The sequence below is a fragment of the Bombus pascuorum genome, chromosome 17 (genome assembly GCF_905332965.1).
Source record: "Bombus pascuorum chromosome 17, iyBomPasc1.1, whole genome shotgun sequence".
In the NCBI taxonomy this organism is placed as follows: Eukaryota; Metazoa; Arthropoda; class Insecta; order Hymenoptera; family Apidae; genus Bombus; species Bombus pascuorum.
In genome coordinates this window covers 3,116,528-3,242,371 of record NC_083504.1, presented here as the reverse complement: position 1 = coordinate 3,242,371, position 125,844 = coordinate 3,116,528, and the positions used below count along the sequence as shown (strand labels likewise).

Genomic DNA, 125,844 nt, shown 5'->3' with positions numbered 1-125,844 from the left:
GGCGGTCGTCGGCAACGGACGTAAATATCCGTAGCCTGTTACCAAGAGAAACGTATCGAGTAATTCGAAAAAGGAATAATATCGACGAAAGCAGAAATAAAAAAACGGAGGGCAATGTCGGCAGGGCGACTATGAAACCGAGAGAAACCGAAGAAGATACTCCTGGTGAAAGAAAGTACAAAGGGTGGAAGGAACACAAAGAGGAGAAGTTGCAACTTGCGGCTATTCAATGTCGGTGGTTAAGTGTTATTATAAGCGTCGTGATCTGTACGAACGACGTGGCTCCTTCTCGAGAGAAACGCGTAGACGGCTCTTCTGCTCGTATACTCAGCAATGATTTTACGTTTACGCCCTGGCTATCTACGCTGGCAACATTCTGAAAACGCTGATGGTAGGAGGAAGTCGGAAAGAGGAGGTTCGGAGAGCGGAAGGGAGAGGTTAGGAAACGTGAGCTGCTGCGGCGACGTGGCGAGGAGAAGACAGAATCGCCGAACGGACGGCAAAATAGAGAATAAGAAGAGAAAAAAAAAAAAAAGAGAAAAAGAAAGAAACGGATGTGGGATGGGGTGAAAGGGAGAGAGAAAAGGGGAGGAGAAGAAGCAGCGGCGGGTGCGAGTTGGAAGGCAGAGGAAGGCTTTATTTTATTTTAATGGCGCCGTAAGCTGGGCAGCGCGCACCGAAACCAAGCCTCCGCTTCGTCCGGCTACGTTCGTCATTCAAACTCCTCGGTTTGACATGACTACTACGGGATTTCGTCTCATCCCTTATTCATGAGAGATTTTTCTTATCCGTTCTTTTTTTTTTTCCTCCTTCTCTCCTCTCTTTTCCCTTATTCAGCGGCAAACCTCGGGGGGTGGATCCGGGATTGCTCTACTTGCGCGGATTATTGCGTTTTTTTATTACCGAGATTAGAGGAGGATCGTGATGCACGTCTCGATGGTTATCTCTATCGTGCCGCCAGTGCTTAGAGGAAGTTTGGTAGTTTTCTTTGGGTTGTCAGGTTGTATCCTAAGTCGATGCAAACATTAACTTATTTACGTGTACGCTAGAAAACGCGTAAAACTTTAAGCTGATGCACTTGATACATATACGAGGCAACTCGGAAGCTATACCGATCGAATCCATAACTTGAAAAATAAAGGAACGCAATGGTGATCGAAAGGATATTTAAAATTTATCTTGCAGTCAACGATCGACTATGCGATGTTCCTGCGATGGATAAATAAAGTTATGGACGTTCTGGAGAAATCAAGGGAAGCGAAATTTACTAAAATCGGAGCCGAAACGTAGCTTCTGGTAGGTTGTCAAACCACCGAAAACCAACGAAAAGTCGTCGTTATCCTGCATGTTCGATGTTTCGCTAGTCTCGGCAGGATCGTTTTATCTGGTACATGTAAACGTTGCGCTGTATTCGACGAGTTCTTTGTCCTCGCGTTGGCGCACAGCGGAGGCGAGTATACGAGATTTTCAATTAATGTTACTTTATGGGACGGGTCGAGCCGAACCGTGTCTTCCTCGATTTTTGTCGCGTTCGTTTTCTACCGACGCGTCGGGGGAATAAGGAGATACTGCCAACTCGTGGAGATAACTAAGATGGCCATGAATTAAGGCTGGCTGACACGAAGCTATCCGAGGGCGGACTGGATCCACGTTGTTCGTGAGGAGGAACGAAAATGATTCTGAAAGCGACGCCAACGAGAAACTAAGGGGGATAAGAAGAAATACAGCGGTGCTGTTAAAAGAACACCGTACTGTATAGGACGTCCCACGGAACGATAAACGTAATTCTACAACGTCCACATAAAGGATTATATTGATTACCGAGCTCGGAATCGCCGTAACGACCGTGTGTTTTTCGACGTCGCGCGTTAATTGGAGGTCCTTCAGAATCTTCGCTACTTTCCTTTTGTCTTTGCGTACGGTAAGATAAAGTTATTTCAGTCGTTTTCTCCTTTTCGACGTTTTGTCTCGCTGGCTGCGTAACGCACGGTATTTTCTTATTTTCCCCTTATTACATTATAGACTGATAGCGCCTTGTAGCCTACAAGATGTATGATTATTTTACGCAAAGTTCGAGTATGAATTGTATGTCGTGGCTTGGCCAACCCAGGCGACGAAAGTCTGCATTGTTTGCTGTTTCGCTCAAAAAATTGTTCCGCGGCTTGAAAATAACGTTTAATCGGGAAAATTTGGAATTTAATGTGAAGCGAAACGAAACGATGAAATCCGAGTCGCTTGAATTATTAGGTACTGTACATTTACAGCGATCTGTTTGTATAATGAAGTCCTCGCAGGTCAGGATTATGCAGCGAGTTTGGTTATTTTTCCAGTTTCCCGAGCGTCGCATACCGATATCAGCTCCCGGTTCGGCTGCAAGCACTTAGAGTTTCAGTAAGCGGTAGTTTATGAGATCTTAAACAAGCTATGAAAAAGGTATACCGCGAGGACGGCTCGGCCGCGAGTAGATAATCGTGGAATATAGTCCCGCGCTCGTGATAAACCATACGTTATTATCATACGAATTACCATAGTTCCTTTGATTACGATCACGAAGAAATCAATTCCATAGTTTTTGCTATAACACCTAGCGATATCGTTTCTCGGTATTACCTCTCACGATCTCTCATAAACGTTATTTCTTTCAATAATATTTACCACGCTGAGAGATCAATCATTTTCTCAATATCGTCGATGAATCTTGCGACACATTCACGCGTTATAAGCTCGTCCGAGAAATACGAAGATCACGGTACATTTTTGTCTCGATCCTTCGATGTAATGTCGCTTTATGATTAAACAGGAGGATTTTAAATACGACACGATTGAAAATGAAAACAACTGACTTGGTCCAAAGGCGCAAGATCTTTTAAAATTACCCGATAAGTTTTATTTCTGATATTTGAATATTACAACGAGCCACATTACGAAAATTTTAGAGGGATGAAAAGACACGTACGTTTGTTTAACTCCGGTATTAAATGCAAAAACAATGCGGGTATATACTGGGTATACAACGTTCAATTATATATTCATTATGAGAGAATCGCTGCGATCTGTCCATTGTCTCGCCCACGTTGGTAAATTCAAGCATGCTGGGTAGCTCTGTCGTACTCACGATCGAGTATCCCCCTGGTAGGGGTTGACGTGTCGTTATTTATGCTTCGCGGCTCTCAATCCAGCCTCCGACGACAGGCACAGCGGCATAAATCCCCCCGTTCCCTTGCCCAGCCTTGCCACACTCTCCGCCATCATTGGCTGTTCCTCCGCTGGTTCTCCGTGTTTCTGGCCTGCGATACAGCCTTACGGACTCTCACCCTTAGCTCTCCTCCCCCTGGCTGGTTTCCCTGTCGTCTCCGGCCATGCTGGCGTTAAACAGAGACACCAAGAGAGAGAGAGAGAACGGGAGGGGGGGAAGAGAAACAGAGAGAGAGAGCAGGGAAGCGAACGCAAAATCGACCCAACATCAGCCAACCTTCGCCTACGACCACAACGACCTCGTGGAACTGCAACGCCCGTTGAAGGTTCACCCTGAACGATTCGCGAGCCTCGCCTCTATCTGGCGGAAATTTATAGCGAGCTTCACGAGTCCCGATATCGATCGGTGCAATATTAATAAATTGAAATCGATGGAAGCAGCAGCAGCAGCACCGTACACGCAGGAAAATATACCGGGGCGCGAACATCGGAGGTGAAATTTTCGTTTATACGCTCGCTCGAACGCTCCTCTTTATATTGGGTGCGAATGATATTCGAGTTTGTACCAACGAGGACGATAAAAAGGTTTACACGCCGATTTATGGCGGCTAGTCCGCGGGGCCGGAATTATCGTCGCTCATTAACCCATTAAACGCCGCCGTTTCGTGTTCGAGAGCGGGAGAAAAAAAAGTTCGTTTAGAGTAACGCTCCTTCCGTTGCCTTCTCCGCGTTCCAACGCTAAATGGTTTGATCTTCGAACGAGGGTTGAATTCGATTTAAGGTCTGTATCGGAAACATCGTTTGACGGATATTTTCAACGGAGAATTCGACGAAAGTCGTTACCTCTCGTCCGTTTATTCGACGTTTGATTGTTCGCGGGGAAATGGACGCGAACGGGGTGTCGGTGTCTCAGCCACGTGACCACGTTTCCCTTCGTCCTTATTTCGCTATCTTGTTTCCATAGTCTGTTAATTAAATGGCGGCGGTATACGGGGTTGAATTGTGGGACGAGGTTCGATACGGAAATTGCTTGAATTCTCATCGCGTTCGGCGATAGGAACGATAGGGTGGGATGAGAGAATGGACGGGGAGAAAACGAAGAGAAAAAGAACAATCCAGATGGAGAATACGATGGCCATGTGAACCCGCTAGGAAATAGTAAAAGCAAGGATACGATGCCAGTCGCGAACCAGATAACTCTTTTATGCTTCTTCGGTTCGTAGCGCGGTAAAGCTTTTACTTTGAACGACCAGACTGTGACGTGTGGAATTTCCGCGGCGGCCAAGTCGAATTTTGCTTTGTTTTCCATCGTTCCATGGACCGGGGATACTCTGAGCGGAAAAATATCTTGTAAAAGTACCAAGGAAATTAAATCCTCGTATTTACGACGGGGATACTGTATCGGAACACGGACGATAAATATTTTTGCAGCAGGACTCGATGAAATACGCGCTCACGAGGCGTTGGAAAAGGGGGTCGGTGACCGTGAAATTGAAAAAGTTGCCAAGGCCCTGGAACACCAAGAGTGTCAGCGTTGGCAGGAGGCGGCCATCGAGCTCTGTAATTTACGTTCATAAAACCCCACGAAGGCTCGGCCGAAGCCTGTCCAAGGGAATACCATTAGTCGGTCGTGAATTTATTTTCATTTAGTTACAAGAAAATTGCGCGCCACTTTTATACCTTACGTACCTTCTTTCGTGCACTCGAAACGTGTCTATCGATACCTATGCTCGTGCCTGCTCCTGATTTTCCTCTGAAACCACGTTTGAACAAATTCTTCGAACACATACTTCCGATACGTACTCTCTTCTCTCAGAAATTATAAACGATATATGGTTGAAATAACGATTCGAATGTTTCAGAGGCGTCTGTTTGATCGAAAGAAAAGAAAGAGGAGAAAAAGGCATCGTGATATCGGAGGGTTGATTCGAAGCGGTCCTGTATGACGCACGCAACGCACACAGGATCACGATGGAGCGACGGTGGTGGAAATAGTGGCAGGATGGTATCGCGAGAGGGGCGACAGAGGAGGATTAGGGCGGACGTCCATCGAGACGAGGTGGGTGAGAAAGGGGAATGGGATGAATTTGCGCCGTGACAGCCGCGCAAGGGTGCAACGACGCCGACGCAGGATCCACGGAAACCCGGAACCGCGGCCGGGATGCCCGTACACCATTTTCACTCGATTCGAGAGGTGAAGACACTTTTACTTATGTCCGATCACTTGTTCCCAACTTATCGCCGCCTATCCTCGGTAACGTCATAAACTTTGCTAGTTATTTGCCACCAGTTCTCGTGTCGTTGTGTCGCGTTGTTCAAGAGGATCGTTCGTTCCCTGAGTTGCTGCGGCGAAATTCGGCGATCGTCGCTTTCTGCTGTTCAAACGGTGAGTGTTTCGTTTCTTATTTGGGTAATATCGGGTCTTGAAAATTTCGCGGTAAAAGGGAATTTTACCTATCGAATGAATGGAAATAATATTCTGCTCGTTGACTACGCTTATCGCAACGTCAATTCCTACGATATGAACGAATAGACTTCTAATTGTCCATCGACAAATTTATATAAGCAGAGCTCTACCTTATTGATATTTATTTCGAGATTTTTAAGCTTTAGATCTTTTCGAACGAAGGTTTAAAACATTCGTTGCATACCGCGGTAACACTGTAAATTAGCGAACAATGCGAGTAAGCAGTGCTCGATGACATAGATGTATACAACGACAGTTCAGTTCGTAATTAATGATAATGACTATACAGGAGAGAAGACGTCGTTACGACGTGATCGTCCCTGCTGAATTTTTTAGACGTAGCTGTTACTTGACCGTCGCGTCGGCCTCCATTACTTATGCTAGTTGCTGGAGGAGAGATTATCGCTCGAACGTGCTCGTCTAGGATCGTTTTGACGCAAAGAAATACGTAATCGTTCGAGCTGCTAGATTTCAATCCGGCGTCTGCGACTCTTCGATTCGTTATTTTTGTTTCTCAACCGGTGCAAGCGGACGCGAGCGTGTTTCTTCTCATTCGACCGAAATTTATGTCACGGTAAAGGGAAATTTATTTGCCGTCAAATTCGTACACGTTAAACGCGTGTACGGTGTCCTTAGCAAAGACTACTTAATAATTTTTTTACAACCAGCCGCCGGGTATTTTGAGATAAAGTTTTTAAAAGAGCCGTATTGCTTTCGAACGATCCAAAGTTTTACTTCGTCATTTCTTATAAATATTTAGCATACACTGATCGAAGAAATCAACACCTTTCGACGTCGATAGGTACTCTACCGAACGTTAATTCGCAATTATGCTTGATCGATCGTGATGGTATTATAACAGATTATGCAAATATATGATACATCTAACAGAGGTTAATGCCGCACGTAGGAGGACGGATGGATCGTAAAGTTTAAGACGTTTACAAAATGAGTAAATATTCCAAATTCGTCAGATTTCAACGATATTCAGCGTCGTCTTCTGCTATCGAATGCTACGTAAGCTCAGGTTAAGGGGCAAATATCGTAACTCGATTTAACTACATGTATCAATAACTCCAGAGTTTCCCGCGTAAAGGGAGTCTACTAAACGTTGTTCGCCCTACGAATGTGCTTCTAAACCGTTATGGAATTATAGGTGTTAAATAATTCAGCTTCTACCACACCGACGCAATCGAAATATCTCAAGTTCAACGTTGAATTCGCGTTTCTGTATTTATTTACAGTAGTATTCAATTTGTACCGCGTCACAGAAATCTGTAATAGTCGATCGAATATTTTTAAACGCCTATTAAAGCGCCTATTAAAAATATTAATTTTTATAAGGTATCGCAAGTTTTCTTAAAGAATCTGAACGTTTAACGGGAAATTTAAATCGTTTTTGGTACAACATTCGCTTATTTTTACGACGTTAATGATACAAGAATGCTCCGTCACGTGATGTTCTGTATGTGGATACATCACACAACAGGTGTGATAAAACTTAACACTGTGCACAATGGTATTTGACAACGTTCTTTCACCCGGTGCATCGAACGACAGTGCCGCGGCAAGAAAGCAAAAATACGCGCGTTGAAGTTCGGCGAATGATACATGAGCATCGTTATCTTTTACAGTGACAATAACTTTGGTTCTAGCACCTGTTCCGCCGCAGTCACGACCGTTTAATCGACCAGATTACGTACGCACGAAACGACCGGCCGCTATCGAAGCAAATCGTGCAATAACATGTCGTAAAAACAATGCGCGTTCAATGATACCCATTGTCCCTTCACGAACATTTTATAAATCAGCAGAAAAGATTTTACGAAGCTCCGAGCCGAGTAAAGCTTTGGAAAAATTCTAGTTGCCGTTTCCTTCGTCACAGCGTATTTTCGCCGTGAGTACGAGGCACGATCATTGGCACGTTCTTCCTCAAAATGTGGCACGTTTCACCGAGAATTCACGTGGCCGGATTTCACTTTCCGTCGTGAGAATTGCAGCATTTCGGGCCGCAGTCTTTTTTTCTTCCTTTTTTTTTCTACAAAGGCGGAAGCACTCGCACGACGAAGGCTTGTCTAAATTTCTACAAGGTCGTTCTTTATTCTCTCACCTCGAATCTCGGTTTCTCTCGAAATCCGTGACCGTTTCCGGCAACAGTTCAACCGCAATCCTTTCCTAGGTAGCAGACAATTCGTTCGGTTTGGCCACTGTTCAAGAACGTTTTATCGAATGTATCGAGGATAGGGGTAAACCTTGAGGCAACACGAACCTTTCAGAAGCTGTAGCAATCAGTTCCATAAATTATGAAAGTAGAATAGTAACGGTGTTATAATGCTTGGTAAAATTTCTTTGCTTAAGATTCACGGTTATTCGTGGAATTTTTCGTGATAAGTAGATCACGCACCTTTATGTAAATTTACATTACCGTAAATGAAATTGAAACGACGCAGCTTAAGCGTATTAGAACGGGTTACTTTAATTTGTCAATTTTACTTTCAAATTTCCTATAAATGCATAAATATCTTCATACTTGTAGCGAGTAACCGTACGAGCGTAGCTAAATAACTTATTTCTCGAGCAGTTGGGCTAATAACCCGAATAATAAGATTGCAGGTTTAGGAAAAGATCTTTGAAACGAGAAAGAAGCGTCTACTCGTGATAATAAATGTTTCGAAAAAGTCGCGAGTAACAAAGACACCGAGGATTTGCTACTGTATTCCAAAGTACTTAGCTCGACGTGATAAAGCCATTCGAGGTTGTTCAGGTATTATTTCGAGCAACGTATGTGACGTTGGAAAGTGGTTCGAAACGCAAGAATACATTGGAAGAGAGTAAAGAAACGGCACGTGCTCATTATGCCAGGCACTAGACGTCAGGTGAGCGACGACTTGGAATAGCAGGTGCAAGAGACGGAGGCGCTACAAAGGCTTCGCGTTTTCCATTCAACGCGAATAGGCTCGCGTGTGACGGCAATAATGAAGTTGCGCGCTTATGTTAATTAAGAAGTTAAATAGAAATAGGCGCATAAGCGCGTTCGCTCGCGGGCTTCGTCGCTATCTCCGCCGGTACAGTTAATGTTCCTTCGGTTAGACGCGATAAGTTACGCTCGCCAAGTGATAATCTACCGCTTTAAATCAACCCATTTATATTTCATGTCTCGTTTTTACGCAGCCCGCGATCGCTGAATTGTCGCGAATCGATTCCTTTTCATGTCTTAATCGCCCACTCTCTCGCGCAAATCTATCGTACATAATTCAAATTACCTTTCATTTTTTGTTTCTTCCATTTAACGTACCTGTCGTCAAAAATCGAGCCTGAAATTTAAGCCAGTTAATACGGCCGACGACTCTCCTTATTTACAGCGGAATAAATATTCGACAACCTATTAGAGACACTTGCACGTTACTATCGATAAAGAATATTTACCGAGATCCACTAAATGATCGCCCTGAAAGATAAAAGCGACTACGGTCCGGCACGATACGTACGGTTCGAACGGAGAACTAGAAAGAGTTTGGGGCGCGACCATAATCGCGCGTTTGAATGCAATACCTGCAGAAAAGATCCGCTGTCGTAGACCCGACACGTAATGTTTGACGTGGTGCTTAATAGATCGTAAAGAGGGTTTGAGTATCACGATAAATATAACAACTCTTGCTGTTTGTATCTTAACGTTTCATGCTTGACCGCTCGTACCGATACAATGCCAAGTGATCTGACTAATTCACGAATAACCCGAGCATTTCCGCATAGAGCGTATCCACGCTGTGATTAATCGTTTCTTTCGTCCGGCTGAAATCTTGCGACATCTGCCTCGACGAGTCTGTGCAGATTTTTCTACAAAGACCAATCACGCACCCCTCTAGATCGATTTATTTTTTGATTAGGTTCTCTCCGATCCTGATCGTCTTTGGAGTCGTTAAAGCTCCCATTAACGGGATAAAATACAATAATCGTAAGAAAGATCGATGATTCTACCGTCTTCTTCCAGCGAACGTCTTTCCGAGACGTGACTGAAGTTGATACGCAAACATCGCGAATTTCGAGCCTTAGTGCCGTGTAATACCCCTTTGAAGAAGCGCAACGATCGACTACTTGTAAATTATAGCGCGCAGAAGAGGTTGTGCACGCGTGTCTCGCGTATCCTGCACGTCTGCGTGCAAGATGAGCGACGAAGAGGAATAAGAGGGGATGCGAGTCGTACCCGGGGCTTTGGCTGGCTCCGAGAGATCGATTCGGTACCCAGCACGAGGTAACCTCCGCAGCTTGCTTTCCTGTATCCTCGCTTCCCCCTCTTTTTCCTCGAATCTCCCTTTTTCTCTTCTCCGTACGAGCACTCTGTCCTCTCCACAACCAACATCGCGGTATTCGCTGTCTTTTTCGACCACTCCAATGTTTTCCTCCGATAGATCGGAGCTTTTTCAGAAGAGTTTTAACGATCGGCGGCCTGTCGGAATGTCCAATATTTTTTTTTTAAACGTGCTATAATATTTTATTTCGGACGTAATCATTAGGGCGATTCATAACACGATCGAGAATCGAAAACAACAGTAATCGTATTAAGGAACTATTTTCGGTATCGTAGTTACAACCGTGGCAGATTTAAATCTTTATCCATATGGATTTTTAGGTCAAAATAGCGTTGGATATATTTACAAAGAAATTTCGGCGTGTATATGACTCTTTTGTATTTCGTATCCAACTCTACTGGATATGTAGGCGCGGCCCGTGACATGAGACAGAACTGGCTCGTATTTTATTTCAAGTGTCAAACCCCCTCGCGAGCTCGAACTCTGCGTGAGAGCGTTTCGTCCGTTCGAACGCCGAGAAAGAAAAAAAAAAAAAAGAAAATGAAAAAAGAGCAACACCGACATCAGCGATGGCGCGAATAATAAAACCAGTGAAACGAAGAATCAAGACAATTTGTTCTTCCTAGCGCAGTCGATTTAACATCAAAAATAGACCGCGATACGATGCTGAAGAAAGTACGTTGCTTAAATAGGAGATTGTCGTTTTCTTCGGCCGATTGATAATCAATCTGAATCGTTAAAAATTTATCGAATTTATTTCTTTATTAGAAAGAACTTCAAGTTCTACAGGAATGGCTCGCAAGTAGAAATAGAATTATGGATTCTTCTTTTATTCGTTAGCCGAGGATATAAATATCCACCCTGGTGGAAAGTCGATTCTAGAGAAACCACACCCTGTGGAATAGACATTTGCGTCGCTTTCGATTGGGGTTGGGCCGACGTTTTAAGCCCAACCTCGAGGTAGTTAGAAAACAGGTTTGACTTTTTTAAAATTAGTCGAGCGTGGAAAAGGTCGTCATTCCAATCACGGACGTCTGCTTTCGAGTGCGAGGAGGGATTCACAGGGTCTAGACGAATTTTAATGGCGTCGATTAAGGGTCGTCCACTTGCGCACGTTAAAAATACACCTATCTTTAGGTTACAGAAAATGTATGTCTTTATTTAACGTTGACACGTGAATATCTCTACTTTTCTACCCTTAAAATCGCCTGACTCGTTCCCAAAATACAAAAGGACAGAATTACCTTCTACATCTGTCGTTTCGACATTTACGTTTAAATTCTCTTCAAAGGATGATTTAGGAAAATCGCCGTTCCTACAACAACACGACTTTCAAAATCTCCCTTTTCCGTCATTTACGTTTTCTACGATTATCAATCTTCAATCAATCGCCTAGTTTTTCACATCGAATCGTTAAGTTGGTATATTTTGCACGTTTCTTGTACATTTGGTTCATTTATGAACCTTCGAACATACTTCTCATCGCATACCACCTACCTGTGTACCTACTCGAATTACCTTTCAGAATCGATTGTTGAGATCGCATTTGCCACGTCTGTAAACTTTCAAGCTCGCTTTTATACCTACTTGGGAAAAGAAGCGAGTTACACCGGATCGATAGATGCTCGATCGATGTTCGATCGATTTAATTTTCCAGGATAAGTTTTTAAGATCAGATACATTCCGTACGCGTATAAACTTTGTTCTCAATTCTTTGGAGATGCTTGAGAATCGCTACGTAATCGAACTCGCGCGTACTTGGTCATTCGTGGATGTTGTTTCCGCACACCCGGTATATAGTTCCGCCGGTGGAACAGCGATCGGTGTATCGGTGGTGGGGTGGATTCCGGTCGGTCGTAGCGATGCGACGCGATGCGTCGAAGCAAAAGGTTGCTGATCCAAGGAGCGAGTAGCGTCAGTGGTAGGGTGAAACGTAACGCAAGTGGTGGGGATCGGTATTCGAAGTTGTTGATCGGCTGTTCGGTCGTAGTGGTAGGGGCAAACACTGGGGAATATCGCGTAGAGAATGGAAGAGAGAGGGGAAGTTGAAAGAGTGGGGCGTAGAATCTGCGCGACCGAACAACTGGTTCAGTGCGCGGTACGTCCCATCCAGAAACCATGAGTCCCGTTTCACCAACGTGGTCCATTGTTATGCGCTCGAAAAGTAACAGCGGAGTACATTGTCGGCGACACGCAGGCGCGCACCTCTTCCTTTTGTAATTCACGTTCTCGTAGACGTCCTCCGGTACCTCTGACAAATTTCTTTTTCCCGCGCCGATCCACCGACAAACGATAGCGGAAAGCGCATCTCCAGCAACATCGCTGCTTCTGCCTTCTTGCCCCTCTTTCTCCTTTCTTTTCTTCCACTCTGTCGCTCTGTCTTTTTCTGTCGCGTTGTTTCTACTCTGTATCGGGTCCCTGGTCGTCGACCATTCTGCCGACTCTGATCGTTCTTTTCGACGAAAATCGAGTGGCCTTCGTTACGGCGATACCTTGTTCTTTCGTGTGAGTGGCGGCAAGTTGAGTGATAACGACATGGAAAAGGTAGTTGGACGATAACTGACATTTCAGACGACGGATCCGCCGCGTAATGTAGGTTTACGAAGCAGATAACGCACGGGTTCGGTCTTCGTCGGTTCGTTGTTTCGAGAAATGGCCGGGACAGAAGTGTGAGTGAGAAACACGCTGTTTGCAGTGATACGTCGGCCCGGCTGTGATCTTCTTGGAATATCGACGTTCGTCCGTTTGACACGTGGTCCGATGGTTCGTGCAGCAACTCAGGGCTGAGGTAATCATTGAAAAATAGTATGTACCGCCTTTAAGATAAGAAATATATCGTATCAAAGCTTTCTCCATGCTCGAATTTAATTAAAATCTTTACAGATTACAGCCATTCGTACAAACTCGCTGTAATTAAACGTTGCTTGGCGTTACGTACGATAACATGGTGTGACGGTAATCGCGCGGCAAGAGCAAACGAACGGCAACGTTATTTCACGGTCGAGGTGTTAACGTGGAAAGAACGCGCTGTCGTGTAAGAGCGGCGCGAAGAACTGGTCAAACTGGTGACAAACATCGAGAGGACGATCGTAGGTGCTCCGCGTGTACGCGCCACGTGTCTCTCTTTCGTAACATGTAATCGTATTATTAACGGATTCGCTGCTGATAATTTCCACGAAGGTGCGAATTCTAACGCCAACATCGCCGGATGTGACCGCGTGCGGCCAGCAAGAAACGAAATTGACCGATCCCAGGCGTCGGTCGTCGCTGCACCTCCGCGTTAGACTTTCTCATCCGCGTGTTTGCTTTAGCAATTAGGCAACAGTTCCGGAGATAGGATAGAGTCACTGTGTAAACCGCCGTCGTCGAATCTCTACACATAACGGAACGTGCTTTTTCCTCGATCGCCGCGCATCTCTTGCATGTTCGTCGGAGAACGCCGATTTTTCCACCATTTCCCGCCACGTTATCCTTCGTTTCTTCGTTACCATAGAACCGGTAATATGGTATCCAAGTACACGGTACCGCAAGTTTTCTTAAAAGCGGGCTATTCGAGCAGTTGATGAATTATTTTCACCACCTCCGGTTCTTAACTCGAAATGTTTCTTGGTAGCTGTGTTCGAGTCTTCTCGACGATGGATGGCCACGTCGCTCGTCGCGTCGATGGACAGGAGGACGCAAGATCATCGACTGCATAGTCGTGCTATGTACCGATGATAATCGACTTTACTCGCAGCTCGAAGCGTTTTAAGTTTCATAAAGCTTAATTAGTTGGAGTCAGACTTGATAATATTCTCGCTCGGCTCGTCAAATTGCCAATTTCTTTTCACGCTCGACTCTTCATCTTCTTAGTCCAATAATCCAAATTAAGGTATGTCGTAGGTTGGGTATAACGTTTACGGGATGAACAAATCCGTATCCGCGTTCGATCGCTTTGGTTCTGTTTACGAAGATATAAGGTATAAATCCGCGGTCTATTAACAATGTGCAGAAATATGACATAATTGAATTCGTAGCGCTTTGATTTACTGGACGGTGTGGATCGCGCATTGTTTAAATCGTATACCAATTATCACGAATTCTATGGTCGATTTATAGTCAAGCAGTCTGCTCGGCTCGCGATAGCAATTAATCGGCGCAGATCGAAAAATATTATCGCTCGACCTTCCTTTGAAATTACACACTCGGCGTCGATTCGAATCGCGCTTCGCGATACTCGTTGCTATCCCGGAATTTTATAGCCGTCTGACGTCATCCGTTCGAGTCCGCGTATCTGAAAAAGCGTATTTTTTTTTCTCTTCTTCCTTCCATTCCTTCCAGCGTATTATCAATGCACACGGCCGCCGATAGATTCGGCTGATCGCCTGCACGTCCACACCGAACGTTTAAACGAGAATGCATGAAATCTTTATTGCCGTAAGGCAATAAATGATATATCTACGCGCTTCGTGACGGAAATTATCTTCGATCGTCGCACGCAAGACCGTCTGATACGCCAACTTTGCTTCATTTCTATGCCCGAGCGTCTTTAATCTTTCTCTTCTTCCAGTATTTTTCCAAACGTCTGACGCGTATTTTAAGCTTCGTCGAATATACGCAGAGATAATTAACACGCAGCTCGAAGCTAATTTTTCTAAACTTACGATCGACGTTGCTTTGCGTTGTGGGTACGTTTCGCTTACAGGAAGAACATCGTTGATCTCTGTAACAGGGTCCAGCGTTTTATCCAAACCGCTGTATATCCCTTGACACTGGACCTCTGAATTATCGTAGCAAACTATTAGCGTTTTTTCTCACAACGGAGCCCGCTATCGTTGGGGCGTGTGTCACGTTTTTGGTTAAACGGTTCAACGAAACTGGACTCGATGAAATTGTCCATTTTATACCGTAGAAGGTCGTTTATACCGTATTTATCTCCCTCGCAATCACACGCCACACTTTGTATGCATATTTTACGAAATCGTTTCGATCTTCGTCTCGTTTCGTACCTAGCTGCAGCTTCTCGCTAATTTAGATCAATTTAATCGTCGATAAGGCGATTAGGATCGTTCCGCACGAAGCTTCTTTCGTGGGAAAGAAAAGGACGAAAGGCGGTTAATTCGAACGGGTTTCTTAGCCGATTAACGCGATTAAGACTAGTTTGAAGGAGCGGTTATACGACGGTGTACAGAGGAAAGATGCCAAGACGGTTTGTTTATTTGCACATTTTTCCGACGTTAAGTGGTGAAATGATTTGTGTATGCAAGCGGGGCACGCGACCGCGGCGTTAGGCCGGCTGCTATTGGTAATATATTTGTAGCTTCAATCTCCTATAGGGTCATTCGTGAGGATTTAAAGTCAATAATCTCGTTACAACTCACTACCGTTCACTTTTAAGAGAACAGTATACATAACTTGGTGGTAAGAGACACGATAAACCTTAAGTGTCGGTTTGCACGGTAATTCCTTCGTCCGTAACCATTATGAACGGTCGTTATCACATTACCTATTGACCTTATGAACAGGTGAACGATGATTCTTGTTTCTCGTCCCGCGCGACTCCAGTGTCGCGTAAATGAAATTGTTTCGTTCGGGTCGCGCGAACCTTCCCTTTCGCTGGCTACCACGAATCCCTTTCTCGCAATTTATTCGTAAAATTGAAATGTAGCACCGTTACGCTAGCCCCTGAATTTTTCCATCTCGATCATGATCTCTCGTTTAAGGCGACGTTTAACGCGAAACAGAGACAGGACACCGGGTATACCGATAAAGAGACTTTTCATATTTCGTCGAAATTAGGTTGGAGATATTTTTTAGGGAAATATAATTGGCTGGAAAAGGAAGCTTTCGTATGGGTGAAAGAATTCTTTTCGCGTTACCCGTGCCCGTTACCTATACGTGTAAGGTATTAAAAAATAGTCTCAAATGATAGTCGTTGGAAGTAGAGTGGAAATTTGTTGACCAAATGGTTAACGGGAAGATCGTGAATGAATTAAGTATTGACCGAGCAAATGCAGCAGGCGATACTAAAAATTTACGACTGTTGTCTTTGCGTTTAGGATGCACGAATCACTCGGTTTGTGTAAAGATCTTACGAGAAACAGGTGTAGGCTTGGTTTACCTGTTTCCTTACGGCAGTTGGCGAGTTTACCGATCTAAACCTGTGTTTTTCAGCGATATACCCAATCGTTTCGTTAAATGCTCGTAAATGAGACCATACGTAGCGTATATAGTTTCTAAACGAAACGAGCCGTTTCCTAAAACGATAATACAATTATCGGGCTAATAATTTCCAACTTTACTCCATTTTCGTAAAAACATTTCAAATTAAAATTCGTATAAAATCATACGCATCGTTATTGTCTAACGGAGATGTACGTCGCGTCGTTCGATTCGATTTGTTCTCTACGATGGAGAAACGATCGAAGGAAGTTAGGACACGCTCTATTCGAGGTGGCAACGGCCATGTTGAAATCCATGATGGCCGCCCTTATTTTTCGTGCGGCAGAGCTTAGGTCCATGCAAGTCCTGCCAATAGCTTTCACGATGCTATCGTTACCCACCCCTTCCCGCAACCTATCGTTTCTTCGCTAGCGAATCCTTTCCTACTTCTCTTCTCCCCCACTTTCTTCCATCCCCACCAACGGAATCGAACGCGGCGGCCATCATGCATCGTCTGCGCGCGCATGCGACGTCCGCCGTTCTTCGACGTCACGTCCATTCTACGGTGCAAGGATTACGCTCGAAACTTGCGGCAGAAAAGCTCGTTATTCATAATTTTCTTTCTTGTTAGAGAGGCTGTTTTAACGAGTTGGAAGATTAAGAAAATTGGTGGTTGTTGTAGGAAATCTTTATATAGGTTTATGTTCGTAGAGTCTGTCTCGCATTCGTTCGTTATATTTCACTCTGTTATATTATGTATAAACAAACTCGTAAATATTAAATCGTTATCGTCCGTACGTTAAAATTTCTATTTCGCGTTGTCAACGTAGTTTCCTCGATTAATTACAGTAGGTTATATTTTCCACAAAAGTACTACTTGATCGATACAACAGGTCACTGAAATATCGATACCAAGGAGCCTAAACAGTGCGTTATTTCAGATCTTTTCTCGTAAATCGATACGCTTCGTCGAATTCGTCTTCGTCCCGCTTAATCGACGCTTAGCGGAACGTTTATTTAGACGCGTTCGTAAGTAGCATATTGGATACTTTAACTTTCGTCGATAATACCAGTTTACTCGAGCAAGGAAGATCGATGTACCTCGCGAACGATTTATTTAAGGCGCGATTGCTTTCCAAGATACCTACGATTTCGAATACACGTAGAGAAACAATAGCGCCATTTATATCGTGAAATTTCAGCTGTTTTCCGCATTTGCGAACAGGTAACGTAAATTTATCCACGGTTGACAAAATTTTTGCAGCATTTTTTATACGATGATGGTAAAACAGATCAAATTCCCTGCACCGACTGTACAGTCATTCGAGATACCGGCAGCAAAGTCGGAAATGGTTGGAGCGGACTCCGCTAGGAGTGCTGCCAGAGGATTATATCCTTTTCCATAAATCGATAGCAATTTTTATACATATCTTCGAGCGTAGCTTCGCGTCTCATAAATAAACATTCGTACGATGCGATATTAAATGTTTGACGATCGAGTTTTCGCGAACAACAATTTCTTGCGGAATACGTCTTCTTTTCATTTTAAATTATTCCCTGTTAATGCCGCGATAAAAGACGCGAGGTCAGAGTTTTACTCGCAGGTGCAATTACCCCCGAAGGTCACGATCTCACCCTCGCGTGCCCTTCCCATTAGCAGGTCACAAGGAAAGTAATCTCGTCTTCCAACTTCTTTTTCGGAACGGCTATTTGTCTCGCCAACTCTTGGCTTATTTTTCTCACAATTCTTTCAGTAAGGCAGACTGGTGGTCGATGCGCGCATCGCAGAAACCTGCCGACGTTCGCATCGATTGTAAAACGTGGTGACCATGGGATAGCGGAGGCGGGACCGCGAAACAGAATCGTCCAGGTGCTCGTTCGTTTACGCTTCGTGATATCTCCGAGTCGTTCCGTCGATCGCAACGTGACAAATTCCAGCTAGATGATTGGCGCCGCGAACATAACGCCGAACGCGTACGCTCTAATCGCGCGATGTCGTTCTAGACGCACGTTATAATTAAAACGTCGCATAGAGACGACCTTGTCCATGAGCCGGTGCGATCCGGACATCGGACCATTTGCCATTTACCTTCGCCTCTTTCCGACGTTAATGTTAATTTTGATCCGAGCTGCGTGACAATCCGCTCTCCTCTCGCGCCACACGTAATCCTCTTTGTCTGCGTTTCCTCAATCATGGTTCCGTCTCGACGATTCTCCGCGAGTCGAACTTAAGAAAACGCAGATTTGGTTCGTTGGATCGCAAACGTTTGGCATCGTTCGCGTCGACTGTAATTAGCGGTGATTTAGAATTACGTTGTTTGCCACGTGCGATGCTATCGTTGTGCGCTGCTGCTTTGATTTAGAAAATTTACTTTGAATTATTTCATCTTGGCGTGTTCTTCTCGATTTTGGAATATCCTATAAGAGAAGATTCTTTCAGCGTCGATTTGCATAGATAGATGCTGGAAGCAGAGTTTAATTATATCATTTCACGTGACTGGCTGAACAATTGGCGTTCAAAGTTGCCTCGATCTGGATAGCGGGACGCGAGTTTCGAGAATTTGAAATGCGCCGCGTCGTATCCTATGACTTTCCACCCTATTTCATTCTATAGCGGTCTGGCTACGTGTTTACCGTCGACATTCGCTACGTGCATACTACACACGTACGAAGGTAAAGAGTAGCGGCCATCGATTTCTGCTTACTTTAGAGACGCATGCGTGGTTAACGCTGGCTCTCGACTCGCGAGCAGTCGCCGGGTCCTCCTTCTGCCAGCTTCTTTTCCCGCTAGACGATCGTTCCAAGACCCTGCTATCCGCCACTTCCCAACGAGTCGTCTCTCGTCTGACAGTTTCTATGCACGGTTTATCTGCCAGACACGGTGCGAGATTTTAAACACGTAGATGCGCGCTTGTCCTCCGATATCGAGAATTTTTATTCTTCAAACGTTAAAGCGCCTTCCAACGTTCGCTTTGATGGCTATTTTCGGGGACCGAGACTTTTACGAAGCGGCCGATCGGCGGATCAGCGCCACCTTAAGATGGCATTTTTTCATAGTACGCCAAAGAAGGGACCGGCGATTAAAAAAATCTCCCCGTTACGTTCTATCAAAGGCAAAACGCTTTTGCGAAGCTTCTTCTCCAATTGGTAGTTTAGCGTCCGACGCAACAGCTTCCTGCGAATCGGTTCGCCGAAAACGTAGACTTTTTCAGATTTCACGTCGTCGAATTTAAAGAGCTCGGCAGTTAAGAAATTTCTCTTAATTTATAACTCTATCCTCTCCGAATATCCTATCGCGGAAAGAGAGTATACGACCCTCGTAATTTACCAAATCAAAAATTCTACCTGAATCGGTGGAAATATCGGAGTAGGTAGTTAGGTTGGGATTAGGCGAGGGTCGAGGAGGGTCGAAAATTTCCGGCACTTATTTAAACCGAGAACCCGTTGCCGTTGACTGGATAAGAGTAATCCCGTTTGCCAGCTAGTCGGTCGTTCGTATTATCTGGCCATCTTTATTCACCCCCATAGTCAGGCGGATCTAATGGTCGAATCGGAGGAAGGAGAAAGGGAGCCGTCGACTGTCGGGAGGAGGACCAACGGAGGAGACTAGGTTGAGGAGAGTTTTATGAACGGGCACAAATCTCCTCATCAGGCTCTCGCAGCATCCGAGTTACGTAGGGGTTGGCAATTGCAGGGCGGGTTCCTCTGTTGTTCCGCGATCGGAAAGGGAGGGGCGAGGAGGAGGGCGGCACACAAATGAGGCAGCTTGATTCCAATTATTCAGTAAATTAAATACGGAGGGGGTTGGCCTTTACGGGCGTTCCCGCGAGTTCCAGCGTTATTGTACGCAAGGGTGAATTTCACGACAGGGTGGTACAGAGCGTCGGAGGAGAGAGCAGCGGAGAGACCGAGGGAGAGCGAAAGGGTTGAAACCACACGATACCGTTCTGTCGTGTCACAGGCGCTCCCCCCTATGTTATCTACGGTTAATACCCTCTTTCGGGGGCGGATGAGCAGAGGACCGGCGACATTTTCGGTGAAACAACCGGCTCGATCCCTTCGATAGCGGCTCGCTACGTGTAACCGGAGTCACGAGGCTTTAAAGTTAAATGCCACTCGCCGGAGGGGCCGTGTCCCCTTTCTTCCATGCAAGTTTTAACCAAGCTGCGTGGCTTTCGACGAAAACAGTCGGAAGCGGCAAACTCGCGCCAGTTTCTATTTCGATTAACAACGTTGTCTACAAATTTTCACATTTTTGCTAACTCGTTTACTGCGTTTCTTCCGGTTACCGTTTCAGCTTCCGGATATTAACGACGCAGACGTCACGCGAACGTTTAGTTCTTGTTCAAGTTGTTCTCGCGGCACGCGCTAACGACTCATCCTTCGAGGACGACGATCGGTCGCGTACAGGCACGTAGAACGTGGAACTGCGAGATAAAATCGATAGAAAAATCCAATTTGTTGTATCGGCTGGATATGTTGGTTTCTAGGTGAACGGGCATCGGTTCGCTGACGTCTCTGTTCGATTATACAGAAGTCTCTCGGATCACCGGTTAGCGGCTTTAATTCGTATTTTCTTTGGGGACTGCGCTTCGTATTTTACGACCACGTATTTCTCCTCCCTATCTTACGGTTAGAGACCAGCCGAGTTTTCCATCTCCCTCGCCGTCGCTCTTTCTCTCCAACCTTTCGCTCCTACGTTTCCTTTTCCTTCTCTCTTTCCTATCTTTCCTTCTCCTCCCTTCGTCCTTCGGTCGCGATCCCTCTTCTTCCCTCTCTTTTTTTATTTTTTCTTCAGGGTTTCGTTCCATGTTCGCTCCACCTTCCCAGGCCGCGCGCTCTTTTTCGGTTCCACCCAGGTCCTCGTCATCTTTATACGTCCCCCCTACTGGACGATTCCACGATCAGGTATCTCGACGAAGGCGAGGCTGGCTCGCCGTGCTTGGAAGGGGTTGAAGATGCGAACGAGATACGAATACGATTCGGACGTTGCGTCGTTCGGATGTTCGGTGTGCTACCGGAGATGTTGTTCGTGCTGTTTGTCTTTACGTAGCTTCGTATAGCCGACGTAGCGATACAGTGAATGTGCGAATGTACAATATATCGTTAATGGATACCATTAAGATCCTCTTCGCCGTGATCAGAGCTCGTAAGGTTAATTAAAGCAGCACGCGTCCTTTAAGCGAAACGGAGACGTTTCACGCGGAAAAAGCCATGTACCCACCTGAATTTATCATCGAGAGAAACGATAACGCGCCCATCTTTGTGAAAATCAAAGAAATTCGTAATTGTCATGCCCTTCGATTCATTCTCCGGTCGACTCTTGCGAGAATTTCTTAACCAAGTTTCTCAATTAAGCTCGTTACGCGACGAACCAGCGACACGAAGGAGATACTTAAATGTCTTCTTCTAGAGCGTCTCTTGCAACGTTCCCTCGACCCTGTATTCGATGTTTCCTAGTATTTGTCGTGGAAATCGCGCAGAGACCATTGCGTTGGAGAGGAACAGGAAGCGAGGCGGGTCCGATAGTTGTAAAATACGATCTAGAAGCGGAGACAGTATTCCGGTTGCCACGTCCGGAGGGTGTGTTTACCGACCTAAGTTTTCACGTAATTGTATTCACGTGGCATTCGGTCCAGCGCGTTTTTTCTAGGGGAGGATGCAATCATCGGTATCGGGGAGTTCGAGGGTGGGCGGGATCTAACGGACGGAGGAAAGAAGTTTATAATCCATAACGTATCCGGTTTGTGGACGGAGGCCGAGGAACGAATGCGCGCGGAAGGCGAGACCGCGTCTTACGTCCCTTGGAACAAGGAATGTGCAACGATGCCATCAAAATATCTTGCGAACAATGTAGGGTAGATGGCGACGTTCTTTGAAAGCTCGAATCAAAGTTGGAAATTGTTAAAAATACTTGCGAATTTTCTCGAACGGTAACGCACGTATTTATTTTTAGATTACGCGCGTATTATCGAGCGAGATGTAAAATAAGAAGCAGAGAGGCAACTGTCGAGAAACAGCTGATAATAATTCGTCATAGTTACTCGAGTCGCGACTCTACTCTCTGCCACGGTACGTTTCTATGGCTCGAAAGGTACAATCGATCCCTTTTGCCAGTAACATGGAAACGTAGTACACGTAGAACGCTATTTTACGAAAAAACAGCCAATTGATTTATACCACTGCGGTAGTCGATCAGTCGCGTGTTAAGTATCGCGAGTTAGGGACAGGTATCGTGTAACAATTATTCGTTGGCATACGGGTAATGCGTTACAGGTAATAAAACTTAGATGCACGTGGAACGTGTTAAATTCTAAAAAATTTACGATAGAAGCATCATTGTCAAATGGCAGAATGTTCGAAGCTAACCCCTGTCGGCGATCGCGAGGCAACCAGACGTACTCGCGTATAAGCGGAAGGTTCTGCATTAAAAATGGTGACGAAGCCGCGAGGAACGTTCAGCGGGATTTCGTTGCTGGTCGAGCGATAAACACTCAGATTATCTTGGTTCTGCCTCTTTTACGTTGCCTCTTCGTGGATAGGCTCTCAACCCGAAGATACGTTGCATTCCAACGGACAGTTAGCTCGTGCGTACCAACACGAGTGTGACGGAAACAGACTTGGCACCGTCGTATATTCGAAAGAATATCTCCGAGGTTGTACGCTTATATCGGTTGTTATACGCCCACAAGCCGACCTACGTGTGTACACGCGAGCGTGGAGGCGCTTCCTCCGTTAAAATACGCGCCGTGTTGCGGATAAGAGGAGATTTTGGTAGGCTGACTCCGGCCACGGAGAACCCGATTCGGTGGTCGTCTTTTCTTTTTCTTTTTCGCCATGGCCTCGAGTCCAGCAACTCAATCCGTAATACGTTTGTTTCTCTTTCTGGGGGTGATATCGCGATTATTCCGTGAATCTTTCTCCGTTCTCCGCTCTGTTTCTTATTTTACGCACCTTCCGGCTTGCTTAAGAAATTACCGGCTTCTCAATTGGTTTGTTCAACGAGTTATCGAGCCGTTTAAGGCTGCCGATGTTTGATCAACGACGGAGGATAGGTGTGCAAACGTTTGTTTAGCGAAAGGTACGTGGAAAAATGTCGGGTTAGAACGGCAGAAGTGCGAAAGAAGGTAATAAAGGAGAGCTGCTAGTTTCTAGAAAATTCATGGCGGATTTGTCGAAGTATAGGGCTTCCAAAGTTGGCGCTCGACGATTCGTTGGATCGTCGATGCTGACGGAAACGAGATCGCAGAACACGGCTGTCCGCCGGTTCACGACCGCACACGTAGCAAAACCCCCGTCCCTAGTGTTTCCATACTTTTATCACCGACGGCCTCTCGGATTTTTCGAATATTCCATCAACGTACGGAAGTCGTATATTACGAGCCGAGAATGTACGCGCTGCGAAGGCTGCTGAGCGTGCTTCGCATGCTACCGATTACTTTTTTCTTTGCTCTTTCGTCCTACCCCGAGTAAACGAGCTACCCAAAGAAATTCTCGCTTCGCGTCGCCCTTCCTACCAGCGAAGCCCTCCATTCCCATTCCTCCCTCTTCCCAACCGGATCCTTCCTCTCCTTTCTCGATTTTCGTCTACCTGAATTTCAATGCCAAGTCGCTCTTCTTTTTAAGTTTCCTCCCCCGTTCCTTCCCTTCTTTTTCTCTTTCCATTTCTTTGGCGAATTCGCGGCACGAGCAAACGTGGCGGATCCTCGGCTCGATCTCTCATCCGCGATATTCTTAAATCATACGCCTGCGTTTCTACGGATTTATTCTTCTTTATTTTCGAACGAGCCGACTTTTACCTTTGATCTTTAATAAATCTATCTTCGATTCGCTTGATTTTCGTACGGATTAGTCTTTCTATTGCTGCGTTGCATCACGCACAGTGGGTACTGCGTTAATTAATTAATTAGAGCACAGGTAGTAACTTTCTTATCATTCGGTAAGCACGGCTGTAAGAGTTTGATACTACGAAGATAAGATTACAGTTTCGACAGAGCAAACAAACGGATCTTTGCTACCGAAGAATCTATTTTCGCGCGATTACTTGATCTCCGGTAATTAAGCTTCTCGTTGGAATCAACTAATCGATAAATCGAAGCCTCCGATTGACTAGACTTTACGGAATTGGTGAAACAGTCGGGCGCAGTTAAAGCAACACGTAATCGAATTTCCTTCGCAGGATTGCTTTCAGATGAACTTTGAGATCGTCCTGCGAATTGCTTCGCTTATAATTAGCCAAAATGTTTCGCTCCTTTTACGTCCGGTTGATGGTCATCGTCGCTGTGGGAAGCAAACAAGGAAATGGAAAATTAGACGATGTTTCCGTTCGAGACGCCTCTTTCCTCTCCCCCGTCGAATCCGCAGGATAGATTCCTAACTCTGACTAATCTGAACGGCAAAGGGGTTGCAGGATGAAAGTAAACTAAACGGGGGGAATCGATATCGAGGAAAAGACGCCGGGCGCCGCCTACTGTCTCGGCGGAGCGACGTTCGACCGATGAAGTCGCGCGGAAACACGATTACTTCCGACATCACCTGTTAAGAATCAAGTTAACTTCTGCTTTTTGGAGAAAGCTCGAAAAATTCGGTTTACTTTATTCCCGCACAACGCGATAGATCGTCCATTTAGGTGTATTCGAATTGCACTTTAAATTTATTGGTCGTCGGACGTCGTTTTCTTTCCAACTTCAAAGAATAATCGTAAAAAAACTAACGGTCGTGAAATTCATGAAATATACCTTTTAACGAAAGAAACATTATGATCGTCTTGGAAACCAAGATTTAAAAATCCGGTTTATAAACATTTCTTTCGCAGCTTCTAAAGAATCGATCCTTCGCGATGCTGATTATGTCTTTTATAATTCCGAAGATGTTAATCGCAATATATTTGCCTCCTTCGTTTAACGAAAACCTACGTAGCAACGAGAATATTCCATTGGGAGAAATAGATCGGAATCTATCGTAACTAATCACGATGTTACGTTCTTCGGATAATCGAATAACTTTGCACGCGACAAAAGAAGTATTTTTTAAAAGTCAATGTCATTTGGGAATACAAACTTTTGATTAAAGATATGGCAATTTCAGTTGCTTCTGCAGCTTTTCATCGTTTCCAAATTTTTCATTAATAATATTTTAAGGATCTACCGTTTCGTTAATAAATATTCCGATAGTCGTGGTGCATCGTACGACAAAGATCTGGAAGAAGAATGCCATCGAGCTGTTCCGTCGGCATCGAACAAGAGGACGTCTCGGTACCGGCGGTAAAATTTCTCTGAACGCAGAATCCGTTCGGAATATGCCGTTCGAAGGTCAAAGGAACAATCGAAACGAGGCCCGATGTCCGTCCAATTTTTTTTCCTCCGCAGAAGGTCCTCTTCCGTCAATACTCCAATTTTTTCCAAACGTCGGATATCAGCCGGGACTAACAAAGATCCAAGGCCGTGTCGTAACGATCTCCTTTGATTTTTTTTTCCCTTTCGTGCCCCGGCACGTATTTCGTGTCCTAAGAAACGAGGTCTGCTCAGTTTTCGTCTCGTCGCCACGATGGGCTGACGCGATCGCGAATCGATCCACGCAAGAATCAAGCAAACAGTTTTGCGTCTTTAATCTCTGTAAGTTATCCGACGGACAAAGTGCCACGCCATTTTACTTTCTTCATGCTTGGTGCGCTCATAGCGATGGCTACTCGGTCGAAGGTAACTTTTATCAGCTGCATATTTCGCAAGATTATCGCGTTCTCTCGATCGATCTTCTCATAGAAACATTTCGTTAAATCGACGATCTCCGTTTGTCATCAGCCGCGAGGTAGTGGTTTTATTTTTAACGTGCAACGAAAAACAAGGAGTCGTTATCTCAGAAAACTAGAATATATTATTCGACTAGTTTTTATCCCTCCACTTAACTTTTACGCGATACGCCAGCTATCTAAAGTTTCTTGCGCTACTCGATCGAGTTGGAACAACATTTTGAAGAAACCATGATTAAGGGGAATTAAGACAACGACTATATTACTTCATCCTCGTTAGTTTTATGCCACTTTCTCCTCCAAGCATCGATATACAGCGCCAAGTAAAAATAAATCGAGGATGGCAATTCGTCGACTTGAAATTACCTTTGTCTCCGTCCAAAGTAATTTCTTAATAAAGTTTACGAGAATTTTTCTGATAACAACTTACCGTTCTCAAAGTACATAAGAAAGGAAAGCAATTTACTCTTCTCAAATACGTAAAAAATTAAGCAATCGATTTACTTAATGTTTTTTCCGTGATTAGCCACGTGCAAATAAATACAATCCGTCGTTTACGGTTGGACGAAACGCGACCCGTTTATTTCTTCCATTAGAATCAATTCTCGATCGCTATTTTTTTCTTCTTTAACGTAACAATCTCCACTGGTTGGAGGTGAACTATTCGCTGGTTATTTTCTTTCCGATTCGAAGGGCCTTCGTTATTTTCTGGATTTATCGCTCGAGAACGTCTGTTTCTAGTTCAAGGTTCAGAATAGACCGTGGTCCGCCGTAATCGTAGTCGCGATCGGCGAGCAGCCAGACAGCATTGCGCGGCCGCTCGTTGATAACATTACGGCAGAAGTTAACTTGGACGTTGCCCGGTTACATCGCAGCCGCTCGTGAAAATGTTTGCGTACGTTTGCCGAACCACGGTTTACGATGTGTCGTCGCTCATCGCGTAACGCCCGTTAGCTCGGTATCGCTAATAAACCCGCTTAACTGAACGCGAATATGTCGCGTTATCGAGGAAACATTATGTCCGCGTTAACAGCGGCTGCGCAATGTGTCGCTAGTTGCATTAATCTCTTATCGACCCGTCTCTTTCTGGCAAATCTCGTCTGTTTGCGCGACCAGCTTTGTCTTAACGATTCTTAATTAATAGCGATGACACGTATTGGTATAAAAGTTGAGAAAATACAGTGACTACGCAAAGTATTATATAGCGATACACCATCGTATTTATTATAGCATTTATACACTAATTAATCAGATCCAAGTGTAGTAAACTTCGTATCGTTTAATATTCTTTAATAGCTATTTTATATTCGCTGCTGTTACATCGTGTCACGTGTAAAATATTCAACTACCGTGCGTGATTTATATTTGATAATCCGATCGATCGAATAATTACAAATTTATCGAAGAATCGAAGCTTGGACGTTGAATTTTTCTTAAATATCCGTATCGCAAGCGTTCTATGGCTTGGTAATTACGTATAGGGTTATGGTTACAGTGGATGCGTATTTTGGCCGACTGTCGTTTCGAATCCGAACACCCAAATGCTCATATTAAGAATCTGTACATCGAATCTTGTTTATCGTAACCTGCAAGCACTGTGACCATAGCCTCGAATAAGACATTAAGAAAAATGTTCATTAAAGCGGTGAAAAATCTAATTGTTGGTCACTTGTGCGGCGCAGGTTTCCCCATGTGGCGAAGAAGAGTTATCGCTGTTCGTTCACCGCCTCACCTACGGCCCATCAAAGGTGAGTGTGTACGATAAAGAATAATTTATAACTGGTGCGCGCAAAGCGACAGAGAAGAAGGATACTTAATTGCAACGGAACCAGTCGAATACGAATCGCGTGTCTGGTAACGAACTTGGTTTAACACTGACGAGTGAAAAACGCGTGTGTCTTGGAAGCACAAAGCAGATCGCCGTTTGAGAAATCGACGATCGCTAATTAACGTCTATTATACGATTAACTTTTCCCATTGCCGATCGAGAAATAAATTGCGAGTATTCTTCGATTACAAAACGAATGTTAATCGAAATCTCGATTATGCTGATGATGCATGGCGAATTTTGTTATCTATCGCGGACGGTTCGCGCGTTTCGTTGTGTGTCATTCATTAAACGCAAATTTGTCGACGTTGTTCATCGTAAATCTGTTTCGACGTAAACGCACTGCTTGGTCGACTCATGCATTACGTCGTCCGACATGATTAATACGCGTATCGTAAAATTCTAGCGGCGTGCTCGCGCGACGACAGCGTTCGAGGCTGCCTCCGTTTCGCCTCTTCCGACGGTCTAGAATCTCACCAAGAGCGAATAGAAGCACGGGATTAACCCGGCTGAGCGTAATTTACTGCTCGAGCTTTCCTCGTCCAACTAGCGCGCTATTGGAAAAGAATTACAATCGCAAGCGTATGTTTATAGTGGTAAATTGCTGGAATATCGATGGAGGATCGAAACAATTTTCCGGAAGAGCGAATGGGTTGCACTCGGAAGTCTTAGACAGCAGTAACTTCGACGCGTTAAATGCGAAGGCTATTTTCTGGTGCACTGGTTAACTAGATTTTGTACCTCGCGAGTAAAACCGGCAAAATGTTTGGAAAGTATCGTATCGTGCGCAATTTACTCGAACATGCATCCGGCGAAAGTTACGCAGGCAAAGAGTACGTAGGACGCGAGGCTCGTCTAAATCGATGCTTCCTGGTGATTACAGTAATCTAGGAAACGAAGATGCAAGCTCGCGTGCAACGAAGCTTCTTCGAGTCGATTTTCGACCAAATCGTACTTTTCTAACGTTGGAAAATTCTTTCAAGGAATCGCGCGACACTAAAAGTCTTTTCTCGGTTGAAACGAAAGTGAAATTAAGCGTTGGAACGTTTGAAAAAATGTACACCACAGCTTAAGAACCTAACTCGAATGAAAATTCTAAATTTCAACGATAAAGAATTCACCATTTCCTAATCGTTAGAAGGTTTTTCATGTTTGCCGTCGTTATTCTTATTGAGTAAAAAAATGTATAAATGTTGTTTCAAGTTTAGGCAGATGCGACAACATGCTTGTAGGATAAATTCGGGAGAGACGCCACAGGCAAAAAGCCGACACACTTGTAATGTCTTGTGATCAGAGAAAGAGTATCGTACATATTGCGTCTTGTTATAACCCTGCATGTGTGCCTGGGAAAACGAGTAACTGCTCGGCTGTCGCTGCACGTGTCGTCCGTGGAACGTTAAAGCAACAACTGTACGAAAAATTACGTTAAAATTTTCTGTTGATGATACATTGATGCTTATAAGCGCAATGCAAACGGGATAAAGTACGTGCCTATCTACTTTATAGTTTAACGCGGCTTTTAATTAATTAGCAAGCGCAGAATAGAATTTAAGAAAGTCTCCTACAAGACGCGGAGGAGACGCGCTTTACTAACGTGTCTTTTTTTAATATTTTCCTTGATTTTGCACGAGGAATAGCGTACGAGTGTGTTCTCACGATAAAAAAATAAATCGTTTTTAATTAATACGAAACCAAATCTGTTACTAGCTGGTAACCAAAAATGATGGCGTCTCTCCTAAAAATAATCGACGACCTATTGTTTCTCAGGGGTTCGCGTTTATTAAAGTTGCACTTTACTAGCCGCAACTAACGACAGATATTCGCAGAATTTTCACACGCGACTCTTTCGATGCCACCGTGACATTTACGCGGCCTCCGCTTCTAACTGTTAATTCGTCCAATACATGCACAGCCTTCTCTCACTTTCTTCGTTTCGTTCTTTCATCTTTCGAGAAGGTTTCGGTTTACGTTCTCAGCATCGCGAAGTAATCTTCAAATTTCGTCACGCGTTCGCGTCGGATAATTTCGAATCTCCGATAGAGCGATGAATATTCACGAGTACGAATTAATTTGAAGTTGAAGTTACTTAAAAGTGTTGCCCAATCGTTGGCTGAAAAGAGGCGGATTGCGTTTTTGCGGCAAGAATATAAACAACAGAGGGGAAGTCGGTTGGTTTTTAAGCATTTATACAGATTCGAAGGAAGACTCTTCCCCTCCGAGGCCGGAGGAGTGGAACAAACAGGTCCGCAAAATTGAACACATGTGCCTACCCGTAAATTTGCAGGGACACACCTTCAAGGGTTTAGAGCTTCAAATAAGGGCTGCTGGAATATGGTATTAGTCAGTGCGTTATATCCTCCGCCGGCGTCAGGTTGTGTCACGCGTGCCGGGATTTCGTGCTTCTACGTGTGTGTCTGCTCGTACTTGAGGATTTGGATTTCTATCTGTGACAATGCGATCGAACAAACTCCTCTGACATTCTCAAATCTTCATACATCTTCACTTGAGAATACAACGAGCGAGCTAACGATGTCCAGCAATGGAAAACGTGACTGCCAAGGTAAAAAGAACGTTATGTATTATCGTTGATCAACAAAAATCGGTAACGGTGATCTTGACCTCGTACGACTAAAGTCTTTTTACGACTCTCATCCCATCTGTTATTCGGCTTCTTATCGTGGAAATCTCGAGCGTAAAGTTGCGTTTAAGTAAAGTAAATTACACATCGAGCAAAGTCTAATAATTCGAAGTTGCACACGCCAACTTGAATGAAATTTATGTGAGGGACAATTCGTGGAAAAATATTCCACGCGTACTTTTTTTATCGACGATCGTCCACGTCGAAAGAGGAAACGAACAAAGTTAAGAGTTTAAACTACATTTTGTGGAACATTTCGCAAACTAGAATACACACGCCAGCTACGAAAAGTATTTTCACTCCACTGTATTCGCTATAGTATTTACGTCCTGATTAATTACAGCTAGCCGTATCAGACTCTATATCGTTTAGCGTTATGTACGTATTTTTGCTGCCAGGATTCGACACCGCGAAAATGATAGAAAACGAAAAAATGAAGGTACGTAGCCACCGTTGATCTGCTTTCTCAAACTCGCTCGAGGTCGCCGTACGAATTGGCGAACAAGGAAAGGAACGTCGATGCTATGGATAAACATTTGTTTATCCTTAAATCATCGCAAGCTGCGTGTACGTGGTAATATGATCGTGGTAGTTGGAAAGTATCGTGATAAGCTGACGTGGTTTATTTATAGCCAGTCGTATCTTCTTCCCTTGATGCCAGATTCATTAAATTAATCCGAGGCCCTCCGGCGCTATGACGCATCGTCGTATTATCCGCGTCACAAAAGCACGCGCGTCTTAAAGAATCCTGCGAGTTACTCGCGTCGCAAGGAAATTGTTTCCCATAAATGCATCGTTATCCATCGTTGTCGACAGTGCAATTATCCAGACTCATTCGAGATGGAGTAGATAACGCGAAGTTAATAACAATAAAAAAGGAGAGATTCGCGCAATCTGCATGTTTATTCCGAAGTTGGGTTCCAGGTTCGTGGACTCGGATGGATCGCGACGCGATTGCAAAACTACTGATTTGTTGCATGCGTTGCATCGTAAAACCGAGCAGAAAAAATCCACTGGCCGCTGCCTTGCGATATTTACGAACTAACGCGCGCGCGATTGTATAAAATCCGGGTTTCGCGTACGCTGCAAATTACATTTTTTTTTTTTTCGACTCGCCGACGGAATACCGTGTATTGTCTGGCTTTCGGAGAACCGCTACCGTAACCCTTCTTTCTCGTCTGCTGCTCCGAGTTTTCAGTATTTTTTTAAATAGAAGGTTAGAAAGGTAACTGGGCTCGTATGCTTATATAGCGTTTGTAAACTGTGCGATATTAAGATCCAACGTGGAACGCAGAGAATTCTCGTATTCCTGTTATCTTTGTTACAAGCGCTGCAAAATATTTCAGAGCTCTTCTCTATTCTTACGTAGCGGCACGTGAGTCAGAGGACAATTCAAATAATGTTGTTGTTTGCCTCGGGGTATCAACATCGTTAGGATACGCGTGATGTAAGAAAAAATAAACAATGTCGCTGCTACGTGCAATCCTCGAACAAAGACGAATTCGAATTTTCCGACTCTCTCTGCATCAGTATAAATAAAAGGACGCGACCGCGAGCGAATCAGTTATTAGCAGTTTATTATACGAGTTATACGAGTTATCGATTAATATCTACGAGTTATCCGCGAGCGATTATACACTGTCTTTGCGAATACGTTTGTGCGGGCGACTTTGGACGTTGTCTATATTTATTTATAATTTATTTAGTTTATTTCAAATATATTTGACGGGTCGCAACAGCAAGTTCTCGTTGCCGTTTTATCAGTCCTCTACAATTTCGCCACACGTATCTCTTATGATACGAGTATCAAGCATTCTATGAAATTCACAATGAATGGAAAGACGGAGATACGCAGCTACTAATTAATCTCGCTCTATAATCTACTCTTTGATTTTCATAACTTCACACGCGTTATCCTTGAATTAAAAATTAACAGCGTCGTTTATCGTCCAGTTCGTGTAACATTCTGCCATCTCAAGCTTAGGAAATAGGTTTGCTCGTTATCAGCACAGATTTCCACGGTTCACGAGCAGAGAAATCGGAAGGAGAGCCGAGTTACGTGGCATGGCACGGACAGGATTTGCAGGTTTTCGCGTGCGTACACGCATAAGGAAAAGAAGAGAGAATGTCAAGAATCGCCAACCGTTATTTACGGTCGCGTGCGCGTGCGAGAGACGTTCGTTTTATAAGGCGATAAAGACGAAACTCGAGGTGCGTTGTCGCCGCGTGAGAAAAGGATATATCTGTATAACGTCGTTGGAAGTAGTCTGGAACGTGCGAGCTCTCGATGGTTGCTCTTAAGGTGGAATTTCTTATTAATAGACTGCGAATGCGTTTATACGAATTCGTAGTTTTATGATCATAATTGAAAAAAATGAAATCTAAGCAGAGATTTGTTTCGTCTGCTCTGCTATTCTTTAGAATACGTTATACGAAGACTATAGGGGGAAAAACGCGATAAACAATTCTAATATCCAATATGATCGAATTCTATGAAAATTGTCTTTCTATTTGATCTCAGAATTGAATTTTTATTTTCTGCATCCCATTATATGTTTGAGAAACGATTGGGATATTCTTCGAAATTTCGACTTCGAGTCGCTTGAATTCAAGCAAATTGAATCAATGTTATCGAGGCTTTGTTCCACCTTTAAAAGTCCTTCCGTTTGCTCGCTATCCGTACTCGCGCGATACGTACGCTAAGAGCGCATTCATCGCGGGTATTCGAGCGTGTCTCCGCGACGGTCGTCGCCACGGTCTCGCGCTGTCCCACGAGACGGCTATCATAAAGCCATTAACTTTATTATACCGAGTCATTAACTTAAATATTACGACTCACGTGTCGCAGAGTTTCGGCCCAGCTGATTTATCGCAGCAAGGATTTCATGACGTAACGGAACGGCGCGGGCTCTCTCCAATCGAGTAAAACGTTCACCTGGAGCGAAACATTCTTCGCGGATGGAAAGGAATCTCAATAAAACAAGGAGACCAGCGTGTCAAGGAAACCCGCAATACGTGCCTAAATGTGATTTTTTCCTTTTTTTTCAAACAGCGTCACACTTTATGTCCGTTGCTCGTTTCGTTTTGTTACTTCAAACGATTCTTTTTATTAAACGGTTCGACCTTATGAGCGGAATTTAATCGAAGGATTTATTTTACTTAATGTTTATAGTCTTCGGCTCGTTTATCGTTGATTAATGGTGTCTTTCTAACTGCACATTCCACCATCCTGTGTTCTATTCAGACCACCATATTATACTTAGCCTAAGTGGTTCTCTGACTGGTCGTTTATTCTATAAATCTCAACCCTCGTCGTGATTCGATCTTCCTTCGTATCGTCCTCTGCATGAATAACATCGTTTTACGATACATTTTGCGCATGTTTTTCCATCGTACCTATTACCAGCGAACTTGCCATTAAACGAGATTAAGTCCTCTCATCCACCGTCGTCTCTCGAACATTTTCTTGCCACGTTTATTCCATTGCTCACGGCAATTCCATTCTGTCATCATTCCGAATCTTTCTACTTGTTCTTTGCAATACGCACGTCGCTCGGAGAAAAAGGTGGAGCATAGTTTTCTTCGAGAGAGAGAGCGAAGGAGTCGTGCGCAAAGCAGATACAGCGTGGCCACGTTTCACAAAAACGATATATCAAAGGAGAAACGAAGCGAAATGGACGATGCTGGTCGGAGAGAGCCGTGGAATCGGACGAAGGTCATGGCGAGGGTCGAGCAGGAACGACTAACAGAAAGGGTTCGGACCTGGCACAGCGAGATTTTATATGAGTTTCGGGATTTGAAATGAGGATTTACGGGCGAGTGAGGAACATTGTTTCAAATAAGATGTCTCGACCTGTGCGGCGTCTATTCACCACGGAGGTAGCTCGCAGCTCGAGCGGAAAGGATGGCTTCCAAAAGTAAAGGAGGATACGATGAGAAGTTGCGAGGAAAGACGAGTCGGAGGAGGGAAGGCGAGAGTTAACAAAGTGTAATGAAACGTTGCTAAAGATCGGAGAGGAGGGAATAAGCGCACCGGTGAGATTGAGACAGTTGAAGCCACCAAGGACGAGGGAAGACTTGGAAGCAGGGAGAAAAGGAAGGCGAAGGAAATGAACAGGAAGAAGAACGGAGAAGAATATCGCGATGGTTTTGCTCGTCCAAAGGATTCTTTTTCGATTCGTGGTTATGCGGCCTCATAAACGTATGATAGAGATTAAAGACGAAATAAGACCGAGAAAAGAGCTTGCTCGGCCGAAAGAAGCGAGGATGGAAGATGGAGAGGATCGAGAGGGAAGAGGCAGACGAGGCGTTCGACTCGTTTACCACGAGCAAGGGAGAATACGCTTCGAGAGTAGAATCTGGAGGGGATTCCGAGAGGGAGAAAGAAGAAAAAATGGTTGTGCAGGGTAGAGAGAGAGAAAGAAAGAGACAAAGAGAGATCTAGGGGCAGAACACGCTGGTGAGAACGAAAAGAGACGAAGGAATGGAAGAGCAGAGTAAACCGACAGAGTAAGCTTCTCGGAAGGAGGGTTCTACTTCGATTCACGACTGTGTGAGCCTATAAGTATGTAAATGGGGAATATTATTTCGATGCGTGTGAGTGCTCTCCAAGTTGAGGCACGAAAGAACACGGTCTGCCAGGGAAAGAGAGGAAGAGAGATCGGCCGATTGCACGCGCATGCGCCTCAACATCTTTATGAACTCGTTATTATAGCAAGCAGCGGATAATCAAAGAGCGGATCCTACGCACGGTCGCTGCTCGTTCTTACAGGCGTCTTCTCCTTTCATCATCCTTGTTTCTTCTTGCTTCGTCCTATCTATCGATTCTTCCTTACTTCGACAGCGAACTCGGTTACATATTGCAGGCATTTCTAATTTCCAGACTCTTTCGTCGGTACAAAGTTCATGAAACTTTAAATAAATATAGCTCGGAATCTGTCGGTTTCAAACTACGTAACTGAATATTCAGGGTTCTGACACCAGTGCGATCCAATCGCCAACTAAATTCTCTGGTCCGAGTAAAGCTGGCGCGTTCAAGAAACTCCGAAACTCTTGTCTTGCATTTAGCAGCAAGATGGCGGGCGAACATTAAGGGGGCCCTTAATGAGGAAAGTTTTCATTACGCGAACCGTTTGAAATTAAGACGATCTGCCTTGTTTCGCCGTAGTTTCTTACCTTGGTTCTCCCCTCTGTTCCCCTCGCTTTGCAACCTTCAGCCCTGTTAACCATCCCTCCACACCCCTTCGTTTCCACATAGCACGTCTCGCAAGGCAACGTGGTCGTCGGTTGATGCTTCTGCGGCGGCGTTCGTGGAAGCGGTCGCCATGTTCCCGCGCGAGGTCGCGCGAAGGTAGGGTGGTGGATGCTGACGGAATTCCATTTCAAAGCGAAAAGGTCCCACGCGGGGGAACGTGCGACCAGCGTTGTTGGTATTCCGTATGCCGTGTATTCGAAATACCATGGGGTGTCGTTGCTACGTACACGCTAACACCCCGCCACGACGGCCATGCATTTTTCAAGCGAACGTCGCTCACTTCGTTTCCCATCAGATACAAACCGCCTCTGGATAGATACGATCTTATTAAGGGGAGAATTTCTAGCTGCGAACGGTCGACACCAGTTCCGAGCTTAAAATAAATATTTTCATTCATCGAAATGCAGGCTTGAACGAAGACGCGAGATACTATTTGTGGAAGAATACTCAGGTTTTTAAAGCGGGGAGAGCGCGTTTCGAAGATCTTTCAAGGAAAAGTCATTTCTCAAGTTGTCTGCTCTATTCTCGCTCGTATAGACCGACGAATATTAAACAAACCACTGCTCTGCTATTTGTTATTCTACCGTTACCCTTCAACCCACTTTCAATCTATTCCTATCGTCGTCTTATCTGCGACTTTACGGTCATCCCTTGGACGACGATGGTGGTATCCATTTATCGAGTGGAGGCTCGGCGGCGAGTTGCAGTTAAATAGCGCTAAAAAAACGAGCAGCTGTGCTTAAACAACAACGTTTCCTCGAAGCGGTACAATCTCCAACCAAGCGAACGCATTTTAAAGTCAGCTTGCAGGCTTTCTTCCCTTCGAAACGGTTAGGAAACGACGTGGATAGTCTGTAGCTTTGCTCTGACGGCGTGTTCCGGGGGGCGACGGTGTAGCGGGGGTTGCAGCTCTCTATTGATCCGTCGGAGCAACGTTCCCGAGGGGTGGAGCTCCGCTGGCCGTAGGGTTGTTTCAGCCCTTCTACGAAAGCAGCCAGCCGATTGGCCGAGCCGGGGGAAACATGGCCGTCGAGTGTACGTAACGGAAACGTGACCGCCTCGCCACGCTCTCGTTTGACCGCTTTCCTTCGGCTTTTCTTCGTCGTTCCTCCTTGTTCGCGCAAGAACCATGCCCTTAGGCCGCTGTGCCGCGAAACTGGCCGACCGAGCAAACCCCTGCTCGTCCTCTCTTCCCCCTTTCGGGTTTTTGCGAAATTTATTACAGCGATATATTCGCATCCATTAGATAGCTCGGTTCCTACGCCTGCATTCTGCCCACCCTTGCCTCCCGTTTTCATTCTACCTCGCCTTTTTTTCGCCTGTCTTCTTCTTCTTCTTCTTCTGTCTCGACTCGTGTAATCAATTACCCTCTCGTGGATTCGGATCGCACGGTTTTTGTACCAGCTACGCGCGTTCAATGTTCTCCTCGAGACGAGTGGCATTCTAACTTGATTCGCTCAAGACGCCAGAGAAAAAATTCGCAAGTTGTAATACGATATTTGTCTGCCATAAGAATTTGTCATATATTGTTAGGATATGAAATATGGGCGATTAAAGTCCGGACGCTCAGAGTTGCGAATGTAACACTTTCTTACGTGATCTGGACGTATTTTTCTTTTACGTGTCTTTCCGTCTAACGTCAAACGTTCTCTTCAAACAAAGGCATCGTCACAATCATAAGGCACGAGGCATTGTAATGATTATTTTATCAAGTTCTTTTTACTAGAGTTTGAATTATTTTCTCATTTTCGATACTTTTCCTTCCAAGTATCAGATACTGTCTTATTTGCTCGTTATTACGTTAAACATGATTATTCTGTGTAAAATTGAACGTTGAATTTGAAGATTATCGTCCCGTCTGATCGGGGGACTTTCGTCGATCGAGCCTCTTGGGTTCGTGAATTCGTTGGTGGACGAAGCGTCTAACGAAAGTTCTGTGGTTGTTAACAAGCAACCGATCCGACCCGGTGAATCGTCCGCATAATTTCTGGCGGTTAAGCGTGTCCGCGGCACGGCAGGCACGCCATGCAATCGGAACTAATGGCGAAAGCATTAGCGACGAATTGTCAGAGATATACACAGACGATATAACGTTGAGAGACCATAAACTGGTCGTAGAGTCTTCTCGTTGCGTACTTACGTACGTGTGCACGGGTGTATCCGTGCATGTCGAATATTCGTGAACACCTGTGCACGCGTCTTATCTACTTTACAAGTTGTCACGGATTACATCGTCGTGAAGGTGTTTAACGCTTTCCCTGCGAATAACGCGTAATTTAGGATGCGACGTGCCGTTCGTTGTCTCGACACAATTAAACGCTACGCTGAAACTGTGGAAACGGCGATGAAAGCGCTAGAAAATGTGGATTCTTTTAGAATATGTAATGAAGAATTTAAAAATCGTTGGCTGTGAATGTACGATAAGAGAGTAAGCGAATATTTTTCTTGTATTTACCGAAACATACCTATTGGAGGAATTTCCGTTAAAAGCGGTGGCAAAAATCGTGATAAATAAACAAACGAAGCGTTCTGTGGGCAAAATGTAGCAAGTCCCGGAATGATAAGCGTTTGATTCGCTTTAATTATTCGATGGAATTCAGTCGTCTTGTTTGCCGTCGAGGCCGTAAAAGGGTGAAGGGGTCGAGGATCCTGGAGGTTGCTCAGACAGCAGAAGGAAGGAGAAACTCGGAGGTTGAGATGCTTTAGCCTTTGGGGGCCGCGGTCGATACTGCGTCTCTGCGAGGAAAGCAGTGTTGCCAACTGGCTTGCCTGGAATTTGCACTTTCTTACCAGGCTACGTTATTCGCCGCACCTATCCATCCACAAACTGTATAAAAGATACGTTCGACCAAACACCAAGATATATTTCGTAATATCTAATTTTTCTAAATTTTATCCGATAAAAATTCGTATTGGAAAAGGTCGATATCTCGTTAACGTTACCTCCAAAATTGCCAGATAGTAGAAAATTAGAGCGACGTATAAATCATTCGTGACGTTACTACAATAGCGATCGTTCAGGGTCGATTTTAGATAAGCAACGCATTTTATATCGGCCCGAGAGCGGTGTTCGTTCGAGGTCGGCCGCAGAAAAAACCGCATCGTGACAAATCCAAGGCGAAACATCGTTCCGACAAAGGTAAACAATCGTAAGGGTTGAGCTTTTCCCTGTGACGTTTTTTGCATAACCTCGAGACGACGAAAGTGAAAACGCATTAGTCGGGCTTTTACGAGGTGATCGTGGCCCTGTTCAAACGGCCTGTTTCGACCGGAACGCAAGAATATGCGGATTATGGCTTTCCGAAATATCCCGGTCGACATTGAGCGAGTTTAGGGTGCGAATGGCCGTCCAGCGGGGGTTGTAAAGCGATTCTTTCGTTTCGCTCGTCGTTGGAATCTTGCATTTCGTAGCCAACGGCGATTATACGATACTTTTGAACGATACGAAGGTTTATAATGGAAGACGATGCGATTGATTAAAGAATACAGCGAGCATAAAGCAAGCAGAGAAGAAGGGGGACGACGATGTGTTTCCTAAACATTTCGAATATCAGGAAACGAGAGAATCTTACGGTGGGAGCACGTGCTCTAGCTCGTTCACTCTCAATTTCAATGTGTTTTTATTGCGCCTCTTAAATTCACATTTATGAGCTCTTATGTTCTGCCTGGTTCTCTGGTCTGCAACAGCGTGCCAGGAGTGGACCGAGTCGCGAACACCGTCTAGTGTATCCTCGTGTACCGAACACGAATCAGCCGGCGTCAATTTAAACAGCCGATAATTGTGACGAATACCCTCGACGGTAAACATAAATATCGTAACGCGCTAAGAACAAACCCCTGTCGACCTTTTCTCTGACTTGTAACATCGAATTGACACCTATTGACCATTGATCCATTAAATGGCCATTGATGCATCGTCAACGTCCATCTACGGCTCATTTTCAATTGCCTCGAGCGTCTTGCGCGCATGTACACACTGTCGTTTCGACGTAACGGTGAGAATGTTTTCGAAACGTAGTAGACGTTTCTAATATACCTGGAAATATATTTCGTCCAGTTACGTTTTAATTCCATGCTTTGTGGCTGTTTCACATTTTCGAGGAATCTACCGTCCAACAAGGAACGTTTAAGGTACGAACATTGTTTCGGTATACGAAGAGATTAGCAATGAGTTTCGTGGGTACATGCCTGTTATCCTCGCCAGGTATACCGTAGTTTTATGATTCCCTTCCTAAGGTTGTAAATTTATCAAATCCATAGCCTCGAACTTTGTATTTGAACGGTTGCTTTGACGAACGACGATCAACGATAAATCGTGACTTTACAAACCTGCCGAGTGTCATTATTTAAACACGGTGGCCGTCTATTTAAGCCTAACCGTCCACAGATTACACTGCTATAAAATAATAAACATAAAACACGCGGCGGATCGACGTAAAAGCGAGTAGGCCACTTCTCGCGCACAATTAAGCGGTCAATTTTTTATCGTTTTCTGCCATTTGTTTCTTTTAAACGTGACAAAAAAGAAGGTTGTCTACTCGATTTGCATACACATATCTCTATCGAGTCCCTGAGAGTCTTTAAATAGCACACAGTTTAAATTGTACCAAGTTCGTAACGTATTGAATTATTTATAACGGCGAACAATTGAATTTTACCTTAATTTCTTGAAAGAAAACAACGTGTATTGGATTTCTTGTAATCGCTCGATGTCGCGCTATCGATATGAAAAATACAAACGAGATGGATATTCAAATTTAATAGTCTGATTTCAATTATTCTTTAGGCAAATTTATTCTTTTTGTTAATACGATCGAAGAAATAACGCCCGATCGTTGATTCGTTTCGCTCGCTAAACATCATAACGAGGAGGTATTTTTACGATGCACGAACATCTGCGATCCAGAAGAATCACGAAAATTCATAGAATTGAAAAATAACGACGCTCCTGTTGCAGAATGGAGTATGTTTTCCAAAGACTGGAGCATGAATTTTCTCGATAATGACGTTGTTCGACGAAACCGTTATCGCTATCGTGTTCTCGCTTTTCCTCTCGATAGCGGTAACAGATCCTCGTAGCTAATAATTTCGTTGAATAGAAGCCTTGTCGGAGAGCGAAGCAGGCGATCGAAAATAAACGAGCGGCCATCATGCGACTGGAGTAGCAGGCAACCTATTAAGATATCGTGGGTTGGACCTGAAATCTCGACACAGCCAGGGCGAGCCAATCGCTGGAATTAACATTAAAATCCGCACGCGGTCCGTGCCAGCGATTCTTTCGAAATTCCTTCTCACAGAGAGCCCCGTTTCCCTTTTCAACCGTGTTAATTAAAGTATTCGACGTTGTACGCCGGTCTGTGGAGGGCAACGAATATATTTGACATTTTTATCGTTTGGCTGATAGGCTCGATATGAACGAGGAGTGTTCCTCTATGGTTTCGTTAGAGAGAAACGAGTGCTCGAACTTTCTTCGAACGATTTACGAAATTCAATGTTATCTTCTTTTACAAATATCGCAGGAGAATGCGAGACTGACGAGGGAAATTCTACTTTATGATCTAAAAGCAAAAGATCAAACACAATGCAAACCAAAACAATCAAATGCAAATAATACGAATAATCGACAAAAATTCTTGCAATCGCGAACTTGGGGATGAAAGTTGGATGATTTAATGTCTCCTTCTCCAAAAATTATTAGAGCGTCAAATGGATAGAACGAATCTTTTTAATTCGAGAGAAGAGCTCTCGTTTCTTATCGATCGCTATGTTTGGGCAGCTTTTGCCGCCGCTGTAAGTCAATATAAAAAAATTAAGAATTCGGGGGTGGGAGTTAAGTAACTGAGGAAAGCACGTGTATTATGCCGCGAATAAGAACAATACACGTATCCAGGATAAACGCTGACATTCCATGTGCTTTGCGGACCGTTTATGCCCGTTCGAAGCGTTCCGCAAACGGCCTCGGATATTTTTACGAGCGACGCGGAGGCATCGGAGAACGGGTGGCGCGTTCGCGGTCCGATTCGCCACGATACCGATGATGATTACGATGCCCGTGACGATGAAGAAGATGACGATGGTGATAGAGATAATGAGCGGTCTCTGGGAGCCGGCATCGCGGCGAGAAAGCGCCAAAGCACCGCCAATTTCGACCGCTAAACGTTTCCGAGAGACAAGCGAGTTCAATCAATGGCGAGAGAGCCTTTGTTTCGCATTTGCGGCCTCCAGGCTGGGTAATAGGCAACGAAATAAAAGCGACTAGTGACTCAATCAAGCGACGTTCTACGCTGCGACTCGCGCACTGGCCACTCGTTTCCCTTCGCAATTAGTTCGATTCTCGAGATCTTCCGTCCTCGCGATCGTGGAGGTGGATTGGAAATTTCTCGCTTTCCGAGAAACCCTGACAAACACGGTCTCCATCTCGGTCACTCTTGCTAAAAGGTTGACAAACTCTTGGTAACGCTCAGCGGGTATCGCTGATACAGATACAGATAAGTAGATGAATAATTTTAATCGTAATTATAAATGAATTACCGAAGAAACGCCGATGAAACCGATGAAACGAAATAAAAATTGCGATCGACTATGGAAAATCGCAGCAATTGATATTCAATTGATATTAGGTTCGATATTCTCTCTTTGACATTAACATAGAGAAGAGAAACATTAAGTAACGTAAGCGTTGGTAAATAGGATATAAAAGTTTTAGGAAGATTATAGGCGAAAGCCAAAGGAAAAGGGAGAGAGGGAGAAAGGTGAAGGGCTCGGAGAGTATCGCCAGAAGGGAAAGAGACGGGCTAGGGGTTAGAGGAGGCCGAGGTGATCTGTCATCGACGGTCGCCGGCATTTTACAAAGTACCTACAAGGCCTGGCCACGTTGGCCGCAGGTGCTACACAGAAGGCAGTCCGCAGGTAGATACGGTGGCTGCCTGATTGGCCTGCTTCGACCGGGTTCCATCCTACGGTTTTGCGACGCTAGCGTGTGCGAGGCAAAGAGAGGCGGTCGTTATTACGTGTCGCTCGCAACAAATCCGCTCTCGGCCTGTGTTCCGTCGGCTTGGCGAGAGATCCGACCGCCGCGAGACGCGGCGACCAGCGAGAGAAAGCGAGAGGAAAATAGAGGAGAAAGGGAGATAGAAAAGGCCGGTACAGTTGGAGCATAGTAGTAGATATCCCGTTGGCCGCGGTACCTACCGGCGATCTGGCCTGGGCTGCACGCATAGTGTAGACCTGCCAAGCTTTGGCAGCGAGCTAACTCGTTCGCCTGGCTCGCCTCGCGTGTATTTCCGTTCCGTTACGTTCGCCAATGCGTGTACAGAGCTGTAACATCTCTTCGCTTCGCTACTCGCCGCCGCGCCGGCAGCCGCAGTCGCAACTCAGCCAACGCGATGCATCGCCAGATTCGCTAACGTCAGGTTCGCGCGTTTTCATCGCTCTTCGCCTCGATTCCAGTCTCGCCACTCTTCGTCTTCTTCGCTTTTCTTATCGCGAATCGACGCCACGTGTGCATAGGAAACGCTTCGTGCTTCGTCCCGCTCGGTTCGGCCAAGCATCGTTCGGAGGACATGGGTCGTTGCTTCGCGAGTTGCACGTTTCACGAGTATACAGTCTGTATAGACGATCTATACGATCTATGTAATCTTTAGATCAAGCGGCGACAGCAACGCGCGGTCACGTTACAGTGAGTGCAACGCGGAAAGCGCTACCGGCCCGACGACCGCGTAGATTATCGCGTGTAAAAAGTTGAACACGAGTGCCCGAGTATAATCGGCGGGAAGGGGAGGAACCAAACGATGAAAGGAAGCGTTTCTCTCGGGATTGGATCGTGATTCGAGACAGAAACGCGATTCGAGGCTGGTTCTTCTGCTTTGGAGCGCGGCGAACGAGAGAGAAAGAGAAAGAGAGAGAGAGAGAGAGAGAGAGAGAAGCATTGGTGGACGAGCAAAGCCGAGGAACGAGCGGCACTGTCCGATGTGTTTGGCCGGCGGCCACGTTACGAATCGCTTGAACGTGCATTGGATGTTTCAGCAGCTGGAAAACGAGACGGCATGGACTAGCCGCTCGGGCCGTGGAAACCCTTGGAAGGGAAAAGGGCAGCGGCATCCCCTCCCTCGGCCCTGCAACCGTCGCGACGCTCGACGACGCTGCACCGTCGTCGCTTCGCAACCATCTCATCGCCCTTGTCGTTTCAGCCGGAAGGTGAGTCGATTTCTCATTTCGTTTCACCTTGTTCTTTCTCGATCGTATCGCGAGAATTACAGGCATCTACGTGATACGCTTTTCTCTTCCGTTGCTCGACATTCTTAAAAGCGTGTATTACGCGTTTTTACCGTTTCACGACTCGAATTACGCGAGCTATTACTTTCTCCTCGAGCCGGGGATCACCGATTCCATCCTTCTTCAAGTCATGAAAATAACGAAACTTCTTAAAAACAGCAGAGTCGTACGGCATGTAGAAAATAGTTTGGAATCTTTGTCGAATTTTTCGACTGTCTAAACGAAACCCCTGTAAGCGTCATAATGCCATCGAAACGCGAGATTTATTTCCTTGGAGGGCAAAGTACGCATCCGGAAGCTTCGAGCGATTCGTTTTTCCCGCGACAGCGCAGCGTTAAGAAGAAGAAATCCCATGTCACGTTTCTAGAAGGCGGTCGTCGTAATCCGAAGATTAACGGTCGGACACGTTCGCGTCGTCGATGTCGTGGCGTCTTTTCTTCGTCCATCCCCGTCCTAGGATGGATTTAATGCGATCCAGCGGGGCTTTGTTTTATCATCGGCTATCAGCGGCTATATTTCAGCGAGGTTAGCCGTATGATCTTCATTAGGGCCCCGGAATTCCCGCCACGAAAAGGCAATTTCATTAAACGCGACCGAAAGAAAACCGTATGTGTAGGAACTATCAACGCGTACAGTTCGTTCCGGTCCCTCTGCTTTTACGATCGGCCGATGGTGCGCGCATGTTCAGCGTTATTTTACTCCTTTTCACGCACGCACCGCACACGCCATCCTGTTCCACGTGCACGCGCGGTCATGCCCCTGAAACTTCACGAATCAACCGTCGAATAGATGGATAATTACGTCGAAGCTGAATTAAAGTTTGCCACTAATTACCTTCTTTCGTGTCTGCCGTTTCGACTTTAGCTTTTCTTCTTATCTTTTGAAATTTATGGAATAAATGTACAAGTACCTTGTTCATGGATAAGAGTCCATACGACTGATGGTAAACTTGTCTATTTATTGAGGGGAATTACGGCTTAACCGCTACGCGTTAGTCATACTATCAGAGAATCACTTACCATGATTCATATAAACCATCTTCAGGTATATATTTACAAAGTAATCAAATTTAGCGAATTACAAACGATATTGACGCGTCACAAGCTTCACTCGACTCGAGTAAATCTATTTTACACCGTCTATAATTTCCAAAATAAAATCTTACCTCCTCAACAAGTACCCGCAAAATTTCACGGTCGATAATTTCGATCGTTACTTCACCAATCGCGTACTAACTTCGGAGTCGATCAACGAAACCTTGATCGACGAACCGTAATTGCTAACTCGCAGAAAAGCCTGGCGATCCGTTGGTCCAAAGTCTGGACCCCAGTACGAGAATAAAGTGGCGAAACAGCGACGTTGCAGCCGGGTAGACTAGATAAAATACAAAATTTATGGAAAACGAGGGGAAGAGAAAGGTGAACGTTGCAGGTCGGAGAAGCGAGATGCAATCAGAGGGAGAGGACCAGCCTGTAAACTGGCGAACCGGCCAGCGCTCTCTCGACCGACGCTCGGAGGAGCTCCCAAATGAATTTGAATAAAAATGGGACGCGTGACGAGATGGAATAGCCAAGGGGCGCAGGAGTAGGGGGATGAAGGTTGGAAAAGGAGACGGAGAGTGTTCCAGGGGTGGTCGAACGGGTAGGCGGTTACGGCGCGTTGTGTTTCTGTTTGTACGAGAAAAATGGATATTCCGATGTCCGTGTGTATACCGTTGCCATATATGACTAACATGTTTTTACAACGTTGGTTTATGTTGTCGCGATGAAAACACCGATTCGGGCGAAGCTGACTCTTCTCTTTTACCTTTTTGTATTATTTGCCGACAGCAAGCTTTGCTTTCTATCCGCTGTACGGATAGATAGAAGAGGCCCGAGAAGTTCATCGAACATTCTCTGCTATCGTATCGACAAAAGTTCTGTTTCGTTCCCTTTTTTAATTTGATTACTAATTGATACGCGATAGTTTCGTTCGAACAGCAACAGAATAGAGCAACGCCTTTATCGACCCGGGTGGTAGTTTAATTTTGCGCGTAATAAAGTAGATTGGAATTTTCTGTAAGTTTTGATACAATTTTCGAACGCGTGTTACCGCTTTGATGCCTGCCGCGTAACCATCGAAGGAGAATTCGCCGTTCCTTCGAAACTTTTCTAATTTTCCTTTTATTTATACGACGCTTGATCCTGGTCACCACGAATTTGATCTACACCGTGTGCGTGCGTGTGTCGTCGCAAAAACTTATCGATTTCTCGTTTTTATATCGTTCGATAAAAGGTACGCGCTATACCGTTTCGATTTTATCGTGAACGGGTTCTCCGATCGAGGAGGTCATGGGAAACGTGTTCAAAGATGGAAACGATTTTGCGGCGCGCGTTGAGAAGCATGGCCGCCGTCGGACTATGGCGTTCTCCCGCTTTCGATCCGTTCGTTCCTCTCTCGGTTCTACCTCCTTCGGCTATTCCTTTCACTCGACATCCCCACTTCGGGGAATCACGATTTGGTGCGAACCTACGAGCGTGCACCAGGGAATCCAGAACCCAGCCCAGGCCCAACCTAACCTGATCAACAGCCTCGTACAGCCGTACCTGTAACGCCGGATCGTGTCCAACTTATTCTTCGGCCAATTCCCTTGCCAAGCTACGTGTCTTTTAAGCTTTCCGAGGGAAACTGATTCGTTTCTCTCGGACTCGATGAAAGTTGCATCTTCTTCCTTGGAATAAACGAAACTATAAACGGGCTATGGTCACGGTAGATGCGTGTTTCGACAGATACTTCAAAGAAACGAAGTATTTATATACTGGCTATGCAAAGTATCGAGGCACGTCCTTATTTTCCAACGAAACACTTTTATTTTCGCGGTATGAAAGTCTTGCGGTCATACGAGATCACGCAACCGAGATACCAAATCATATGAAGTTTTATAACATACTGGGACTTAATTAATCGGTACGTAAAGGTTACAGCGTGTCGATACTTTTTGTAGCCACTGTATACAGACTCTTACAAGCGTACGCATCTCCGTCTTCGGATGTTTCGTTCGTCGGAACGCGTGTCCGCTGCGACCATAGCTTTCCACTTCATGTGCGACTCTGTATTCCATAGAATGGTACAGTGACATCGGAATTGAGAAAGCAGAATCGATGCGAAGGAGGCGTTCGCGAAACGCGATGCCAACGCGGAGAAATAGAAACGTTTCGGCCAAAGGAGAGACACATGTGCGGCGTAGTCGAGAGAACGACCACGGTGTTACCGGGTTGCCCACGCACGCGAGCCAGCCATTTTGAATTCCAGCAGGCTTTCTGCAACGACCGAGTCGGAAAGGGAGGGAGCCTGCGGATACCGTGTCCTCGTCTTATTTTTCAGATGTCAAAGGACCGAGGCCACGAGGCAATATTGTTGATACTTGATGTTGCAGCTATATTCGAGGGCTCGACTGCTGCGCGCTCTTCTTGGCGGGAGAGCCGTTTTCTCCTCTCCCGTCGATTCTTTTTCTACCAGAGTTTGCCTCGCGCTTTCCTCCGATCTCCTTCTCCTTCGGTTCCTTGAATCGTGACTTTAAGATCCAACTTCTACCAAAGGTAAACGTTGGAGATGGAAAGCGCCAACTAAGGAGGCATTAGCTCGAAGAAGATGCGTCGACTCGTCGCTCGATGACCGATCCACGCGATGCACCGATTCCTTTCTTGAGATCACGTTTCTATCAAAGACGAAGGCGTGTCATATTTACAGGAGCAGAGATCAAAGCCGACCTGACCGAAACTGAGCTTCGTCCATGTATAAATTTGGTTACTCCGAGCAAAGTTCAAGATTGAATTTCAAGACGTGGAGGTTTAGCCTCTTAACCTCTGGTTGTGTAATTACACAAAATAAATGAGAAAGACGAACCCGGTTAATAGGTCGATGGAAGCCGCCTCGTCTAGCGAATCCCTAAATATCTGTTGTTTTACGATCGAGAAACGCTGGTAGATGATAGAGATTCAGAGACGAGCATAAACGTAGAGACGCGTTTAATCGTGCTGCATACAGAGGATGCTAGATGGTTTCCCGTTAGCCTGGATAATGTAATGGCGGCTAGATGCATGGGCGTGAGAAAGAGAGAGCTTTGGACGCGTCTAGAGCACAGCGTCGCCAGAGGTGTCGGATATCTTCCACTTAACTGCGACTGCGATTTGGCGGAGATAGAGAGCAGCCCGAGTACGAAAGCTTGCCGGTCGCGCTCGTCCACTTAATCAACCGTACGAGCCGCAATATTCATAACTTACGGGGTATAATGTCGTAAAGTTTATCCCATGTCCGTGTTTTTACGGAACGACCTCGAATTTATTTGAATTCCCCGTGCTTCTTCGGTCACCATTTTCTACACGAATCGCGCGCGTATTCCGCTTCGACGCAGCGACTCTTTATCGCGAGCTGGCCTCTTGCGCTTTCCACGATACGATTCGTTCGTCCTTCTTCTCTTTTTCTTTTCCCCTTCGCTCCTTAACGTCGTTTCTCTTGTTTCTTCCATGGTTTCGTGTCTAATAAGCTGCAGAATTTATTTTCCTCGCGACCAATGCTTATTACGCGCCTCGCGTGTTCCACCGGTTCGTTTATCAAAGCCGTTCGAATTTTTCCTCCTTCGGCTTCCTCCTTCGGCTTCCTCCGTCCACGACCTCACTCGATACTCCATACTCGTAATTTTTCCTTCGCGTAATTTATCGTCGTTGCAATATTAATATCGCTGGAACCTGTGTCCGAAAGAGATCTTCGGAAATCGATCGACCCAAGCGTCAAGGTTATCTCCATATCGATACACTCTATAGGGTAGTTTCTCCGACTGGACCCTTGTAAATCTCGATCTGCTGCCTCCCCTACCACCCGGCCTCTTTCTTCAGAACGACCGTACTTCGTGGAAGTTTCCTATTTCGTCCTTGGAGAGACCCTCGCAAATAGAGCACCTTTTAGGCGATAGATAGTCGTAGCGAAACCAGACGATTCTCGTCGCCAGAACAACGAATTCTAGTCCATCTAGTAAAAAATTACTCCACTTACGCGAGGAACGAAGCCAGTAATCTTTAAACATACCCATATCTTGACGCTGTTCCTCAAATATTTTTTAATAATTATTCCTACACTTATCGCCGACGATTCTTTCGCTTCTCCCAATTTCTTCGAAACTAGAATGACTGGCGAGGAAGAGGAAATTGACGGGGTCGAGGATGGTCCAAAGAATGTAGGATTAACGCGCACAAATTATTATCGCGCGGTATTTTTTGTTTTTTTAATATCAAACAACGCCTTGTTCGGGTTGTCTCGAAATAAAAGTTCCTGCGACCAGACTCGTCATCGGCAGTCATCCATAGTTGCGTTCGTCCTCCATGAGGTGGAGGATGTCCGGAAAAAACGGGGGCGGTGCGAAGATCGTCGGAGAGGCTTCGGGTCTGGTGGAAATCGCGCGGCTGCTACGAGGGGCCGTGTGTTGCCGAGCGTCGACTGATTATTTACTCAACGAGAATAGACTTCTATATCAACTTCCTATGTTTGGGATCACGCGCGCGCGCGCATAAAACCGGCGGATCGACCGGCCGATCTGTAAACGTTGAATTTTACGAGCGACGACAAGTTTACGCGAATCGCTCGTTACCCGCGCGACTTCTCGACTCATCCTCGCGATACGATCGAAGGAAAACGCTGACTATCTCTTTACCTGACAAACTTTGCAGATTTCCTATCGATATCCTTCGTTCGTCCGTGTATTCCATCGTAAAGCTGTAGCGACTAATTCGATGTGTATCTTTAATTGATTTGTAAACGTAAATACGATTTCCAATTTTATGTATAAATCTGATCAGCCGTCATCGTTGTCGAAGTGGTCGTCGCTTCCAAGAAAACTCTACATCTGGTCTTGAGGTTTTCTCAAGTACCGAAGCCATCGACAGCGTTAGACAAAAGACCGGGACGAAGACGAACCTTAAACTTCGTAGGGTAACACCGCTAGCGTGCGGACCTGGATCGGCTCGATTATATTCCGACCTGTATTTACACTTCGGTATTTAAAATATATCTTCTACCTTACAATTTATCCACGCGTTCCTTGGTATTCGCGTACATCTAATACCTCGACAATTGCGCTTACGAGTTGCAGAGATATATAACTTTTCAAGATCGGTATCGTACGATATCCACGGTATAGCGAATAAGTTAAAGGAAACCCAACAGGAATTCGTGTAAAGGGAGCGATTTAATTTCTACATTTAATAGAACGATAGGGTTATGCGTGGATTAGAGAGGATCGCAGAGGATCTGGTTGGAATTACAAATGAGATAAACGGGGGGTAGGAAGCTTTGCGTGTGCACGTTGTAAATATACAGAATTTACGTTCATGCAGCGTGCTTAAGGTTGATTTACACTGGACAGGGTATAAGGCAGAGTGCAGCGTATATACTACTATCATTGCTGGACACGTTGCGAAGGAGATTAGAAATATTTGGGAGCGTTCCATTTAAACAGCGAGCTTACGGATGGCTGACCGAAAAACACCAGAGTGTCGTGCATCGGACGAGTTAGTTACGAGGTCAATTAACGGGGGAATACCAAGGTTTAATGATCGTAAGGATTTTAGATGCTCGACATTAGCTTGATTAATGTTGACGTTCGATTTAAGTGTGCGGAGAACGACGAGGGAGGCCAACGTGGAAATCCCGATCTCTCACGGAGTTGTAAAACAAAATTCAACGAGGTTATAGCTGTGAGATGTTCGGAGGAACAGAAGTTGGCACAACAGCTTGAAAACCACTGTTTCAGCCGGTCGAGCGCTGGATGCTTCTAACGCGAACCTACATATTGTACTCGACCGTAATTGATCGCGAAATTAACTCCGAGCCAGATGCCAGTTCCTCGAAACAGCCAACCGCATTATCAGCGACAATTATCGCGCTGAGAATTCTTGCACCTGTTTTTCTCACCGCGTTGAGGGAACCTTTTATCGCCGAGTTTCAAACTTCGCAGCTCTAACTCCAAGTATAATCGCAGTTTCCATACGGTATAAATTAGCAACGTTTTTCCTAACGTTGCCAATTTCGTAATCGAGTTGATCCAGTTTGAATTTGACGAATTATAATTTAACGGAAAAATAATACTTGATCGCATTTTCGTCTACGAAGCTACGTCTATTTCACACGAAGCGCGAAAGTTATTTCGATACAAGAGGAAAATTTTATTTCTTTGCTTCTTCGCCTCTTTTGTTTGTCTTTTCTAGAAGCCTCGTTTATTTGCTTCTCTCAAAGAACATTTATGTGTCCGCCTATTTTCTTCGCCGGGAAAATAACTTTTCATCTTCGTGGAACAGGCCTTTTATTTATATTACCTCACCCTTTGCCGTCGCAATACGGGTAATGAAATGGGGTTGTTTTCTTTCGGCCGACCTTATCGACCCACCCTTCCCTGCCTTATCGATTCTTGGCTAATGACCTTTCACGCGCTTCGTACGATGGCGCTACGATCGAATCCCAGCTTCGAACCCTCCCTTTCGCTTTGCTTTCACCACCCCGTAATATCGAAAGTGTACAATTCAATAATTTACTTTTCTTCATTTAGCTCGAAAAACACAAACCTTTGTAGTTTATTCCGCGTCAAGCGGAACCTTCGCTCCTTGTTCTTCAAACGCAGAAAGAATATTCGGAATATAAAAGTTATAGATAAAATACATTTCCTAAAAGTATTTCCATTTGCTTGATCCATTGCCCCTTCTAAAGAGGTTATCCATTGAGGGCGACGAATCTGACGTTCTAATCTCGATAAAATATTTTCGGAAGGTGACGAGAGAGATAAATTGCCCCGTATTAGCAAACATTTGAATGGTAATTGATAGGTTTCGTACTTATGTTTTATTAAAACGAGACGCAAGAAGGGAAACGAAGCAGGATCGATGATACGATAGGACGAAGCTGCCTTCGCGAGATTCCATCAACGTTGAACGAATCGTAATTCAAGCGAACGCACGTCGACACGGTTGAGATTCAGCGGTGCATATAGGTACACGCGGTTCGCAATCGCGTCGTTCATCTTTTATGCCCCGACTTCCATCTCCGTTCCATTTACCTTTCAGAAAAGATTTCATCGCGGATCTCCATCCATTTTCCGTAACAATGATTCCACCCTTTGCCCCTTCTCCACCCGATCCCTTCTTTCGTCCCGTAGCCAGTTCCAATGACTCAGCTACGTTCCCATCTTCCTCGCTTCGACTAACTTACTGGCGGAAAAAATGCAAAGTAGCCGATCTCCAGGTTATTTATCGTCTGCCCTATCCTTCTCCGCTTCTACTTTAAACCTTAACCCCTTAGGATGCTTTCATATAATTACGTCGCTACACACGAGGCACGTCTTTCCCATTTAAATCTGGTTGCGTTTGACGCCGGATTTCTCTAATTGCATTCGCAATTGCATCGTCGACGAAACATGCAGTCGTATCATTTTATAAAGTCGTCGATTATTTCGTAAATGTAGAAAGAACAGAGTTCTCTGAGATCTATTGTAATTATTAATTCAAGCTAATGTTAAAAATTAATATTAAAGAGGCAGAAGTAGAATCTCCGATGCTATTCACCTACGAGCTCCTCCATCGTTTCTTACACGATGTGTCGCTTATATAGTCATGATATATCGTAATTTGTTTGCGTTAATAATCGCTATCGCATAGAAACGTTTTTTAATCGGAAACCGTAGCGATAAATATATTGTCGCGGCCAAGATAAAATACAGCCAGACGTTAGCTATTTTGCGATAAAGGCGAAGGGCATCGGATGCAACAAGTGTGAAGATACGACACTCCCTGCGCTTGCGATTCTTCCGGATAATGCTGCAAACATTTCATCGACCACATACCTTGCAAAAAACCATACTCTTAGATAGCGTTTCGAAGAAGCAGACACTCTGCAAAGCACGTTCGTAAGAATTCTTCTCAACATGCATATTGTACAGCGAGCGCGCGACGATGTTTCTTCGCTCGACCAAACCTTATTCTGTCAGTCCAAGATAAGTTTCCCTAGATAATTTGACATTTTCCGAACTACATAAATCACACGTGTACTTTACAAGGAACCCACGTTCTGCCCATCTTTTTTCTGTTTTTTTTAAGAGTTAGGGTTTCGTTTTACGATGAATGATCTCTCGAAGGATACAAAACGGGCGGTCGAGTGGTTGAAGAGCTCCTTCTCCGCGTTTCGTAGTCGCGTCTGGAGTTTTATCGAATATAGTCGATCGAAGCGAGCAGAGACGTTTTCAAGCGGTCGACAGCCGAATTCGAGGAATCGCGCGTTTCCTTTCGTCTTGCACTTTTCACACCCTTCGACTATGTAACTAATCGTCTCTGTTGATGTCGTTGCAGTTATTCCCAAATTATTCTCGAAATTCTCGAAATTTACGTAACGAAAGAACGTTTACGCGGTTCCTCGAACGTTTTCAAAGTTCCTGGGATTATTTTTAAACGACCATGGGATTATTAATTAAGAGAGGCTGAATTTCGTTATACGAAAGCGTAGAATTTCTGATGCGAGATTAACGTCAGGTTAATTAAGATGTTTCACATTTAAGAATCGACGTTAATGTCACCGAATGGAAGTTTTCAATATCTTCTGAATAATAACGAACTCTGCTTAATATTTATGAGATTAGATTACGTAATTTTCTCCACATCGGTGTATATAATTTCAACAACTATAGATACATACGTATTTTCCTTGAGATTTAGAATTCAACGTTTCATTCAAAGGTTCCTCGTAAGCTTTACCTTTGTGAATTAAATTCGATGGAAAATTAAACGAGTTCTCTTTTTCTTGGCGGCTGTACGTTCGTATTTCGTATTTCAGGCGCACTATCTATTCTCTGATCTGTCTGCGGCGACTACGATCGAGTAAACTTTCGCGAGCGGTACAGCTGAACGGCAAATGTAGCGATCTAAACACAAATTCCTGGTATGTAAACGCAGGCTTTCCTACGGTCTGATGCAACGAATTCCGTATATAAAAAGCCTACCGCCGAATTGTCGAGGATCGAGCATTTAGCGTAGCCTGAAAAAAGTTTCTCCAAGAATTTGCCGCGACGAGGCGTATATTTTTGGAAAAAGGGAATTGATCGTAACTCCTCCGTTTACAAAATTTGATAACAAAATGCTCCTAAGCTTCCCAAGTATAGCACACGCTTTGCGTAATAATTTGCAGTAACCAGTGACGTAAGAAATTCGAGCTGCGAGCAATTCTCTTGGAAATTTTGGAGGAAAAACTTGTCCCTCGTTGTCCAATCCGATCTTTACATCTGAAATAAAGTTGCTTGAGAATTGTTCCAAAAATTATACCGATTAAAATTGTATAGGTAAATTGTACGTATCGGATGTCATATCGGATTCTCGACGTAAATGGAAACGGTGGAACGAAGAAATAGAAGAGAAGCGAAGTAGCTGGCGTGCTGGTATAAAATAAAGTCTTATCTAAATTCTTGGACGGATTGCGAGGCGAGATAGAGAGGAAAAAAGGAAAAGGGGCGGACGTCTGGAAAGTAGACATTTTACTTCCAAGATGGACGAGCGTTGGAAAGGGGAAACTACGAACGAGAAAACAGAGGGTGAAGCTAGATGGATTGAGATAGAATAAGAGAAAGGTAGAGAGGGGATGGAGGATGGAAGGAGATCCACAGGAGTTGGGAGAGATAGCTAGGGTGGAACTGGCTGACTCTCATTAAGTTAAATTGTCTCTGAGGATGAGCTTCCTTAATTACTTAGCCCGGCTCGCCATCCTGCTGCCTCCCCTCGTCCGATGTCTCGCCTTTTATTCGCGCATACCGACGCGGATACAAATTTTATTCGCGAGACTGGATCCTCGTACGCGCTCTTCGTCGAATGCCTTCTCGCTGGTCCGCAAATACCTGAGGTCGAATCGCAATTAAGAAGGAATGAAAATTCACAGACGTGCTTTTTGGGAGGTCGTTCCTCCTTCGTGTTTTTCTCCTTTTCTTTTTGCTTGCAATTTATGCTCGTTACTTTTTCTAAAATTTATTTTAAAAAGCGTTCTCTCCTCCTGAAAATTCCTTGTTACGATAATCTAAAAAAAAAGAAACAGAAAAAAGAGAAAGAAGATAGAAAAATGAAGTTTGGACAGTCACTAGAGAAGATACTAGAATTATTCTTTGTTATTTTTTGGTCGAGAATGGATGCACCGGGTTTGAGTTCCAAGGCGAAGGAAAGGGGATACAGCAGGGCGAGGCAAAAGAGGAGAAGAAAGAGCCGGAGGTTGGGGAATGAGCAGCAGACGGAGGTAGGGAGGTTTGATAAGAGGTGGAAACGCGGAGACGAGGAAGGAGAGCTGCCTCTAAATATGCTAATACCCTCGACGTAGGGTAATGAGTTCCTCGCGCCACCACGATTCGCCGGACTGCTATGCATATATATTCAGCCATAAACACAACTTAGATTACTATATGTAACGTACCAACCGCCGTAGGGTGCACGACTTATTGGTTGCTCGACGGTATTTTCTCCTTCTTCTTTGTTCCCGCGACAAAGCGTCGTGGAATCCTCTTTGCGATTTGCCTTTGGCAGCAAAGGGGAGCAGCAAAATATTCGTTTTGTTACGATACCGAGAATCGTGTTTTATCCAAGGTGTTAGGTCGTAACTCCGTCATTGGTAGGTCGCAGCAGACGTTGATACTGAAATTGAAGAAAAATTTGAAACGAACTCTCCGTAGGCAAACAAATCTTTGCATTTTCTGTCGCGCTAACTTCCTCACTGCTCTAGGCTTTTAAATAATCGAAAAACAACCCTGCAGCTGCTTACCGAAGTCTCTACCATGTAGTCGATCTTCTAGTCGAGTTTTTGAAAAGTATTTCACGAAAAATCAAAATCTGCTTCGAGGAAGTCACGGGTGAAATATCGACGAGCATAAACGGACCCAGCTTGCCTACGGAGGGTTAAAAATTCGTTTGAATTGCAAGGAATTATTCGCGATATATTACATACAGAAATTGTTAGATACCTGACTTACGATGTTCGCACGTAGCTAGTTAATTAATGTCCGTGCGATCGATCTCGGGTATCAATCCGTGGGTCACGTCCACGAAAATTGTAGGGGCTTGAAAGCGGATCACGTAATTTCCGCAGAGTTTCAGTTCTGTTCCTATATCCGGGCCGCCATCTGTCCCTCATGCCTGGTCGTCCATCCCATTTTCAATTTCCACCACGTTCCTCGTTTCCTGCTTCTGGCCTAGTCGAACTCGCTTTCATCATAATGGAAGCTCGTTCTATTGGCTCTGCCGGAGCTAACTGCTTCACGGTCGTTTATACAATCTCTTAGGACGTACAAGAAACACTCCGTTCACGGAAAGGAAAAATTATCCCTTGATTGTTCTGCATTCGTCGATCCTGTACTTTTACACCTGTCGAACAATTAAAGTTCATTTGACGATCATTGGTAGGCGTTATTGCTGACAAATAAGCTTCTCAGAAACCGAGTCACTCCGCCTTTTAGTCATTAAGATGAGAAATTTTAAGAGAAAATTTCTGATTTCGTCGTTTCTTTGAAAAGCTTCTGAACGGTTCGTACATATGTGGAATGCAAGCAATCAATTAAAAGATCATATTCTTTTCACATGTTCTCTGCTATCGATGCATATATTACGTCGATTCAAATATACGAGCGATGCTACCGAAGGCGGCTTTTAGTTTCTGCGTGTGCGTTTGCACGTAATAGTCTAGGAACAGAGACAAAATAGCGGAAGCGTACAGGAACAAACGGTATCGTTTAAAGCAAAGAGATGTCTGGTGTATCTACGGTGCAGTTGCAATTCCAACTTATGTCATTGCTTTGAAACCGCTTGTCTAGCAAGACACGAGTATACGTATCTTCGATTTAAATTTCGATGTATGCAACGCGGAACTCCACGTCCAAGCGCTTCTATATTTCAATTTGAGAGTTAGTTGGTCGAAAGCGACGCGACCGTCGATTACCACCGACTACAAAGAGATTCTATTTCCAAAGCGTATGGGAAAAGATGTGAAGCGATCGTAAATTCGAAACGTCGCCTCGACTTTCAACGCGAAACACAGTTGGCTACGGCGAAAGCGAATCGCAAACCGCAATAAGCCCGTGATCGAGAGAAGGTTGGCGCTGAAACGAGGATCGAGTAATCTAGGCCACGCATCTACCGGCTTAATGGAGGTTAAGGAGGAATAAATCCGTGAGCGACGGAACGAAGAAGTCAGGGACACGAGGTGGCGCGTGGCCCGCGCCACGACGATGGATCACGATGCCCCGGGAAAAACTAGACTAGGCGTTTTTATGGGCCATCAAATTACGCCGACCACCTCATAAAATGTTTAAGCGGGCTTCTGTGCAAGACATTCAACCAGTGACTGGGCTAATGTCCTTTGGCAAAAGTGCATCTTTCTGTTTGCTACCTGCTACGTGTCCTTTTCATCGATTCGCTTTTGTCATACGATACTTTTCCATCGCTTTGACATTTTCTACTGTCTCTGTGTGCTTTGACGAATCGCACTTTGAAACACCAAAATCTGCAGGTATCATTACGGAAAATGAAGAAAGGTCACTGTGTATATATGCATAGGATATTGACCAAGGAAAAAGATAAGTTTCTCGATCTTCCTAAAACAAAATTTGAATGGACGACGTACCTACTGTATTGCAAAACTGTTAATAGAAGTACTTCATAAAAGGAAAATCAAGCCGTAACAATACCGATACGAAAGGATGTTTGAATTGGAAAACTCAAATTAGAAGAAGAGGATCGGTTCCATGAAGATAGAAAGAGAGTGAACTCCGAAGATCGTACCGTTATTAAAAAACAATACGTACCGTCCCTAAACAGAGAGCAGTTGGATATGCATTAGAATCGGTATGGCAATTTCTCTTGCTTGTCCAATATGTTTACCGCTTGACTCACGAACTCGAGTCTGTTTTCAAGGTACGCGTTGCATCGATAATCGACGACACGGCGAGAAGGAAGGAAGGAAGGAGGCGGCGGACGCTTTTACGAACTGCTACGTGATGGTCGAGGGCCATCACTGGCAACGCGCCGCCATTAAACGCGCCAGAAGAAATCGGGAAGTCGTTCCGCGAAGCGGTACCAGTTTGTCAAGTTCCGTGGACATTGAAATAGAGACATCAGCGCGGCCAATGAATCCGGCAGTAACAAAGAGAACCAACGACGAGAAGAAGGGACAGAAATGGTCGAAGAAAGATAGAAAGGAGGGAATGGCCGGGAAAAGAGGGGCTTGTGGGTGGAAGACAAGTCTCTCACTTGACTTTTGCTAATCCAGTGTCCGCGAGGTTGTGAATGAACGCATAAACGACAACGGCCTGCGTGAGCAACGGCGCCGTTAATATCGCGTGACAAGAATAAACGTCGGCCATAATTCAATATTGTAATTATACCCTCGTAACAAGCTTTATTGTGCCGATTAATATGCGTCGTTAAAGTAATTGCCGGTAGCGCGGACTACTCTCGCACCTATAATAGCCCGTTTAGCCATCTTAGACGCGGACATAGAGCATTGTGACACGCGATTCCCAATTTGTGGACGTTCTTCGCAGTTGTAACGCCGATTAATCGATTCGGACAGAGAGGCATTCGCGCGTGCTGCACGCACCCGGAACGTCTTTATTTACAACCAGTTATATATTTCGTTCATGGCCTTCTTAACGTTCTCTTCTACGTACGCTGTCTCGCGAAGGTATTTGGTCGCTTGTAGAAAACTTTACTGCGAATATCTACAGCAGCATATAACGCGAGACACGAATTTTCTTCAGCTTCGGAATTTGCGTGTTCTTTATTCGCGAAAGATCGAGGCGTATCCGATCGCTCAGCGAATCGGATCGAAATAAGAATTCAAGTTTATAGTTGTTACGTCGCTGTTGTTTCAAGTCGAGCTTACTTCCCTGTACGGTGTTTCTTTCGATAAGCGCGTTTAATGGGCGTAAGTTACAAGAGAGTATTACGTGGCTGACTGTGTCTAGAGGTTGAAAGAATCTCTGCATTTTGATAATTTGATATAGTATCGTTTGAATCGAACTATAGGCGACTGTTGACGATCGTTTGTAAAATCAGGACGTGTTCAGAGTCACGAGATCTTAACGATTCTGCGGTTTTTCCAAGGCAAATAAAAGATTTCCGAAGGAGAGAGAAAAAAGACGCTTATCGTTAATTAATCACGATCGTCGACTCTTTACCTTGTTACTGGAGAAATCGACTACTTTGTCGGACGGTTAATGGGATACCGTGCCAGTTTCACGCCTGTTCGTGGAAAAGGCGGTCGTGGAGCAAAGAAGGCTGGGCGGATCGCCGTTTCGGAAATGTTGCATCGAAAGAAATTTATCTTTATAGAAATTCTTTTCAGCCCGTCGACAAATGGAAATTAATCGGCCGCGAACGGTCCGAGAAATGTTCTTTTAATCTTACTGTGCGTTGTAAATAATAAGCTTTATCGCTTGGATAAAGGTAGTTAAACTCCAACCGACAACGATTACAATGATTTCTTTAACTCTCGCAGGATGATTATGGCACACTTAAAATAGAGATTATTAGATCGAGCAAACCTGATGGGCTTTCTCAAAGTCTACCATATAACGTGAAAATTAGCATAGCAGACAGTTTCCAAACCTCTGTTACATAATTCTCCTAGAATCCTTCCATCCTTCGACGATCGTCATCCGCTCCGTGCTTACAGAAAAATCGAAGAATCGACTAAAGATAGTATACAGGAAGATACACGAGAAATTCGCGGCGTTGAACATCCGCAATTATCGACTGCCCTCGAAGACCCGCGGCACGGAAGAGGGAAAAAAGCAGAAGAGGAAGAGGTCGGTGCGGATCCTCTTCACGTTCTCATGACGCAGCGGTCATTTTAAACGAGGTTCACGCGTCGGGACCACCCACCTCATGGAGCTGGCTGATTATATATACCTCAATTTCGGTCGTTCTCGACGTTCCAACTTCGTGGCTCTCGCGGCATTTCATCGGGCAAAAATCCGAAAAGCGGGAACGGTCGTGAGACTTTGGGCTTGGAACGCGTTTTAAGAGATTACCACAAACTTCTTCCCCTTCTACCTTTTTCTGGGTGCTCATCTTCCTCGTTTTTTTTCTCCCTCCTGGGCCATCGAATGGCGTAGATGTGTTTCTGGATCTACTAATTGGTCGTAAAGGAAATTATGTTCCAGCCTCGTCCTTTCGAGCGGACTGCGCTACTCGCTGCGCGGGAAGGACTTCGGCTGGATCCACGAATTAGATTCTTCGCCGAGATTTCTTCGCGTTCGACGATCTCGCGAGTTCGTTTAAGTATTGTACGCTGAACGAAGGTTCCTTGATCGAGACGAGGATTTCGGTAACGAGATTTCGACCAATACTTTAAAATCTGGCTATTTCATCTTACGGAATCCGTCAACCAATTAAGATCGCTGCCAAGATAATGAATTAATGCCAAGACCTTTCTTGCCGTGAATTAAATTTAAGTAAAAGACACGAGACTACAAATCGAAGTTTTCAGATCTTGAAATCCAGTGATAAAATGAACTCGAAGAAAACAGAATATGAGATGCAATTTCTTCCAAGCTAAGCTTCTCCCTTCCAAGCAAGCTCGAAGAAACTGTCTGATCTCAATAGGATTTTCAAACCCTTCGCTGTGAGTTATAGAAAGAGATCTGTTGTTTTACAGAAAAATCACTTCCTCCGAAGAATTCCATCGAATTCGTTGGTCGCGCGTGCCGCGAGTTCGTCTACGAAATTCTACCCCGGCGCTGGTTAACCGTTTGTTGTTGGGCGGCTATGGTGCTGCCGGTGGTGGCGGCGACGGCGCTGGTGGTGGCAAATATATTATGCCTCTCGTAAAATTAAGTTTTTACGATCATTTTATGGTCGCGCGCGGTCCGTCGATGCTTAGTACCTATAGGTGTGCATTTCTCGCAGCTGTGCTTTGCGCGACTCGGCTCGTGTCGACTCGTCACAGACCTCTTTCATCATACGCGTCACCGAAACATTGTAATCGTTTTCGGAAACTCGGTTGCCTCGTCCCGTGAAATCCTTGGTTTATTCGATGCCGAAAATACCACTCTCATAGTCAGCTAGATCGTGATCGTTTATCTGGGCACGAACTTGACGCGGAATTAGACCAAGCAAGCCTAACACCATGACGGCTAGTTTCCCACCGAGAATTAAAAAGATACGATTTCTGTTACATTCTTGGAAAAATTCGATTTCTAAGAATTCCATATCTCTGAATATTATTAGAATTATTAGAATATTAATATGATTGGAAAATAAAAAGGTAGAAGAGCGAACGATTAAAGAAATATCCAAAGAAACGAGCAGATATAAGCTTCAACGGTCGTCATAGTGTTGATAAAAGCGCTGTATCTCTTTCTGCGCGCAATACTCGAAATATTCTAAAATTACGTAACGCCGGAAGTTTTAAATTTAAAATATTCCATACTTACATCGCGAGATAAGACAATTTTCAAGAAAGAATTACTATCCACTGCACTATTCGAGCCAATACCAAGGCTTTTCGAGTTCTTCTAATAAAACTGAGAATACACAAGCCACCTTTACCCCGTAGCAATCTTCCAGTCCAGCTTTTATCGTCGTAGACACGTCGAACGTTGAAAGATGCGAGCTACCGTTTAACGAACGAACGTGTCGTCGAGGAACACGGTAAACTGTTTGATCTGGCAAGCGGTCCGAGCGACGAGGGTCAAATGAAGCCGGTGGAACGCGTCGGGCGCCTCTCTCTCTCTCGAGGTTTTGGGGTTGCAGCTTTCTCTTCGTATGAAAAAATTCTTGGGTCCCGATCGGACAGAATTTCACTGAAAATTCGGGTCACCACCGGTGCGTCCAAGTCTTGGATCAATGGAAATTCCTCGTTTGTGAAAGTTTCGAACGACTGCCGATCGACGGAGAAGCAAAGGGAGGAACGTACTTATAGTTAGTGTGTCCATTCTAAGAGCCCAGCTCCGGAACTCTTGGTCGAAGTTATGCAACGCTTTCACACGAGTGTTAAACAATATAACGATAATACGAAATAATTTTGGATTTTAACAAAATTGATTTACGAAGTAATAACAACGATAAGTGCTATCGTAAAATATTACGTATGAACTGCTCGAAACAATCAGGCGATCTGTATATTCTCTTCCAATTATTATCTTAAAGTCGTACAAATAATAATTTTAGGATATTTCGTTGCTGTTATTCCTTTAATTTATGTAACAAAATTTTCTAATTTCCTCGGGCAACGTAGTTTCCTGTGTCTTTTGTTTTTCTCGGAACGGACTGACAGTTGTTATCCGATATTAACACTTCGAAACCCGGAGACGCGAATTCGCGTCTTTCATTTTCCAACGGCTGGGGACCGGGGACGCAAATTCGCGTCTTACATATTTCATGCGGTATCCTATAAAAATGTTAACTAGCGTTAAATAAAACAGTAAAAAGAGCATTGCACAAAGCAAAATGTTATGAATGTGTTTTTCAAATAATAATACGAATAATATGAGATCGTTATGAATATATTGGATGTAATATTGATCGCTTCGAATGTTTTCAATCGCTCGGAAAACACGCGGGAAATCGAGCTACGTGCTTGTCAGAGCAGCCGGTTGTCAGGGTGTTGAGAAAGCAGTAATGTCAACGAAATGTCAACTGAACTTTTGACAAAGATGAACGACGCTGGAATCCGAAGATAATAAAAATTTCACGGTTTATAATGTCCTCTTTATCGTGGCAGAAAGAATTATTTTTCAAAATTTGAATAAATAGATCTTCTTCGCATCGGAAGAGAAAATAAAAGGAATAAGAATGACTAAACTTGGAAGGATAAAGCAGCCACGTTTCCCGGCGTGCAGCTTTCGAGTAATTCCACGCCGGTTATGGTGTTTACGCACGGCGGTGAAAGCCAGGATTGAATGCTAAAGAAAGGCTAGGACCAGGCGAGGGGATCATATTATTTTAGTTGAATTATTTATAGAACGTTGCAGGAAAAAGTCACGCGCTTCGTTGCCCGGGAAGATTTCACCTGAAGAAAAATATACTCGCGCCAAGGGGCGAAATAGAAAGAGAGGAAGAAAGCGGAAATCGATGTTTGCTCGCGAAACGAGAATGTAATTTCAGGCAAAATTGTGACTGATCCATCCTTCAGATTCAAGGAGAGATACTCTCGGAGAGACACGAGGGCCGTTACGAAATCTCGAGGGTTCTTCGTTCCCCGTAGGATAAACGTTCGTTCGATCGGTGGCCGAGTTTCCCAGTGTTGCGGTATTTTCGCGTATCGCTTGAAAAGCTGGCTGAGACACGAAGGAATTCGCCGATAAATTCGAGCGAAAGGGTGGAGAAAACCGGTCGGGGCTGCAGGCGAGATCGAAGGCTTGGCATCTGGCTATCTTTCGAGGCGTGGTTGTGATATAACCTTCTCCATCTATGGCATCACTTCCGTGCCTGATCCTACGATAGCGATATCGGCCTGAAAGTGTCTCGAAATCTTTTCCACCCGATATACGACTTAATCTTACTTAACGCTGTTTCGACTACCTGTGAGACAAGCTTCCTTTATTTTTGTATAACGAAAGTAAGAAGAAGAAGAAGAAGATCCGATTTACTTGAGAAAAATCTGACGGTAGAGGAATATCAGAATTCTGGAATGCAAATTCTACGATCTTGGGAAAGGTTGTCGTAAGCGAACAAAGTCTAAATATAGCGTGCCCGAATAAAGATAAAAACCAAGACGCCAAGAGTTTAAAACTCGGACGATTAGGTTGCAAGAACGCGATACATTGTAAAGTCGACGGTCGGAGCAACCCTTGTTTCCATCAGCGTTATCATTGGGTCTTCGTCCGAGTCTGGGAACATCGAGGCGGTTTCTCCATCACGGAGGACTTTATCTCGGGCCAGCCTGCGATAGAATGCAAAACAGTGTGGCAAAAAGAAGCTGCAGGGGAAATCGACGAGTAGCCTGAGGAGGAGTTAAAGGTGGAGAAGGAGGAGACAGAGTAAGGTAAAGGCAAGTTGGCGGACAGAAGAGGGAAGAAAGATCTTGGGAGACTTTGCCTGATGAGGACGGTTCCCATGACGACGCAACCCCAGGAACACGAAACGGTCTAGCCATCCTTGACTCAATACCGGCTCGCCATATACTCACGTAGCTCGCATCGAACCTCACCACCACTTCTTCGGTCTTCAAACCCTCTTAAGCTCTGGCTGGTCCCCTGCCCCGTCCCTCGCCCCTGCCTCCCTCCACCCACTTTCACCGCCACGTCCCTGGCCAAATGGAATATCCCACGCTTATACTTTGTTCCATCTGCGGGTCCATATCGTCCGTTCGCGTGTACAGTGTACACGTGTGTACGTGGTTATTCGTGTGAGCGACGGACCGAGCGCGGAATACAAACGATCGAGCGTGCTAACGGAAAAAGAAAAAAGAAAAAAGAAAAGGAAAAGCGCGAGCAGACTCGGAATTGCGGCATTAAGGGAGTCGCCGAACTTGGACGTGTTCGCCTTTTGCCGATTCGAACACGTTTCCTGGTAAAAGAGTGAACGTGAGCGAGATAAATCGGCTATCACTCGGATAATTAGCATCTGGTTCTTTGTTATTCCTTTCGGAATTTGCGAGTAGCGATTGCATCCGTTCGAAAGGTTCGATTTAGGAGAAATACATAAGCCGTTTCTCGAACATCGTGCTCCTTAGATCGCATGCTTTACGGCTCTATTTTTCTTTGCTTCGTCTTATCTCGATAAACTTCGTTGACTTTTCACTGAGAATCGATATCGAGTATTCCATCGTTTTATCACTTTGTTTGAAATATCGTGTGACTTTTCACCGTCGAAAATATCACACAACGGCGTAAAAAAGTTTCTTATCTCGAGAGGGCGGTTCCTTTCAAAGGTATTCGGGAAAAAGTTCTATGACGAGGGTAGATATTTCGATCGATATTAAAGAAACATGCCTTTTCGAAATCTCTTTCTAAGATTTCGAAATACTAATCTACGAATGCTCCACCCTCTAATATATCTTGAACCCAGAAACCGTTCAAGCATAGAGAAATTATTAAACAAAATCACCAATAGTATTGATCTCTCAAACGATTTAAAAAAGAGCTGGAGACTATTCTTGACTCGCATCGAATATTTTTCTCTTCAAACTCGAAAATCTAGATTCCATCTTCGAGGACATCAATTCGCGAGTATATGACGGGTCCTGGAGATAATTGAGCACAAGAAGGTCAATCGACGGTAACTCGGGTCAGCGTGGCTCGGCTAGTGAATCGCAGGGAGAAACCCAGACTGGGAATTGGAGGTCTGGCCGGTCTCGTAGAGCGCACGCCACTGCCATGTTGGAGGCGAATGTCGGAAGCGGCGTTCGGGATTGGTCGCGCGGCCATACCGTCTGCCTGTGGAAACGAGAGGGCGTCCCGGTGCTGGCAGCGTTCCACGCGGAAGGCGTCCCGACGCCCTGCTAAAAACGGCACGCGTCACGTCACATGGTTATGGGACTCAACCCCTTTTCCGCCCCTCCTGCCAGACGACCGCCAGAACCAGTTCACCGAGTCGCGGAGACGACGGATTTCGACCCCTCGCGGCCAACGCGATATATTCCAATTCTCTCGACGGCGATTAACCAGCATTTTGCACGCTGCACCTTATGGAAGAGTCGACTTCCATAAACGATCTATGTTGAGTTTCAGGTTGCAATTTTTCAAGAGGGAAAGAGGCGATTTTAGGGGTAGTAGAAGGGTGAGTAACTGTACGTATGATCGATGAACATTTGCACGTTTGTTAGGATCCGTGGAAGGGTTGATTTCTATAGATAATCCTAGCCTTGAATTTTTGAAGGAAATCGAAGATGTTAGCATAAAGGGGTGGACGGGTGGATTATTGTGTTGAAAATCACAAAATATCACGTACGAATACCATGATAAGTAATATTCTTGCGTTGACTTTGATACGATGAAGAGCGATATTTTGGAGGCTGTAGAGGCGATGTGAAAGCACATGTTTAACGCGAGATACAATTGAATCTAAAAATTGCTTTCTTGCAAGAGAAAAAAATATAGGAAATACGACTTCTTCCCTTATAGTCCTCGTAAGATACGTCGAGATCGTTGAAGTTTAATGCGAAATGAGATCGAAGAACGTTCGAGCAGAAAAAAGAGAATATATTTTGCGGATGAATTATTATTAAAATGTATTCGACCGAGGGACTGCCGCTCGAATGATCTAATATATGATACATATTAAAAACATGTCAAAGTCCATTGGAGTTTTCAGTCGTATAATCCAATGGAATTAGATTAAGTAAATAAAAGTTGAAGCGTAATCTCCGTGATTTTCAAGATGCCCTTCTAAAAGCCAGAGTTTCCCCGTCGAGTGTAATTTTGCGAGAAACTTTTTTCATGATTCGAGTTTCGTAATCTCTCGTAAGGGGTTTCCGCGTAATGAGTGCAACCCTTTCTGCTGAACTTTTAGTACCGTTGCCTGGCGTGAATTAAGACTGCCATTGGCTCCTTTGGGATCGGATTTTTTTTAATTATCTTAGCTGCGTTATGCCTCTTTTTTTTTTTGAGTGGAACCTCGGCTCCCACCGTCTCAGAACGATAAACGACACGCAGCTGGTACTCGTCGTTCGAATAATCTTTTTTCTGGAATATTTAGGATTTGATAAAAAGAAATCCTTGTACATGTTTTGAATCGGCATGAAAGCGTTGTATCTGCACGAGTCTGTATTTATTGGAAAATCTATCTGCTCGATATAAAACACCCCTATAGGATAACGAGGCGATAAATATCGACCCATTACAGCGACAGAGGGTGTTATCGAAAACGTGCGTTTGAGAGCAATAAACTTTGAGGGTAATAAATTTCATTGTAATCCACAGGTCAAGGTTAAGAATCCTATATTTTTAACAGCCACTCGATAATTCTTAACTATCATCGCACCAAAGAACGTAAATCTTATTATAATTCGTTCAGCTCTCTGTCCGTCACTCTCAAAAGTAATTATCTTAAACCTTGTCGTGAATTTTGAAGCATGAAACTGATAAATCAATCTTACCCTCGTTCATAATTAAAATATGCTGCCTAAAACCTCTGTCCTTTGGCTTTCCCGATTTCGTTTAAGCTTCTCGCATGGACTATTCTAAAATTTGCATAAAGCCAGCAACATTTCGTTCGACTTGCGATCGTTGTGACAGCGATGGCGCGTAATCGTCGAGAATCATGGGATTTTTAATTCGATTACACAGCGAAATGCGTGCTCAGGGCTGAACTGGACGACGTAAATGGTAAATGGACGGCTTCTGCGAAGCGTTTCATAGAAATGGCATAACACAGCTACCCCTCGCTGGGGTTAGATACGGCAGGGAAGCAAGAGCTTTCTCGTGTCCGGCTGTTGCGCACCCTCGACCAATCTCTTCTGTACACACCGATGTTGGCTAGCGTGTTTTTCACGCGTCCATCCCTCCTCTTCGCCCTTGCTTCGCTCCACGACGATGATATTCCTCGTGGCACGTCCTGCCCACATTTCGCCAAGCTTTACCATTACCATCTCTCTCCCTTTCTCCGTAGCTCCGTGCCGTTCTACCTATCCTCCGAAGAAACTAGCCGACCTTTTGTGTCGTATAAATGGTAAGGATTTGGGTATCGACCATAGGGATAAGATGTTTCGCTTTCGAGAAGCAAAGTTGCGACACGGTAATTTGTTGGGAATTATCGTGCAGATACGTGTCGAATGCGTCGTTTTCGGAATCTTTTCTGCTACTTTCTTACAATTTATTATCTTTATATACGGCGGAATTTCTTCTATTTGAATCTATCGGGAGATAAACAGTTCATACGATAAGAATTCAATGATTTTCCCTGTTATGCACTCTCTTACTATCTATGTGACTAGATTCAATTCCAATTTGACCAGACACCAGCTGTAATCTGGCTCCAATTTTTATATGAAAATTTAGATATCTATTAATTTATTGAACGGTATCCGATTAAGATTCAAAACGTACGGACTTGTTTTGATTTCAAACGATAAAGATTGAATCGATATGAAAATTTTTAAAGTACTTCGTTGCGAAAATATTTTCCTTTACGTCTCAAGGTCTCTCTCTTACACGCTGAATCGACATGTTTCCTCTCTCCCAGCAAGCGTCGTTCACCGGTACGCCGTAAACTCACCCCCAGAGATTTGGCTCCGCAGACATCTCCAGAGAGCATTTCCACGTTTTCCACCTGCAGTCTCGATTTCGATATTTACGTTCAGCGCGACGAATCGAAATTCATAGGCACGCCCATGATTGAATTTGCCGACCCGAGAAAAGAACCGTGATGGACTGGATCTCTTCAAAATGTTTCTGTGCGTTCAACTTTTTCTGTATCGTTCCAACAGGAAAAATTCGTAAAAAATGATTTTAATAGTAATAAAGACATCGCCATGGTCTCAGTTACTTTGATCAAAATGGCGAGGAACGCTATCGATATAAGAACACAAACGTGTTTCCGAAAGTAGCAGGCTAGAGACCCTATTACTGGTAGGTTAATAACTAGGTACAAGGCACAGAACTTTATACCTGGAGCGATGTATTTTAAAAATATTTACATAAGCCTTAACGGGATATAAGTATGACAAGGTATTGACAGTGTTCCTTCTCTTTCTTTTTCAGGCTGATGTTTTTCTTTGTAAACCTGTAACAAAAAGGCCTCAAAGTGTACGGCGCCGTGGAGAAGACGTTCCACCCGTTCGAGCTGTGCAGCAGGTCAGTAAATCTTTTTGCAAGCGTCAATTGTTTCGTACGATTTCGATCCCAACAGGAAATGGACGACTCATTGAAAAATGTTGACTGGGTTTAAAACATGTATATCACGCGTAGTTACGTATAATACTTCGATAAAGTTGATCGAATTTCTCGTTCGATTGCAGTTGTAAAATTTAGAAGCACGTGTTTGATTTAAATCGAGTCTAAGATACTAGCCATAAAATTATGAGATTGTCGCGAAATATTATTATTGAAATTTGCGAGAAGAAAGTGGCGCGGTTAACGCGTGCAGGATGAAAGTAAGACATGTGGGAGTAACGTAACGTGGCAATCGATCCGAGAGACGCGATATCCATAAAACACTTTCGATTGGATGTGTCACCATTTCACGGTGTTTGCTAATGTTTCAGGCTTTCCCGCGTGTTCCAGCCGGGAACACTGGCCGGTATACAAGGTGAGTTGCGCACACGTCTATCTCTGTTATATTTCTTTCTTTTCTTCTTGTTCAAATGAAACCATTACTCGCCCACGGTACGTTCGATAAACGTTTCAATCCTCTTAACACCGATCTCTAAAATTCATTTTATTGAATTTACGAACTCGTTGCACCTGGAAAATGTGCGATCGCAGTGACACTTGGCAATCGACTATAAAACGATTTCTAAACGAAGAGACAAATACACTTGGATATTAAAAAGAAAGAGAATCGACGTGCGAAACGATGAAAGGAAGCGAGCAACACGAAGAAAACGGTCGTATCGTGAATTTTTAAAGCGATACGATCACCTCCGACGTCTCGTTCGGACTAGACGAGTTGATTCGTCGCTTGTAGCCGACCTCGAAACCTCGAACTAAAAAGTCGACGATAACGTACTGTTTCCTAGGTACGTACTTGCCGTAAACAGAGGATTGTATACAACTGCGTCGCACTAAAAGCTACTAAACCGCGCATACTACCTATAAATGGGCGGGTTGCTATAAAGCCCATTCATGATCGCGTCGTCTGTACAACAAACGTCAGGTGGCTCGCGCCTCCCCCGCGATTTATCGCACTTCTGTTCGAACGAGAGTCTCGTGCTTCCTATGTACTTCCTACGCAGGCACAATAACACACGACCCCGATATCGACGCAGACAGTGATTCGATATATTCTATTTCAAGTAGTACGTTATTTAAGAACAAGCGAACAAACAATATTATTGACTATTATACGAAGGGAATTGATTTTGTTGGTAATCCTATAAAACGAGATTTGCTAACTGGCTAGTTTAGAAAGCGAAAATTTTCATTTTCTAATAGATATTAATGCAAGGAGAAGAATAAAATCCCAACTGCACGACTTGATATTTAAGTTATTTAGGAGCAGTACGGACGGTATTATTACCAGGGGGTAGAAAAACTTCTTGTATCTTCTTTCTGGAGTTTGCATCTCTACGTTGACCTGCTATGAAACAGGAAACGATGGTTAAAGTAACACAAATTTAGGACAGTGATATACAACTTACGCGGCTAAAGATATTTTCTTCGACCCTTGTTACCACCCTCGATACAATTTTCAATACTATCATTAAGTAACACAAAATTAAAATAGTGATATACAGCTTGTACCGCTTACACTAATCTCCACACTATTCTACTCCGCTGTAATCTTCTTGCAACTCTCTGGCATTTCTTGAACAGTTATCCTTTGTAACTATGTTTTTGTGTACAAATAGTATAGACTATTCATAGTCAAACACACCTTTCTTAATTACCCGTATGTCGTAAAGGACTACGGACCCGGTATTATTGACTTTTTGTTGTTCTTCTTTCCTGGAATATACGGGATTATTCTTGCCCGGAAATTTTGTCTGATACTACATTTTAGATAAGGCTTATTGTAAAGGAAATTGTGGTCATAAATTTACTTCAATAAGATTTGGAAATTGAATAGCTTTGGAAGCAGATACTTCTATTGTGCGAAACGAACAACGAAATCTTAATTACATGATGTAGAAAACTTGGAAAACTTGGAAAAAGTTTTCCGGGGTGGAGGGTTTTACGATATTTAACGTTGATCGTTAGAGGCTGGCGATTACGAGGGACGATCGTGACCGTTTAGAAACGAAGTCAGCGTGAACGTCATAGTCGTGTCGACGTTGGAACTCAAAAGAGAAATTTATAGATTTCTCGCGAGTTATTGCACCAATAATAAACTCTCGCTAATGGATCAATTACGTAACCGAAGGCTATCATCCATTTGTAGGTATATATATATCGGAGTCAAGTTCAACCACCTTTTAACGCCATCGTTTATTACTAGTTTCAAGTTCAATCTGTTCATAAATAGTCGGAAGAAACTTCTAGTGTCAAGTTTACTCACGTCGCGAGTATCTTATTCAAATATACTCGTATGCCTTCTGTTGCACAACTTCATTCAGCATTTTTTTATCTACACCTTTGTTTCTATGTACAGTTAAGGCTTTTTCCATTCCGTCATTAAAAGATGCAAATCGTACAGTTCAGTATACACAAAATGTCAATCCTTGGGAACTATCCAAATATAGACTATGTACAGTAAATCTCTATTTATTGCAATGAAATTTTAATTTCCGTAAGGTTGAATTAACTCTTGCTCATCGACTCTACTTATCTAAACACGGACCGTATGTATTCTAATTACACGAACAGTTTACTCCTCGATGGATTCAGATAGAAGAATGCGTCCTAAAGTCCAAAGTTTTACTTGATCGCGACTTAAAATTGACTCGGTTGCTTTAGAAAGGCTCGACGATAGACACCAGCGTTGTATAGATTTGCTGATAAACGTAAGAGGCGTTCGAATAATTCGATAATTTGTTTGCCGATTGAGAAGCATTCCACGTCGAGACGCGATCTAGTGGCGCGCGAGCCTGATGGACAGATGGAAGGCGTATGTGCCACCGGAGTTGTTGTCAGACCGTTTTACTTTACTGCCCCATAAAAGTACCGAGATTTAGACTGCAATACTGCCATGACGTATTGTCGGCACTTGTGTGCGTGTGCACGTACACGCGTCGTTACAACGTGTGCGTCGATTCACGCACCGTAGTGAGATCGTGGCGGTCGCGAGACATCATCCATTCCTCCTTTCGTGCGTGACGTCACGCGTGCAGAACAGCGGAAAACGGTCGAGGACTCGGTCATTCGTCCGCGCGACTCCTTGAATCAATTCTCAGTTTGGCTGCGTCGGAGAACCCGGCCATTAGGATAATTACGTTCGCGCGTCTAGCAGGATTTCGTGGACATTGATTTACCGACGTAGAATCGTAACATATTACGATTATGATACTTTTACTACTTTTCGCGTCTTATCACGGTAATTCCGTTGTTGTCGTTGGCGAGTTTAGATTCGATGGATTGAAAAATATAAGGTTTGAACTAAAACGAGTAGGTGCAGTGACTATTTGGAGTAAAAATCAAGACGATAGATAACTCGGACAATTCGAACGATTACTCGGTGTTGAAGCGACAGGATTGTAAACAAATAATTTAACAACGATAATGGCTAGTCGTTATTCCGCGAGATAATGGGTATCGTAAAAGACGCAGTGTTCGATGACGGAACTTGCCGAGGATCGACAAAAGTTGCGACCGCGAACGACCGCGATATGAATATAACAATCGAAATAGCGTCAGTCTTCGAAAATTGAATTATTTCTTTTTAAAATATCGGACAGAAGTAAACAATCGAGGAAGGAAAAGGTTCTTCGGTTAAGGACGAAATTTTACGAGCTCCGGTGTTTTATTTATCGCGCGTTGGAGGCGCGAAAAAAGTGGAAACGCGCAGTAGACTATCGACGCGAAAATTTTGATTCGTGGTAACCCAAGGGACGGGAAAATCGTACACAGATAGTGGAAGAAGCACCTGCTGTTCGACAATTGGATTACGACCCGGTTCGAATCGTTTTTTTCGTTTTATTTTCGTTTCTTTCTTTAGCCAAGAGTCGTGTTCGCAGTGGAGAGAACGTTTGAAAGCGCGAAAGAAGTCGCTCGCGCGATATCGAGATTTTCGTGAAGAGGTCCGCGCGTATACGTGTTTCGTTTGCGTTTATGCAGGCTGATTCTCGCGCGATGCAGAGAAGGGAGAGAGGCAGATTAGAGTGCGATGGACGAGGGTAGGAAAGGGGTTCGGGGCTAACGGCTTGGCAGAGCGCAAAGTGGAAGGGGGAAGAGAGACGTGTCCGTCCAGGGTTTGGTTGCCAAACGATCCGAGAGATCGCGCTCGTGTCGCTTTCAGCCCGTTGCGCGTCGAGTCGCAGGCAGAGCTCTCAGTTGACGCTCAGTTCGGCTCAGCGAGGGCAGAGAGAAGAAAGAGAGTCTTTTCATGTGTGTAAACACCGCGCGTGTGTGTATCGTCGTAGCCTACCTGAGATATGTAAGGCCGTGTGCACCCCACGATGCTGCTCCAGGGATCTGTTAGCTGATTTTTCAGTATAAAGGGAAAAAAAAGGAAAGAGCGCTGAGAGAGATACTCGGTCCGACACGAACGTACCGTTTCTCCTGGCCGTGGTGATCCTTGACGCGAGTTAATGTACTGGGATTTCTGCGATTCGTGGATAGCGCGCCTCTCGCCTCGAGAACTGGCGGATAGAAGGAGAAAACACGTCGAATCGAAATCGAAGGATACTTAAGGAGGATCAAGGAGGAATAGGGTGAAAAGGCGAGAACAAGTGACTGGTGGAGACGAAGTGCGCGCTGAAGTGGACGTCGCGTGTGTATTCGAAGAGAGTAATGAGCAACGTGACAGTTTCCTTTGAAGGAGGAGACGGGACGACATGCAGCTCGAGCATGGTCCGGACCGGGACGGCGATAGCAAGATCGGTCGAGCAGTGAAAGAAACGTGCTCGTGCTGTACGGACGACGTGACGTGCTCGGTCCCGAGAAGACGACGATTGCCAAGTGTCCTGGTCGCGACATGTTTCAGCCGCGTACCGCTCGTTGATCGTTTTCAGCATCCATCGTCGCCGGTGACGTCCGGCGATCGCGAAAGTACGTGGAACGCGCGAAACGAGATCGACTGATCGCAAAAAGAAGAGAGACCGAATTTCACGCCCATTACGCATATCGTTACGCGTTAATAAGATAATATAAGCTGCAACGACTGATCGGCTAGATATTTACAGAACGATCGTTTCTAAAGGAGTGCTGTGTCATTTTTTGTTTTTGTTCGTTCCAACGTCGCGCGTGGCGCATCATCGTTGGACCTGATCATCGTCATCGCTGTTTCATCGCTGGATCGTTGGAACATCGATATCGGAATTCGATCGGCTGACCGATCCTCATCGACGACGTTTCTGCACGTGGCTCGACCTGCTTGCCGCCCGTCAACCTCGATCAACCTCGGTCGTCGTCTTGGACGCGTTGTCGCGGTGGTGGTGGTGGTGGTGGTGGTGGTGCATGGACCTTTTCTCGACGGATTTGCTACGCATTTTATCGCGCCCCTGGGCGCCTCCTTCTCTGTCTATCCCCGTCTCGCTCCGTCCTCTTCTTTCGTTTCGCTCGTTCTCGCGCCTTCTCCTCGTCTCTCCTTCTCTCGGTTTCTCTCTTGCTGGATTCCCGTGTGCCGTCTCCCTCTACCCCACGCTTACCTACCCCTCCACCTGTCTGCCGCGCCGCTGCACACCCTCTCTTCCCTCCGCCAACCCTACTCGCACGATCACGTACACCCGTACAATTTTCCCTATCCCCACCTACCGCGCGCCTTCTCTACCTTCCGCACGCGTTTTCTTTATTTATTCCGCGATTCCACGGAGCAACGCAACGCTTCGCACACGATGAAACGCGCGGCTCTTCCGTCCTCGCCTTTTTGAAATCGTCGTCTCGCGTGCCAATTCGCGAACGGGACTCGCCGCGGTATTTCCAACTGGTCTCGCTCCCTGACCATTGGTTACATTTGTTGCCGATTTCGTCGGCCACGCTCGACGAGACCGTCTCGTAAAATCGACGCGAATAACTACCGCTCTGCCGCTTCTCTCGCTCCCCCCACCTTTCCGCGTCGTCGACGTTCCTCACCGTTTTCTTCTCTTTCTTCGCCTCGTTCGCCTCCTACTCCTCTTCCTCCCCCTTCTCCCCTCTGCCTCCTCTACCTGCTGATCTTTCGTCGCGTACGGTGTCTCGTTTTGTCGGACTAACGTTACTCGCAACGTCATATCGGTTCGCTCGTGTCCGTCCTTGGATCGCATATGCACGTCGTAAACGCAACCGCGTGAAACGACGATGCGATCGCGTTTACCGGTCGACTGGTGAAAAATCGATCCGGTATTCCCGCGCTTGGTCTGCCGCTGCCACCGTCTCTCGAACAACGCGGACGATCGCGTCCGGATCGACCACGGAATCGGCTGCGTCGCGACCCTCGTTCCACGTCGACATCGTCACCGTCCCGGGCCTCATCCTTATAACACCGGCAATCACCTGTCACCATCTGCACCATCGCCGATCACGTGGCTTGCTCGACGGCGACGTTGTACGACAATGTTCACGCCGCGCCGCTATGCGGCTCCGGCGTGGGCCACCCTGGCTCCGTCACGCCGATGGGGTCAGCCACCGGAGCGGGGAATTCCACCGGGGTAACCTGGTGGGCCATGATGAACGGTTCCCTCTACGAGGACAGCCCGCCACCGGTCCCGCCAACTGCTTCCAGCCTCGTGTCGATTCAACAACAAGCAACATCGACACCAGCTTCCCATCAGCAAGCCACTACACCGACCTCACCAGCTGCACCGGCATCCTCTGCTACGAGCGCGCCTTCGGCGCCCACAGCCAGCGCCAGCTCGACCTCGCCGAGCGCCTCCTCGGTGGCGAGCAACAGCGCGCCAGGCCCGCTCCATATACCCGCCAAGAGATTGACGGCGACACCAGCCGCTTCCTCTTACGGCGAAGTCGGCTGCGTCGAGTCCACCGCCGCGCCCGCCGCTGGACCAGCGGGTGTCATTCGTCATTCCCATTCGTCCTCGGCTGGCTCCCAAGGAGGTTGGAGTTACAGTCCCCATCATCCCCAGGACTCTCATTACTCGTCTGCCGCGGCCGCGGCTGACTCCCTCAATCATCACCAAACCTACGGGGGTAACAATCCCCCGACCTATTACAATCTGGCGGCCGACCCTACCTCCACTTCCGGATCCTCCAGGGACAACCGGAAAGCCAGCACGCTCAGCTTTTGGTCGCCAGCCGCGGCGACAGCGGGTTCCGCCGCCACCGCCGGCTCCACTTCCGATTACAAGTCTTATAACTCGGCCGGTGTCGCCACCACCAGCTCCTCGACCGGGGCTGGCTCTTCCTCCGTGGCAACTGGTGCCACAGATCCGGCCGTTTCTTCCTGTCATCAGAGCTTCTCTCAGAGCTGGTGCAATTACGCGCCGTACACCACGGCTAGGCATCACCATCCGGTCGACACGGCTGGCCATCATCATCCACACTCGCAAGCCGGCGTCCCGTATTTGGCGCCGTCCGCGGCGGACGACCGAGGAAGGGTCACTGCCGCGATGGTAGCCGCCGAAGGCGCTTTCCCGCATGACGGATACGGTGGCCTTAGGAATTACGGGGCGCCCGAACCTGTTACCTCCAGTCCGTACCCACCTCCAGGTAAGCATCGACTCTGTCTTCTTTCTCATCTTTAATCTACCTTGTTTCCTTCCAGTAGCATCTGCCACTAAGGTAACGTATACACGTATATTCTACGTACGCGCAAGATTTTACTTTCCATTCGATAGAATAACTTCTAACGTAACTCGTGAACCGCGCAAAATTTGTTTGCTCGTAAACGCAAGGTCATCCACTGTACGTGCTCCGGCGAGTCCGCAGGGAAACGAAACGTCGTCCAAAAGTCACGAGATCGTGCTTCGAATCTCCTCTATCTCGGCCTTGAAATGAGTCAGCGAGAGAGAGAGAGAGAGAGAGAGAGAGAGAGGGATGTACAGAAAATTTAAATGGTCGAAATTCGCGAAGATCCTGACCTGTCACACAGTAGCGATTCAGTCATCGTTCATTCACGTATTTGGTCATTCTCTTTTGTCCCCACTCGACGTCCTTTCCTCGGGATCCTGGAACCCATGAAACGTCGCACGAGCAACAACGAACCACGGCAGGTTTATTGGCGGCCGTAACTCGTAAACTCTGGCGTGCGCCTCCGATCAGCTGATCCGTTCCATGACCCGTGCAGCCGTTCATTCTTCTCCTACTAACGGCCATTCTCGCTTTCCTTCTTGCAAATGCTGTCCCCAATTTCTTTTCGCGTATCCATCCTTCTTTCCGTTCGCCCTGTTTCACTTTTTAATCCGTTTGGATACTTTTTACCAGTTGTGTACATCCGCAGAACGTCTGTAGGTCCTTACTCGGCTACTTGCATAACCAGTCAGAAGTCTGTCGGCGTTGAAAACATATGCAAACGTGCTGTTGACATATTCAATGCCACGACCGAATCGTATTTTCCTCGTCGCCAAAGAGTCGTAACGGAACGAAAAGATTGGCTCGGTTTAAAGCTACGAGCTGGAGATTTTGATCGGCAATAGGATATTATAGAGGTCGGTGGAATGTACGCGCGTCGCTCTTCGAAATCGTAAAGAATAGGAAAATACGAGACACGGTAGTTGCTCATACGGGCAAGCTCGGCCCGATAAACGAGATAACGTTCGCGTGATCCTCTCGACTCTCGGCCCCGAAGTTAATCGTATGCGTGGTAGGGAGGTGCACGCGCAGGCGTGCGATCCATACAAAGTAACAGAATACGAGCGCCGCGTATAGTTTAACCGTCCCCCAATAGATGGCAGCTCCATTATCTTTGTTCGTCTGTCTGGTATACGAGACCGCGTCGTCGCTGCATCCTCTTCAACGTAGCTTTTCCCGAACGCTTCCGACCAACACGCTAGCGCGGTTTTTCGACAAGTTGCACAGACCACGACAGCTGCCGCTGTTCACGATCCACCGTTTGCAACCGATCAGATAACATCTTCCTGGTTGGGTAACGTTATCTTCGTAAGAAGACCGGTTGCAACGGAACGACGTGCGCTCGTCGTTTAAAAGCCACTTTGCAACTTTAAACGACGTCCTATGTTTCGCTTTTTAATTTATCGCGCGCTTTTCGATCCTCTCGGTCGTGTCTAATTAGGGATATTTCAACTTACTATCTGATCGCGCGAGCCATCGTTAATCGTACACCGTCCTCGATCTTTTATCTTTCCAGTTTGTATTCGGTTAATTTCTGGCCGAAAACTCGATTCGTCCTCCTTCGAAATTAACGCTTCGTCTTTCGCGTTAAACCGTTCCCGTAAATTGATTACAATAGACGGTCGTATCTAGATGATCGCAGAGGGAAGCTTTCGTCGCGTTCATATCAGTAAATCGTGGACAGTGGTTGTTTCGAGGGTTGGCGCGATAAACGTAACACGCTCGTTGCTGCCAGCACGACTGCCGCAAATCGATACGTCATTTATCCCGCTGTTTCGCGTGCCCCTTCACGCGTCCCTACTGTGCACTGACATTCGTAAGAATTCCGACCTTTGTTAAAACGATTGGCGTATTCCAACATTTTTTCGGGCGATACATCTTTTTCTCTCGCTCGTGCAATCACGTTCGCGAAACAAAACGAAAGAAAGCAAAAGTAAGTTAAACGAAATATATAGGAGAACGGGACGAATAATATCGATAGAAACTAGGGTGTGTGGGAAAATAAGAATTAGGACGGGTTTCAGAAACGTATATAGAAGAGGATAGGCGGATGACTAGAGGGAGGATATCACGTGCTCTAATAAGATAGGAAGAAAAGACGTAACTCGGATCAGCTCCCGAATCCTGTATAAAAAAACAGAGTCGAGAATGTTTGGTACATTTTTCCTGATCTTGCTATGTTTTAATCAACTTGCTATGTTTACAATAAGACATTTCTAAAGTTATGGCTGACGAGAAGGATGGAAGATTTTCTCAAAAGAAAAAAAAAAAAAAAACGATAACAAAGAGCAAGTCTTTAAGTTCGACCGCCGCACGTTAAAATTTATTCGTCTCTCGACGACCGCGCTATTTCAGTTGTAAATAAACTCACCTATTTTCGGTTGCTTTGATAAAATTCCTCGTTGGAACGTGTTTGTTAGGAAATAACAATCCCGAGGAGGACATAGGAGCGTTTTGAGAATCGAGACACGGTTGTGAATTACGTCGATGAGATTCAACAAGGGGAATAGCAGGTGGGAAAGTGCAATTTAGTTGCGCTCACGAGCGTATAACGTTGCCAGGCTCGCGAGGCTGTTGCATTCGTAGCTTTGCAACGATTACTCGCCATCGTTGTCCGTACTTGGGTTAAAGATAGACGGACAGGCCGACCGCTTTCGTAATCCCTTCGTTTCGTGCACGCTACGTTCGAGTATTGGGCGACCTCTTCCAAAAAGACGTTATTTATATCTCACCTTTACTACGCGCCTAATTTCAAAGGACTCTTAACATCGGAAATCTTTTTTTATAACAGTTCTATGCCGAAGAACGAATGATAAGGCAATGTCTTGATCGTACAGTACCTTTCATATCGCGAATCAAGAAAGACGGAACATATAATACAAATGAGAATAACCTCTCACGATCGTAAATAAATTTTTAGATTACGTGACTTGTTACTTTTGATTACAACGCAATATATCCGAATTTATTATCGTCAAATTAAAAAAAAAAATTATTTACGAGAGAAACGAAACTCTTTTTTTAAAATTGAAATTTATCGTCGTCGAACGTTTTAATTAGCAAGTAGAAAAATCCGCGAGGCAAACGAAATATACCGTGCGATTCGTGCTCGGTCTTGAACCACCGCTGCACCGGCTACAACGAGAAACGTACTAACAGTACCATGTTTCGCGTTTCCATTTCATGTTTTCCGCCCGGTTAGTATACCCGGTCCAATTATATCGGCTCCTCGGCCCGTCGCGTCGCGCCGCGTCGCGGCGAACCCTTTGTGTATGTGCCTCACGTATTTACACAATACACGCATTCGTCAAACGCACGCTGTAGCGCCAGGAAACGCTTTGGGTGTGAATTTCACGATTTCCTGACCTCGCATCCTCCTAATCAGCGAAATTTTAATTAAAGCAACTTCATTATTTCAGGGATCCTTTTATTTCTTGGAATTATTATATTTGTTATGTCAATACTCGTGTGAATTTGAAATCACGATTTTCTTTCTTCTTCCGTTTTACTTTATTTCTTCCGATATTTTAAAAATCGAATTAGCGTCACTTCCACGTTTACGATGCTGTATTCAGAAACCAGTTTAAAACTCGTACCTAGTAAATGCAATTATTAACCTCTCACGGAAAATTTAATATCGACTATAACTGTACCAGTTTTCCCTCTTCTCGACCGGAGCACGATCGTGAAGAGATAATTTTAAATTAATTAACCCCTTCGAGACTATTGGAAAAATACATCCCGACGCAAACTTCGGTTCTTTCCGAATAAGTTGTTTACGATCGCTATTCGGACCGTATTTCACGTAAATAGCGTCAGGTTCATAACGTAACGTGAAAAATTGTGTAAACTGTGTGTACTATAAAAGACACATGGGATTATATACCCCAATTTTAAAAATATGCTTAGCCTTATCTTTTTTAACCGTCCAACATATTGCATTGAATATCATTATATCGCGTTTGTTATTGTTTATTGATGGGAAAAAGGTGCGTTTCGAAAGGGTTAATTCCGAAAGTCTACGTAAACATCAATAAAGCGTCACTTACGATATTGGAATATACATACGTTAATTAATACGATCACTCGAGTATTACGCTTATCGATTTAAACGAGACTTTTTCCCCCTCTCGTTGATGTTAGCAGGATATGTTCTCGTGTTCAGGGTACTAATCCCAAAGAGTAAGCAGATCAGTTCATCCGACGAGAAATCGGGAGACGGTATTATTACAGTATCGATCGGTCTGTTTGATTCGGTTTATAACACGTAACTAGTGTCAATAGGGATTTCATTGGGAACAAAGACTAACGGTATTGTATAGTTACGCGCCGATACGTCGACTAACGAACCGATGTATTTGCTCTGGTTTCTGTCGGCTTGTACGGATCTAATAATTCCACGAGCCGCAGAAAAACGGGAACGGGTATGGTCATTTTGCAGATTGGGACGCAAGATCGAGAACATGGTAGTCGCTATCGAGTAACAACAGATCAAATGGAACGTATCTTAATGTCGTATAAGTATATTATTCTGAAAATTTGATTACTGTCGATGAGCGCAATCTCAATATCGAAGGAAATTTATTCATCAGCTATATTCCTAGCTAGCAACTAGGTTATTTGTTACCGGCAAACTAATTGTGTTAAGTGATGTGGGGTTCCTCCCCATCTTCGTTGTTTCCCGCAGGTTCCCTGGCGGGAGTCGGCGTCGGTGTCGGCGTACCCGGGATGGGCGTTGGTTGCGGAAGCTCGAACCCTCTGGAATGGACCGGTCAAGTGACGGTGAGAAAGAAACGCAAGCCGTACTCCAAGTTCCAGACGCTGGAGCTTGAAAAGGAGTTCCTGTTCAACGCGTACGTGTCGAAGCAGAAGCGATGGGAGCTCGCGCGCAACCTAAATCTGACCGAGCGACAGGTGAAGATTTGGTTCCAGAACCGACGTATGAAAAATAAAAAAAACAGTCAGCGGCAGTCGCAGCAACAGAATAACAACAACAACAGTAGCGCCAACAACGCGAATCATCACGCGGCGACCGGTAGTCACCACCATCCGAGCGCCGCACATGCGCCACCCTCGAGTCACCACGTGGTCGCGCAGGCGCACCACGCGAATGGTTCCGCGAAGCATCATCAGTGACCCGTGGCCTTCTCTGGGGTCGTCTTCGGCCATCATCATCATAGCCATGGCTCAACGAACGGTTGTGTCGGAAATGGGACTGGAACCGCGACCGGGACCACGACCGGGACCGGAACCGGGACTGGAAACGGCACTGGTCATTCCGGCGGCCACGCGAGTCTGGTTACAGGTCACAGCCACACGCTTCACGCGCCCCAACCTCAAACACCTCTGCCGACCCACGCCGCCGGTGCCTCCAACACCGTCACGCCCCCCACCGCTGTCGTTCATCCTCACATTCACGCACATGCTCATCATCATCAGTTGGCGCACGTGGCTCAGCAGTATCCTGCGCTTCTTCATCAGACGCCTCATGGCCTGGCTGCCTGAACGCGAGATCCTTCAGGTTTTGACGCCCCAGAGAAATCCTGGATCGGTCGTGCCATCGTACACGGCTCGACCTTGCAACGCAACTTCTCATCACCGTCGTCGTCGTCGTCGTCGTCGTCGTCGTCGTCATCGCTGGAAATCGGCATCCACGACAACGCCGTATAGATAGATATGTACCCGCACACTTATCAAACTTCGTTCAGCAGCTATTTAAAGACTGCCTACCACTTGTAAGGAAAGATAATGTTTCGCGAGTAGTATATTATTATTATAATATTATTTTATTATAATTATAATTATTATTATTATTATTGTCGATCATCGTCATCTTTATCGTCAATCATGTTAATTAGCCAACGGAGGGATACTGTTGTATAGAAGAGCGTGACTATCTACGGCGTCCTTGAAACGTCAACCATCAGACTCTTTTCCCACGTGTCGGTATCAGGTGTTGGTTTTTTTCGAATAGTGCGCATTACCATATGCGGCACCAAGCAATCTGTCCAATTCGTAATTTGATAGTATTTGCTCCAGTTATATATATTATATATATAGTAAAGCAAATTAATGTCACTTAGTGTCTGTCCTTCCTCCATCTCATCAACTTTATCCCTAACTGGATGAACACCTTCTGTCCTCCTTACTCCCAAGCTCCTCCTCTTTCAACACCGGTCTGTACCACTTGCCCGAAACTCTCGATCGTACGTTTGCTTTGTCTTGCGCTGTTCAGCTCACGCGATCCATCGGGAACGATTTAAAGAAAACATCGATCGGTGACAATTACGCAAGGACGGTTCAAGAAACGACGACATTGAATCCCATGGTTACGACACTGCGATTCGCCTAGGATCACAGCATCTCTTCCTAAGGGTAAGTCTATCGAAAGATGTATTGAAGCGAAAGAAGAAGCGCGATCTTTAAAACAATCGATCGATAGCGGTACGTTTAAACGAACGAATTATCGGATATGGAGAAACTCGCGGTGTTGTTAAGAAATTGGAATATTTCGTTTTGTTAAATTTTACATTTATTTGCTCGATAGCTGTTGTCTGTGATCTCGCGGAAAATACTGATATTTGCAGAGACGACCTTGATCGAACTATGGTTATCATATCTGTCGATCGTTGTCGCGTATCGATTTAATTTCTCGGTGTATTTTGTCGTTTCATGGGATCCAGTGCGCTTTTCTTTTTCGACGTTTCAGCCGAACAGTGGGACACGTAGGCCGATTTCCGATTCTGTACTATCCCGATAAAGATTAGCGAATTCGATTTGCGCATGTTCGTTCGATCGCTGACGACTCGCAGCAGGGTGAAACGATTTAGATCTAAACTTTAGATCTTTGTAGATAACTTCCGTACTTCCTGTCCGTTTCATCCTGCGCGAGGCCATCAGCTAGGAAATCGTTAATAGAAATCAGAAAGATCAAAGTGAGAAATTAAGACTGGGCCCGTTCGTAGTTCTCGATGCAGCGACTTGCGAGGACAAAAGTGACGAAAGTGTCACGGCCATCTCGCAAACGATTAGATCGAGGATGCGTCTGAGGCGGACCTAGTCCAAAGCAACCATGCGTTCGAAGGATTAGTTTAATTATGTCCAGAGTGTTGTATTCGCCTACCAAGGATTGCAAACTAGTACCTATAATTCTTATATTATATGTAAAAAATTGACTTAGATTTAAAGGCATACCTAGTGGACTGTGGAGTGATCGGGAGTACTATTCCGAGACTGAGTTTAGGATATCCGTTGTGGAACTAGCGGTACGCCAATCAGTCCTCACGATTGTAAAGAAATCGTGATGTACGATCGATGGAAGATATCCATTTTTCCCAAGCAAGGGGATCGTACCATCGAACAATGTTTTCATCGAGACAAAAGGAATTTGTTTGTTAGTCATTTCGATATTATTTATTTGTTGAATGCGAAATTACTGTTTTGTTTGGAAAAATTTCAGAGTTCTCATAAATATATAGATATATAATACATTTATGGAAGAATCAATTAATCAAAAGTCCAAATTTAGACATTTTCCTCATCGAGCGTTCGAAATAATATTCGTCCTTGTATCTACATAGCTATCGTAACTCGGCAACGAACTTCAATTCTCCAAGACCGTGGATTCATTGAACGTTCGAAGAGTTCGCGACACTGAAGAAAATTCAACGCGGAAAAGCCTAGCGCGCCAGGTGCCGGAATTCCTCTTTTCAGATTCGAGGACGGATGTTATCTCGGCCAGCCGAATGGAAAGGGAGCGACCGACTCGCGAGACGAGCGAACCGAACGGACCAACCAACGAAGTCCTAAACGCGGTCTTTAACTGTAAGAGCGACGAAGACGAAGGGTTTACCTTTTAATTGGTACGTCAGCGAGTAAGTAGGTAATTTAATCGGATGTTAAATGAAAATAAATATCCCAATGGATCTCTATTCTCTAAGGTGCAACATTATCTAAATTGTAAGGGCCGCTGAATGAGTGTGCATGCCTACGGTATATTACATACACATACACGCGTATTTTCTGAATGTTTCGTGCGAGTGTGCGAGCGCGCTCACGCGCCTACATCCCTATATACGCTTGTGTGAGTGCGTGTGCGTGTGTGAGTGAGCGAGTATGCGTGTATATGTGTATGCACGTGCAGCGTATGACGAAACCGACGAAACGTAAGCGCGCGCTTTACATCGAAGAGAAAAATCGATAAAGAGAAAGTAGGACCGGCGAGGATCGGAATTTCTTTAAAAGTGTAGACGCGCGCGCGCGCGTTCTGTACTTGCGAGCGTGTAGAGAGGGAGAGCGTGAGCGCGGCGCGTGAGTGGAATGTGTGCGAGAGAAGAGAACGACGGGACGCAGAGCGATTGAGAGATTGAGAGGAAGAGAAGATGAGCTGAGTGGTAAAGCGAGAAAGAACGTTATAAATAACGATAAATAGAAGCGTGTAGCGAGGAGGGAGGAAGCAACGAAGCAGCGAAAAATATGTATTGTAATAATTAGAGTAACTTTTAAACGAAAGAAAAAATGGAGAAACGGAATGTACTTACACACAAAGACATACGTCTGCGCACGAAAATACACGCGACACACACTGTGAGATTGGACTTGGATAGATGATATATAGATTCCGCCGCGACTACTATTAATACATTAATTATGTAACGACGAATAAAGTATTGAATACACGAGTATAGGTAAGATGTTAATAGAGATGCGAAAACGAGGCGACCAGAGATCGTATTAAAAAAAAAAAAAAAAGAAGAAGACGAAGAGGAAAATTTCGCAGGTGTCGACGTCAAGGTCAATATTGCAGTCGGCGCACCATTCGGATTTCAACGTGAATTATCGATTGTAATTAGTTGCTAATTGTTTTCCCGCTGACGATCTTCAACGCGATTATCACGATTATTATTATTATTATTATTATTATCATTATTATAACATTATTATTATATTATATTATTATATTAATTATTATTATTGTGAGCGTCACGTTAATATTATGTTATTGTTTTTATTGTGTGTTGTTTTGTATGTACCTATCAGCCAATTACGATCATGATATTATTATTACGAAATGGTAACGAAACGAATGGGCCTACAGGTATACATGTACGCGGAAGCGCACAGCTCGACAAGTATACAGAGGAACACGGTTTTATTAAATCTGATTAATTTTCATTGTTTGCAGGATAATCCTCGAATCTGCATCGAATAGGCTACTTCGATTAATGAAACAGTCGATATTCCGATTTTTTCGATTACGTTTGCCAGTTACTTTCCCCTCTGTTATGTTTTATGTTACCTTTTTTCAAATTTTTCCTTTTTGCTCAAACCCGCTACGGGAAGGTTTATATTAAATTTGACTTGTTTCAGAAGCTTTAAGACGCGTTTAAACGAGAATCGACGAGCTTTCCATCGAATTCGATCCGAATATCTCCGGGAAAGCATTTTTGCGAGAACGATCGACGAGGATGTTTCGATGGAGACAGTTTGTTAAGATCTCGAGTAATCGAGGAGATAGGAAGAGATGGAGCGAGAGAAAAGAAAGGAGAGAATGAGAAAGTGTGTGTGTGTGTGTGTGTGTGAGAATGGAACGTCAGGCAATCTCGTTTGCTCGAAGGGAAAAAAAAGAGGAAGAAAATGTTATACATTGCGAGAACGCGAATTTATTTTTTTTATATTCAAGTTACTAAATGAAAAAAAAAAGAAAAAACGAAAAGAAGCGACAAATTGTTCTTGTGTTATTACGTTTCTTTTTTTATATTGACGTCTAAGTGATCAAGTCACGTTTATAATTTCTCCTGGATGAAAGGAAATGTGAAGAGAATTATAATTATATTATTGTTTCATGCTGAATATTGTTACATTTACTCGATCAACGAATGCCGGACCTTGAACACGAAAAATTAACGTCCTTCCACTTCTACGTACATCCATTGTAATTTTACGAAGCTCATTTACATATTCCGCGTTTACTCTGTATATCTGTCACGAACCCTCACCAACTCCTAATTTTTAAGTGATTCATCCTCCGTTGCATATTTCTGAACGGCGTACTCTCATCAATTGCTGGTATAAAATAACAAGCAACACTGCAGAAACTTTGTTTCCTTTGCAAACCTCGCGAGAATTCATGGCTCAAATAATGTTGGAACGTACATGATTCGCGACGTACTGCTAACGTTTACGGTCGTTTGTACCTGTAATCGACCAGTACGATAACGAGCTGTTCGCTGCGAGGTAAGTAATCGAGTTGAAGTTGGGATAAGCGTGTTCTATTCTTCATTTTATGCTTGCAATTTGACACGTGTTCTATATAAGTATGCCCGTACACGTGCCGATCGTTAATCGATACAAAGGCATACGTTCTCGACGAAGATTGACATATTCCGTGGTGAAAAACGAAACGAACGAGCCGCGTTCCATATAATTATACGTGTCGCTTTATTTCGCGTTGAAGTCCATGTAATCGTCCGTTGGTATTATTTTAGCCATGATAGTCGAGCCGTACGAAGTTCTCCGGGGGAATCGTTTCGATACTTTTAGGTAGAAGGCGTTTCATTAAACAAAAGATAGAAATGTTCGCCCCTCGTGATCGAATCTGTCTGGTTTTAGTTGTATTTGTACGATATTAATTATGGTCGTAAGTGAGATATTATACGCTACTTGTAAATAAAAACACAAGATCTATCCTGTATTGAAGTGCAATAATAAAAACATGTTTAATTAGTGCCAAAGTAATTGCAGAGATAAGAAGATAACACACGATCTCCTCCTGCGGTCGGAATCTCGTGGCTTCCGCCGAGGAAACGGCGAACAAGTACCTTTATAAAGTACGCCACTTTATCGCGGAAGTAACGGGAAAAGATAAACGGTTTTCCATGAAACTTCAGCCACTCTGGCGTACGTACGTAATTTCAGAAGTTTAATCGTGCTCCCATCTTAAGCGACGATTTAGCAATCATCGTATATTAAACGAAAGTTGTAAAAATACGCCGTGTCGGAGTAGGGACGCGAGGAAAGTTTTTAAATCACGCTTAATGTCACGATCCACTGTGACTTTGCTCTTAAATCGAACCTGTTCTCCTTTGCTTCGATATCAATGCAAATGCATGTTAATTAACCGGTTACTATGAGCCGATGTGTTTACGCTCATTCATAATAAACTGAGAAGTACCTACTACGTTATTCGCGTGACATTTGATTCACGGAACGCTCGTGGATAAGCGAGCATGTTGGATCTTATTGAAAATTCATAGATTAATATCGTATCGTGCCTCGCTTACTATTCCGGTCGTTTAAACGTATGTAAGTTAAACGTACGAGGAATGTAACGATAAGCGTATCGATAAATTTGTTTTTATTTCTCAATCTAATCGGTTTTAAATTATAAATCTTTCTATAGCGGAGGAAACTGAGACCACCAGCTCGCAGTAAGTAGGTATAAATTAACTTTGAATAGTCGAGTCTTCTTATATAGATAATTCTTTAATCGCTTTTATAATACCAACACGATCAACAGTATTATATACATATAGATATTTCTCTGGAATATAGATACTAATTAGTAAAGCGTATAATGAAAAGAACAGAACGAATGGTGGTGGGTATAAACATCGAGACAAAGTATTGTGAAAGAAATTGTGGAACCGTGCTACGAACTTCGACATGGGTCAAATGACCAACTTTCTATCGATAAAAAAAATTGACCGGTCCCTGCTTCTGCTATTACTTTCTATGGGAACGGCGCAGCCCTTGAATATCCGGACAGGGAAGCAAAAAAAAAATTGGAAACATCTTCCCCAACTTTCTAACCCGCTTTTCGTTTCACCTACATCTTCAGTTCTGCAAAACGCTTTCCTCGATCACCACGCGACTTTCGAATCTAGTCACGCGATACAAAACGTTCCTATTCTGTATAGAAAATTAGCAAGGATAGCGACGTTCGTTGGAATCCAATCTTACAAAGTTCGTGTTTGTGAGTTTATACTTTGCTGACACGTACGGAGAAATTGGTGCATTGGTGTTTGTGAAAATTATATTGGATAATTATGTGAGATGTTTAATAATCGGTGCAACCTAGTGTGCTGTGGCGTAGGTGAATTTGTTACTTTAATGGATCTTATATTTAATCTGCAAGCAGCAAGTTTAATCTTCGAATCGATCGGTTTACGGATTTTTCAACCGCCGAGTTAAACAAATTTTTTATTTCTGACTTTACATTTGAAATTTAGTCTCGCGTATCCATGCAGCATATAATTTTCATTTCATTAGCATATACTTTTCATTCAAAATTGTTATTTGTTCAACGTGATCATAGTCAACTATCGAACGATATTAAACACGTACAATGCACATATGTGCAGAAACATTGAAGCAGAGTAACGGAAGGTCTAATAACGAGGAATGATTGAGTAGGTGTAATTTGTAGGACAATATTTCATGATTACCACTCCCACGTTGATATGCAAGTAAGTGTTAAATGAAATCTCATAGGCGTTCTTGCATAACCCACTTCTCTCTTGAATCCAATATCTCTAGAATTCGTACAATATTATTTCTATAAAGCTACTCGACTATCTTGATCCGTCAAAAATTTTCAAAGTAAAATATTCCAAGCTATCTTACGTTAGAGGTATCGCGTAATTTTTGTTGGCCTTGAAATATTCGGAACAAAGTTTAGACAGCCGCGTAATATCAAAAATAACGTCTTGCGGAAACGCAACCGATAATTACGAGAGAAATACCTTTGTGCAAAGTTGTCACATTTTTGTCGCAATGCATACACGTCATCCGGCACGCGAAATGCATGCGAAGGACACCATAACCTTCTTATCTGGCTGTCGTAACGGAGGTCGATTGTTCGCCTCGTTATTCGAAACGAGGAACGTTCAAGCAGAACGTAATGCCTTCTTAGCGCAACGTTTGTGGAAAATATCACATCGGAGAGCAGTCGATCGGCAACGTCGGTCGTAACAAGCTATTTGCAACTACGAAAGCTGGAAAGATACGATCTTTCTCAATTGCTTTGTATCGAAATACAAAATGACGCTGTTTCCAGAAAGCTATAGGATTACGCATCGAACTTTACCGCAAGGTTCCATATTATTATATTCCTCTGAAATTTCATCGCGAGCACAATCAGGCGGTTGCGGGATGAAAGTCGATCTCCTTGCCAGTGTAAGTCGTTAATGTCGAGGGAAGAAATGGTTCATCGTCTCCACGGCTATATTTCAACGAAATAAAAATTTGGAATCGGCGAGTCGGCGGGATTGGAATCTGCAACATTGTGCGGAAAATGACCAAGAAGAGGCGTTCGGCCGGCGGACTAATAAAAGGTTGACCAAACGTCCTTCTCAGGCGGAATGGAGGAGCCAGTTTTTCGAGGCAACGAAGACACCCGCCCACCGTGTTCCACCTATTCGACTCGAACTCGCCACGACCGCCGGCACCGGGTATCTTCCAGTCGAAGACGAACGCCCACTCGTTCGTATGACCACTGCGAATTTTATTCTTCTTCTCGAATTGAATTTCATATAAGGATAGTTGCCTCCTCGAGGGTTGCTTGCGTAGGAACGATAGAAAAATATTGTTCGTTTTTACCGAATATTTGAATATCATATCGGTCTGAAGAAAATATTCAAGATGGAAGTCAACGTTGAACCGAGAAAGAGATACGTACCTTGTATACCTATTCTAACTTTTCTATATTATTCGATATTACTTACTTCGGACAAACTTTTACGATAATAGTAAATCGATGTTCGTTATAATTATGAAACGTTTCACGGAACGAACAAGACGAAAGCCGGTTAACTGGGAAACAATCGAACGCGAGATTAATATTAATTTAACGAATGACCGACAAAAAGACACGATAATGAAACGTCGTTATTGCCTCGCGGCTGGAGGCAATAACATCCGAGAAGAGTTTCATTTTTGTTTCAGCTAATCCTGTTCGCGTATAACAGAGCAATTCTATTAAGAGGCGGGCGAGAGTCTGATGACTCGACGAGGGTCAGAGAATAATTCGACCGAGTCGCGATCGGGGTGGGGTTTTCTGCGTGTATCCGATTGAGACGTTATTCAAGGCTTCGCCGATTCTCTACCGCTATTTCCGACCAATAATCATGGCGGAGAAGATGAAATCCCCCTAACAATTCAAGTTTCAAACTCCTAGCCGTAAATTATAGAATTTAAAGTCTGTTTCAAGTCAAATTTTTCAATCTGTTCGCGTCGATTCTTTGCCATCGTCCAAATTGCTCGCAGTTAGTTTCTAAAAATAAGAGAGCATCTAGTACCTATGTATGTTAAAATCTAGACCTCCGAAACGTTCGAGGAAACCAAAGTTTTATTACCTTTTTCCGTCGTCTTTGCTTATTTTTCTACGATTTCAATTTAAAGCATTTGCTCCGTACGATATTACTTATAAAGTGAAAACACGAACGCGAGATATTGTATTTCTACGTATCAGAAAAATTAACAAGTACCACGTAGGATATTTTAACAAAGAAGGGTGCCGGTGTAGTTTGCTTGATTAATAGTGCTCTGAAAGATGGAACGTTTCAAGAGGAAGAAGCCAAGTAACGTTGGAATGCGTTAAAAAGAGTGGCTCGCCGGTCATTAATTCAATTAAGATTGCGGTTTCGTTTGAACATTATGCGCGTCATTCGTCACCCGAGTCTGATAATTTTGTAACGACAATAAAACAATCGTTTTAACGACTAGCTGAAAACATACTTGCATCGCGGCACTGTCGAGCGTTTTTATCACGATCGCGAAAGAAGAGGACTCAGAAGCACTTACGATCGAGCTCGTTATCTCAGAACTTCGCTCTGGTTGCCTCATAAATAATTCATTCGGCGAGCAGGTTTCTTGGCGGGACATTTTTTCGTGCGGTGCCACACTCAGCGCCCAATGAATTACTGGTATATTCAGTGTAACGACGCTTCTCCGCGAATGCGACAGACTTTTTATCGTACGTCCGCCGCGAACTCCTCGGTTATCTAAAAATAATCTGTTCGAATTGGCGTTTCGCTCAACCACGTGCAACTTCGTTTTACCGTAGATAGACACGAGTCTTTTTCAGGTGAACGGGCAGATTTGCCAAGCATCGTTCTCGAGCTTCGTTTTAGTAAATTCCTCGTGGCGATCTTCTGTTTTGTTCACGGCTAGAATTATTGAGTTGCATCGTTTGAGAAAAGTCGAAATCAAAGCTAAGAGAAGGATTGGGCTCGTTTTGACGAAGCAAAGAGACGGAAGAATTCACCCATCGTTGGTAAAATTTCGATTAATTTTTCCTCAATGCCGGACGTTTTCCAATAAGTAAAAACCGAGTAGAATTCCTCTCATCTCGCAAAGGTAATGGTAAGAATTCAACGACCATCCAGAGTTTCGATTAATTTCATGCTGCGTGTTTTCAAATAAATTGAAAAGCGAATAAAACTCCGAGGCGAAGATATCCTGTGAAAATAACGAAATAAAAGTAGCGGAATTGAACGACGATCGATGGAATCTCGATCGATTGTTCTATCGCTGAAAGTTTTCAAATAATCGAGAAACTAAGAGGAACGAGGAAGAAGATGGATGATATTAAAAGAGGTGGAAACAGTGGATCCGAGCAAGAAGCAAGGAGGCGTGATTTTTGCGCCGTCTGAATGTTGCGAGCGACTCTATTCTTAGAAAAGGATCGCTCGAGAACAGCCGTATTTACAATGTAGGTGTACCGCATTTAAAATATTGCCTTTAATATATAGTGACCGTGGTGGCTGGAAGCATACGCAGCGAAGAAGATTGCACGCGTAGTGGGGGGCAGGAAGGTATTTAATACGTTTCGGCGCATAAATTGCCGAGTATATGGGGCGTTATGGGGTGGGACGTGACCATCGTCGAGCGTTCGGCTCTCTCGCCAGAGCGAAATCATCGCTGTCACGGCCACCATGTTGCCCGTTGTAACCTGGGACATCGTTTTCTCCCTGCCTTTCTCGATTCGTTGATTTCTCTGCCCTTCGCCTCGCATTCTTCCCCTGCACGTTTTCTCGTACCTGACTACGGCCAAGAACGTTCGAATTAGGGACAAGAATCATTTCTGCCAACTTCTTTCGATATTACAACGTGCTCGAGTTAAAAGATGTCCTTTGGTCAACAAAACTATACAATTCCATGGGCTACCTTTTGGTCGAGGAGATTTACGAATAGGAGAAGGGATCATCGGATTCATTGGATGGCAATGGCATGGTCGTTCGATTTCGGGATAGATTTCCATTCAAAGGAGACTTAAAATCGCGCGAGGTTCCGGGAAAAGAGTCGCGGGACACGTCCAATTTATTTACTTGTCCGCGAAATTCACCGTTCCGATTGGTCGATGCTAGGGTCTGCGATATAAACTCGGACCGTCGTTGAAGCCGAGAGCCGCTTCTGCCGTAGGGTTCTTCATATTAGACTTTTTCGTATTCCTTGGGCGCATTTAACCGGCTATTTTATGCTCGTCGTGTAGGATACAGTCTGCCTCATGGCCGGTGCTCTTGCCAGCAACCGGATAATAACGCCGAGAGACGGTCGGTGCCGTCATTTTCAGATTTTATTATATCGCCGTTTGTCCTCCCCTCGCGGACGCGGTTTAAGCGTGCGCCTCTGGTATCCTTAATTGGGATTAATACGAACGGCGATCGCGACATGTGTTGCGACCGAATCGTTCACCTGTATGCGTGCATCGGGTGCTTAAAGCTTCTTCACGTTTTAATTCGAACCGGTGGCCGAGCTACCGCTTGACGTTTAACGTTTTTCGCGATTCGCCCGCGAAACACCATCCGCCAGCCACTCCACGCCGACTTTGCAAGTTTGTAATTGGACGATACCTCGAGCGCCGATGGTTTCCGAGCGCTCGAGCTTCCCACGAGGCCTCAGCCGTTTCCTTCCAGCGTTTCACGCCGCTTGTTTCAGACTTTGGAACGCAAAGCCGGCTTTGCTTGCGAGACAGGCCTCGCTTATATTGCTCGATCTTCGTACAAATTTATACAGACGGGCGAGCTCTTGGTTATTGGGGATCGGATTTAATTTCGCTGGATTCGAGAAGGAATCCGAGATGACGTTAAGACTGTGGTTACGACGGATACGCGTTCCGAAGAACACAAACGTGTGTTGGGGCAATCAGCTAAAACCATTGACCATAGTCAGTACACGATAATACGACGAATGGAGATGCAAATTGACGCGAAATGATATTAATCGAGATCAGCTATATAATTAACGAGCTCGCGGTGTATCTTCTTTGTTCGAAGAAAAATGTTTGTAAAAAGACAACTTGTTGAGAGAGAGGGAGGAGAGGAATGAACGGAATGAGAAAATAACGTTTCTTTCGTTGGTTGTTCCACAGGAGAGCACCATTACCGGGAATTACGCGGTTCGAGGAAACACAACGATGCGATCGATTCAGACAATGCCTATGGAGTCGCGGTACATTAATTTCTTTCTTGGAATCGTACTGGGTCATACGCTGGGACAAACTTTATACGCCATCGCAAGTCTATGCTACGATCTCACAATTTTCTGGAAATGTGTCTCGCTTTAACGTCGCAGCGTTGTTTTGAAAATTAGTCCAAGTAATTAGTAATACTATCGTATTCTTAGAAATCGCGAAATGGCAATAGGGCGATAGTATCACGCGAGGAATGCGTTATAAAATTATATTTTCATTTATAAAACAGTATAACGGGCAAGATGGATGCACACCTTTATGCTGCACGCGTAATTAGGATATTAATCACGCCCAGACATTCGTATTCCATATAGGTAATTAAAAGTAGCCAGGGGTCGCGCTTTAATTTCATACTGCGGATTAAATAGTTCGCTTCGAGTGTCATAAAGCGAAAGAAATAACATTCTTACGAATCGTAAATTCGTTATCGCTCGTACCAATTTGTCCGCGATTATCCGCGTGAAAGTCGATTCCGAAAATTCGTCGCTACTTCATCGTGCATTACTTTGAAATTTATCAGAGCACGAAGACACGGTCGAGTAAGCCGGTCAGACAGCATGCTGCACAATTTCCATTTTGCGAAGAAATTTCAGCGGTAGAAGCAAGCTGCGTCCCCTTACTATTCTTCGTCCTTATCGTCGACGCGGATCGGCAAATTTTATTCCACGGAAAACGATTTCCGATCGACGACTTTCTACCCTGCTTACGATAAATATTTACACCTCGTACGTAGATCCGAAATTTTGGACACTTCCATAGAGACGTTAACAAGATATCACAGTTGGAAAATGGAAAATACAGCGTGCGTCACGAGAATCGGACGCGGATCGAGCGCAGCTGTTGTACGGTTTGCAGCGTTCAAGAATCTTCGTCCAGATATTAGCAAAGTATCGGAGACGTTGGAAAACTGGGTATTTGAAAAAATGCTTACTAGTTACACGTGTTTGAAAAGGAATAGCGGAGGGCGCCACCGCGCAGTAACAAGAAACACCTCCACCGAGGAAACATTTTCTCTTTGTCTTCGGTTGCTATCGTCTCTTTCCGAAGCTTTCTCGCCTCGACACAGACGATGGACGGAGAGACGTTCTCGCGACGTCTCTCTCGGCTTCGCGATTCTCTATCCCGGCATAATCCCCTTCTCTGCCCGTTTCTCGAATACCTCTTCTTCCACTGCCTCACCTTTGCCATTTCAGTCGGTTACTCTCCTCTTCCGATCGAGTGCCGCGCCCATGTCGACGACGACGACGTCGACGCGACGTGGACAAATACAAACGCGGCATGCTCGTCCGCGTACCCCTTCGAGGCATCCCTCGTTCATCCTCTTCGTGGAATGTCGAAGGAAGAGCAACGAGGGAGGTCATGGCGACACATAATTTTCTCTTCTCGGTCTGTTGTCTTCATTGCGGCGCAGCGTGGAGGCCCGGCGTCATCCTGTTCTGTATCGAACGAACGAAACAAGGGACGAGGTATCTCGGTCCTTGTTGGTCCGGCTTGTCTATGGTGGCTGGCAAGCCGAAACGAGGCAACCAGCAGCAGCGGTGAGAGAAGCGAGCATCGTCATTTTCTCCGGATCCTATCTCGCTTTTGCCTGCGGCCTCGCCATCTTCCTCCAGCGGTGGCCAACGCCAGCCGCTCGGAGAAGGGAGAACGAGGGTTGGGCGGGCGGCTATTTGGACGGGGGGGCGACCGTCTCTGTTTTGAAAGTTGCTTGGGAGCGTAGTTTCTCTTCGTCTGGCCCGCGTTCCCACGTATATACATTTGTGATCGGCTTGGGGTGTGCGGGGTGAGAGAACCGGGGCGCGGCTCCGTACACCCGTAGAGGGGAACGGAGAGGAGAGGAGCGAGCGGGGAGGAATAAAGAGAGAAGAGGGACGAGGAAAGAAGGAAGAGAAGAGGAGCCGAGGGACGAGAGCGGAATGGAGTGCAGCGACGAGAGAGAGAGGAGAGTAGCCGAAGCCGTTCCAGTACAGACGGCAGGGTAGGGTGAGAGGGGAGAGCGTTCGCAAAGTGTCCCTAAAACTTTTACAATCGCTCGGCTTGGCTCGCTCGCTCTCGCGTTCTCGCTAGGGCTATGCTTGATGGCGTATCTTCCAATGTGAGTTGCCCATAATACTAAGATGTACGGCTGCGCCGGTAGGGGTCCCGCTTGGTCTCTCACTCACTTACTACCTTATAGTATAGCAAAGCCAAAGGCGTATAGCGCGCCGAACGTACGGCTGTTCCATCGCGTTAGCCAACAGTATTTCGCCGGTATTTTCGGTTTCTAGTCGCGGAACGATCGCCCTTTCCGTCAGGGCCGGCCGCGTTCCTCTCGCGTTTTCGCCAGGCCGCTGCTCGAGAGCCCGCTCGCGCGGTTCGCCAACACTACGCTTCCTCTCGCTCGAGTACCGCGCCAGCCCTTTTACCGTCTCCCTTCTCATCGTCTTCTAGCTTGGCTCTGGCAGCCAGCGAATCGCTGGCGAAAACCGACTACGGAAACTTCCGTACGCGCGCGTCTCGTGCTACACGATCCACTTCCCTGTCGAGTTTCGCGAACACCGACCGTGTTACGTTAGTGATGTGCCAGGGAAAGTTCAACGTTCCTCCAGTTGCCTTGCCAAGTAACCTGAGTCACGTGATTGTCCGCTATTATCGTGCATCAGTTGGCCCGTTGCATGCTGTTGAGTGCGTGCCGCGTCGCGACGAGCGTGGCCAACGCCGCCGTCGGAGCAACGGGACGTCGAACCAGGTTATTACCACCCTCACGGTAAGCTTTCTACCAACGATCACGTATCTTTTGCCGCGTGCAACGCTTCCCACTCGGTTCCACCTTTATCGTTCGCTGGTCGAGTATTTGGTAAACTTATTGAAACAGTTATTACTAGATGAATTCGATAGCCGATGTCAAGCGGTGCTTCCACCGAGTTAACGTAACCAAACATTCTCGGTATTTATCACGTGCCTCCCTTCTTTCTTCCTACCACGATAAATAAATAAAATCAGTCCTACCATACAATACGTACGTCCGTCTTGCAGCATATCCTCGCCTTTGCTAACGAAAGATCAAAGTTCTCCTTTGATCGACTAACTCGAACGGACTCGATTATTTAACATTCTGATTCGTTCGTCTAACCGAACCGTGCATGCGTAACGTCTAAACAAACATATCGAGTTCTCGCAGGTTGATAGCCGAGAATTTCTTAATTCGTTGGCTGCTTGTTCCACAACGAACGACCGTCGCCGCGTTCGGTGCCTCTGTTTTGCCAGAGAATCTCACCGCGGCGGATAAACAAACGCTGCCACCCAAATACTCGATTAGCGGAGTTTTTTCGCGGTCGGAAAACGTGGCGTGGAACGGCAACGAGGAAGATCGCAACGCGAGAGGGGAACACGGCGAATTCCTGGTGAAACGGTGCATCGTTGTCGCGGCGGTGGCAGCAAAAGTGGGGATAGCCGGTTATCGATTGGCGGAACGGTCGTATCGCGGTTGGCCACGCCCAATCGGCCGCCGCCGTCACCCGTTTTCATGTATCGCGACCATGCGCCATGTGACTCTCGTGTGCATTTTCTCGATGCAGGAAAATACTCGCGCAGGTCGGGATCACCGCGTTATCGACCACCGGATGCAAAGTCCTCGTAAACCTTAAGCAATGCCTTCATCCTCCCCACGCGTTCTCCATCCGACTCCCTTAGTCCTCGATCAGATTCACCACCCTCTGCTCCTTTGCAAATCAACTTGCTTGCCGATCGTATAACTGCTACGTTTCGTTCGTTGAACAACCTCGACGCATCTTCCAGGGAAGGTACGAATTCGAATGCCGTCGCTGATCACCTTGGACAAACCGAGCCAAACCATTGTCCTCGACCGTTTAAATAATGTTGCTTCTTGCCAAGATTCGCAGATTTTTTGTGAATTTATTTATCCGTTGCTATATAATATACGAGCCATAAGTTGCAATATCACAGCTAACTTCGACTTTGCGAGTCTCTGAAATTTTACTATCAAAGTATTTTGTCGATTCTCCTATAATTTCATCGATTTTTGCTACTTTTTATTTCGCGCGGTTAACCGATTTGCCGAATAAGCGACTCGTATAATTCTTTTTTGTTTCTTCGTCAAAGAATTCGCATAAATTAATTTCAATTCGTTGGATTGACAAACGACTGGAATTATCGCGCGTAATCTTTTACGCAACCTCATCTTCCGACCAGCCACGCGTTCCGACAGAGTAAATAAAGTTTACAAAACGGTAGCTTGTTAGCACGGAATAACATAGCAGGGAGTAGGTTTGTTTCCACGTAGCAAGAAGAATCGAAACGGATTTGGATAGTGTCGCGCGCCGCTGACCCCGCGATAAATAACGCCCACGAGCGTTTAACTCCGAATTTAACATCGTAATTTACCTAGCGTTATCGCCGTTGTCTAATTCGTATGGAAATTCGAGTCCTTATTTTATCTGGATCGGCACAAAAGATCTGGATAGAGCGGCGCGAGCACGGTGCACGATAAAAACAATGGCTCGTCATCGTCGGTCGAATACGATATAAATCCGCGTGGTGTTAAATGAGGGCGACATTTAGATGCGTTAAATTACGCGGGAATTCTGGTACGAAGGGTTCCAGCCGCGCGTGTTACAGATTTTATCTGACACTAAATCCTCCGACGTATGTTACATTCTTCTCACAATTAATTTTCATGACCGTTTCTTCGAATGTCGCCTTGCGAATTTATCGGTAGATTATTTTTTCTAAGTAAAAAATGGTATACGCGTAAGTCAGTGGGTTGTCCAAATGTTTGTAAAAATTCGGTAACAGTGAAAAAAGTGGCGGCTATAAAAAATACATGTTTATTAAAGCTTGAACAGCAGCGCGTTAAAGAGAATCGCAAATTATCCTCGGCGAACGTTTTCCATAGGCTCGCGAGTTTTCAAGAAAAGTTATTTCCTTGAAACCTGTTTCTTAATCCCGAGTTATGTACGTTCTTGAGATCGGCATCGATAGTTTCTTTTGGTTTCTGAAGCATGCACGCAGGTACCGTACTTTCTCCTTGTTTTCCCTTGTTTCGTCTAGTCGGGGTTGTGTGCTGTCGTTCCCCTCCCCCTTTTCTTTTTTTTTTTTTTTGTTTCTCTTCATGGAACGTTCGTCTGGCATGCAGCTGAATCCTTAGAAGTGAAAGTAGGTTATGTTTTCGATTTCGACCTGAGTTTTTATACGCGGCGATCCTTCCGAAAGCTACACGAATTGCGGACAATGAGCTTCGCTTTGCGCTTTCCCTTTCCATGTTCCGCGAATTCTAGAACGCTTACGCGACAAAAGTTCCGAGGGAATATAAAAGAATACCACGCTCGAAGAAATGTAATTACGTTCGATGGAACGTTAGATTCTTCTCGTGGCAAACTCTCTGAAATACAAATTATAGTTATCGAGAGTTGGAAAACTGAGCCGGAAGCGCGATTTCTTGGAACGAAGTTTAGTCATCGCGTAACCACATTGTTCCGAGGTAACAGTTTCTTATCGCGATCGGCAGAAACGTTTAAATTGTTGCTTTTTAGGATCGGTGTCACCGTTTGCGTCGGTAAGTGGCTGTGTTCGACGGACAAAGTAACTACAAAGGCGTGTTCTATTCCACCGACGCGAACATATCAATGGCAATAACACGCAACGATTTGCATCAAAGATCGTGCATGACAACAGGTTTATAACGCGTATGAAGCAATCAGGATTTTATGCTCTTATCGTGTAATTTATAACGCATGCAAATCACAAATTTTACGAGACGACTTCCCGTCTCTGTGTATTTTTTCATTTGTACGAGTTTCTTCGTCGCTATCCGTTCGCGAACGAGCGGTTCTCGGGAATATAATCTTTGAACATTCTGCAGCCATCCTCGATCGATTTTGCCCGCTAAATTGTCTCCATTTCACGAACCTTGAGTATTCGAAATACGATCTAAGGGAATATCCCCATCCCCGTCGTCTTCTGAGCATTATTCTCACTTTGTTCGTATCCAGAAACATTTTTAGAAGCTGGAAATTAGCCAAATGGCTAATCTGTTGATCCATGAAACTATAGAACGCCATGTTTACCTTAATGTCTACGTCTGGAGAATTCTGTCGGTTCAAAGAAAACTCGCGTAAGTTACTGGCGTCGCGGGGCCGAGCAACGAGTTTCAAATTGCAAGCATTGGCGTCTTCTTTCGGGTTATTTTTATCGGGAATTCTTTGCACGTGTAATCTACGAATACTTAGCACCGGTTTCGTAATCCCTCGACGAAGAAACGAAGGGAAGAAAAACGAGGAACAAAAGATCAATTGTACCATCGAGATGTTTATCTTGCAATCTACGAGAATGAAACGAGTATGAATTTCGAATTTTATGAATGAATTCGATAAATAACTCAAAGACACGAATCGTTCCGCTCCAAAGTAATAACACATTCGCGAAAGTAAATAAAGAACGTCGGTATCACAAGGAGTCGTTAATTACCAAGTAGACAACGAGGGTTACTTATATCGATTCGTGGTCGGCGGAGTTCGGCGGAATCGATGGAAAAGAACGCGAGAGTAAAATCGGGACGTAGCTACTTCTTGGAAAATTTAATTGATAGTCAGCGGACTGGCGGAAAACGAGCATCTTGCTGATTTAATAGACGGAAAGAGAGGCATCGCGTAAACGCCCATTCGTCGCCATTGGTTCGTAACCTTTCGTGTTTGTGACCGCTGGCTTCCTACTGACTACCAACGTGACGCGAATGTTCGATACACGAATAAGCTTCACCTTCTTCGACGATGCTGCCTCTTTCGTTTTTCGTGCAGTGCGCATGGGTATACCTGGAAGGAAGTACGCCGGCAGCCGGAGCAAGTGCGTAAAAGGGGGTGCATCGGGTGCACAGGATGCGCCTCGAGCGCAGTGGAAGGGTCGCCACAAGTATCCAGTGTTGGTGTTGTCCGCGACTTCGATCGCGCACCATCATGATATGTACCAGAAAGTACGGGAGATAGGTTCGATGGAGATAGCAACATCGAGCTTTCGTTCGAAAGACGTCCGTTGTTCTAAGCACAAATAAAGACAACGCGATCGTGGTGGTGGTGCTCGTTCGCGATATAGCCTCGATTACGACGTTTCGTTTTCCAATAATTCGGCTTCACCGACGATTAAATGGAAGAACGAGGGTAAATGAAAGTCAGTGTTGGTGTTATCGATAAATTTGATAGAATTATCGTTGGCAGACGGAACTATCTCGTCACTGTCGCCACGATTCCCAGTCTAATCTATTTATTTTTGATGTCTTCGTCTAGAACGCGATCCATTAAATAACGCCTACTCGAACGGTTACCCTTCGCTTGGCTGTCCTTTCGAATCAGTTACGAGGACGCGCGGTGAAGTGCGTGACGCACGAAGAAATCTTAGCCACGGTAAACGCGGTATGCGAGCACGAGAGCGGCAATTAAAGTGGACAGTGAACGAGTCGTCTTGACGAGAGGAAGAAATACAGTCATCCGACGACGAGTACGCGTGTAGGTAAGTACGTTACCTCGGACAACCGCAGCCACGTCAGCCACCCCTTTTCTTCTCGACGGCCGCAACGCTTAGATGGCCGACACGGTAGCCGTAACAGTTCACTCGACGTATGCTTTTACAGCATATCCGTCTGCTGTAGCCAGCGCAAAGAATACCAACGAAAGGACGAGGACGAGGACGAGAAGGAGCAGAGGACGGGGGGGAAAAAGAGCGTTCGAAAGAGCTTGTGTGACGTTTGCAGGGGTCAGTCATAGGGAAGGGGCGCAAGCGCAGTTATGTTCGTGAGACTCGCGAAGCACATGGTCGCCCTGACTCCTGTTCCACGGTCCTGTCTCCACTTCCTATCTTCTCCTCTGGGCTTCAACCGTGTAAATAATTACTTTGCCCAGTCGCAGCTCTATTTACAAGAGTGTTTGTTTATCTTACACGGGCTACCGGTGACGAAAGGGACGCCTCGAGGAATAATCCTTCGAATTGCATTTAGAAAACGCGATTGTTACCGTTGTTTATTCAAAGTTTAATTAGATCGTTATATTCTTAGACAAGGTTACGAGGTTTGTAAGTAAATACGTTGTTCGCAGCTCGACCACGAGTAATCAGTGAATGACACTTGTTTTGAAAGTGGGGAACGCGCAAAAGGATCCATCAGGACTTTGATCGAAGTGGTTTATACTAAGTGTTTGGAGAGAATGTTCTTCGAAGAAGCGAGAGAAGAGAAAAGGAGCAACGATCGTTGAAGAGTAGATGGTCGTTCAGTGCATAAACCCGATAGATGTTGTGATGTTATAAATATAGAGCGCTAATGGAAACGCACTATGCTGCCCCTTGGGCTCCAGGAATAATAAATACAGTTATGGAATGCACCGTCGCTCTCTTTGACCCAATGTCTTTTCCAGAAAGTTATCCAGTTATAGAAATACATAATTCTTGAAATAATGGACTCTACAAACGTAGGAAAAAAATTCGTGGAAGAAGAGAACATCTTAAATTTCCAAAATTAAGGGATACGATATTTATTGCATATGTCTATTTTTTAAAAAAGTAGAAAGGTCAAATTAACGAGTGTATTTTCAAGAAAATAGACAGGCAAACTTTGTTTGCCCTCTCCCTCCCCCCCAAAAAAGATGAATTAACCGAAGAATCATGCGGTAGGAGTTATGGGAAGTCGCAAACTAAACGTCCTTGACCCAGGGCAAAGAGTCATCAATGAAGTCTCCTTGTGTCGGTACAACTCGTAAATAATCATTATCGTTTCTTAAGATTTATGGACGAACTTTGCGATATTGGAAAAAGACCGTAGTGCGGTAGTGATCTATTATTGAACATTCGCGTGCTGACTGTAATAGAGTGCAGTGTCCTAAGACCACAAGATCGGAGTTCATCGATCGAAACCAAGGGTGAGTAAACTGATATACGCCTGTTGATCCTCGTAATCGTTCACCGAATTACCAAATAATTTTCTTTAATCTATTTTTACTGTTATATACGATACTTTGTTTATTATGTAGATAAGTGACAATAATTCGTTTAACTATCTATATAGCGACGTTTTATTTTCAAGTAACCGTCTGTTACAGCGAGTTGTATTAAAAACACGAAATTAATTCACGTATACGACATTGCTTAAAACTTGGACCAATAAAAAAATAAATACATTGTAATGGTAGGTGAAATCGTTAGTTGATTGTACGACATACGCATAGAACTCATTAAACGAGTCAGCTGGTTAGATATAACGTCTGGTGCACCACTTATACCTGTCATATCACTTGACCCTAACCTACCATGGCTTATAGTATTACAGTAGTTGGATAAGAAGTGGACAATTAATACCCATATAATTAATAATTTGAGCATACGTTCATTCAATCTACTTGCAGCGATACGATGTAATTATATAATATGCACGGATATTAAACAAACGTTAGATTTTTTGCGCGTGCATTTTATTGGTTTTCTAGCTGTCTGTTATTGAACCTCCTTATTACTGTAATATGCATAGTTATAGTATCTAATGTCTGTGAATTTATTAAACCTACCTGCTATGTCAACAACATTACAATCCATAATATAAACAAGAAATCTATAACAAAAGGTTGCTTGCTTTTTATCCGTTGTCGATGTAAATACGATTAGGTCGTAAGATCATTAAAAGATTCCGAACACGTTACATTGAATTCGTTAATAGTCTAACCAATGTTACGTAATCTACTTAAACCGCGTTAAACGTTATCCTACCTCGTTAATAGTCAAACTGCATGTATAGTATTTTCGCTATAGGTATTCCACTCGTGTCAATAATAACATTAAACAAGGGAAAGTAGAAGAAACGTTAGAGCTTTTATTTGAAAAAAAAGAGTCAAAATGGTGTAGTTACAAAATTGCTACAAACAAATTTATTCAACTTTTGTCGGGATTAAAATTTCGCGTACGACTTTGATCAGAGAGGGGATGATGGAAAAGTAACTAGAAAATGGAGTTTCCAAATAACACGAAGCACAGTTCATAGGGCGTAGCCCAGGGGGCATTCTCAGTCATATAGGGTTTTCCAGAATATCCGCGGCTACGACAGATCCGCACCTTGGTTTTTACGATTTAAGGGAGAAAGACGAGCGTGGCGGGGTTTGAAACGCGGGGTGTAACTGTCAGTCATGCAATAAAACTTTTAACGCCTTCGTGTCCAATAAGCGTATCGTCCACGGAGTTTTACATTGGGCGGCGTCCCGCGGCCATTACGCCGTAACGGGACGATGCGGCACGCTGAATGGTCGCCTGAACCATCATGGCCGCTCTCTATCCAGGATTCCCCCCACTATTTCACTACCTACAGCGTTTTCCATCCCTCCAGTCAGACACTCTATCCTTGCGTATGTTAAATCTTCGAGGGTAAAGTAAGACGATACCGAGTTGAGCTTCGCTCGTGGGCAGGTAACATTTTGTAATTTTTACAATCCATGCATATAGTTCTCGCAATTTATATTTTACACAAATGCGATGACTATAGCTATCATATCACGGTAACGTTAAGTATAATTATCTAACGATACGATATTGCTATTTTTAAATCGAGTCGTGCTTAGACATAAATAACGCTATTTATGGTAATTTAGTATTATATTTTCTATTGTATGTATGTGATTCTAATGCAAACCCAAATTCCATAGAAACGATTTCTTTTTGGAGAGCTTATATTTTTTAAATTATATCATGAAACCGAAATCGAGTTTGACGTAAGAATTTTATATAAAATTACTTAGTTTATCTCGTATTTTTTTATGTACATATATATATTCATACTATCGCATAAGTACACGCATATATATGTATAGTTCTGGAGTTGCTCAGTTATGTACGATATGGGTCGATAACTTCTACCGCATCCTACTTTACCGATCGTATAAGTATCGCGTGCTAGATTTGTATTGGAACAACACATAACCAAACAATCCACTGTATATGTAACGACTTGAAAACTTTTGCAATGTTTTTCATATTGCACGTTGCAGTTTTAGCAAACAATGATTTTATATATTTCATGGATCTAATCAACATCTTAGTCCAGATTAAGTAAGAAACTTATAAAAATTTTGTCGTTACATTTCCTTATTTTGCCTGACTTTTTTATGCATAAATGATAATAAGATATAACTCTCGGGATGCTTTTCAGTCTTAACAAAAATCTCGGTTGATCATCAAGCCACGTATTAAAATTTTAATCCAAGGTAGAAGATCCGGGTAGAAAGAAAAAATAAACTATGTACCTGGAGATACGAAAGCTTCGAGGGAAAAAATGAGCTTCAATTTCACCTCCTCTTGATGACGACGAGCATATTGGCGTCAACGCAGGATACGCGCCAGAGGCGAGTAAGGTTTACTTCGGAAATAGGCTGGGTGGGGAAACTCAATTTTACTAAAATCCTCTCGTGGCAACGGAGACGTGTATACATATTGTATATACCATATATACCTGTACGTTGTTACTTTCTGCCAGACAGTCTTCCTGCTTCGTCTCGCTTTCGTGTCAGCCGCCATGTCAAACAAACTACATCCACACCTATAATACGTATCCCATATGTTGCATCTATACGTTTGTGCTGTATATATGTTGCATCTATATAAGTGTATGTAGATCGACATTGGCTCGTACATTCGATACACATAGTAATGTCGCGAAGTTATATAGGTGGGTTTTGTCGTGGAGCCATAACTAGAAATACGATGTAGTACATAGGTTGCAAACCCATAAACCCCCACCTCGTCCGGGTCTTCTCGAGGCTTCTTCAGACAGCGTTACGTTTACCTAGGGCCGAAACGACCGCGCACCACCTACGGCAGCAACACCTTCGACGACGAAAGTGACGTAGGTTGGAACGTTGACTTGTCGACGTCGACGACAGCGCCAATAAACAGGGCTCCCGCGCCCGCCTGACTTTCGATTATGTCATAGACTACATATTTCATCGGGATGTGATCCCGCGAAAACGCGCGCTCATCCATTAATTTTCGCGACATTAGCGTGTGTTCTGAAAAAAACATTACATTGATCTGTCGAAATCGTAAAGTATATGAGAATATAGTATCGGAACGTAAGTGAGTGATTGGAAATACGTACGCTGATTAATCGTAAGAGTAGGATTAAGGAAACGTCGCGGCATGAGATCGGGGACATTTTTTGGTTAGAATAAACCCGCGCGCGCGCGCCTAAACTTGACGGTTAATCAAGCTATGATTCCTTTCGTCATGTATATTGGGGGATACGCGGCTGTTCTTTGGTATTCTATGCGTACATGTATGCGAGGACAGAAGAGGAGGAACTGCGCAGGGATTAACTGTGACCAGTTCGTGCCACGACACGCAGCCGGGTCGATCGTGAGATTCATTAAATCTTACCCGACGGATTATAAAGCTATCCGTAGCTATAGCATTTCCGGAAAATTCGTTTGCTCGGGCTCTATCGGCTTTATGCACGTCGCGAACGCCAGTGAACGTACTTGTTAATGCGCATGCGTCCGGTTGTAATATGGTATCCTTCTCTCGGAGTGGAAACATGCGTGTTACACAACCACGTGACCATTTTAGTGTTGGAGCTGAATAATGCACAGTTTATATCGGAATTTTCTGCCAACACGTTTTAATACAGGTCAGTACCGTCTTTATGCTTTAACATAGATTCTCTCACGCCCTAAGCTCTCTTCGGAACTTGTCTCCTACTGACGAACCGCCGAATGTCATTCACGTAGGTTGTCACGTATTTCGATAGCCCATGAGAGACAAACTTTCGCATGCCAACCTTTCAGGCGGTCGTCATTAACATAGGGAACAAGTTAACGAAGACGATGCAATATGCGGAACGGGCAGAAAAGTCACGTTAAATCATCGTAATGTATACGTTGACAAGTGTCAAAATATATTACATGTCCTAACCTATACTATCGTCTTTGTCTCTTGACGTTCATTTCTCGTTCCGAGTAGTCATAATATAGTTAAACGCACGATCTTCGAACATAACACTATCTCAAACGATGATTTTAGTCTTCTTTAACGTTATTACAATAATATTGTTAAGATGTAAGTTCTACCGGTACTAAAATGACGTCAGAGTTTCTTATGTTCCGTCAATTGTCCTATGATTGTTTTCACGTTTAACATCGTGAATATCAAATAGAACATCGCTGTTCTCGTTCGTTGTTCTCCATCGTTTGTCAAGGGGGCTGTTGCATTCATTACCAATCGTTCATCAAACGCAATTGTAATTACATTCTGCGAGCGTAACGCGTACTTAGGCAATCATAGCTTAACAAGCTACTATATATTCTCATGAACAGCTGAGAACACGTTAGTAGTTAGGATAAATTCCTGACGATGGCGCGCCAAGATATTCGATCGGGGTATCTTTACGACGGTATATAAATCTTTTTGCTCCTGTTGAATCATTACTCCGTAGTCACGATTAATTCCGAATCAGTGGGGATGTTGCAAATCGTTTAAATCTTCATAAAGCACGCCTTTCGGATTTATACGAGATAATGAATCATTCGTTGACAGACTGAAATCACAGTGACAACTAGTTAAAATGTATTTGAAGATTCATGTTACATATTTTCTAAGGAAAGGTGTGTGTCAATAGGAAAATGGTATTTTCCATGGTTCACTATATTTTTCATACAAATCATTAAGTCATCTTGATTGAACGTTATTTCGAACAACTTTATATACATTATTTGTGGTGTATATATAAGCATGTTTCAATGCATAGGTATACAATCTTACGACAAACATGGCGGAATAGCAATCGGGCTGCAGACGATGCTGCCTTATACACGAACATTTTGTTTAGGCTTAATAAGAGGTAGGGAACGTTGGATACGCAGTTTTACCGTAATATTCATAAGCTGTAAGCTATTACATTTTATGATTCTACGTCCTTACATTTGATTTATCATTGTCCACATACGGGTAATTACGGCCTCCCGCTGATCGTTTGATTTATCACAATTGTACAATTAACCACGCATCTTGGCTGATTTATGCTCGAGAATGTCATACGAAGCGTGTACATCCAACGTTGCAGCGGCTGACATTCAGGGCCAGTTGGTACGTAAAGTAAAGTCAGAGTAAGGTTCTTTTCTTCGTTCTTTCGATTTTCTCTTTTTTGTCTTTTTCCCGTGTTAACGCGATGTAGATTACGCGGCCGCAATACAGAATAGGCTCGGCTTTCGTCTCACGCGTACATACGTTTCTTTCGCTCATTTCGTACCTCGTGTTATCTCGAGAAGATTGCCTGTTTACGCAATTACGAATTTCGGAAGTCGTGAATTTTGCAAGAGAAAATAGGAAGTCGCGATAATGCTGCAATTTCATTAACACTCGTTCGCATACTATCCTTATTCGGGTGAAAAATAATAAATCGACGCGATAAAAACGTATATAGCGCTTCGAAGATTATAGTCGTAATAATTTAAAAATATCAAACGCGATACAATATTTGAAGCTCGATCGTTTTATTTTATCTTCGTTTCTACCTGCACGACCGAAAGACGTTCGAGCAAAGATACAAAATTGAGAAAGAAGAACCAAAACATAAAGGACACGTGATGGTAGAACGTAATCGAACGGAACGGAAGCTCGGTGATGCGAAGACGTGATAGAAATTGAAAACCGAATTCTTCATTCCGTCCTTCTTCATCCTCCTTCCTCGCGTCTCGAATTCAGCCTTGAGATACAGCCCAAACCAGCCAAACTAAAAATACGTTAAATATTAATACGTTATAAATATTAAACGTTTATTTGATGTTATTCTTAATAACGATACACGCAGAGATGCATGTCGGTGCATAATACGAGAGAATAAGGTTATTTACTTGGCGAAGATGTATATTATTTACCATTACCCAAACAGCTAAAGTCATGTCAGTAGATAATTTTATAGTTGTTCCTAAAACTGCATAAATCGATACCAACATACACATGATATATTAACACCGGCACAAGCAAAGTAGAATTCCAAGAACTACGTTCTACCGATTCCTGAAATCAATAAACCTGAAAGGGTTACGTGTCCAGTCTGAAATGGCGTTAGATAAAAGAGGCAGTTTCGGTCAAACATAGCCGAGCGCGACAATAGCACTCAGCTAACGTCCGCGATAAAACAACTAGCGTTTGGCGGAGGGATGCGAAATCCTGATGCAGCGTTCTTTTGGTAGGTCGTCGAGCCTTCTAACGTTCGTGGGTCACGCGAATGTTTGTCAACGTATGAAAGGGCGAGAGAGATGGATAAAGATCTGCTGGGTGTGTCTTCTTCTAGACTGGCGTCGCTGACGCGGTGTACATAGTAGAAGCAACGAGAGTACGGTGAAAGGAGGCAACGTTGATAGCCGGACGATTTTAGCTGGTACAATGTCCCCGGTGCATAATCCAACGAAAACCGCAGGCGCTCGGCGAAGCCACGAAATATTTTGCCGGGCATGAATAAATTCGGAGCTGCAGCGTTGCCGCAGTGACCAGAACCGTAGAGTTCCATCATAATGCAGTCGTTGTAGCGGTTTCACGAGGCTCGTCCATACGAAGCGTCTCTGCACCTTCGTCGCCTGCGTATCCGTGCTTTCTCATTTGTTTGCCGAACTCGCTCGTCACGCATCCTCCGCATTTGATCCTCTTCCGCGAAGCCAGCCTTGCCGAGCAATAACGTACCTACTTGTCTTTTACTGCCAACTGCACTTGGTTCTCGACGTTCGTCTATTGCTACGTGCATGAATTAAATCGGTTTCGGACGAACAGCGGGACGTAACGCATCGATATTTAATGTTCATAGGTACATACGAGTTACTCGCGACTAGAAAATTCTCTTTATCTCGTTAATTAATCTTGTAACTTCGGCATACGCGAGACTATACGCGCGCGTATGCAGTGTGCGTGAATTATTCGTCGCTGTGAGTCAACGAACGCTAAATAATCGAGATTAAAATACAACGAGGATAAATGCGATTTAGTAGAACTGTCTCGCCAGATCGTATCTTCGCCCTTGAGTAGGTGCCACGGTCTCTGTCGTTAACGCGAGATAGTAAAGTACCGGTTCGCGGAACGTGGAAGCCAACGTTTGCCATTTATAATCGCGAACTAATTGGAAACCGTGAGCATTCTTTACCTAATTGGACGTTTCTTTTTTCTAATTCGGTCATTTACAATGTATCATCCGACATAGTATAGAACCGTTTCGCGATTATTTGACAAATAGGTATACTTCGCGTTAAACTTACCGAAAGGCCACGGCGTGTTCGTACGTACGTCCAGTCATCGATACGAAAGATTCCAAGTGCTCGTTAACGTTTTCACCGGAGGAGAATTCTTCAAAGATCTTATCGATCCTTCGTCGTAGCGTAACCGTTTGAGTGGCCTTCGTTGACAATGCTCGAATATCGTAACATTCTCACGAGAGATTGAACGAAACTTTCCGTCGGTCTACCCGCCTACGCTGACATTCTGCGCTCCCCACTTTTTCTTCCCAGTCTTCCAACCAGGAGGTTGCGCCTTTTTTTTCTCTTCCATCCCTCCCTTAAGGCCACCTTTTACGTTTCTTCCAATAGGAAGTCTCACCTTTGCCAAATTACCGTGGATGCACGGGTTCCTTTGGAATTTCTTCTTGCGATTCCACTCTCCTTCGCTTATAGCGTTTGCGTACCCTCGTTTTCTCTTTCCTCTTTCCTCCGACCTCTTCGGCGCTTCCGCTTCGATAAGCTACAATACGTCGAGAGATCAGCGTTGTACGTAAAATTTAGTGCGAATATAACGAAAGAATTCCCGCTGCAGCGTTTCTCCGTAGCGTGGAACTACGTAACGAGCAAGCCTTACCTGCCAGCAACTATAAGAGCAAAGGGGTATGCGAAAAAGTTTGCATGAAAAAATTCTTCCGCGTCGACCGGCTCACGGCTGGGTTACGTCCTTCCTGGAGAACGGCCAACGAGCAAAAAAATTGGCCAGCCCTTTTTTATACCTCGACTAGCCATTTAACCGGGAAGGATACCGTTGGTCTTCTCCAACGATACCGCTAGATCGCTTTCCTGTTAGAAACGAGATCATGGTCATCTCTCACGAAACTAACCTGCAACCAAGACCGTATGACGGGCAAGCCTGTGGTTTTCGTTTCACGGCTTCAATATCCGCGTGTAAAGTCTCGTACTCGCCTGAAAAATATTTCGTTGCAAACCGCACGTTCAATGTATTCGTTTGAAATAGTTCAATATTTCTTGGCCAAAGGTAGTCTGAATATTTCCTAATAATGTAACAATTTTTATGATTAGGTATATATACGATGTTCGTAGTTGTTAGCGTGATATAAATTAGTATTCTCCCACGTAGTCAGATACAATTACAATTCGTTGTGATATGATATTTAGATATACCTACTACTGGGTTATGGCAGAGATAAATCAAACATATAATACGATCATACGAGGATTCTAAATTAAATTGGCCTTCGTTATCCTATCTTACGTTGTGTTATACAAAGACGATCACGCGCGGAGACGTAGAACGTTGTAATTAAGGACTACCAACGACGTTTATGAAATTACGTATTCGTGAAATACACCTGTATAGTCAGTTCGCCGGCTATTGTACACACGGTCGTCCTACCGCAAAAAAATTACATCTGCACACACCGATGTATCTTTTTGCATTTGCAAATGACTCTTCCGTTTTGCAACGTGCATATGTATGAGCGATCATTATAGGTAATTATCTTCACCTGCGCGCATAGCAGTTTGTAGTTCTCTAGAATTATATCATATAAAGGATAATTGTATGTGTGTGGGTTCGTGGAATGTTGATTCATGCGGCCGGCGGGACCAAGGGCTGGCAGTATAATGTGTACTTGGACTCGGTTTTGTTTGATTTGCCTAACTATATTCAGGCCTCCGTTCTAGACCTTCTCCCGGAACTTATTGCATCGATTCCAGCAAGGATATTTCGTTTCAGTTACGATCGTATTTCCATTGTACATCGATCGCTCATCGTATCGATTTCCTGCCCGCTTATTTCCTTTCTTTTTCTTTAGTTCGCAGTTTCCAGCTTCTCCATTCATCTTTCTTTACGATCCACGTGCAACGAATTGTACTCGTACGTAGCTGACAAAAATCTATGGCGATGAGAAGTTAAGATCAAATTTAGAGAAAGTTTGTCTCTTGGTCAACTTAGAATAAGATAGATAGATTTGCAGGTACTAGAAACACGATGCGCAAGTAATTGAAAAAGTAGAAATAAATAAACATCGAATACAGAGGTAGAAATTAAATATATTAATCTTGTGGCGAGCAGAGAACGAAGAAATTCGATAACTCGAACAAAAACAAAATGAATTTTTATTCTTTACTTAAGTATCATTCGAGAGGTATATACAAGCTTGAAGGATCTTGTTTGGCGAAGACTCTCGGGCGACTCGAGCCTCACAGACAAAATATTGCTCGAGTATTGCACGAGTTTCTCTCTGTAGACAACCGCTTCGAATTATTTAATACCAATTTCTCAGAGCGTAGTACGCGAAAATAACGCGGGCAAGCCTGTGCCCCCCCGTTTCAACCAGTCTTACTCCGAGGATTATTTAGTACAGCTTTTATCGAGCCGTGCCAGCAACAGTGTTCTCTCGAGCTCTCGGCCAATGGCAGACTTGGATTCACGAACCATAGGAGCCTCGAAGATCCGTATACGTAAATTGAAGTCGTCGTTGAACCAAGAGGGCGTCTAGGACTTCTCAATTAACCGTCTGGGCCAGCTGGTCTCAAGTATAACCAGAGTCGAGCGTTCAAAACGCAGGCGGCGATATCGTAAAGAGGATTCTTTACGCTCATTCGCGGTTGATTGGCCTGGCAGTCGCAATGTCCGGTGTTTATGCTTGTACAGGGAAGCCTCGGTTCAGCCGTTGATCACTATTTTCGCCCATTATTCTCCTCATTATTTTTAGGGATGTCTAACTTGTTGCAATGCTGGCGTCATGAAACGATGCCATGAATTGACGATGTTTTCGAGGCATATCTTTCCAGCCGCGTCAAGACGGGATCACACTCCCGTCATTTCAGCTTTTTTCTTCCTCCGTCATTCCTGGAATATTGTTGACTGTAGCTTGGCCGGCCGATTTTACGACACTCGTCATCGAGTACGCCTCCAAACGAATATTTTCCTTGTTGACAAATTGTGCGGAATCTGCAAAATCCTCGCTTTGATATTTTACACGCGAACCAGCACTGTTTCTTTCGATATTTTCGTTCGAACGATATCTCTCGGTTTTTGCGAAATTTCTTCTTCTCCGTCATATAGATCGTCTTTCGAAATGAGACAAAGGAACGTAGCTGTCCTCGTGACGATTGGAAAAGTGGAGGGGTTGGTTTAAAGTTCCTTCGTCAAGAACGGGTTTCGTTCGCGAAATTTTATTCGCTCCCAACGAGATGTAAAGCGTATTACATTGTTGACGCGAAGATTGGCTACGTAAAACTAAGACGATGTAAGAAGGGCGATGGTGGAGCTAGAAATGGCGAGGCGAGGACATCGGCAGGAATGTCGTCGACGAATTTTCAGGGTAACGTAAGAACGCGATGAACGCGAATGTGTGCGGAACACTTGGTCCTGTGTGTCCGACTGTTTCATCGCTATGTAACCTACGGCTTTATATAAAGCCATGTACTCGAGGGATTAGGGACGGGTTATATACGTATATCCATCCATGTGTCTACCTCGATGGCGACGGTGGAGAAGTCTCATTAGACCAAAGTCTTGTGGAACGAGACGAGGAAACTTGAGGCGACACGGATATTCGAAGGAAGACATGAAAACTTGGAGATTGTGAAAATGCAAGAATTTCACCGACGGTTCGTTGGTAGAGAACGAAGAGACGGGCAGAGACGGAGAGATAGAAAAGCGAGCAATGGGAGGAAAGCGATAAACGGATAGTCGAGAGGGACGATAGGTAAAAGGAAAGAAGAAAGATATTCCTCGAGAGAATCAGCGGAGATTCTGGCCGCTGTATTCTTACCTTAACTCCCTTCGGACGTACTTTATGCTGTCTTTAAACGCTCATTATCTTCTATACTGTTGCGAGTAAAGTGTAGGGGAAGTTTCGATCGAAACGACATAGCCACCAGAACGATTCAATTATTTTTCGTCCAAGTTAAAATAAAGAACAAGAAAGTTTATACACTACTATGTAGGTATAAATATCTGAATATTTCTAAATTATCTTCTAAATTATTTCTATATTATTATAAATATACAGACAGATTATAAATGAAATTCTTTGTAGAAAATATAGCTGGAAATCTTGTCAGACGAAACTCTGTAATCTAAATTTAATCTCTCGTCTTATATCGGACAACCATACAGCTATTGCCAGTAGATGTCGATAAAACATACTATTAATATTAACTAGAACAAATAAGGAAGCAATAATAAGTGTGAGTTAGTAAGACACGCGTTTCTGTATAGCCACGTTCTAAATATTTATATATAGATTTTACGAAATGTCAGCTGTTTATTGAAAGTAAGCGTGGGATTTACACGATGCAGTGTATCGCTTGTTTCAGTTTATATTTATTAGAACGTTCGATCCCAATAAATAACAAAAGGTAAAGAATTAACAATAGAGGGAAGAAGTTGGATCATAATTTTGAAAGCATAACGAAAATACTAAATAATTCCGATCGAATTGCACCAAGTGCCCAGATATTTACGAATGATATTGATATGTATGATATATGGTTTTCACGAGAAGGAATAATACAGAGCTAATTTCTACTCGGACGAATAAGAAAATATATTTGTCCCTTCAAAACTGTCGATCGAGTCCGTCGAAGGGCGGAAAAAGTTGACGAATTCGTAGCCGTGTGATAAAATTTGGAATCCCGTGGCTGGTTAGTCCGGCGATGCTTGCGAAAAAAGGTCGCATCAACGGGACGACTGTCTAGACAGTGATCAACACACGGGACTGTAAAACTTTGTAGCCACGTGATCCCGTATCGGCGACGAGTGTTCTTGCTTTCGCATACATATATATTACAGCACAGTGCTGGCCGGGAGAAGGCAATGGCGTAATATATTTAACAATGTCTCACGATATGAGACGTTTTTACGGAAAGTCGTTGGCATAGGAATTGCTTCTTGGATCTGGTAGAGCGGAGTTCGAGGCGAACACATTGGAAATGAGTTTGCTCCTCTAGGTACCTAAACTTCGGGGTTACGCTTACACTTGCACATGCATGTGGCTTTGCAGGGCGAAGCTGAACCCTGCGCCCGCGCACAGACCAACCTAGCTGCATGAAATTCGAACTTTTATAACCGATCTGGTCATTGCGTTGGATCTAACTACGCCACGGCGTCTTCCACTTTAATCCGCCTTTATAGAACGAAAACTCAGGCGAGCGTATATTATTCCAAAGTTTCAATTTTTTCGAAGCAAAATCGCGATGTCCTGTTTCTAAGCAGGCAACTTTGAAATCTTTCGCGTCGTCTTCTCGTTTCACAGCGTGTTATGAAACAAGCCTTACCTTTTTATTTCGTCGTCATTTTTTTCTATTGGCGTTTTGCAATTTTGTGGTATCGCGTAGTGCACCATACAATTTTATCGTGAAACGTTTGACACCGTAACAAGGTGTTGTTATAGCAAAAATTTACTATTACTATCGATCGTTTGAATTATATAGAAAAATAATGTTTTCTTTAGGAAAAAGGGGAAAGAGGTATTCGCTAGGAAATAAAATAAAGAATTCAAGAAACATGTGAAAATGTTGTAAAAAGTATTATTGGAAAGGCATAAATTTATAAAACTGCTAGGTGCTAGGTAGTAGAATGATTCAGTAAACTACTGATAACAGGTATTTCTAATATCTATCCAAGTTTCGTTTAAAAACTATTCAACAACAAAGTGATAAAACTTGTTTCATGACACGCTGTGTGAAGAAGCATCGAAGTGATTCGTTCGAAAAGAATGGAAAATACGTCTATCCTCTCTATCCTTCGCAAAAATTCTTCCGCGTATCCGTACGAAATAGCGAAAGGGTTGCAAAGGAAAACGCATGGCTGCTTGACCGGACAAACAGATTTCATTAACCACTCCCTTTTGGGTTGGCAAAAACAGTGGGATTCCTTTCTTGCGCGACCGGCCATGGTTCCTTAAAGCTTGGAAGAAAATGGAAGGCTTGCGGGGAAGGGAAAAAGAAAACCGAAATGCTCTGGAAGAGGGCAAAGACTCGAAGGGTGGGAGGACCGACGTATTCCGGGAAGGTTGGGTTAGGTTGCAACGACGCTTTGCTAGAAACGTCGACGTGGGAGGTGGGCGAAGAGGACAGGGACGAGAGGGGACGAGAAAGGTTGGGAATGAGGTTGATTCTCGAGCGAGGTCACGTATTTCGAAGCCAATCTAATACACTTCGAGAAAGATGAGAGCTGGAAGCCGGGACGAATGTCTGCCTGTGAATTGAACAGTCTGAAATACTGGCCAGCCAATGCGCAGGGTCTCCACCTTCCAGGGAAATTCACGGTTTGGTCGAGAGAACGCGTAATTCCATTCCTTGTGCGCAATTAATTAAGTATCGGTGTACTCGAGCCAGCTACGCGTTCATCGACGATCCTTCGATTAATCCTTCGAGATACGTATCGCAGCATTTCGTTTGATTTTCAAATCATTTTTAGGAGCGATGTTTCATTGCTGATAATAAACATGGTTAGAGGGAAATATAAAAGAATAGAACGTATTAAACGTAGCTGTATTTCTATGGGAAGTCTGATTCGCGTATTAACGGAGTGAGATACTTGTACCACGGTACGTACATACGTATGCAGTTGGTATATAGGTAATTTTCTGGATGTCAGAATCGTCGAAGCGTGTTAGATATTCTCGTGTAATTATATTGCTGGGATTAATTACAAAGTCCTTTACTCGAATGAGTTAATCGATGCTCGGGAAGCTTATGCTCCTATAAATCGAATACGTAGAAATTTTAGGATTTGCGATTATGCATTAGGATTGAGGTAAATTTCGTGTCTGAAGGAAAAGAACTATGTAACGGTGGAACGATCGTTCGACGAAACTTTTAATTGCGACATCGACCGATAGAAGGTAAGGTACAGAATCTCGGTAGTTTCGAAAGCCCTACGGAATTGAAGGATCCTACAATTTCGTGGACCGTTGACCCGTAATGATAACCATCGGGAAGCTAGGAGTCTTGCGTAATAGGTGAACGTAAGGAAGCTCATAAAACTGCATGCCCCGATAGGGTTTCTTCGTAGACGACTTTAATTCGTTTCCCTTTTTGCTATCTTCTTTCGCCTCATTTTATATCGCTAAGAGATATATTAATTTCGCGAATACAGCGTGAGAGTGGAGGAATAACGTAAAAGCAAAGAAAAAGATGAAGGCAGATGAGAGGAAAAAAGGAAAGGTAGCACGAAAAAAAAAAAAAAAAAAAATAGAATGGGGAAAAATGCATAAACTTTTTTGCTCGTAAAGCGGCCAATTCTATTTTTGAAATCCTCGAGCTCTCTGGCATTTAACCGTGCCATACGGTTTTTTTTTCCTTTTTATTATTTGGCACTCGTGAGTCGGCAAATATATACGTAAAATGTTTTATGTAGCCGTGGCCTTTTCAGTTTCTGTGTTGCACAATATACATCCTAGATATATCTAGGTGGAACAATGCGTGCATGCGCGCTATGGGCGAACCAGTGAAATGCGCAGAAACTGCAGCATCCAGGGCGACGCCGACGCCGCTCGCCAACAGCGAATTCACTTATCTCCGTTATACTTGGGGCCGTTGCATATAAAATACTTATATATTCGCGACTCGGAATCCAGTTTTCTTGTCATATTTTTTACGGACGAAAAGGTACGCGATGACAGCGGCGAAAAGCAAAGTTAATTGTCTCCGTGTTACACACGCAAGCACTCTACATTAAATACACGCAAAAAGTGATGTAGAATGCATACAGCTTCGTGACGTAACCACGACCGTTCTACGAGGAAATGTCGACGCCAAGATTTCACGTTGTATCGCCTAAAATGTTGCAATAATTTAAGGCTACACGGCGCCGAGCTGCGCCGCGTTATCTCGAATACCTTCGAAACTTTCTTTTTCATTCCATTCCACCCTCGTCCCACCCCTTCTCCGCATCGCCCTCTTTCTCTCTCTCTCCTTTTCTTCCTCCTTCTCGGTGTCGCATTGCGAGAAACGACCGAAGAATTTATGCCCTCTTGAGGAAAATTAATTTAAGCCTGGAATATTGAAAAGTGATAAAACAGCGTGTTTAAAAACAGCGCCGCCAGATAACGAGCGACTATCGTAAATGTAGATTGAAGCGAATGGTCGCAGCTGGGACAATCGAGAACAAGGGGAGTAAAAATGTATTACTCGAAACATATCGAATTTTATCACGAGCTGCGTAAGAAGACGAAAGATCATTAGCGCATAGGCGTGCAACGTTAACTTTAACGTATTCGTCTCGATATTGCAGAATTATTCGAACCAGATATCGTATCGTCGTGTTCCAAGTTCCGTAGGTCTTTTTATCGAACAGATTTAGGTCTGATCTGAGCAAAATATAAATACTCGAAGATTTCAACTCGAATTTTCACGGAAATTTAATGGATCTCGTTTGTTGAACGAAACTAGAGAGCGAATAACCGAATAACGTTTACGATACGACATTTCGTACGAAGTACGAGAATATTTTGAGTTCAATGTAGAGAATTTGGGTAGATTCGCAGTGCGCCGCCGCCATCATCCTCTTCCTGACAAAGCAAACGAGAAGACGTGCGCGCGTCGCACCACGGGTCGATAAAATGGACAGCCTTCTGCGTGTCTTCCTTTACCCTCAACTTTCGAATGCATCTCCAGTGGTTTTATCTATGCACAATCGAGAAAACTATCGGCGAGGAACATCAGAGACACGAAACTGCGACAGCAAGCAAAGCATAAATTCTCTTACGATTATTTTGTAGCACGAGCTCACGAAAAATCAGCACCGAAACAGGCATACTTCCATAGTTTTTGTCGAATAACAAGAACAAACTCTTTAAAACTCGTCGCAACGATCCTATTTCCCGACGATTTCGTTATTTGATCAATGGCTGAATCGCATCACGACCGCTTTCGATGTTTATCTAGGAATCTCCCATTTCTCTAAAGTTTTTACCATACTTTTCTGTTAGAAATGTCTAATTATCTAGAAAGTTACAATTAGTTTTATATCTGAGAGAATCGAGGCACAAATACGCTTCGTATTTAACCAGAGAGAAACAACGCGTTGTAGGTGTTTGACTAAAGAGAAACAACGCTCCGTATTTAACTAGAGAGAAGCAGCGCGACGGCTAAACGGTTTCAAGCTCCGGGCAGTTTCTATGAAATTCAAACGAGGTTTTTGCAAACCGATAATCATTTCTGCCTGGTAGTTTTTATAATCGTAATTTTCATCGAATTTTAGCGAATTCTAGGAATAATATTTTTGAAAGGAAATTGGCGAGCAGCGGAGAATTTCGAGGAGCCATGGCGCCGCCCGCCAATTCCCGCTGCTTTCTGCTTCATTGGTCCGTCGCTTCGGTTCACTGCAGATTAACCCTCTCGCGGAATTTACGAGCGTCCTTCCCGCGGCTGATATATTTTTAAACAGTATCGTCGCGGTTCCATCATTGATTGCTCGGAGTAATCTTTCACCAATTAATCCTTTGTTCCACGATGGAACGATATCGCCATTGCAATTTCTTTTCTACGAATAGAAAAAGCATTCTCGTTCGTGGAAACCCGTTGGCATATCTTTGGAAAATTCTTCGTTCGATTCTACCCTAATTGGTCACTGTTGCACAGCAAATTTCACGAATTCCTTCGTTCTTCGTTGAAATTCTATTATTATTTAAAGAACACGCGGAATAAACGTGATAACATCATCTTTGACATAGTCAAAAGGAAGAAAACAAGTTAGATTCAAAGATATACCTGAACGTTTTGAAATAAAGAGCAACAACAATTAAGAAGGGATGCCTTGAAATACGAACTTGGATTTAGAAGTTACTCTGTCATAAAATACGAAACTGCGTCTTATATCTTTCTCCAGGGTCTTCGTTTGTGATTGAGCAAGATAGTTTTACCTATAGCTTAGTATTTTAATCATCGTCTTAAACTTAGTCTCTGTGACGGTGTCAATAACGCGTTAATCTATTATGTACAACAGAATTTCGTGGCGTTTGTTTTCTTAATGGATGGAATGGAACGTAATTCATAAGAAAGATGTTCTAATCGTTTTCAGCAATCTATTATAGTAGAACAGACACGTTGACAACATTAATGATATTTCTACTTGGCTCTCGATTTTAACATTGTCACATAACGTCGTTAAGAGACGTCACATCCTGAAACACGGGCTGTACATCATCCTAGACTTTCATAACGCAAGTCCGTAATTCGTCGTTTCTATTTAAAGGAATTGGACTGTGTGTAGCGCGTTTATCAATGCGAACGAATGATTTTCACGAACGTGCAGGGCTGCATAAAGTTTCGCGATGGTAATTCCTTCGGATTAAACTTATCGAACTCCGAATCTCTCTTGGTAACTTTAACGATACTGTAGAGTTGGGAAAAAGTTCTGTTGGAAATTTAGCGGCAACATGCTGCAAGCATCGCATGGTAGAAGCTATTTCCCGGTAGCAAAACTTTCCGCTCGGTCGTAAGAGCTTTCGCGCGGTTTCAAACTTTCAAGATCCAGGCCAGCGACAATTTGGGTCCTTCTCCGTTCGTGTTGAGCTTAAAAACGAGCCAGTGTTGTCGAAGAAGTATGTACAACGAAGTCTGAGCAAGATTTCGAAGTTTGCGATAAACGAGAAAGATCGCTTCGACGTTGCAAGAATTTCTGCAGCCAAGTAACGAATGAAATTACAAGCGAAGCTACGTAGAATACCGCGACTATTAATAAATTAATTCCACTTCAAGAAAATGCTGGAAAATGAAATAAGGAAACGAATGACTTGGAAAATCATTGTAAAACGCGGTTCGTCGATTACAGGGATGGCTGGTAGGTGTGAGGACGGCCACGTTGAAAGTTGAATGCCGCAGGCTAGATGTAAGTTCTTAACTAATTTCGGATTCCGTCTCGTTTTTACGATAAAGCGGGTAATATGGTGCGACTGCGTGGAAACAGGGGGGAAAAATTTTTCACGCGAGTTGCGCGAAACCTGCTCGCTGTCTCGAGTTGAAAGTTTTCGAGATCGGAGTCGGCGACATTCTGCTTCTTTCTTGGAACTTGTAAAGCTTAAAAGCACTTGGAGGATTTATGCTCAAGCGCGTATCAGAGAGGGAATGAAGGAAGGAAGGTTGGGAGAAAAGAAAGAAAAAAGGACTGCATCCTTCGGGCTAGGATATCAAGCGAGCAAGGAAAAGCCTTTAAATTCGTAAAAGTTTAGAGCATGCCGGAGTGCAAGGAAGTAAATTTAGAAATGAGAAGTTTGGATCCGTCGTGAGGAAGCAAGACAAAGCTGGGCGCACAGAGGCTGCAGCGTGTTTCCCTTGGAAAATTTAATTTCAACCTTAACCCTTCTCCCGCTTTTCGCTTGTAAGTTCGCGATAAATTTTTACGTCGGCGCGATCCGCTCGACTGAGATGTTTCCTCCGAAACAGCCGCGAGGAAATCGAGCGCGGCTTGTCCATAAAAGAAAAAAAAAAAAAAAAGAAGAAAAATGAGAAAAGGAATAATAGAAACGGGTACGACTAATTAAAATAACTCTCTCTCTCTCTCTCTCTCTCTCGTCCGTCCGTCTATAACAGAAAAACGAGTGCTCGGTTATTCGACAAATATCTGTGGAATATTTCGAAATGTATATAAAGAACATCCGAAGGGAAAGAGAGAAACGAGCAACGAGGGACAAACGTGAAAATATCGTCGAATAACGATTCTACCGGAGGTTTATTTAAATAACGATCCGAGGATACGATGTTACGCGGCGATACGATTCGGCGGGGCTTACTCGATCGAATGGCGAACCACCCAAAAATAATGAAGCCAGCCTCGCAACCAGAAAAACGACGGAATCGAGAAGAAACGAGATTCCGAAGGCATCGCGACGATCCCTCCGAACGGTGGATTCCATGGCGTAGCGAAGACATAAGTTCCGAACTAATTTCAGGTTTTACTCCTTTTAGGGGAATAGCTTGTAATAACCGGCAGCGAGAGGTGGATCAAGGTAACCCTGAATAGGGAGGGGAAAAGAGATGCGGCGGCAACGAGAAGAAGGGATGGGTTCGGTGTGGTGAGAGTTGATTGGATACGATAGGTCAGAGAGAAATCGGGATATAAGAAGCAGAGAGGTAACCGGATCAAGGTAGCAAAACCAGATCCATTAACGAGCTTCGGGGCACCGCCCTCTTTATCGCGAACGTCCTCGGCCCAACAAATGGGCCACCTGTATCTGTTCCGTGTAATATTCGCGTGTAATTGCCGACAAAGTTATAGCGCGCGCTCCTTTACCCCATATCCGATCACGGTTGCTTTGTTTTATCAGCATTATCATAATTATTGAATTAACGCGCGTCCCCTACATGCTGAATTCGACCTGACTCGCCTTTTGCGGATCCTGACTTTGTTCCGCTTAATCGCCGCGTAAACCAGCGTCGAATGGCGAACGAGATATCGACCGCTCGTCCTTTCTGTTATTGAAACGTATAAATGTTTTAAGGACGAGTTAACGACGGGAATATCAACGAATTCGAAGACATTGCTACATAATGTTTCATGCCTGTTCATCGAGAGAGACGCACGATACGTACTCGTGGAAATATTTTCCTACGGCGACTCGATTCGCGATTACGTTGATACAATCGAATTAAGAATACACGTAACGCGAATCTCTTTAATTCCTGATTCTACGTAGAAGAAGTCCCGTGACTCGGCAATTCCATATTCCTGAATCTCGACTCTTTGGCGGAATACGATCGACGGGGAGTTTCGAGAGCCCGAGGGCTAACAACCAGGATCGTATCGACGGAGAAGGCCATCAATGCAAATGAAGATATTACCACCGTTCACCCTCCTCCTACGTCACCTGCCAACATCGATCTCCAGCCTCCGCTCGGAGGTATCAGCTCTGAAATCCACTGCTTCCCATTCGAATCTGCTTGCACGTGATTTTTTTTTTTTTTTTTTCGAAAATTACGACATCCAGTTGGTAATCGATTCGGTCTCGACCTAGCAAATAAAAAAAGGATCGTAGACAACCGCAGAGAACGTTTAAACATCCGCACTACTCTAACTGGATTCCATTGCGTCATCTCATGTAATTAATCCTCGCGCTTTTTGCTCGTTATTCCTGGCAAAGATAATTCAGAAAAACGAAGACTACATGGTAGAATAGTCGGTATCGTGTAGAAACAAAGAAATTCGTTAAGATCTTTTTTCAACAGCGGTATGATTCAATTCCTAGCGACTCTTAGGATCGTTTGAATTTTTTTTAGGGTACTCGGAACTCATTTATACGCGATTTCCACGAAGCGATCCACTTTCAGCAGCTAGCGGCGAGCTGCGTCGGCTTCACACAGCTTCGAAACGCAAGGGGAAACCACCCAGAAATAAACGTTCAACTTAGAAACGGTTTAAGAGAACACCGACAGAAATCTTCCCCTGCTGCATGGAAAACACGGTAAACATTAAGGGTTGGTGAACACGTGTTACATCCAACGTTAGAGGCGATTGAGATCGTGTCGAAAGCGCGTATCAGTTCTCGCGAAAATTTACGTAGTTACTCGGTCGTTGCATTTACAAGACATCGCAAACCGATAATACTTTGTTCTAAATTGTTGCATTAAATTATTATATCGCGAATATTATTTTAGACGAGCCGAATGCATCGTTATACCTACGGCAAAGACGTAGGAAGGATAGTTACGCGAGTGTGAATTTTTGAAGTTCATTGGAGAAGGGAAAGCACGCTAATTGAAGTAGATATTTTCGTACTTCGTGGATATTTCAATCAGTTGATGTAAGAAGCGTATCTCCTTCTTTGATCCTTTTAAAGTAGATTAGATTCCCAACGTAGATATCTGAAAATAAGCTTTTACCTTTTAAACAACGCGTAGATGTAAATTGAAATCGATCAACTCAGAGACGAGGTAGGTTATAGAGAAAATGAGATAACGTTCGAGAAATATCGCGATCGCTTTATACGAGTAGGAGAGAAGTGGAACATCTCTAAGATTACATTAGACGCGGTATAGAAGTTTAATCTTGCCAAAGAATTTCACACGGATATTACTCGTACTTCGGGTAGAAGTAGTAAAGCTTCGAGGAAAATTTACTGCTCGGCTCGATCGGGTAGATTGAACTGGAGGGAACAATGAATCTCTCTATTAAAAGACGAAGGACGTTGGCTAATTACCGCGTCTGGCAGTTCTCCTTAGCACTTCTTGGCCCTTAACTCATCGTCGAGGGAGGAGGATCCGATCGCCGCGCGAGAAACCAATGCAGTTCGTGACGTTCTCTCAAAGGTGTTCTTTGTCGAACCAATCTCGATAAGAGTATCCAAACATTGAGACACTCGAGAGCTGCGTCGTACACACGCACAGATACACTAGAACACCCTTATCTTGTATACCCATTCACTGTTTTCTTGTTCGTCATCGCTTTCATCAACCATCATTTTCACTATTAACCACCATTTTCACCGTCACTATAGAACCAGACACGAAGTAATGGAGCACACGTGAAAACAATAGAACGCACGACATAGCGAGGATACAAACGAGCTTTCACAGCAAACGATGGGGTAGCGTTGCTCTCGAAAGTCCGAACTTGAGTGAGCAACAGACGAAAGACATTTTGCATTCGTATAATAACGGTAACCCTCGAAGTAGCGAGACCTTTAGGGCCTCTGTATACGTACGAGGAAGTTTAACCCTTTTTTTGCACCGGTGCACCATAAAGCTCGAACGACAGAGGGGAAGCTGAGAAGTGTCCAGCCCAGTGTCGGTGGCTTTCGTGTGCTCGAATTCATAACGGTGTAGCTCTCGTTTTCCTTTCGTCCTTCCGTCTCCGTTCATCTCCATCGCGCGTTGCTCCTCCGCCTCATAAAGCACTGTAAACAGCGACAGGAATTCGTTCGGCTGCTCGCTCGTGTTTCTTCTGCCCGTCCCTTTTTTTTCGCGGCCAGCTTCGAGCAGGAAATTACATATAAAAAAAAGGGCCAGGTAACGGGTTGCGGGCAGCCGTGGTCAATTGCGAGCGACAGCTTTAGGAACACATTGGCCAATTACCGTTTTCTTTGGCTCGTGGATAGGACGTGCTCTGCTAAAAATTCTTCCTCCCGATTTCAACATTTGAACTTTCCTGATCTTTGATTAGGTAGAATAGAGATGTTTAAAAGATTGAAGTTTATACCGGTGCAAAATTTAATCGATCGTGTTACATCCCTGGGTCGTTTCCGAGAGAATTGCATTCTTTTGTTATTGATCGTACTTGCGTTAGAAAATTTCCTGTAATTGAGGGAAATATCAAAGAATCGGTCTTAACACGTGTGATTTCACGTTTCCGCGATTTTCTTAGTACGTTGAAAGTCTATCGATTATTGATTATTACAATTATGCGCGTTAGTTTAAATAAAGAAACAATTGTAATAACAGAATATTCGCTGTAAAAGAAGTGTTAGAACGTTCTTGAATTTCGGAGGCGAGTGTTCAAAGCCGTTTAGATTTTCTGCTTTAAAAAGCGCAAGACCATAGCAACCACGCATGGAAAAAACAAGCTCTTTCACAAAGAGATGCGAAAGAAAAGAAGGAGGTTTGTTTAGAAAAAAAATTTCACGAAAAAATGCAGGTAACTGCTCGAACCGACGAAATGTAGAGGGTACATAGCGATAGAAAAACTGTGTTCCGTCGCGTCTATTAAAAGCAGACTGTGCATTCTTCCTTCAACAGTGGTGGACGAAACGGGGGATCGAAGTTCATTTCTAGAAAAACACGAAGAAGTTAACAAATAGTCGAGAAGATCTTATCCAAACGTAACGTATTCATAATTAAAATTTTAAATTTTAAATTAGAAATTTTAAAC

General features: G+C 44.2%; 1 protein-coding gene across 5 annotated transcripts; it reads left to right on the top strand.

The window, feature by feature from the left end:
- Positions 1-5,341: 5,341 nt before the first annotated feature.
- Positions 5,342-85,019, top strand: LOC132915472 (homeobox protein php-3-like). Of its 5 annotated transcripts, none has more exons than XR_009659874.1 (6): positions 5,342-5,581; positions 27,544-27,609; positions 43,607-43,777; positions 68,538-68,630; positions 69,041-69,084; positions 82,549-85,019. XR_009659874.1 is itself a non-coding variant. In XM_060975297.1 (3 exons), the coding sequence occupies exons 2-3, from the start codon at positions 75,233-75,235 to the stop codon at positions 81,447-81,449; spliced, it is 1,488 nt and encodes a 495-aa protein (XP_060831280.1). In that variant the 5' UTR covers positions 69,041-69,084; positions 75,192-75,232; the 3' UTR covers positions 81,450-85,019. The 5 variants fall into 5 exon arrangements, 3 of the variants coding, with proteins under 3 accessions (XP_060831280.1, XP_060831279.1, XP_060831278.1); XR_009659875.1 differs by lacking the exon at positions 5,342-5,581 and adding an exon at positions 12,457-12,760; XM_060975297.1 differs by lacking the exons at positions 5,342-5,581; positions 27,544-27,609; positions 43,607-43,777; positions 68,538-68,630 and adding an exon at positions 75,192-76,232 and having other exon boundaries at positions 80,962-85,019.
- Positions 85,020-125,844: the final 40,825 nt, after the last annotated feature.

What these genes read in the sequence shown, in the direction of transcription:
- LOC132915472 (XM_060975295.1), top strand. Translation starts at nt 75,182, where the DNA reads ATGGGGTCAGCCACCGGAGCGGGGAATTCCACCGGGGTAACCTGGTGG. An exon ending in CAGTCCGTACCCACCTCCAG is followed by an intron (nt 76,233 to 80,961) that starts GTAAGCATCGAC and finishes AATTGTGTTAAG; the next exon opens with TGATGTGGGGTTCCTCCCCA.